The sequence below is a fragment of the Echiichthys vipera genome, assembly GCF_963691815.1.
Source record: "Echiichthys vipera genome assembly, chromosome: 11".
NCBI classification, from domain to species: Eukaryota; Metazoa; Chordata; class Actinopteri; order Perciformes; family Trachinidae; genus Echiichthys; species Echiichthys vipera.
Genome location: NC_139836.1, coordinates 9982456 through 10125631, shown reverse-complemented (window position 1 = coordinate 10125631; position 143176 = coordinate 9982456). Strand labels below are relative to the sequence as shown.

Here is a 143176-nt window from a genome sequence, read left to right as displayed (position 1 = left end):
AGCCAATAGGAACCCATGCTCACTGAAATGACCTGTGATTGGCCAAAGTCTCCCATCACTGGCTAGTGCCGAAGTCTTGTTTTCTCCCAGAACACTTGAATTGCAACATGTGGAAAGATTATTATAGATTTTTTGCCCAATAACGCCAAAAATAAAGCGCCTAGTACAAAATGAAGTACAAATTAGAGGAACTTCTATTTGACTTCTTCTGCTTGTTCTGCTACTTTACATTTCTACTCCACTATATTTTAGAGGCAAATATAATTATGATATATCTATTAGCAATAAATATTATTATTAGCAATAACACCTTATTAGGGTTAGCAGTAGGTGAAGTAGTATGGACATTGATATAAAATATATATCAATAAATAAAAGTGAGCTCCACTGTTACCAGATGTAACATGAAATGGGCCATTCTGCATAATAAATACTATACTACTTTAAGTATATTTTGGGGATACTACTTTTGTACTTTTACTTAGAGTGGAAACAGACAGTTAAGTGCCATCTTATCTTGTGGCCCATCTTGCCTGTGTTAGACATGTTTAAAACAATCAAAATGTAATAAAACATATATTTGTTTGTCAAAACAAGATGATGTGTTTCTCATTGAATTATAACTTCAAAACCATCCAAAAGACTTAATTTCCCCCCCTACATGTTTTAAGTTTTGCTTTTTCTCTACAGTTTGTAATAAATCTAATTCTTTGGGACACTAAAATGATCGCTGTGATGTTATCAAATGCCTGGCAGAGTTGGAGCTACATTCATCACATTTCCTTGCAGCATTACATTCTCTAAGTTTAGGTTTCAGCAGGTGAGCCCAGAAGGACAGAGCATCTAATTTAATATATCTTGGGAGTGCTCTCCACACTGCTCCCCCCAGGAAAATGAGTGACAGGGGATGGCCTGTTGTCTTTGTGCTGTGTGTGTGGCCGCGGGGCGGTGAGTTAATGCCGGAGATTGACTCTTAATTGCAGTGGGGAACGCTCATCTTTTCTCATTAATGAGACAGAGCCAGAGCCTGGAGATTTTCTCATCACACAAATACTCTCCTCCACAGGCCAGGTTAAGTGCTGTTTAGATTATTGGCTTCCTTGCATATGATTTTTCCCGAGCAATATGTCTCAGATTGTGAGCACAAGCAAAATATGATATGAGAGTGAAGCATGGGAAGTCTAAGGGAAGTGTGTGTGTGTGTGTGTGTGTGTGTGTGTGTGTGTGTGTGTGTGTGTGTGTGTGTGTGTGCGCGCACGTGTGTGTGTGTGTGTGTGTGTGTGTGTGTGTGTGTGTGTGTGTGTGTGTGTGTGTGTGTGTGTGTGTGTGTGTGTGTGTGTGTGTGTGTGTGTGTGTTTGTGCGTGTGTGTGTGTGTGTGTGTGTGTGTGTGTGTGTGTGTGTGTGTGTGTGTGTGTGTGTGTGTGTGTGTGTGTGTGCGCGCACGTGTGTGTGTGTTTTTTTGCTGGGGGGGGGTGTCTCTGAAGTGAGCCAGTCACATGTGTGATACAAGTTGAGAAGAGGCAGGGCTCAATCCAAGAAGCTGGTGAAACCTCTTCATAGAGCCTAACAAGGCAGATGAGAAGACCATTTATGGGATCAGGTTTCATTTGCATTTTGTCCAGCCTCCAGATCAAAAGACAATCTTAATTTGAGGGCTGCACCAATAGAAAGTGAGTGTTTCCTGATGGATACAGATGTTGCGGGCGAGGCAGAGCAGAGGGGGTAGAGAAGAGGACTGGAGCAGTGCTGTGGGTCTGTCTGTCTACTTGTCTGTGTGTCTGGAGGTGGGGGTTAACCTCCGCCTAAAGAACGACCACTGGCTCCCCATGATGCATAACCGTGAGGGATTAGAGAGCACAAAGCAGCAGACTGTTTGGTGGAGCACTAAAATGTGCTCCTCTGGGGCTCATTGAAAAATGATTGCCGATTAAGTGTTTGAAGTCTGCCAAAGACGAGTGTGCGTTTTTAGTGGGACGGCGATGAAACTCTATCTTTCCTGCTTATGCAGGCAATTTTCCCTCTCTTTTTCCACTAACTGTACCATGATGTGTGTTCTCTTGTCGCGCCTGGAGTTGAGGTTGCCAAACTCATTTCACCTCTTGGACCCCAGCTTGACTGGAAGCCTGACAACCAAAAGTGATAAGAGTGAATTAAGCTGTTACTCTCCAGCGGGAATGTTATTATACCGCCAGAGAGAGGCATTGATTTCCTTATGAGAACAACAGGTGAGCTTGTAGAAAAAAAATAACCCACCTACCTAAATAGCAGGTACGCAGAGTCTATAAAGATAAAATGATGTTTATGTCAATAAAGAGGATAAGGCTAAATTCACACATGATAAATTGGTTCATGTGCTAATACCATATTTAGAGCACCATAATAGTCATAATTTCGAGGGAGTTATATTTAAGCAACAAATGGGATTGCTAAAATGTTTTTCTTTTCAAACGGTATTTTTCCAACATGATTTGCAGTTTTATCTGCTATTTACTTAGAGTATAAAGCAGGAACAGAGTGATGAAGTATGGCTGAAGTCCATGAGTGGTGCGGGGTCAGTCAAAGTCGCCCTGCATAGACATATGGAACTGTGCTTCCTTTGATTAATTGAACCCCTAAGAAGACTAATTCTCTGAAGTGAACTGGAGGAAATAATTTGTGCAAGAGACAATGTCGAGAGTGATGACAAACATAGCTTAGTGTTTCCCTGGTTGTACCTCAATTCCCCACAATGTCAGCTTTGAAACTGCGGCACTCCTCGATATGTTATCATGTTACACTCATTTGTTTTCATTATTGCATCAAAGAGGATCTGGTCATGCAGCGGCCATTTTCTGCTGTACAGAGGCCGAGAGAACAAATGTGACTCTGGAGTCACTTTGGGGTTATACAAACAATGAGGAATCTGCAGTTTAATAAAGGGTTAGACTCACATTCTTATGTTACTACCTAAAGAGAGCACCAGCCATTGGACTTCAGAGTGAAACAAGTCCTCGGTGTCACCTCGCTTTGAACTAATATGAGGTTTATGTTAATTCATTTGCATCCTATTATCAAAACTCAACTACTCGAAATTTTATGTTGCAGCGAAACTAGACTTGAAAGCAAGGTCTTCTCCTAACTAGTGTTAGTAAACAATGGCAGAGTTTTGTTGAAGAGCTGTAAAAGGAGCTGAGCGGGGTATGTTAAGTAGTCTCTCAGAGAAGCTGGAGGGCGAGGGGTGAAGGGAGAAGCTGGCCCCGGCGGACAGGTGGAGGTAAGCTGAGAGCCATACCACCCAAGGGGAGGATGAACTTGAGACGTGTCCCTCACCGTCCCGTGAAGGTGGAGGTCAGCACACAGCCACGCTGATGGGCTGAGATGCCCCAGTCAGCAGGAAGCATCGGACCCCTCTTCCCTCAGATGAAATGAAGCCTCCAGCGGGCCAGGTCAGTCACAATTAGGACTCATAAAATATAATCAAAAACCTCAAAAGCTGGTCTGCAAAACTCGGGTGGTCAGGGCTGAACAGAGCACGTCTTTGTCCGGCGAGAGGTATTACTCATGCGTGAAACTGACAGACACACCTTGTTCCAATGACTGAGATGTATCTCTCAATCAACTCGGACGACAAACATCTTTAAAGTTAGCGCCATTGTCGACTCCTGCTCCAAAAAGCAGGAATTTCTTAACTTTAGGAAACTATGACTCACGCAGTTATTAAGTGTCACAACCCCTGCATATAGGAGCATTTACCACAATACATGGGGCTTTTATGCTAATCTTCCCAAGACATCAGAATATGGCGATGACTGTCTTCAAGCCCAGAGGTTGTTTGTTTTCCACCAGCATTTCTATCTAAGGCAGATTAATTGTTTGTTTTTGAAATCTGGTAATTAAGGCAGCTGCAAATTTGTATTTCTGTTGTCTGAGGCCTCGGGGCAGGATTAACAGCATTTAGCATTGTGAAGTGTACCCCGCCCCCCTTAAATAGGGTAGATAAAAAACATGGAAAGATGAGTTTGTGGCATGGTAATATACACAGGAAATGCTGTTTGGCATCTTTATGTAATTGTTCGAAAGTGAATCAGTCATTAATTGATCATTCACACATACTGGGTTGTTAAGCAGGCTGTCATTAACTGCTGTATGTAGGAATTACGATGTGTGTAATAAATTATGAACAGGACAGTCAGTTTCATTCAAAGTTTATCCAATTCATCTGACAGATTAAATATATTGATGTGGAAATGACTAATTAGTAATATTTATTTCTCTTGAGATAAAGCTCACAGCTGACAAAAATCATATATTCTTAAGTGAAATAATTGCAGCTACACCTGCTTTTGGATTGTGGTTTGACACCAAAGTGTTGCCAAAAGGTATTTGGAATGGCCATTGCTTTTTGACACTCATTACCCCGGTATTACAAGAACACGTCAAGCACGAACATATTTCCAGTTTCTTCAGTACAACTTGAACAAAGAGTTACATTATAGCCCAGGAATCCTTAGACGCTCACTAGGCCGTATTTGCCCTAGGCTGCATCCATGGGTGACATCTCAACTCCCTGGCTTATTACACCTGCCCGTCAAGCCTTGGCTCTCAACCTCTTGCTCAATAACAAACATGATTTCAGCTGTCACTGCGAATGACCCGCTGTACAGACTTGCTTACTGGGAGGAAGTTTTCTGTTAAAGACAGTGCTTTTTGAAAGCAGATGAAGGTGATAAGCCAGATTGAGCAGGTAATAAGTCATTTTAACTGATTCATTCTGACGTGCTGATATCCATACTGATAATATCTGCTACAAATTATAGGCTATGAACAGATCAACTTTACAGGTTCACTGATGTGACAGTAAGAGATTTTGCCTGGAGATTATGAAGGCTCAACTATTCCTCTGCCTGAACCTCGGTTTACAGAAGGTCATGATTTACATATTTTTCATCCAATGTTCCCTCGCTGTAAGTCGTAAACTATGTGCTCGCAGCAGTGACGCTGTAAATTTCAAACTGTAAAAAAAAAGGAAAAGGTGACACTGTAAAATATTTTCTCCTCTGTGTTTTAAGGTGGAGACTTCAATATTTCAGACTTAGCCCTATCAGTATAGCAAGGTAACTTATAAATAACACAAGTTGATGCAGAATTTTAATCAATCCACCTTTTAAATTAAATCTTGTTAAATGGTATAGAAGAAACAATACAATAAATGAAAAAGACAAGGGGACACAAGGGGTCACCCAAATATATTTGTATATGCGACTGCAAAGTTAACAAATTCATTTCCATTTTCACACTTTTCTTTTTGTCAAATTGTCCAATCAGCTTGTTACGACCCATATTTATGATTGTTGTTAGTTTGTAGTTACCTCTGTTGGCCGTAGCGATTATAGCGGTTGCAAAGGAGGAAGTGACCCGATAAAAAGCACCAAAGTCTGCGTAGGAAGGACAGTAACTACATCACGTCCGCAACCCTCTTACTCATTTTAACCCAAACCATCAATTCCTTACCCCAACCAAGTAGGTTCTGTTGCCTAAACTTAACCAAGTAGTTCTGTTTCACAATATTAACCACGTTTCACACTGTTAAATGAAACGGACATAAATGTTGTTTGGGAGTCATTGAACTGGTCTGTCCTTTAGGTACAGTATGAGGACATATTGGTTAGAACACACATCAGTGATTGAGCCTCGGTTTACCCAGTTTACCCAGTTTATAAAGTCTATATTTGCTGTTGTTGCAGGCCTGTAGTGCACAGAAAATAAAATATTTTGCATTTCCTGAGCAACAGTTTTGGTGTGTTTGGGGTAACAGTCGGTAGCAGTCATTCGTAGTTTCTGGAAACCTGGGGGGATTCAAGTCAGGAAGCCAATGTCAAGCTGCAGGTTTGTAGGTAAATGGGTTTTTCATCGATTCATTCTTCTGTGGAGATGAAATTGTGTCCAGTGTTGAGATGAATGAAAGATGTTAGGTTACCTGGGAGGTCTCCTGGGGTAGTCCGAACTCAGCATACTCTGATTGTCACAATCAAGGACTTTTGCATCTTGAGCAGATCTCATTTGACTTGAACTGAGGCCGCACCTTAGTAAAACAAGTGAAACCTGAAATTATGGGACATCCAAAAGGCAGACCAAAAAACACGCTGTAGTAGGAGTTTATGATCTGTTACACTTATGTGGAACAACTGGAAGACACTAAATCAAACTGCTGCCGTGTATGGGAGGCACAAATGTAACTTTGATTGATTCAATCTTGTTTCCCTGATATGAAAAAAATCAGAACTGCAGACATCACTGAAAAATTAACACCTGCAACTGTCTATCCATTGAAATTATTATTGGCAAGAAACTGTATAAACGACCTTGTTGTGACAAATATAAAGAAGACGTTTGTCACAGTAATAAGAACAGTACATGGATGAATACAGTCTTGCTGCATTGTGTATCTGCAAAGGTAGAGAGTGTGTCAGAGGAAAAGTTTATTTTTCCTCTTACATTCCTCCACCTTAGCTCTGTCATAAGCTATTTTCTGCTCCACTGCAAATCCTAATTGATCGAGCTCAATCTTAGCTTTACATTACATGGGCAGATGACATCACTTGATACAGATATTTCGCGCCGCTCTCACGCGCTAATGTTGTTTTGCCAGCTTTATGGCAACGCACTGTCTAGACAAAGGCGTGTGTACACAGAAATCAAGTGTATAAATGTTTAGACAATCATTATTTTAATTTAAAAATTTTAAGGTTGACTTCTTCTTGGTGGAAGGTGCCAGTCATTGTTGGATGGTGGCAGCAGAAGTGTTGTGCTAAGGCCTCCAGTGCTTTGGTCTCTTTCAAGCTCACATGCTTCAGGAGGCTAAGTCAAGAGTAAAGAGACAATAGTGTCATTTATTAGATGAAGATCGGACTCTGCTGTCAATCCTGGCTTTTCTCAAAGGTTATACTATATGCGCCTTTATTGTTTCAGTTATGAAGCAATGATGGAAGTAATTTTGTGTCTGTCATTTCTGACAGTCAGTGTTCTCATCGAATAATCCTTTCTATAATCCTCCACCATTTAAACACATGACAGATGATTAAATGGTGTGGGATAGTTTCTCATACAAAATGAAAATCAGGTATCGCCTGTCAAATTTTTAGTCTTTATGAATAAAAAAGGTTTATCTGCTGGGTTTTATAAGCAATAATAAGCCCTAAAAGGAGGGTTTTCTCAATCTTGCTATGCTATTCATATCTTCGATTGGTCTAAATTTGACAGTATTAGGGCTGGGGCAAGTCGTCGGTGTAATCGGCGCAATCGATTATGGAAAAAAACATCTACTTGCATAACGTGCGTTAGTGTGGCATACAATGGCTGTGCCCAGTCAAAGCACGGATTTCCCATGGAGAACCAGCTACAGCCAAAAAACCAACCCATTATCCTCTAAAGTCTGGGAGTATTTTAGACAGAAACCCAACAATGTGGTGCTCTGTAAACTCTGCAAACTGGAAATGGCCTTTTCACAGCAGTACAACTGTTATGCTTGAACACTTGAGGCGATCGCATCCAGGAGCCCTTGTCAAGACAGCAGTGAGACAGCACTTGTTTACTTTTTTCCTGCACCCAAGCATAATATATTAGGGTCATCCAGAGCCATATAGCCGTATCATTAAAGGGCTCTGGGATCATCAATACGCAGAATGTGTGTCTGTTAGTAATAATCAACATTGATTTCCTAAATGTTTCTTCATCACCACCTTGTTAAAAGTAATTTCTGCAGCGCTGCTGTTATAAGTATGTATCGTTACATCATGTGTCATCCGACGTTGTTATTCAGCTGTTTTATATTTTTCCACTTTAACAAGCATGCATTAGTGAGAAGAGGACTTAAACTAATGTTGCACACTGTTGTAATTTATTTTGCCCCACAGTGATGAAAGATACAATTGCCAATGATTATCTTAACTGTATATTATAAGTTTTGAGTCAAGTACTAAAGTAAAAATAGTGATTTTCCATTACAGGGGAAAGGGTTGCTATGACATACATTTGTTTATTTTTAAGAGAAGATGATTTAATAAAGTATTGAAATATTAATCAGACAAGTTTTGGATATTTTTTGTTATATTAATCAGGTAATAAAAAATATCTTAAGAATAATTGAAAAATAAATCATTAGATTAATCGGCTAATTGAAAAAAAAACTTAGATTAATTGGTTATAAAGAATAATCGCTAAGTGCAGACTTAGACAGTGACATTTTCACAACACTGGTTTTGTTTGCCATTTTGGTTAAATACGGCTGTAATGTCGTAATGTGTATTCTGTTTTTGCTGCGAAAACTCACAGCACCAAGAGCACATTTTCTTCTGACATACCTTAGTCTTCTTTTTAACAAGACAATTAAGACGTTCTCAAACATCAGTCACTGCAGGCTTTATTGCTATTCATTTCTTCAGGGTAGTACAGCAGCCTCCCAGAGGGGCTGCTAAATCAACCTTAAGACCTAAGACTAGTGCTTTAACCCTTTGACTACCTCTCTTCAACTCCTCCCCCTCTCAAAGCTTGTCCTTTAGACATTTACTAATAAACAACAGGTCAGCACCTGCGATGGCAGGTGATTTATTTGACCCCGAACAGCCATGACGAACGTGCAGTGGGGAGAGAGGTGGGGAGAGAGGTGGGGTGGAGGTTAAGGAGGGGAAGATCCTCACCAGAAAACCAGCTCCACAGCCCCGGAGGCCTGGAAGTCAACGCCCCCACTGTAAAGCACTTACTGCTCACTTCGTTCTGCTTCTCATCTGACTGTTTTCTTTATTTCCCCAGTAAAAGACGGCCGAATGCTTCCCGTTTATCACCATGAGCTCATAAAAAGCCCGGAGGATAAAATAATCACTTGTACGGCAGTGTGGGTGAGGTTGACGGGGGTTGTTGAGGTGTGTCCCCAGTGTGTGACATCACTGAGCCTGACCACACTGTCCAACTTCCTCCCAAATAACTTCACCCAGTCTCCTACCTGCCAGGCCAGCCACGAAGGGCCACCACGTTGTGGACCAATGATAAAGGATTAAAGCATGTTTCCCCTGCATCTGTCCAATGGATTGAGCTGATCATACAAGGTACAGTGCAGGATGTTGTCCAAGGACCTAACTAGAGCAGAATTATTGAGTAACAGGAAATTAAAAAATTCCTGCAATGCCGATCCACCACTCAAAGCAATTCTTTTACAATCTGGCCTGCCCCCTCTCTGAACCCCAGTCATCGGGGTTCGTTTTTTTTTGTTGTCGCCGCCAAAATATCTCCAAGAAAGCAAAGTCATACTACCTTTGCTTTTCATTTTTTTCCCCAGTATTGTTATATGTATCATAACAGTACACTGTGTACTGGATTCACATTACCACCTCAGGATACCTAAGGGACAACATCGAACCTGAACAATAACACAGCTCCAAAAAAGTGACGAAAATGCAGGAAGTTTAATGATTGCATTTAGTGAGATTCAAGGTTGTCTGGTTCATCCATTTGGGGTGTTTACTTAGTTCCTCTTGCCAAATGCAGATAGCTCTCTAGCTGTTAATTCCCTGCATAATACACAGGATAAAGGTCTAAATGTTCCACTGTTCCAAATCTCCCCTAAATAATTACACTGAAATTTTATTCAACATTTATGCCTCTGAGAGACAGATCCTTTTCCAGGAATTACAGGGAAAGGAACTAATATTTTACAAATCCGACCTTCATCTTACCATGTGGGCAGTTTCCTTTTGTGTCAGGAAAGGAATCCATGTTACCAGCTCCACGTTGTTTGGTTACACCAATCACAGCGAACATGCATAGTTGGGTGAAAATAAAATGCCTTGACTGTAACAGACATGTTCAATCAGTCATATATTTTAAATCTTCTTTTTACAATAAGAAAATCAGACAGATGGAAAATGATTACACCATGAAATGACCTCCGAGATAGACTGTGTGCTTTTATGTGGGTGGTATTATGAGTTACACAACCACCTATAAGTTAGGGCAGTCAGTGTCTGTAAAACTGTAAGCAGGTGTAAATGAAAACTTAACAGAAGTACCAAACTTTGACTGCAACCTTTTAGACTCAGTAACGTCAACCTTAAACATGCATGTGAAATATTAACAAACAGAGGGAAAATTAAAGGTGCGTTACTTTAGATTTCAGCAGCATGTGGGAGCAGTTAATGCAGCACCACTAATGTGGCCGAGCTGGCTGCTCTCATTAGCTGGATGACTGAGGCAGGAGGGTCGGGGCGCAGGGTGATGGAAAACATCCAGGCCTATTTGTTCAAGATTTCAGCGTACCTAAACGCTACATGAGGTTTTGTGAATTAACTTCCTGCTTCAAGAGAGCCACTCCTCCAAAAGGCAGTGCAGCTGGGATCACGCACATGCTCCATCAGTCCTCTGTTACCTCATTTTAACCCTAAACAGATCAGGGTCATAAGTGTGCAAGTAGTTCATTTGTTTTAACCATCTGTGAGCACCAGGCGGGTGGGGTTCACTCAACTGGAACAGCGTCACAAAGTGTTTAATTCACAGTTCTTTCCTGTAATAGTCACAACATTTTGGTATCACATTGTTAATGGTTCATCTCTCCCCTCCCCTGGCCTCGAGACAAGACCAATGTCATCGTAAAGGTTAGCAGATGAAACATTGACACTAGAATAGTCTGCGGTAAATTTTTTATTTTAGAGGCGACATCACTTCCAGCACCACAACTAAGAACGTCTTGGGAGTGTGCATGTTGGTTCCTCCTCTTTGTTAATTACATTGTTGTCTGTGGTGGACAGTTGTGGAAACCTTTTACAGAATCCACTTTTGATGACATTTTGCACTTCTTTAATACAGTGTGCACATTTTCACACCGCTTTCCTTGTGACTGGAAGATAAAATGGAGATAATACAGAAACTACAAAAAAATGATTTGAAGATTAGTCTTTCCTATGTCAACAATGACTTTAAAGCTGCAAAAATATGTTTTTTTATCACTAAGTGGCAACGCAACAAGAAGTAAACTCAACAGTTAGGAGTTAACACTTTTTAAGTTGTTGGTGAACGTGTTAGCTAACAGTTTTACATTTACCAACGTATCTTTATATCATTCAAAGGCTTTATGGTTTGACGGTTATTATATCGTCGAACCATAAAGAAATACAAAGGCTGTAAAAATGTTTCCATGCAGTGTTGTTGAACATTACTGTGTTTTATTGCCTGGTGTCAGACACAGTTGCATTTGCTATTTGAGCAGCAATTAATTATTCATCATTTTAAACTTTTTTTTATGTTATTATTATTATTATTATTATTATTATGTTGTGGTTCTTCATACATAATTTAATGTGCAGTGTGTAGGCTAAGAGCAAATGTTACACTGTAACATTTAGAGGATTTGTTTTCAACAGTGTGTTAGGTGAAAGCTAATAAGCAGCCATTTGTATTAGTTTGTAGTTTTCACTGTAGGCTGCTAAAAGTGATATGGTCATGCCGCTCATCATGATGCCAGACGAATAAAATGATTGCACCCATACTCTCAGCTGTGATCATTGATGCCAAGGGCTGCTACATTGTTTTCATAGTTGTTTATCTTTCATAGACCGCACATGTTTCAGCAAGATGCAAGAACCGGAAATTGTCGGACAAAAACCCAAAGCAGTCAAAAACATTTAAGTTCTTTGAAAGAGACAAACAAAGCACTGAATTGGAAAAATACTCCCCTGCATTTTTATGGACATATGGACATGGTAAAGCTATATCTCCAGCATAATAGGTTGTGAACAAGTAGGCTGGTCTGAGGCTGGAAATGAGTCCCCCTCTGTTTGAAACACTCTGTTTTAGAGCCTGTCTCTTTAAGTTCCCCTCCTTAAAAAAAAAGTCCAGTCTGCTCTGATTGGTCAGTGTGTCCGCATCTGCACTGTCTGTGTCTCTGCACCGTCAATGCAGCTGGGGAATGACTGTAACAGCACTGTAGCTGCAGTTTCTACCTATATGCAGTATAGATTTGACATCACAAGTGCTAGGGACGTTTCGACAGCTCGCTTAATGAAAACTGTCTGTGTGTATTTCTCTGTGGCTTGAGACTTTTGATACTTTCACAGTATTTATAAAGCACATTTAGTAAGCACTTTATTTTAAAAAAGACATACAATATGGGACCTTTTAAGCAAATGCTGCTTCTGAACATTGCCTTATCTGTGTTTTACAATTGTTCTTGTGTAAACGGTCATTTCAGTCACTTTTAGGTAAGCAGAAAGTTAAATTAGCTTACCAGCAAAGTGTCCAACAATCTTGGAGCACTCTGCAGATATGACACCAAAAAGCATTTAATATAGTGATGTATACTTAATGCCTCATACAAAGTATAACTGTGTTTGGCTCTGTCACGTACATTACATCAACCTCAACGTAATTCTGTTTCATCCAAACAATCATTTTGATTAATTGTCAAAGAAAATCTCTACACAAACATGACAGTGAACTCTTGCCCTGAAAGCTAGCGTGTGTGTGTGTGTGTGTGTGTGTGTGTGTGTGTGTGTGTGTGTGTGTGTGTGTGTGTGTGTGTGTGTGTGTGTGTGTGTGTAGTTATTTTTCTCTCTGTCACATATGTGAGGACTTGAGTGGAGTGTGAGTTGTGTTTGAAAGGTGGTAAACCTGCTGAGGCTCTTTAATTTCCCCCCTCTTCACCGGCGTGAGGGATGGTTCAAAGGGTGACTCTCTGACAGGGCATGTGATCGCTCCTCCGTCCTTTATCTGCTTCCCCACATTAGCACGTAAATGAGGCTGCACTTTGGGTTTTGGGAGCTGAAGCGTGCTCAGTGTAAACAGGAGTTGTACTGTTATCGTTATTGGACAGATTTTTGACATCCTAACACCTCCGTTTCATTAACATTCAAAAGGGCTGGGATTTTGACACTGCCTCTGTTTATACAGATTTTTGAATACTTTGCAGTGGGGATTGTATACAGAATGCTGTATGCATAGTATCTCCACTGTTGAGTGGAGTTATACGTACACTTCCATTATGGCAACCTAAGCATTGTGGTGTAGCCAGACGACTAATGCTGAATGTTTAAAATGTTTATTTGCTACATTATGACTTTAAAGGCTGCAGTCAGACTCTAAAGATGATTTAGAAGAAATCCCCAGAACACATAGCTTTTAGTGTAAGTTGGAGCCAACATTGTATATCTAATTAGCTACAGTGCTATATTTCAATGCGGCTTGCATATCGGTGTTGATGTGTATGCTGGAGTGTGTTCTCAGGCCTACAGTGGGGTGACTGCAGGGTCCTGAAACTCCATTGTGATTCGAACAGAGCTTATCGCATGGGAGAGAACTGGCAGCCTCTTAAAAGGTATTATATGTGCTCTCGTTCTCCTTCCCTCTGTCTGACAGGAGCCCTTGGGATGAAAGGGAAAAGCAGTGGAAAAAGAGACATCGGTTCCCGACATGGGGAAGTCTTTGTTTCTATTCTCTCCATCCCAAGTCTCTCCAGGAATCCTAATTTCCACCATTCACCTACCTATCGGCAGATAAAAGCTGGTTGAAGGGGGGGATTTCCTCAATTGAGACAGCTTGTAACCAGTCTGCATAAGGGGGAAGCCGCACAAAGCTCTGGAGTGAGAGGAGGTTGGAGCACAGATTTCAAATCACTTTGAATTCGAACACACTGGTGAGCGAGTTGTTCTAAAGGACATTTTCACAGAGGCTGATCTGAAACCTGGCTGGGAATCTCTGAGCTGAGAGTATGGATAAGAACAGCAACACACGACATGAGATATACACGAATCCTGAATATTCCCAAAAACGCGTAGATGTCAACACTGCTTGTGAGAGACTGAGCACGCCATAGCATTGTTTCTCATTATGTTGGTTTCTTGAGAACCACTCTTAATAGGGCTGTTTTCCTTTTGGGGGGATGGTGCTTAGATGGTGATGTCCAAGTTCAGGGAGTGCCAGGCCTGGCAGCTGACGTCCTTAATGCGGCTGCTTGGCATTTGAATGAGGGAGGGGAAAGTCCGTGCCAGTCTCTGGGGAGTGGGAGGTGTTAACTTCTAATGGCTTTCTCTGCCACAGCCCTGACATCTGCAGGGCTCCCAGCAAAAGAGAGTGAGGCCTTTTTGAAAAATTAATGGAGCTGAATGCATCTCACAGCAAGGAGAGGGCTGGATTAATCAGCACATTAAGGGCTAGCTCCGGATTGGAAATAATTATTGGAGCTGACAAGGTGCAGAGGTGCCAGTGCCAGCTCCTTTCAGGAATGCATTTTAAAAAGCAGTTTAAAAAGCCTTCAGATGTTGGCATTATCTTGCGTGACCAAATTAGGAGCAAATGAGAAAAGTTTATCTGGCATTTTGGAGTATTGAAAGAGCTTAGGCTTTATAAATTATACAGTTTGTGTGCGCGAGCGTGTGTGTGTCTGCATGCGTGTGCGCAAAAGGGCTGCAGATGTGTTTTCTGTAAGTGGGGGGAAGGGATGCAGGCAATGAGAATTACGGGCAAATCCTTTTTCACAAAATATAAAAAAACACCATAGGTTTCAGATTAAAAGTGGGTGGTTTGTTTTTTTCTAGAGGGACTGCACAAAACTTTAAGGGGGATTAATTTAAACGGGTGCTTGAAACTATCATACCATTTGTGCAAATGAAAAGTTGATGTCTTAACACCCTGAAAGAGCCAGACGGTAAACTGATTACTGTTGACCACCCATGAAAAGCATGGAGAGAAGGGGGGGAGAATTATTTAATAAGCGGCATGTTTTTCTGCCTTTCAGAAATAATCCTCTATAATTTTTCCGGGGAAGTGATTGGGCATGCGTTACAGTCGTCGTTAATATTCTCTACATTTTAAACATCATCTGCCAGATAATAGCTGCTTCCATCTGAACAGAATCAAGGTGATGCAAGCCAAGTCAAAGATAAGACCTACTTCTGTCAGAATGTTAACCATTAACAATAACATTTTTATCTATTTATTTATATCTGTGCAAAATAAAATTCCCACAAGTTACTTTTTTTAAAAGTGGGTGACATACGTTTTGAAGAGGCTATTGTGATAATAACCTGCCATTTGTATTTTTAAAAAAAAATACTGATATCAAGCGGATACTGACTCAAATAGCTGGATCGGGTATAGGCGACAATGGGGCCAATTTATTCAATTCACTTCTGTTTCTCTACTATTTGTGCAGGCATTTTGATTCCTCTTTAAGTTTTGACTCATTTGTTGCTTGTAGGAAATTTATACATCCCTGTGTTTATTTGTTACATATTATTTTACAAAGTTGGAAAAAGCAATGTTTAAGTCAATCCTGATGTTGCCTCACACACAAAAGAATGATCCTAGTCACTTTCATACATTAAGTCATCCAGCTTATTAATAAACACTGGTATGGGTCGATATAAAACCCAGGAAGACTGAACTTTAAGTATTGTAAATGAGCCAATACAAAACATTATTTTATGGTCTGGATCTGTTGTGTTCCCTATAAAGCAGTGACACAAATACGGACTCAATCATAAACAATCTGTTCTTTGCACATTTTTATGGTACTTTGCACGTTATTACAGTACTTTTGATATATTACCATTGTAATTTTGATATTTTATATATACTGCATATAGGTATACCTGTATATAAATATACTGTTTTATATTTCTGTTTTTACAAATATATGTTATCTGTATAATATTGTTCTTGTTAAATATGTTGTTTGTGTAGCATTCTGATTGAGCTCTGCAGCTACACCTTGTGATTCCCACACGTTTGATACATTTTCACTTTTTAAACTATGTTACAAGCAGTCCCTATCCTGCATAGAATTAATATGGCCTTAACCCTAAAAGCCAGCAATATATGACCAAATGGATTAACAGTAATAATGTTTACATTATCATGGTGGTATGAAGACAACACCTTTGAAGAGAGGCAGTCTAATACATCAAAAGAAACTCTGGGAGGAATGTCAAATGTTTGACTGACTGTTTGATCTTTAAAGCCCCTCGATCAGATATGTAACCTTGGATAGAGATCTCCATTATGGCTGTTATTCTCTTTTAACTACAACAGCTCTCCAGGTAATGGCAACACACTCAGTAACAAATTGGAGAGGCTGAGTGGCAGCAATCATCTTTACAATCTCGATTCCACTGCAATGAGAAAGTGGTCAAATCCAGGCAGCAGTAGAAACTGTAATACTGTGAATGAGCGATTACTTCAGCCAATATCGATGTCATTCTGTTGTCTCGAATGTCCTCGCTGTCCTTAGCCATGTAATTACAAAAAGCATGACTAAAGTCAAACCCCAGAAAAAAAGGTGGATTTGCAGATGCAATCAGGTTGGTGATATACACAATTCAAGGGATGCAAATTTGATTTAACCATTTTCAGGGGTGATGTATGGAAAAGATATTACTAAAAAGGCACGTAAATTGAAAAATTAAATAGGAAAGAGATCATCTTAATTACCTTGAAATTAGACTCATATTCCATGGTGTCGATATCAGAAATTGACATAGGTTAGAGATTTAACTTATTTATCCAGTTGGTGATTGGCAAAGATTGCATATTAAAGTTTGTATTTTCATATGGCGTATCAGTGAAATTGTGTTTGTTTCAAGATGTAGTAGATTATCCAACTGAAGGTGTGAAAAAAATATAGAACGGAATTGTTTAATATTGAAAACAAAACCACTTCTCACAAATGTTTGCTTGTGTGTGTGTGTGTGTGTGTGTGTGTGCGTGTGTGCGTGTGTGCGTGTGTGCGTGTGTGCGTGTGTGTGTGTGTGTGTGTGTGTGTGTGTGTGTGTGCGTGTGTGCGTGTGTGTGTGTATGCGCGCGCGCGTGTGTGTGTGTGTGTGTGTGTGTGTGTATGTGTGTGTGTGTGTATGTGTGCGCGCACTTGTCTGCTCTGCCCCGTATAGGCACTGTGGGTGCAATGCAAAAGCTTTTACATTCGTGAAATCCAACACGATATTTACCACCTGTGAATGCTTACATTTACGTGAAACTCTAATTTCCCTAAGTCCATGTGTGTATGATTGTATGTCTGAGACCTCGGCTCCGTCGCCTGAGGGCCCGAGACTGGGGCAGGGCTGCTGTACTGTGTAACACTGTAACTACTGAAACTAAACTGTCCCGGACTCACTGCTTGTCTCTTTATTACGGTACTTATCAAGAATTACAGTGGAAATGTCGAAGTGCTTTTGTAAATATCCTCCAGGTACAGATAGTTTAGGCATCAAGGTGTTTTATCAGGATGTCCACAATAATTCTAAAATAAGTCAAATGGAATTCATGGCCTGATGATTACAGAAATGAATTATGCCTTAAGGAAATGACAAACTTCACAAAAGTGGGCGTTTTGGGGAAGACGTGGAGCTTGTCATTACTGCCTGTCCCACCTACTATTTCCCCCACTGTCTACAGAGCAACCCATCTCTGCCCCGCAGCCCCAGCCTAAGGCACGGCATTCTGGGTGGTGTTTGAACACACCTCTCTGTCCTCTGTTCAAAAGCTGTGGAATATTTATGGATCCCTTTTGATATCTTTGCATATATACTGTTCTGTGATACACACATGCAGGAGCAGACGCACTTTGTTTTTTCATCTACACTTAAATGTGGATTAATTTTTTGTAATGGATTAGAAGAGCTATGAGAGAGCTGTGTCTATAAGAGTCTATAAGGCTGTTCATGGAGACGCTTGATGTTTTTTGCTGTGATGATCGTTGTCATGTCGTTGCGTGAACAGAACAAATCAACTACAGCCTCCATGTTCACACCTAACCACCTGCTGAGTGGTTAGACACCATCCTCCGCTAGGTAACATCCCAGACTAAATCAATTATTTGAAACAGAAACAAATAGAGAATAACAAAATTACAGACATCATACAGTATCAAATATGTTAAAGGTCCCATATTGTAAAAAGTGAGATTTACATGTCTTTTTTGTTATAAAGCAGGTCCGGCTGCTGTATAAATACAGTGAAAGTATCAAAACGCTTAATCCACAGAGAAAAGCACAGAGCCTTTATTCAGAAACTATGACTTTAAACAAGCTGTCAGGACTTCTGTACAGTTGTGATGTCACAACTGTAATATACATGGTAAGAAAGTGCTGCTGCAGTGCCGTAACAATCATTCCCCGTCCGCAATGATGGTGCAGAGACACCAAGAGCGCAGATGCAGACAGTATAAGAGAAAGTATTCTTTTTTTTGAACACTAAAGCATGTAAACATGTTCTAGTAGAAACCCGAACTACAATATGAATCTAAAAAATGAGCATAAATAGCTCCCCTTTAATTGTAGAGAATAGTTCAACTACAGTATTTCACAGATGCTTTTGTACCATCTACCTCTCAGTGTTCTCAGTTTTAATAATCCTTTTCTAACTATGCCTGTCCTTACCCACATCTCCTGCTCTGTGATCAAAACATGCAGCCATGTTTATGCTTTAGAAAAGCACCAAAAAAATGTATACGCATGCAAGCCTCACAATAGCCTGCAATTAAACATTCTAAAAGCTAAGAAATTTCATGCGGGTCAAGGGTTCTAGACTGGCACCGTGGTTGCTGAGAGGGTGCTGATGGTACAGTATGGTGGTGGAGCAGAGCTGTGATAAAGGGCAGCTGCCGGCGATTTAATGAGGGAGCAGGGGATGTGGCCCCCCACCGCAACTCATCGCCACTTAATGGCACCACTAATCCCTGCAGAGACAGTGCTGTACACACAATTGGTCTGCCCTCCATGTGGCGAAATATCCCAGAAACACTTTCTCACACTCATCACCAGTTAGCTGTTTACAATCACTATAAAATAGTGCCTCTCTCCATAAAAAAACATTGACTAAAGACATGATTCGCTGGCTCTTACAGGTGATTCAGTCTGGAACATGGTCTTGTGAATGTTGTTTCTTGCTAAGACCACCACTTCGTCCAGTTCATAACTAAAGACATGGCTTGGAGGCGTGAAGGACTACAGGGTGTAAAGATGTGCCCATTATTTTCCACTGCAAGACTCTCTTGTGTATAACTGCTGTTGGACACATGCTGCTAAACTGCAGGGACTTCCACGGCTTTAGTGTTAAGGGTTGAGAAGGATCCATCTCTAACCTTCGGTCATGTTCAGATGCTCTTCACGTTCTTTAAGGCAATCTTAATTGGCCAGAGTGTGAAATGTTATCTATGAGCTGCTGGTTCACTTTCTTTTCACAACGCTATGCCATTATGATGTGGATAGCCCCTGACCTATTAGCTTTGCCGGGAATTCTGGCAAAGCTAATAGGTTCTCTCACATCTATTCAACAGGAGCCTCAAGTTGCTGCTGCTAACGCCAGCGATGTACATATGCAGGCCCCCTTTAGTTCACTCATCAAACCCACTGATTTTGCTTTATTTATATATGGCCCAAGCAATTTTCCCGTCTATATTTGAACAGAGATTTAGTAGAATAGCCCAGTGAATGAACTTGATTTTCTGGTGCTGCTCACCACATATACACACATACACACAAACGCACGTACGCATCACCCTCAAACTCTTAGCCCTCGCAGTTACAAAGCACAGATGGAAAGTGATTTGCAAGTGAAATTCAAAAGCATGAAAATCCAAACCACACTCCACAAAAATATTCCACATATGAGTCTGGAGGGAGAGGGAGCTCTTTGCAGCGTCACAGATCCTGAAAGCTAATGTCTCTAGCAGGAATGTCAAACAAGCATGTTTCACTTGTAAAACATCTCAACATGTTAGCATGAGTGTACGATTAACATGAGTCATTTAAAATATACGCATGTAGAACACAATCAGTTTCATTCCCAACTGGGAGCTCGCCTTGTTTTCAGGAAGAAAGATAGGTTTCCCCTTTGTCTGGATAATAATTTACAGATTTGCTGTCTCACAGAATACACTCGTCTCAGTGGGACTCTGGGGCAGTAGAAACAAAATCTTTATGATTCTTCGCTCCTCCATATGTTTTTGTTTCTGAGCAGCTAGCTCTCCCTGGGAATTCACCCCGTCATGTTGGGACACACATGGCATTTTCTTCATAGTTTAGAGGATATGCCCATACATGTAGTGCTGCCCACCTGCCCAACACACACACATAAGCTCTCCATCTATATACATAACACACTCACTCACACACATACTATCCCTCCCTCAGCCTCAGATCCAGATGTGCTGTGCTCCCGGCACAGTCTGAGCTGCCAGCTGAGGCGAGAGCATTACCCTGGCAAAGAGCAAAAAGGCCAGATGACACAGACAGACAGAGGGGGATTAATGCTCTTCTCCCATCTTTATTGAGAACCTGCATTTGCAACCACTCCCCACATACAGCGTGACCAACCCATAATGCATTTACAAACTGGCTAGTTACTGACTTTAATAAAGAACAGTCTTTTTGTCATGCTAAAACACCCCCAGCATGTATAATGCACATGTCCTAAGAAATGAGTGTTTTCTTTTACACAATTATTGATTTAGACGACATGCTCATCCTCATTTCTCAGCTGATGAAATTCTGTGTTAAATCCTCCAGCAGTGAATGATTGTTTATGATTATTGTTTATGATGTCGTGGTTTGTGGAGACAGACTGACTGCTCCTGGATCTCAGTGTTTTATGGTGCAAGAACACGAGGAGCTTTTATCATCCTGGCTTTATAAGTTCAACAAAAGCTCCTGATGGCACAGATGAATCTTATAGTGCATGAAAGGAAGACGCAGGGCCAAAGAGTACAAACCTCAAGGGGTGGTGCTTCATATTTCTCTCCAAGAGGATTATGGGGGATTTTGTACACAGACACCTCTCGAAACCAAAAAGGGGCCACGGTGAATCAAATGTGTTTGTGTTTGAGAAAAAAATATATTTGCTTAGTTTTTTGTTTTTGTATTGTCTGGTGTGTTACATTTATTTTGTTGTGATATTGTAATTAAAAAGATAAGGGCTTGAGTGTGTGGAAGTCAGTACAACGTAATTCACAGCTGCTTCACAGACAGACAAAAATATGCAATTTATTTGCATTTGGAAAAGATTTACTGCTGAAAAGACAAATCAATGTAATCTTTATCCCGTGGCTGTGAGTGCATATGATGAGCCACCAGTGAAAACAGAAATGGAGTGAAGCTCTCACTGCTATTGCCCCCATCATCCTTGACAAATGGAGCAGCAGTAGAAAGGCCTCTTTGAGTGAGTTGTAACTTTCGGCAGCCCCTCACAGGTGTGGGTGATCTTTCATCCTCCCAGCCCTCCTCCTCCTCCGCCTCAGCGTCCTATCTCTGGCCTCCATCAAAAGTGAACGTGCTGCCCCAGGTTCAGATTAACTCCACTCTGACAGACCAAAGGCCTCCCCTCCTCCTGCCCCTTTCCACCTCAACTCACACATCTCCTACAACAGGGGAAATTAGGGCTAGTTTAGCAGATCTTACAGCACCACTAAACACCGCCCCAGATCGCTCACTGATTGCCTGGCTCAATCCATTGTGTCCCCCCTCCACCACCACCTCCACTCCCCTACGCTTATCTTTGCCTTTGGCCAAAAGCAGCTTCTCTACTCTGAACTCTCTCTCTCTCTCTCTCTCACACACACACACACACACACACACACACACACACACACACACACACACACACACACACACACACACAAAATCCTCCCTCCAGCTTGTCCAGAGAAAATATGTAACTAACTTATTGTGAGCAGACTCACAGCAAAGTCAATAGATAATATCAGTTCGGACTGTTGCCACATCACATTGGTTGCTTTGTGATTTTCCAGAAAAAAAGTTAATGTTTCTTTTAATTGTGGAATAAAATGTAAGGTTTGCTTTTCTTATGACAAACTGAGAACTCCCTCATGGGTTTATTTCCTGTGGTCGTCCCAGGCTGCAGTGGTAATAGATTTACAAAATAGTAACCTTAATCAGTGATAAACAGTGAAAAATTAGTTCTAGAGGTGATACAGAGCTGTGGGTTATTACTTGGGGAAAACAGCTCCATTATAAAATTAAATCTTACAACACATGTTTCATTTAAAGGCTTTTTTTAAAGTATAACTCTTGCAGCAATTATGGATGATCAACCTTTGTGGCAAAATGTTTGGGTGAGACCTGTCATTTGTCTCTCTTGTCAGTTTCCTGTTTTCCTGAGCAACTCCCCTGACCCTGCTGGCAGCCCCGCCTGCCCTGAAGAGCACTTTCCCTTTCCTCCTTTTGCATTGGGCCGGCAGGGAAGAAGGGAAGAAGGGAGGGAGGGAGGTGGAGGTTGGGGGGGCTAACTTAATCTGACCCATTGCTCAGGTCAGTGAGCTGCTTACCGGGTCTATCCAAACATAGGGGCTTGTTTTGCTAAAGCTGTGGAAAAAAGAAGTACCCTCTTAAATCAATGCTTTACTCAGAGCTGTGCACATGCAAGGTTGTTATGCGTGAAACCACAGGAGGCAGAGCTGGCACACAACCAGCAGCGTGCTCCTCTCCTTCGTTACTCCCCTCACCATGAAGGCGAAGAAAAAAGAAAACTCTTCTCTGTACATGGCCAAAAACTTGTTCAGCATTGCAAGCTGTATTGCTGCATTTTTAAAGCACAGCTGAAGTCTGTACAACAATTTCCCTCCAATTGCCATGGTGCATTCAAACGCAACAGCATTTTCATTTAGGCTTTACACAGCGTGTGCTCTTCCTATGACAAAAGGGAATTGCACTCTAAAATGCATCCAGCTGTGTGTACTTATCTTTTTCTCTGGACATATTTCCACCAAAATGTCCAGCCCCTGATTTAATCATGACACTGCAGCAGGCCCAGTGCACATGTATGTTTGTTGTGCACACACTGGAGCCGTTTGAGTTTTCACTCCGCTGTTCAGGTATCGTACGATCTAAAGAGGAATGTAGAAATCAGACAGATTTATTGTTCCTGTTTGACTGAGCGTTTGCAAAGGCAAAGAGAGAAATGTTTCCTCTAGCTTGAGGAGGCATTTAAGGTATCTTTGAAGTAGCTGTTAGACTTTTCAAGGCACTAAACTGCCTTGTTACAGAGAAGACCAGATGCATTGCACACTACAGAGGTGAATTGTCATTTAGATTGATTTTTTATGAGCGCCCCAAGGCATGTCTCTCAAATGGACTCAAGGTTCTTTGTTTTCAGCGAGGTAGGGTGTTGAAGTCGCCCTGCCTGACACTGTAAAGAAAGGAATTCACATCTTATGTCTCATGAACACCTGTGCAAGGTATGTTCCCGAACTGAAGTATCACAGGTGACTAAATGGAGTAAACTTGAACTCAGGTTATATGGGACTTTTAACAAACATGGTCAGTGGTAAAAAGACTGTTGTTGTGACTGTAAACAAAGGCTCTAATTCACCATAATGGTTCTGTGGGTCCAAAGCTCTGGGAGATGCAATGGCCAGTCTCAGTAGCTTAATTATCTTTCTAATTTGTATTAGCACTGGCTATCCTCTCAGGGATAATTATGTATCTTGTGTGTGAGCGAGCTTAATGAGGTTAACTAAAGTCTTTACATGGAATAAGGGTTCAGTCACCTTTTGAAGAGGGAAAAAAAGCCCTGCACTGCTGATTGCCGTGTTTTTCTCCTCTGTAGATGATGACCACGAAGCTTTGTAAATCCCAGTGGAGTCCAGAGGTGCAGCGAAGTTATTCTCAGAGGCAACAGCAGGCAGAGGAAACAGGAAGTTAGTTTGTGGTTCTGGTTGAAGGATGGTCTGTTTAATCGGTTGAGAGTAGCACCCCACAATAGCTAATCCTTGTCCATGTTGACCTGTTATAGATCGAAATCAAAGAATGTTCCTATCAGATCAATATAACCTTGCTATCATTCACCACATTGCCTCCACTCCCCCCTCCAGTGACATTTTCAAGAAATCTCAGCACTTCTACCGGCTGAAAGTCGCTGTGCACTGAAGTGAATCGTGTTTAGCAGGTATTGATAAGGCTGATAAGAGGCCTGCCTCTTGATATCATCTGAATTCCCAAAGTCCTGTGATCATGCATCATTTCCCTCTCAGTGCATACGTGATATACTGCGCACCACAAACACAAAAGACTACATATTTTTTCTTATGACTGAGTGTAATCCACAGCTAAAGAGCCCTCATTTATTTGCTGCACCCCTCCTATTTTTGCTTGCTCAATACTTCGCTGTTTTACTGCAGGTTAGGAAGGGAAACCATCTTATCTGTGACTGGGGGGATTTATTAGTGTGAAAAAGATAATTGCTATTCATAGGCCACTGGGGGCTGATTTACAACCACTAATATTTAGGATTCCTCAAGACGTTTTTCAGCTTTTTTATCTCCAGCCCTGCCTGCAGCACGCAGGGGAGAGAGGTCAGGTTGGACGATGAGGGATGGGCTGGGCAAAGCCTCCACTCAGAGCAATTTGGCTGAAGACTAATGTGTGAGGAAGTAGCCAACATGAAAAGGCCTCGTCCACGTAGGTCTGCCTGAAGCTGAGAAACACCTGTTCTACTTAACCTGTAATGAGTCTGCAGCTCAGATCCGTCTTGTGTCTGTGGGGGCAATCCTAAGAAAACATGAAATGGCAATAAAAGGGAAACATTGTGAAGATTACTTGAAAATCTCCTTACTTATTTTTAGATAAATAGAACATTTTCTGGAATAATCAAATCAAAAGCTATAGATGAAACATTTCTGGAATCCCCCCATACAGACCTGTTTTGTGAATGTGTCGTGAAAACATGACGCGTCCTCACAGAGGTCATACCTTGGTTATGTTGATTATGTTACCTGAAACACAGGTAGCAGGTTTTTTTTTTCTTTTTTTTTTGTAGTTTGGGAATGGTTGGTTGCAGGCGAAACAGGAAATGAAGAGTTTTGGGCCTGTCTGTCCACACTGATCCTCCAGCTGACCGGGAGGCAGCAGAGGCTTCAGTGAGAGCACTCAGATGTGAGGTCATGGGTTCAAAGCCCAGGTGTTGTGCCTCGCAGCAGGACACTTCCCAGTCTAAACACTGTAAATGATTTTAGAGAATGTTGAGGTTAACCTGAGAGTTTGTGAACACACTAATCTGCTCCTGTATATTGTGAGTTTGGTTAATAGTGGGTAATAATGTGTGTGTCTGAACACACCAGGTGCCATATTATACTAATTTTCAGGTTTATACTTGTATTTTGGGTTTCTACTTGAACATGTTCATATGAATTGTAGCTGCAATTTCTACTTACTGTATATATAGCCTAGTTGTGACATCACAACTGTACAGAAGTCCTGACTGCTCGTTTGAAGACACCGTTTCTAAATAAAGGCTGTGTGCATTTCTCTGTGGATTGAGCATTTTGATACTTTCACAGTATTTATATAGCACCTTGACTGCTTTATAATCAAAAGAGACATGAGAATCTAATTTTTTTCAATATGGGACCTGTAAGTAAATGTCACCACTCTTCTACCATGTTTTGGTGAACACATTTAATTCTAGATAACTTTAGATAAATGTTTAACAATTATCAAATCTAATTTTCAATTTGTTGTCCAAAGGAAACGAGCATATCAGTGGATGTAAGCTGTGATATTACAGCAGAATTTAAAAAGAAAAAAGAAAACAGTGTGCTGCCGGAGAATCCCAAGAACATGCAGCTGCTACTTCCTTTTGATTCCCATTTCATTGATTTAATTTCTCATCCTTAAGAGATGTCGCTTTGTCTGAAAATGTATTCATCCTGCATATGCGACTCTTAATAACGCTAATCTTTTTGCCAGAGCAGAAATCTCATGGAGGGATAATCTGAGATAAATATAGTTAATTGAGGCCAGGTGAACTTTCTTTATCAGCTGCACAGTCAACCAATCTGAAGTAAATGTGATAATTAGAATGGAGATGTCTTCACCGAGAACAGAGCGTGGTCCTGTCCCACAGCCATTTCCCTCAAATTATATCTGATTTCACAACACATCAGAAATCTATAGCAAATTAGAGTGCTAGCAAATGCAGTAATGTTTCCCATAGACATAACCATGTAAACATCATCATCTGGAAGCTATAAGCAAGAAAGACATCCAATACCAGCATTTGTTTCTGATCTTAAATGGCATCGCAAATATTTAACATAATGTTATAATAAAGCAAGTGCACCAACAACAAGTTGTACCCTCTCCCTGAAAGAAAACACATCTGAAAGAAAAAAGAGAAAAAAATGAGCCCTCCTCTTTCTCTTTCGTTTCCTGGTGAGGTATGAAAGGGTGCTCTCTTTGGCCATACATGCAGCCTATGCTCCGCCTGACCACCATTAACACCCCTGAGAGACCACATCCTAATTACTCATTCAGCCTGACAGAATCTCCTTAATTACAAACTTCATTAGCCTGCAGGACTTTGTTTTTCTCCAGAAAAGGAGGGAGCAGGGGACGGCTCGGGCCAAGGTGCAGTGGAGGCGAGGGGTAGGGGCTTTACCACCTTATTCCTCCATGCATTTCTTTTTTTTCCTTTTTTTTCAAAGGAGATGTTAAGACCTCAGTCAGAGATCTAATTAGATTCATGGTGAGAATCAGACACCTTTTAACTAGCCTCTGGAGTCCCCCTAAAAGGACAGCGAGATCCAGGGTAAGAGAGGAACAGAGAATTAAATGGACCTACTGCTGCCTTTCATGTGTGAAGTGCTCTGATTTGCCATGTCCTCACCTCCAAATACAAAATAACCTGCAGCACTTACATTCCCTGCGACCATTATACCTCACTTATAAACACATAGGACTGTCAGTGGGGGGAGGGGAGGACAGAAGCTACAGCAAGACCATGTGCGGTGGCTTTGGCTCTTGCAGTAATTGGACTTGAAAAGACACAGCTATTACCATTACCTCATTTATATATTCTACACTCAGCATTACACCTGTTTCTTCATACTGCTGTTTTATAGTCCACAATCATTAATCTGAGAAGGTGATGCACACTAGTGGAGATCATCACACATCATCAAAGTCACCTGCCAGTCATTTCTGTGGCTTACATGCATTTAGAGTTCATATGTTCACACTACATCCAATTACATGGTAGACAGCGCTTTGGCCAGTGAGCTAGGTGACACTAGTTAGAGTCAGGTAAGGCAGAGGCCACATCTCAGCTGCTGCTAATGCATAATGGAGTGCTGCACAACCGTCGATGTGGGAGAGTTCCCAAACCATCGCTGGTCCAACTTCAAAGTCCCTCTGTGTACGAAGAGTGCTGCTGCTGCGGCTGCTGCTGCTGCTGCTGCTGCTGCTGCTGCTGCAGGAGGAGTAATTATTTCACCTTAAGCTTACATAAACCCTTCGCGAGAAGTTATGCTTGTTATTAATTAGAAGGAGACTCTCGGAAACTCCACTTGAGATCGTTAGACAGCGTTAGCATCCCTCTCCTTCAATGGCTAAGCTGTGCAGAGTGGAGGGAGAACATTATGAGTGAATGAGAGTAAATGATTAGCAAGTATAATTTGGGTTAGTTTCTCTGTGGAGGTGTTAAGGTGTTCACTGGCCCATAATAGATGTCACAACCTGAATTACAACTACCATTCATTTACACCGTTTGTCATGCAATGCTGCAACGCTAAGCAGCCATATTGAAACCCCATGTTTATGTTTAGAGCCAATAACTAAAAAACGCCCTTTTCTTCTCACTCGACATTGCTGTGTTTAGATGTCAGACTCACGAGCACACAACACATTTTCAACACATGGCTGCACTTTTTTATGACAGGAAATTCAAGAACATCTGCCGTCAAAGGAAAGAGAAGAACTAGGACATGTAAACCTTTTCGTTCTTTTTTGAACCTGGTGTTCTGTGTGTTACTTCCACCTTTTGTACCCAACTTGTTTGGTGTTTACGCTGAACATACAATCAAAATGTTTGTCGCCGCAATCCAGGACATCCATTTTCTCGAAAAACAAACCCACAAACTTTTGACGAACAGCCGCTGCTTACCCACAAATGCATACAAACACACACACACACACACAAGAGATCCACGCAACCCCCACAGAAAATATTGTTTGTGAATATTAGTCATGTTCAAACCAACATCAGGCAGGAGGAGGAGGGTATTTGAACCGCACTGACCAGAGAATTGGCACAGCTTTGCCACAAATAACTTCAGTGTTATATGAAAAGCTAATGACAGTTGGCGTAAGAGTTGGGTCAGTGTTCATGAAGATGCTGCACCAAGCTGCGGAGAAACGTCAGGAATTATCATGTCATAACATGAAACCCCTGCCTGTGTGTTATGAATGCTGTCTGTTGTAAATTGGGCTTCAGAGAGAAGGAAGCGTTCTGGTCAGCGTTACTTGTCATTCTCAAGTTCATATGGAGGAAAATCTTCATACAAATTTAAAAATAGACAATAATTTAAAACAGTTTTTCCAATTTAAATGTGTGCAAGATATTTTTTGCTAGATGTACAGTAAATACTTTTTTCTGAGGTTTCTAGTCTTTGGTTTTATTTTGAATGAATATGAATAATAATGTGTAAGGAACATTATTTATATTATCAACAATCTTATTGTTCCATGGTTTATTGTTGTTTTACAAATCTGAAAAAAAACGTTTTGTTTAAGGAACTTTAAAATGGCAAAAGTATTTTTGTAACTGTGTTTTGTAGTAATTTGATCATATTGTTGTATTGTTTGTGTATTACACTGCTTTCTATGTAATTTATTGTTGAGTGTTGAGTGTCTATGGTGGGGCATTGCAGGCTTAAGCTATACATGCTTTGGTATGGGTCATTGATTCATACTGGCCCCTATAAATAAACAGTTAATAATATATACATATATATATATATATATATATATATATATATATATATATATGTATATATATATATATATATATATATATATATATATATATATATATATATATATATATATATATATGGAGGGGAACCATTGCAAGAGTTTAGTGCTGCTTTAAATGTGTCCAGTGTTAATATGGGACACATACTGTGCACGCTGAAGTCACAATGATGTGTAATAAATTATATAAAAACACATATGGACTAAATATTTTCTATAACAAGATCCTAAGTTCAGTTAGCATTGCATCATTTAAACCATAGGCAATAACTTTTCTGCAAAATCATGTGTATCACAATCATTTCAAGAACAAAATAATAAGTATATTTAATGCTATCAAATAAATAGTGTTAGTTTTATGTTCCACTTACTCAACGCCAATCTATTATTAGGACCTAATAAAAAATCCAAAGATCTAAAATTACATTTTAAATATGTGTCACAGGCTTAGTCGACTATCGTGTTGAATAGGAGTAAAGGGAAAGCAATGCACCATCCACTATCCGAATACACGCAAGCTCCTGTCCAAGTGGTATCACAGTCCACCACCACTATTTTCTGCTGCCTCACTTTCCAGACACTAAGCACCAAACTGCCGTCACACTCAGCCGACAGAAACTTGATATTTCAGTTTTTGGGGGGTAGATTTTTCTCCCTCCCAGCTACCAAGAGGGGGAGACACAGCGAAGCTCAGACGGGTGCAAAGCAGGGACAGAAGAACAGGTGCCCACAATTTCACCTGTCTGTTCAATAACCCACACACTAGCAGCCATATTGCATTTCAGCTCTAATCGTAGCCACATTTACAGCACATTCACAGAGATGAAACAGCAGAGGAGGAGTGGACTAAGGCTCCAGTTTTAGATGTGAGCTAATGTCATTGGATGTGATCATGTCCTGACACAGAACGACACAAAAAATGGACAGAAGAATTAGTAGCCTTCATGTGGGTTTAACAGAGCCAGACACAAGAGCAATGTACCTTCAACAACTCGTACTCCCACAACCTATTTAGCGTGCCTGTAGCAGGTCCAAACGGTAGCTTCTCAAATCTTGTGGTGTTACTTTCAAAAGTACCTGCTGGTTGTGCCATGGCACCGGCCGGCAAGCAGATAGACCCATATGATGATGTGGGAGGGGACACGCAGGTCAAGAGACACAAAATAGCTCAGCAGGCACATGTGATATATTTAGTGAGGCCATTGTTTGTTTTATTTAGGGAGCGAATTGAGGATTTTCCAAACTGCAGGGCCCCTGAGGTATTTTATCAGGTGTACAGTCCACCATGTGTTACACATTAGTGCACTGAGGAGAATGCTGGTTGCAGATACAACCTATAAAATGTTCAACGTTTGGAACTTCAGAAGACAGGGGGTCGACAATTGCTCTCTTCAGAGCTGGTGCATGTGTGGGAAACACTTATATGCAAATGAAACTGCATCACATTACAGCCCAAATTCCCCCTATCATTAAAGAAAATAAAGCTGAGGAATGTACGGGCTAGCAGCAGGTCATACGAATATTAATGCATTGGAAATAAATGTTTACTGTTGCAGCCAAGAGGAAAAAACAGCTAATAAAAGGCCTTCAACTTTCTGAGGCTTCCCAAACTGAGCTGTGGGAGCAGACGCCGGAGGAGTGTACAGGCAGCGCATGGCATTATGGGACGGGGAGAAGCCAGAGAGAAAGAGAAAGAAGCATCTCTGCAGGTGGAAAAAGTTTAGTGTTTCTGAATCGATGAATATTTAATCGGGAAATTTGTCACTTGTAGGTCTGCGACGTCTCCTGGTAGTGAACGGGGAACGCCACAGAGTGAAACTCTGCATGGGTCTGTCAGAGAAGCTTGTAATGTGGCTCTTGGCTTTGTTCACCTATTAACAATCACAGTTTGATGCCAGCCTCTTGTGTGTGTGTGTGTGTGTGTGTGTGTGTGTGTGTGTGTGTGTGTGTGTGTGTGTGTGTGTGTGTGTGTGTGTGTGTGTGTGTGTGTGTGTGTGTGTGTGTGTGTGTTTTCTACAAGCTGTAACCCTGCGCTGAATTCATGAAGTGTGATGGAGGATGTAAAACAAAAAAAGGGAACAAACTAAATATAAATAATTAAATGTAACTTTACATATTTTACAAGTTACTGCAATAATTTGATTTTAGTTTCTTTCAACTATGTTAACTGGAACCCACTCCCTCGACCAGAGATTAGGCTTTAACGCATGTCAGTGAACGCAGCGGGCCGATAGTAGGCTATAATAGGCCTGTGCTGCGTTTAGCATCCCAGTTCTGTGTCAGGGTGTCTCTCTGTGTGTAAAGGCACACTTAAACGCCCCATCTCCTTCAAAATCTAAATCAGAAATCAATTCAAATCTATAACAATAAAAAGGTGCATGTAACTAAAAGTATTTCCGCGTCTGCGCAGTTGTGTTGACGCCAGTAGAAAGTCAGTGGAGTGAGTCCGAGTCAATAAGTGCTGACTGTTCCCGATGGCGAATTGGAAAATTGCTGCGTTTGGAAAACATAATCATCAGAGCCCATCATGGCTGCAAAACCCCTCCCTCTTTATTAATAATAAAGAAAGAAACTGAATCCGAGGCTCCGATGTTTAATTTATTATTATGTAAGCTATTTGAAGGGTGATTGTATAGTAATTGCTCATTAGTCTTGTATATTTATCGCTGCACCTTATGTCAAGGCCAGGGGAATTGTGTGGGCTTCATTCTCTCGTTTCAAGGATCAATTTCAGAGGCAATTTGTGAAACAGGACAGATCAAGTTAGTCCTGACGTGCGTTTTGTGACAGGCCCCCGGCCTACAGGTGCCACGTCCCGAGCTTTATTTTACCCCGAGTGATGAGATGAAATCGACAAAGTAGACCAACTAGAGAGGCACAGACAAACATGTTGACAAACTATCCAAAGACATCCTTTCCAAAAAGCCACTTCTCCAAACTTAAGAGATGTTCAGCTCGATCAATGATTGACTTTCTGCGCTAATACAAGCCCGCCCCCTCCCTCCGCCGCCATCACATTAGTGTTGTCAGCGGACGTAATTATACCTACTAATTGCAGATTAGAGGTTTTGGGTCAGTGGGGTCACTTGATAGGACCGACTACTCTTTTCAATGACGGATAATCATTTCACGTTGCAGACTAAATGTTTCATGCAGCGGGGCTTAGGTCCAAAATGTACAAACTGCCTCGGTCGTGAATATTTCAGGAATAATCCAACTGTTCACGAGCCGTGATGATGATTTATAGAGACTTTGGCCCCTGGACTGAGCGGAGCAGCTTAAGTTTAGATAAGCGGGTCACCAAAGGGCCCCACAGCTGGCCCTTAGCGCACAGCACGAGCGTGTGGAAGAGGGATCTGATATAGCGAGGGCCCACTTCACAACACACACACACACACACACACACACACACGCACACACGCACACACACACACACACACACACACACACACACACACACACACACGCACACACTGTTTCTGTCCGAAGCGATTACATTCATGTGACCTTAGTTTCAAATTGCGCTTGATCGTCGTTTAATAAGAGCCGAGGTCTGAAAAGAATGGCGCGTGGAATTTTTTTAGACGCAAATGAATGAAATGAATAAGAATAAGAATAAAAGCAGCCAAACTCTGTGGTTTGCAACTTCCATGCGCAATGCACTTATTTTTCGATCATTTGGATTCTTTTGACCGAGACTGAAAAGTGCACATTCATTTCTAAAACTTACAACGTTATGTTTTTCTAATTTAGAGATCTGGATGTGCGCCTTCAGAAAAAGGAGTCATTTAGCGATTTATAATATAAAAACAGTCGGCCACCGCGCTTTTAATTTGGTAAATCTGTGTTTTGAATTTTGTAGCTCAACCTGCTAAATTATCAACTTCCTATTTGCAAAAACAAACCCCCCTAAACAGATCTGCTGCTCCATTTAAATCAGAAATATCCCCAGGTTAAAACCAAACGCGTTGAAATGAATCAAATATAGTGCCAGCCTCTAATGAGAAGCCTGTCCTGTCTCCTGTGTGTCCATACAGGCGCACAGAGGGGGGGAGAGTGCGCCAAATTTGTTTGCGGCGGATCAAGGCTCACCGCCTCCACTGCACTTTCTTTATCTTAATTCCAACTTGAAAAGATATAATTATCTAGTTTGAACAGGACTGCTATCAAATCCTTCTTTAGAGGCAGGGTAGGGAAAAGCTCGAGTGGATTGTGAAGCTCTGAGCCGCTCGGTGTTGCCCGAGATAGGAGTAATGAAGTTGTGGAGTCCGGAGATACAAAGGGCATTAACCTCATTAGCATGAAACCTTTTCTTCTAACTATTGTGGGACCCTTTCAGTCCTCTAATCCCCCCTATTTCAAAGCTGGGTTTGTAATAAAGCTTTTAGGGGTTTTTTTTTTTTTTCAAAGCTAATGGTATTCTCTAAAGATTTTTATTGCTGTTATAATCTATGGGCCGATTAAGAATTCCCTATATGCCATGCTCACAGCCACAGCTCCTTTTAGTTTATGAAACAATTAAACACATGCACCTCGCACCAGAAAACACTGAAGTTGTGCTTGTTATGTATTCACAAAAAAAAATCATAATCCAGTTCGAATTTGCCTCGTTTTTTTAGGTTTTGTTTTTTTTAACCGGCTGCATTGTTTTGCTGTGGGTTTGTTTGTGTGTAAACAGAATCCTTCCCTGCTTTAAATAGCATCTCTCTAGTTCAGCCTTCAGGCTCCTAAAGAAGTCCTGTAATGTTTCCGATCAGTCCAGAGCAGCAGCTTGCAGCATGATGGAGCACACAAGACAAGATTTTAAACAAAGATCCCATTTTGCGGCACATTGCAACCTTCCCTTATCGCATCGTGAGGGGTAGTCAGATTGTACTAAATTATGTCCAACCAAGCCCCCGTGGATCCGTGGATTAAGAGATTAAAGTGGACCACTGGGCAATGCATCCCCTTTCCCCCTCATATTACTCGCATGATAATTGCCCAAACTGATTTGCACTTCCACAAAAGCTTGCAGGGACTCTTTGTAGCTGGAGCGGAGCAGACGCTGCAGCCCCTCAAAAATAAAACCACTGCCGTCTATGTCAGACTGAGAGACAAATGCAGAGCTGAGGACAACACATTACAGGCTGCAGCATTTTCTCTCTCTGGGCTTTAACTCCTAACGCCACAACAGCAAACCTCACATGGTCCTGTTTGATGGCACACAATAAGAATAAAGACCGTCGCCCTAAAAGCTTCATTTCTTTGGTCAAAGGCCTCCATTCAGCTGCTCTATATAATCAAAAGTCTTAATTTTACTGCGCGCAACATATTGATAAAACTTTATTGACAAAATATTGACAATTACATACTTCTTGGAAGTATACTTTGTGTTAAAATTGTAGCAAACTTAACACAAACACAAAAATTATTTACATTCTGTAAAAGAGGGTTTAACAGAAACATTAACTTTTAGCATTTCTGTACATGGAATACGCTCAGTGCTTGACGTTTGTTTGTTTTTTTTACTCTCAATTCTTGCATTTAGTCCTTCGTGGCAACTTTCAGTGGAGGGTCAAGTCCTGACAGAAGGCTGCGTGGGGCCACAGCGACACATTGGTAAAGCTTTAGGTGAAAGGAATGTCCTGATGCCTTCCCTTTAAGTACTTCATCTGTAGTCTGATTCGCTTTTTTAGAAAGGTTTTGTTTTTTTAAATCGAAATTCAATTTTTTTTTTTGTTCTATTTTCTTTTAAAAAAAAAAAAACACTATAACGCAGCACCGCTACTTCATGTTTTCACAATCACTTTTACATTAATTAAAGACTGCACACTTTGTAAAAAGGAAGAAGCACGACATCTCTGTTTGAAAATAGAGTTAAAAACAAAAAATTGTTTTTTTTTTCTTGGTTTGAGAAAACTTGTCAAATTAAAAACAACTACCAGGGGAAAAAAACTATACCATGCAATTCAAGTTTTACAAAAGCAGTTTGGTGTTTTGGTATCTTGAGTGGAAACGTTTTTGTTTTGTTTTTTAAAAAAACCTTCTGAAGTGCAAACGTCCAAAATGAATTGGAGAGGGAAAAAATGTTGGTGGATGGGAGATTGTAGTGGTGGTGGTTGGTGCGTGGAAAGGTTCAGGTGGGTGGACTGAGACACTGTCAGCCACATTTTTCCAGGGTCATTTGGATTTACAGACCCACGCGGTGACAGCAGTGCCACCAGTCGGGTTTCTCTCACCCTCAGCTGCCGATCTCCGGAGATCTGAAATGTGACATTGGCTTTTTACCCCCTCACTGTCTCTACACGGCATCCTTTATCCATGTCCTCCTTAGCTCAGACGCTTATTGTCTTTTTTTTTTTAATCGTCCGAAGTGACATCGATTTCCTCTGGGCTCCCCTGTTTAGTCGCCATTCTCCACCGGTTTATGTGATGCGATCCTTTCTTCTTCTGCTGAGACTCCGAGCCCTCCTCCTCCAACTTCTGCCGCTTGAACTTCGTTCTCCGGTTCTGAAACCACACTTTTACCTGAAGAGGGGGGAAAAGAGAGAGAGGGAGAAAAAAAACCTGGATCAGTGTCACGAGATAAACCGCGATTGGCCAGTGCGTAAAACCACGCGTAAAAGGGACACATTGTTTTTGTAGCAGGGCTAAACACAAGCAGGCAGCGGTGCAGTGGAAATAAAAAAGGTAAACTGTGACCTGCAGCTGGTGATCACAGAGAAAACAACCTCCAGAATAAACAAAGATCAATTGTATTCTCACGGATTAATCCTCTCGTTGTAATTATTAAATTATAATATAACAAATGTAATAATAATTGAACAGTAACGCAATATGCACATGAAAAACACCAACGTCTTTTTGAATTTGGGTTCACAAACATTTGATGTCTGGAAATACTTTAGCTTCATCTAAAGTAGGTCAGAACATTTTATTTTTCACAAGAAGAGTATTTCTGCCAGCACGTGGACGCTCAAAGAAATAAAGGAGTCACATATTTGACATATATTTCCACACGCTGCTCTAAATCGACTCAGCTCTGTTAAACGGTACCGTGGGGAATTAACAACACCTAAATCGATAAATTGTCTGTTCCTGCTTTGTCACTCTGCAGCCCTTTTAGCTCTTAAATAGCAACTGAGGTGCATTTAATAAGCCTTCAGTGGGCTAATTAAAGTAGGTGATGGTTCATTTCTCCCTTCAGTCGCTCCAAAGGCCCCGCCGTGGAAAGGAGAAGCAGCGGACAAAAGACAGCGGCTGATGGGCTCAAACAGCATCTTAAATATGGCAGGGGGAATTCACTGAACCCGCCTCGCTTTTGTATCGCCTATCCCATAAAATGGTTAACTGGTTAATTTGCCCTCCATTTTGAAAGGCAACATTCTCCCCCCAATACAAAGTAATTCAACCCCTCCTAAAATGAGGTTAGGCCTATACAATGACAGTGGATCTGATCCAACAGAAAGCCTCTGTCTTCGATTGACAACATGCATTTATGGACCCTTGTGTGTGGACACAATTCGGTAGCTGATTATTTCAAATGATTGTTTTCCTATTTGTCTAGTCTTAATTGTGAAACGCTCAGTCATTTGAATGCGGCCTGCTTTTAAAAAGCTCCGTGACGCACGGTGCCACGTTAAAGGTAAAAAAAAAAAATAATGATAATAAAATATCACATATAGTCCACTACATCAGCCATAATGTGAGAAATGTCTTTTTACAATAAATATACAACTATGTATAATGTAAGCCCATGTATAATAGAGCACAACACACCAAGGAGCAGTTTACACATGTCAAAATAAAGTGAAGGCACTGTTCAGGCGAAAGAGGATAAATGTGGAGGAAAATGTTGTATTTCTTACCTGAGTTTCTGTGAGGCTAAGGCTGTGGGCGAGCTGTTTTCTTTCTGCTCCCACCACGTAATGGTTTTTCTCGAACGCGTGTTCGAGCCGCAGCAGTTGCGAAGGTGAAAAAGCTGTCCGGATTCTTTTGGGCTTTCTGGCCAGAGCGTTGTGCAAAAGGAAGCTCTCTGGACTCGTTTCATTACCTGGAAACGAGCAGAAAACGAGGGTTGATTTATTCTCTAAGGTATTAACATTTCTGTAAGAAGCAGCAGGCCTGCGTACAGCTCTGAAACAATAGTCTGCTGAAGGCAGACTGGAAATACGGCGTGGTAGTGATATGTGAGGAGAAGCTGGACATAAGTCAATTCATAGAGATAATGAATCGATTTTATATTATTCTTATTGTAGGATGCCTTCATTTAACATTTGTGAGAGCACCGCATGAAGGAAAGAGACGAGCAGCACAAAGCAGAGGTTTAATCCTGGGCCTAATTAGATTAGCTCAAAAACCGCCTTTGTAAACAAAATCACAGGTAAAATGGAAGCAGCATGGAGACGTTTGAATAAACAGCAGCCAAAAGCACTTTAGAAATTAATTTCGGATCGATTCCTATACAATGTGTTTTTTTTCTTTTATTTGTCAGAAAAAAATAATAATCATAATTATAAATACTATAAAATGAACGACCAAAAGCAAACATAATAAACGAATTTTCTTATTTAATCTAAATCACCCGAAATTTGATTCATATCTGCCTTAGAAAATTAGCAATAGGCTAGTGAAATAAGCAGCCAATTTGTTTTAATTTTTTCCTTTAAAACAAAAATGTATCCTTTTTTTTTTTTTAGTAAAAATGTGTCTTAGTCTTGGCAATAAACTGAGATAGACCAGTTAGGGTTTTACGCATTGATATAGATCATATATAGGGGATATCATGCTAAATATAACCTGCAACACCAACAGTGTACAGATATGTCAACATTATTGTGGTCTTTTTGTTTTGCTTTGAATATACGCTCTAGGCAGAAAACAGCTTAAGAAGCCAAGGCAACGTTTTATTTTTTACTCGATAGTCCTCTTTCTTTTTTTGTAAATGAAGAAATGTATTACATGGGGGCGAAATAATCCACTAAATACGTGTATATTTGGGCCTGCCAACTGGAGGTGATATCCTTTAAAACGGCTCTGCTACAGCTTTGCAAATTTTAATTCCTACACTCTGCGTCTGCACTGATGGAGAGACACAAATCAGTAACGTATCTGTAGCGTTTCGTGCGTAAAAACAACCAAACCAAGCCTTTTTGAGAACTTACCTTGAAATCTGTGACCCAAGTACCTATATCTGTGTAATAACCAGGGGTAGAAAGTTGAGGGGTCCCTTTGCTGGCTTGCAAAAAGAGGGTGCGGACTGTGTGAGGATGAAAGCGGGTGAGCGGCCAGAGCGTGCGGCGGGGCCACCGAATGCACCGGGATTCCGGAGTTTTGCTGATGAGAGACCGCCTCTGCAAACACCAAGTCCGGGTTAGAGTAGACGCCCCTGCCGCCGGAGTGAAAGCCGTTGAGGAAGGGGTTCATCTGGCCGGAGTTTGCATAGCTGAGAGCCGCTGGCCTGATGGGCTCCTCGGTGCGGGACGCCGGTACAGGATTATCCTTCGCCACTAAAGACTCTATAGTAAAACCCCTCTTGGGTGTAGGTTGAAACATGGTCGGATAGTCCAGATTCCCCAGTTTAAGTTAAAGTTGTCGTGGGCGCTCTCGCTTAAAAAATACTCCACACCCAAGAAAGGGGGAAAGTTTCTGCGCAGTAAATAAGTTGGGAAAAGGCGGCAGCGTCGAGAAAACCCAAATAAAAAGTGCTCGGCTACTCCCAGACTAATCCATGGATGTGATCGTTTTCCTCGCCGGGTTCGTGCAGGCAGATTTGTTAGTTCATGAGCCTAATTAGCGCTGCAGTCCCATAAACAGCTTCCTCTGAAGGCTGTAATGGCATGGTGATTGGTCGCTGCCGCTGCTGCTCGCCTTAAGGTGGAGAAGGGGAAGACGCTTAAAAAGTGCGTCAATGGGAAGCAGGGGCGCGGAGAGGCGGACTCGAACGCGCAACACGGAACGGATTCGTCCAGAGAGGAGCCCCCCCACGGGCGCGCACACACATAGGCCCCACTCACGCGCACATATCTCCAGGACATTTAACACACTCATCTGAACCAGTAGAAAAAAAAGCTCAAGGTAGCCGGCGTATTTACATTTAAGGGTTATGACAGATTGAAACTGTTTTTTTTTTTAAGGGTGGGGGTGCGTGTTGTGCTGCTAACAAACTATTATTTTGATGATGCACAACGTTGTTGCGCAGACATCATGTAGCAGCTCTATTAGTGTATTTGTGATGCTGTGCGCGCGGATAATATTCAGAAGCATGTTTAATTGGCTATCAGTCGGCCTTCGTTTATTTCTCGATTTTGTTCCTGTTTTGAGTTTTCTATCCGGATTCCTGGGGAAACTGTTGTTGTGTCGTTTTCTTCTGATTCTATACGGATCAGTTTCAAATGAAGGGCTCTTGATTTCTGCAGGAGGAGATTCTGCGAGACACAAACAAGCCTAGCTATTAGATTTAGAGCTTTTTTGTCAACTACCCGGGACACTGCGTGTAGACTGACAGTCCTCCAAATTCAATAACACCTTCCCACTGATGAGTCGCCGTGTGTCATTCAGTATTAGTCAGTACAAAACGCCCAGGTGTTTTATTGGAGTGTAGCTACCTGTGTGTGCGGATCAGCCATGGCCGCGCAGCGTTGGCCTCCACAAGAGTGATACACACACTTCTACAGTCAGGATGAGGCTGCTTATAGAAAGGGACACATGCTGCCCCGAAACACCAATAATGCTCTATGTAGTGTTTGACAGTTTTATTTAAAATCATGTTTATTTCTAGTTTTTGTTCGTTTGCATGTTTGTTTGAATAATGGCGGGACTGTGTAAATGGGTTATTATGACAGATATCATAATGTTAGATGTCAGGAAATTCAAGTCGCCTATTAAGTCACCAAACAGAGATGAACCTGAATGCTAAACATATTTATTGAAGTGTGATATTATTATTATTATTATTATTATTATTATTATTATATTATAACCTTTATTATTAGTATTGTTGTTGTTGTTATTATTATAATTAAAACTGTCGTTGCTAAGTTATAGGCTATATACCAGGTCTAAAACCAGTCTGTTAGGTGTATTTGTGCGGACAGGTGAAGGGTCTGTGTGGAATCAAATCAAACATAAACAAAGAGTAAAATGGGTTTGTAAAGCTGTCAGAGCACCAACAGCTGTAACACAACACTTAATGCGGCTGCTTTGACATGGTGAAAATGTGTCAGTCCTGATTAAATTGTTATTTCCAGGAGTCATTGGTTGTTTTTTATGCTTATTTCAGCTCAGTTAATTAAGGTAAAGTCTTTTATTTTGTGATATCCCCTAATACGTGTGAGTCAAAGTCTTACCCATAGCACACAATATTATTATTATTATTGTTATTATTATTATTATTACCGATATGAGTTTAATTGTTTTTATTTGCATCATCCATCTATTATTGTAGTCGGCTCTACTGTAGCTAGTAGGCTGTGCCGCAGCCTCTGACCGGGCCAGGTAAGCCACATTCAATCCATTTGTTGAAATGAAACAATTCTTTGTGAAGGAAAAGTTCGGCATGATTTTTAATTCATTTTTACATTTTTTTAACAACTCCAGCATGATGTTGGGCTCCAGGTCTGATAATTGACCGGACTGTGACCACTTCCTGCGTGTTGATATTTCCGTGACTTTTCCACAGAGATAACTGCCGATCACGGCCGGGATCACGCACCTCCTGCTCCCACGCGGTGCAGGCTCGCTCCTCTCCACGGAGCTTTAGCGACCTCTGGTGGTTACACGGAGGAAGTGTAATAAAACGGTACCAAAGCTGAGGTCTGTGGAGCTTTAGGGGACATGATGGAAGATGGGTTAGTTTCACTATCATTTCTTCTTTCTCTACTTTTTCGTCCTAACATGTAAGACAAACAAGAAGAGATTAAAAATAATAAAATGAAACAGTAAACCTTTATACAAACTCAATGAATGCATTTCCCATCAACACATATTAAGTCTTACATGTTTCAAATAAGGAGTAGGAAGTTTACACTTACATATACACCCAAACATCACCCTGTGCCAATAAGCTAATCATAACCATCATCATCTTCTTTATTCTCATGCCACAGGAAAATGTTTTGTTTTAAATCTTGACTCATAACTGAGTTGTTTGCTTTGCTTGCGTTGCACATCCAAATCATTCAACTGCAGACTAAAATACACTCTTATAGTTGTACCAACACAAAGGTTCTTTAATCTTTCCTCTCAAAGTATAAGCAGCCTCCATGTCATCTATGTTGAAGTTAGGGCAGTTGGCAATAATAGTTATACATCTGTAAAACCAGCTATTCTGACATCTCAAGTCAAATGACCCAGTGGGACCATCAGGTCTGACCCCCAAGTTTAAGAGCCACTGTTTAAGTCTTTAGTTGTGTACACCAACTGATAAGTGTGCTGCAATCTTTAAATACGAGACTGATGAACAATTAGGTGTTGAGCAAACATCTTTATTAATAAAGGCTTTATCTGAACACATGCAACCTGGTACGATACCGTTGATTGCAGCAAAGATAGAAGCTCACACTGGATATCAAGCGAGACCAATTGAATACTCTAAGCATGCACATCAAGATGTCATTTCCACTGGTTCTTTAACAGGTTAAGAAGCATCCGAAACATTAGATGAAGAGCAGAGATCACTGAAGCAGAAGACAAATTACTATTCTTTGCCATTACAAGAGTGGTGGATCTGTGGCATAATGTAACATCTATGCAAAGGTCAATTATTTAAAAGAGGCAGTTGGTAACGCACTGAGATTGCATTGAATGTTGGAGCAGGAACATTGGTCTTGAGTTTAGTCAATTTCACTTCTTCATATAAGGTAACAACACTCCTAACCACTGGGGGCAGTCGTGTTTACATTGATCAATTGCATGAGGCAAGCGCACTGTTGATGGTGCTTTGGGTGGTGAGGAGCCTCTGGTTCAAAACTGGAGTCAAAATAAAGATGAAAGGAAAAAAATCCCCCGGAAAACTACTGTCTACAAATATTTAATTCAAAGGAATAACGCACATGAGAATCAGAGGTTGTTTTTTTCAAAACCAATTCATCATTAATTGAGCCAATAGAGTGCAGAGGTTGGTGCTCAGCGGCGGACTGTGGTCCAGCCATCATCATCTGTCTCGTTCTTGGTGCGACGAGGGTTGTCTTTGTCAGAACGCCAGGCATTTTCTCCATCGGTCGCACGCTCAGACTCCCTCTCCCTCTCTCTGGGCGGCTCCTCGCGCTTCTCCTCGCCTCCACGTCGCCATGAACCACCTCCTCCTCCTCCTCCTCCTCCTCCTCCTAAGGAAAGATGCTCATTAGGACACATTCAAGATGGAACATGTTGATATTACAAGTATAACTCTAGTTCAGAAGTGTATATTGTTCCCACCTGGTTGGTTTCATTTTAAGACACCTGCTGTAGCACTAATAAAGGTGAACAGCGACCTCTGCTGGCTGAATACAACACTCAAACAGTGTAGCCAACTGTTTGGTCAGATGAGTGCTAAATAAAGTTCACAGCTACCAAGAAGTGATTTGTTACATTTAGTAGCTTGGCGACAATTTGGACCTTCACAGAATAACTAACAGTTTGTAGTGTGACTGATACAATGTTTTACTCATTCCATCATTGGTCTGAGGATAGTTTGGCTCACTGGCCGTACAGAGATGGGATAAGGCCTCAGACATTCTCCTCCCCTTCCGCCTGCATCTGAAGCTTAGCACCGCAGGCCAGAGTGTTTTTTCCCCTATCCCAGGATGATAAGCGAGACCTTACTCCAACACTGAGAGCACAGTGAAGATAGGTGTGGCTATGCGAGACTAGTCTGAGTGTAAATGACAAATCTGAACCCTGAATATTGCTGAAGGTGCTGTTCAGCTATAAGCTACAGCTACTACTCTACATATATTTTGGCTTAAAAATTCTTTGAAATTTCTTTAAGGGAAAACTGTGATGCATCGCACAGTGTATCCCTGATATGCATGTGGTTGTACGGTAATATCCTAAATCACGCTCTCCTTACCCTCCTCTTGGTCTCTGGATGGGCCTCTGAATTCACGGTCATCCCGACGTTCTCTATCACGACGCTCAACGCGGCGCTCAGTGCCAACGCCACGCCTATCATCGCGGTCGCGTCCATCCTCACGGTCAGCCTCTGTGCGAGAGTCTCTCCAGCTGCTTCCTCCTTCCTCTGTGCCTCCTCTCCTCCAGGGGTTCTCCTCTCTGTCAGGAGATAATGACGCTGATTAACATAACTGACCACTCGCTGAAAAAGGTGACGACGACATCCTCTGATTAATAGAGCAACATTCTTGGAGTAGGTCTATCAAGCCCACCTGACTGGACGACGCTCTGTGAAGGTGTCACTTGATTTTTCCTCTTCGCCAGCATCTTTGTCATCACTGGCATCATCACGGGGAGGACCCCAGCTGTCCTCTCGGGCCTTCTCCCGCTCACGCCAACCACCTGCAACGTATTAATGTATTCATCATCCTGATAGGCATCACAATTAAGCACAGAGTTGCTGAGCAGTTAAAACGCTCAATAAGCAATTAGAAAAACATCTTTTTAGCAGCTGAATGGCTACAGACTTACCAGGTCTGCCCAGAGGCTTCCAGGGTGTGCCGTCATCACCACGGCGTGGCCCATCATCCATGCCTCTCCTTCCACCTCTCTCGTCATCTCCTCCCCTTCTGGGACCCCAGTCATCATCAGCCCCACGCCTTTGACCCCTGGAGTCATCCATGCCTCTACGGGGACCTCTGTCATCATCAAAGCCACGCCTGGGAGCGCGGTCGTCATCAAAACCACGCCTTGGGCCACGGTCGTCATCAAAGCCACGCCTTGGGCCACGGTCGTCATCAAAGCCACGCCTCTGGCCACGGTCGTCATCAAAGCCACGCCTCGGGCCACGGTCGTCATCAAAACCTCTACGTGGACCACGATCATCGTCCATCCCTCTGCGTAGAGGACGCTCATCGTCACCCCCTCGGCGTGGGCCTCTATCATCGTCAAAGCCTCTACGGGGTCCTCTGTCATCTCCGCCCCTGCGTAGACCTTCTCCTCGTTTGGAAGCCCCCTCCCTGTCGTCCTTGTCATCCTCACCGCCCTCTTGTCTCCACTCCCTAGAGAGAGCGCAGTGTTGTTAGAATAGCCCCTCGCGGTTTACATGGTGTTAAAATGAAAAAAGTGTAATTAGAGTCACCAACACCTACTTGTCAGGGACAGGACGACGCCATTCTGAATCCCCTCCCTCCGTGCGCTTCCTCCAGCCTCCTCCTCCTCCTTCTTCCTTCTCCCTTTCAGGCTCCTTCTCTCCGCCCCAATCCTGTATAGGCAAAACACATCAATCAAGACACACAGCCATAACATCAGGATCACTCCGTCTGTCTGTAGACCTAATTTGTCCCTGTCCCTCACAACTTCATATTAGGGATGACACAAATGTACATTATGATAAACTATTGTGATCAGTTGTCTCGCATCATGAACTTGCAATCTTTATAACAGGTAGAACCTTTATTCATTTGTGAATGTTTAACAGGCATTTCACAACACGGTACAAGAAAGCAAGTATATAATTTTTGTTGATGTTATCACAATCATCCTGATGATGATTCCATCCCTTTATGGTCATGATGTTCCATCAGTAAAAATAAATGATAATCTACTTTGTACCTTGGGTTTGTCCTCTGGGGGGGCCCTTTTCTCCTCTTCACGACGGCGTTCTCGCTCCTCGATCTCCTGTTGACGCGCACGCTGCTTCCGTTCCTGCTCCTCGAGTTTGCGCAGACGCTCCTGGTACTCCCTCTCCTCCTCCTCTCGCTGCTCTTGTTCCAAGCGTTCAGCCTCCTCACGCTCTGTAACACAAGCAGAAAATTACATGTGGTATGTTCAAACAATAACTGAAACTGCATTAGGCTCTGATCGAAAAAAACAACAAAAAGAAAACAGACTTTTCCTGACTAAAACTTTGTCATGTCCAACTTCACTTACCATAAAAGTCACACAACCAAATGAAAACTCAGTACCAATGAGTAGTAATGTGCCACAACACAACCACTGTAAACACAACTGCCAACATTTATACCATTTATACCTGCCCCTCCTTTACCCCTCCTTTGTCCGAGTGCAAGTGTGCAAACAGAAACTAATTACCTTTCTTGAGCTGCTCCTCGTGGATACGCTGTGCCTCTTCTTCTTTCTGACGGTAGAAAGTGTTACGCCTGTCCTCTTTGCGCTGCTTCTTCCTTTCTTCCAGGCGCTTCTTCCTCTCCTCCACCAAGCGCTCCTGGAAAGTTGCCAGTTTTTCCTTCAAAGACAAAACAGTGAATTTGAAACCACTGTGTCTGTAATACAGCTGTACTGCCTCTCTGGCCCAGAAACAGTAATGGCTCTGTGCAGCATCACTACAGCAGTACCAGCAGGGGGCCCTTAATAAGTCTGACAGCTGATGCATATTGGTGCTGCAGCTGCTTAACTTGTGCAAATATAAATATATGCGCATGTGTGTGTGTGCATGAAAAGGCTAATTAATAAATTAAACTTTTGTGGCTCTGCTCCTCTTCAGCATGTCTGAGATGATGTCAGCATACTGGGAGTCAGGACACTGATACTTTGCTGTTGCTCCATTGCCCTCTGGTTCCTTGCTCCTTCTAGCATACACTTTGCAGCACACACAGTTGCCTCATGACAGCAAAGCAGTGACTACTGTTATCAGTACCTCAGCTGAAGTTGATAGAAGGAATAAATGTGCTTACCTCATAAATGAAGCTTCGGGCAGCAGTTATTTTGGACAAGAAGCTTTCTTTGTCCTCCAACATCCTGGACATGCGCTTCTTGTGCTCCAGAGCCTTCTCCCGTTCAACTTTCATGTTACTGATCTACATCAAAAAGAAAGAAAGAAAAAAAAAATCTTACATTGTGGACACTCACCTCGATGTATTACATTTCCGCGATCTATGCATGTCATTTTCACTGCCTGTTTTTCTTTGCATACCCTCTCCTCCTCCTGGAGCTCCCACAGTTCCATGTCCTTGATCCGCTGCTCCTCATAAGCCTTTTTGATAAGAGGAATCTCCTCGAGACGTTTCGCCCTCTCAAAGTAGTCAATCTGGAGAAAAAGAAAAATTAGTGTCCAATTCACGCCTTGGTGATATTTTTTACAGATGTATCACACAGTTACCTTCTTCTCCTGGTTCTTCAGACGCTCTTGAAGTTCCTTCTTCTCCTTCTCCAGCTGCTCCACCTGTTTGGCCATGATGAAGTCAGGATCGAGCTCCTCAAGGTCCTGTACAAAACACATTTGTTAGTCTCACCTTTGAACTTTATATTGCAATGACCTATTTCTGAAATGTACTGTTCAACCTAATGACTAAATTTACATTTTACCTCAATATCAATGTCCTTGAAGGCCTTGGCACCAAGTTCAGTTTTCTTGATCTGTTCCAGCCGTTCACGGACTGTCTTCTTCTTGATCTGCTCATGCTCCTGCATGATGCGCTCCTTCTCCCTCTCTTTGGCCTCCTGGCGCAGACGCTCCTCCTCAGCCTTGCGAACCTTCTGCATCTCAGCTTCCCGCTGCTCCAGCTCCTCCTTCTCACGCTGAATATTCAGGCTCTCCAGGCGCTCCTTACGCTCTTCAATGGTCTGTCTACGAGCCAGGATGCGCTGATGATCCTTGCGGGCATTTTTCAAATAAGCAGCGATGGCCAGCTGGTTCTGCTCCTCACGCTCTTGCTGAGAAGGGACAAAGCCATCAAAATGCAGTTTAGAGTGAGTTATAAAGCAGACTAAATTAGAGTTTACTACCACATGAAGATATGTCATGTCTGTGTATCTATATATGAGCGATAAGTAAGAGAGTGGTCTCACCAGGATGGAGGCAGGCTTGATGATCTGGATGGCCTTGGCCAGAGAAGCAGACATGGCAGTCAGCTGGTTCCTTATCTGTTCTGAGGGCATGTTCTGCAGGAACGGACCAACTGGAGCATCCTCTTTGGTTGAGTAATTCAGATCAGAGCCAAAGCTCAGAGTTCGAGAGGTGTGGTCTATACGGACCTACAGGGGAAAAGGAAATGTGTAAGATGTGTAAAATAGTATGATTAACACTCTTAAAATTAATAATAACTTTTGTTGACGTATCAGTAAGTTAATTCATTGATTAGTTAGTCCATTGAATATGCATAACCTCTGCTGATCATGACCGTACCTGCAGATCACAGTGCCGGGCAGCATCCACAATGGAGCGCTCTAGCTGGAAGGCGTCCACAAATGGAACCAGGGAGGCCAGACGAGTGAACTCAATGCTTTGATAGATCTGCGCGACCTAATATAATGGATGCAGAATAATCAGAGATTTATACCATTACAGTGTTGATGTGATTTAGGGGAGCATTCCAGGTGAAGGAAAAAGACTGAAGAGAATTACCTGCTGCAGGAGCCTCAGGATGGTGTTGCTTTGCAGGTGAGGGACATACTGCTGCAGATCAGCCTCCTTCTCAGCCTGGTCTCTCACCCAGTTCAACACCTGGTAGGAGAGAATGTTTGTTACCAAACTTCACGATGAGAAATAACCAGCTACATTAATGTGATGAATTGAATGCATATCAGAAAAAACTGCAATTCAAACTATAAAGATGGATTATATATTATCAGGCTGGTTGCCACCAGATTGTTTACCTTGGTCACTCTTCCACTCAGTTTGAGAGGATGAAAGTCTACTTCAAGCCAGTTGTAAAGTTCTTTTATATCCGGTACGACATACTGGAGCAAGTTGAATCTCACCTAGAAAACAAAAATTTAAATAGACATTTGTCAAAAACATCTTTAAGCAAATATCAACAGTTTTACAAGATCTCGTTAAAAGACATATTTCAAACAAATTTTCATGAGTCTATTCAAAAAAGGAACAATCAACAGCTCTTGCGTGTACTTTAAAAAAAGTATTCAGGGCACGGTTGAAATCCAAAACACCTGTCAAAGCTTTCATATGCAGATAATGCAGATAATGTACCATGTCATTGATGAGACTCTGCCGAGTTGGTGGAGACTGCAGGCCCAGGAGGGTGGCCAGCCTGCGGTGTTTTTCTACAATGATGCCATCCATGTCCAGTAGCCTGGCAATGTCAGTGCGCTCAGGGGTGATGGGAATAGACAGTGTGGCCAGGAGGACTCTGGTTGACATCCTGAAGATTGAAAGTAAGCATCATTATCCATTTGATCACAGCCAGAGTTAAACTTGTGCATATATCTACAAAATAATGAATACGCTACCTCTGCATCTCATCTTGGGTCAGATTCTTACGCATCTCCCTTGAGAGGTGATAGAGCCGGTGGAGGGTGCAGGCATGGAAGAGAGCATTTCCAGATTTCCAGAACACGGTAGACACCTTGTTGTAGTAGTTGGCCATCAACTGGGGTTTAGGAGGCTTCTTGGAAAGAGCAAAAAGGCCATGTATGTCTTCAACAGCCTTGAATGCTTCCTGGAAAAAGACAAGCAGTAGTACATTAGTAACAATATCATTGTCACATATTTAATTACACTGGAGGACATTCAAGTACTATACTGGTGTTTAGTTTTTTCTACAGGCCATACATTAGATAATATATTACTGTTTCTTAAAAGGTTTTATACATTCAAATGTGTAGCAAGTAGACTTAAACGTGCATGTATGCTGATATCCTTTATGAGATTTAGTATCAGGTGGACAGACCTGCCAGAGCTCCATGCTAATGGCGCTGTCCAGCTGCACCAGACGAGTCTCCAGGTGCATAGACTGACTTTCAGGGTTGTTCAGGTTGATGGCAGTGCTCTGGTTGTGGTGGCGCTGGATCTGACCCAGATGCATACGCAGATTGTCACACAGCTTGCGGAATTCTGCTTTACGGGTGTACTGAAGGCAGAACTTGAATGCTGCAGAAAAGATGACACTGTTTAGTATGAAACATTCAACATGTACTTTACAGTGGACTTTTCATTTACTGAATTATTTTTCTGTACATCTTTACGTGAATTATGCTTCAGATGGTATAATCTTACCAACCTTAGGTAAATATGTGAGCAAAATTGACAGTGACATTTAAATGTATATTTTATTAGGGGACCTATTAAAACATCAATCCCCTTATTGCTGGCTGAAAATAAGTCACTGTTATGTTCTGTGCATGTCTTATCATTCAATAAGATCTACCTACATGAAAAAAGACAAAAGAACCAAGAACATTTTTGCTGACAGTAACTTTTATGCAGCCTTGAAAAAGAACGCACTCAGTTCAGACAATAAGAGCTTAATTGAATTCAAAACATTAAGGTATTCAGTGTGTGTCACTACCTTGCTGGGCAATGTCATGGTACAGGCGCTCCACCTTGGAGTTGTTCCTCAGCAGGTCCAGGCACTGGCGGTAGGACTCCCACAGGAACTTCACCCAGGGAGTAAGCAGCAGACGATCGGTACGGTCCTGAGTGTCCTCTCCACTCACAGCACTCAGGAGAACACTAAAGTCACAACAAGCTCAATGTTAATAATCTTTCCTAATATTATTAAGCACATACCAATTACTTTAAACCCTCAGCTTCAACATCAGTACACTGTAAAACACACAATCATATGAATACAAACAGACATTTAGATTCTGTATCAGGGTTAGGGAAATCCAATAACACTTTATTCTGGAAAAAAAGACATGATCATATCTGCATTTAACATTTGACCATCTTCACCTTTCAGGAGTCTGGATGTTGTCCAGATCCTCGATGTCCAGGACCATCTGCTGGGACTCCTCCTTGGCTGTCTCAGTCTTCTCCTCCGCCAGCTTCAGGTAAGCTCTAACCACATCCTCCAGAGATTTGATATTCACCTGAAAGCAAAGACAGATATTACACTCTGACTCCAGAGAGACAGACGATAATAACTACCCTCTCTGTGCAAACATCTCCCAAACCTGCTGACAGATGTTCTTGTACTGGTAGAGACCCTCCTTGGCCAGGTGGCTCTTGCGAAGATCCACGCAGAGCTCCAGGTACTTGAGCATGATGGGCTCGTGGATCTTCTGCCATGTTCGATGTTTCTTGCTTTTGATGACATCGTACAAAACATCCAAAGCTGGCTGCTTCTTGCCAACCTCAAGAAACTCTGTGTGAACACATAGAGAAACAGACACACATTGACATTACAACATCACAGGCCATTGGGAACCGTACACATTGACCGTTACACATTAGCATCTCGCACCGATCCCACAACCATGGTTAGCTTAATCTGCCGGTGAGGCCCACGGTGCTTGGTGAACGTGACATTAGCATTAGGACAACAAGAATAAAAGCACCACCGCTCTGACAGTAGCTAAGAGACACGGACAATAACGTAACAAAGATGTCATCTTACAACCACCTGAGCTACATTTCTTAAATGTCACTGACCTAGTCAGCAGCAGCACAAGCATGGCCCAGTCGGTTAGCTTCATACCAGCGCAGCATAAGAAAGCGAGATAGCTTCCCCGCCATTGAAGCTATCAGTTAGCCCGCACCGTAGTGACGAGGGCTAAAGCCAGCTAGCGTTAGCCGGTTAGCATGGATGTGTGACGTTTGTGAGGCGTTAAGTTGTTTCTACTCACCGTTCGCTCGTTTCAGAGCGTTCTCCGGCCGCTGGAAATACGCCGGCATGTTGGTGTTGTTCTAGTGAAACTCCAGCTGGCTGAATTCAGTAATTTCTGAACAGTTTCACCAGTCCATCCACGCCACGACCTCACCCGCTGACACGATACAAGGCTGAGAAAGGAAGAACCTCGTGAGCGGCCGCGCTAGGGTTGCCAAGTGCGTTATGCAGTATCCCCCTATCACGGTGTCTGCCCCCATCAGTAGACCGTTAGTTGAGGAAATTAAATATAATAATGACTTAGTATCTCAAAGTAATGAGAAGGTATTATCTTGAGATACTAAGTCATTATTTTGAGATCATTTCTTGTTATTTTGAGATACTAAGTAATTATTTCTAATTATTTCTCATTATTTTTTGAGATACTAAGTCATTATTTTGAGATACTACGTCATCATTTTGCATTATTTTGAGATACCAAGTCATTATTTTAAGATACTAAGTCATAATTTCTCATTATTTCTAATTATTTTTGAGATATTAAGTCATTATTTTTTAGATATTTTCTCATTATTTCGAGATACTAACTCATTGTAATGACTTCCAGGACCCTTTTTAATCACACTGGCTGAGATGGGCTTCCATACAACATAAACAAGATTAAAATGACACAGAAATAAACATGCACATACACAAACGCACAGATGGGACAAAATAAAAACCCAGAGGGCTTGTAAGAGATGCCCACCTATAACGTTAAGATTAAAACACATTACACACGCAAAAACAGATTAAAGTCTTCAAAATAATCTAAAAGAAGGAAATTATTCACAAGCAAGAAGAACACTTTCTAAACAGTCAATACAGTCAAAATTCAGTTCTGACAGGCCAGACAGTCACTGACGAGCATCTGCATGAGTTAACATATCAGAGTATCCTGTATTTGTCCTCTTGAGGTATATGCTTGCTGAAACTGATATATTATTATTCATTCTGCTGCCACAAATAATTTGTAACCCACTGATGTGTGACCATGGGTGTTAATCAAAAAGTATCACATAAATAAAGCATGTGAAATAAGGTACTGGGTACTGCTATGAATAGCCTAATCCTACACGATTTATTTTAAATAAGTGTTTTAAGAAATACTGCCTACTGTAGCATTATACAACGGATAAAAGCGTCCAGAAACCTACAGAAAGGGGGTTTCCAACCATAGTCTATACGGTTTCAACAAACCTGGCAGCCCTGGGTGTAGAAAGTTCCCGTATGTTCTCCACTGATGTCGCGTTCAAGTACCGAATATATCCGATGTAGACTTCACGCTTAACTACAGATTCGACTCAGTCTATATCACATGAAAGTATCAGGTTAAATAAAACACGTTCATATGACTCAAAAAATATGGCTGATCTAATCAGAAGTGTAGGCAGGATCATGTAATCACATTTCATGAGGTTTTTAAGTTGTGTATGTGTATATATACTTGTATATTTCAGCAACATTGAACGCACCATTCTCGCCAGTTTTGATTGGCCGTCCGCAGCGTGGCTCCTCCCCATCCTCGCGCTCAAGCCTCTTGTCCCGGAAGAAGGAAGAAATTTCGCAAAGAGAAGAAAGTCTGTTGACAGCAGGAATCATACCCAGGCCACTGACAAGTTTGAGCATATTTTCTTTCTTATAAATCTGTCACGCGTCGCATTCTGCTATTTGGACGTAGCAGGAGCACCCAAGGTACTGCACGACTACATTCACGTTAGTGTCCACAGAGGGCGGTGGTTGGTGTTAACTTGTGTCCCTGAACTCTTAACAGGTATGGGATATGGCAGCCACTGAAACGCAGTTTATGTTAGGCGTCGGATTAATCGGTAAGTTTCAGTTCACATGGCGTTTCTAGTTTCTCGGTTTTCAGGACATGCAGGAGAATCACATGACATCAGTGTGACCACGTCCCTCATTGGTTCATTGCTCCTGCATGTTAGACAGTTAGTTCAGTGGGGGGTTCCTGAACGCCTCCAAAAACACTGACGAGCATGTGATAAGGATTTAATCCCAGGAAGCTCTGTCTGATGCAAATATGATAATATATATAATATATTATTGAAGATGATGATGTTAACTTGAGTTCTCATTTTTCTCTCCAGAGAAAGATGTGAATGGAGACACACTGTGGGTGTGGTGCTATCCCTCTGTGGGCTCAGACCTGAGGCAAGTCCTGCTCAGCAAGTGCTGTCTCACACACGATAGCAGGGATTTCCACACCTTTGTGTTTGGGCAGTTCTGCCGCACCTGGTACTACATCACCACAGTGGAGGTGCAGGAACCTACAGCACTAAACAAGGTACAGTCTCCAGAGGCGACCATTAAAGGTCCCATATTATGCTCATTTTCAGGTTTTGGTTTCTACTAGAACATATTTACTTGCTTTAATGTCCCCAAAACCACATTATTTCCCCCATAATATCTGTTTTGAACATACATTAATTCAGCCCCTCAGTCTGAAATGCGCTGTAAAGCCTTTCTCTTGAAAAAAAAAACCCCAATCACTGACATTACAACAGTACAGAAGTCCTGACACCTTGTTTACAGTCAAAGTTTCTGAAAACAGGTTGTGTGCATTTCTCTGTGGATTAAGCGATACCTTCTCAGTATTTATATAGCATCTCGACCTGCTTTATTATAAAAAAGACATGGAAATCTTACATTTCACAACATATATACTCTGGGGCAAGGAACAATGAGTGCAGCATTTCTATATGATATTTGTTTCAAATTGACTTTTATATTTTTGTCTTATTCTCTCTCCCTTCAAGGTCACTCATTTTTCAATAGTTGTTACGGCAAAAGACTTCAATCCTGAGAAGTATGCTGCACTTAGTAGAATACTCTGCAGGTACAGTGATCAGCTCAGAAAACACTCTTTGTACACCTTTCATTAAAGATTTAATCTATTTTTTCATTTGAATGGTGTGTTTTTGTTTTTATTATCCAGGATGTACATCAAACATGGCAGTCCGGTGAAGATGATGGAGGCTTACGTCACGGTCCTCACAAAAGGAATTTGCCACAGTGATGAAAACGGCTCATTTCTAATTAAGGACTATGATGTTCGTAAAGCGTACTTGGCTGGTTCAGTGAAAGGTAAACACATCCCAGTGGTTGAAGACAGGCTCCTGGAGCGGTGCTCCGGCCCTTTTTTTCTCCAAGTGAGAAGAACAGAATAGTATAATCTGGTTGACATTCAGGAAGAAATAGTTTGTTGTCATTTTGATATTTAAGGTGGCTCGACTGATTCAAGACGTCAACTCGTGCACTAAATAACATGAAAGGAAACACTCCACTTAAAAATTTCTGGTTGCTGTCAAAGAGCGGTAAAAGACTTAATGACACTATTCACACCGGCAGAGATGTGAATGTGCGACATAAAAGGTTTGAATATTCACAGCAGCTCAGGAGGAGTCCAGTGTGTTGTTCCTGCTGAGTGCAGTGACGGACGTAAGCTCTGGAGACAAAATAAAAGTGTCTCCTCCTGTGATTATTGAACACAGGAAGCCGAAGCCGAAGCAGGAAAAGCTAACACTGAACTACTGTCAGATATTTAATCGAGTTTCCTTTTAGTGAAATGCTCTGAATTAATTAAAGTTACCTCTGGTAAGCAGTTAACTACATAGTGTGTGTCTAGAGCTTTTATTGTAAAAGGTCAGAAAATAAGAAGTGAAGCTATCTGCGCTGCCTTTGTCGAGGTTGCACATAAGGTTTAAAGTAAAACTATTTTCCGTCCGATCCATAGATTAATGAGGTCTTAGAGCAGCCCGTCAAATCAACCTTGATCCAAAAAACGTTACTTTTTCACCGTGTAAAATCCACGTACTGTTTGAAAGTACTCATGAGAAAAACTACAGTTATAATTATATTTAAGTGCAAGTTAATCGCAGGTAAAATACTCCCCAGTTGTGTAAAGGGCTTTATAAAGTTGACTCATATCAGGTCTATGTAGACTTGTCACAACAGGTTACACAACCTTGGAAAAGGTGCAACGTTTTAATAATGCACCTGCACACATGTGCATGTGTCGTGCACGTGTGCTCTGGTAGTAAAAAAATATAGCACTATACCCCTGGTGGAAGAGGAGCACTAACCAGTATTTTGTTAGGTGTCCTTTTGATGACATGCACACAGTCGTTTCTTTGAAACCAAGAATATGTGCTCTTGTGGGAGACAACAGAAGCAACCTTGAAGCTTGAATTAAACAGGTCCTTCAAGGTCCTAGATTCCTTCAGAGTTAATGTCCATCCAGTTAACTCCTATGTTTCCGTCCTGCCTCTATCTCTAGATGTGGTGTCTCAGTTTGGCATGGAGACGATCATCCTGTATACAGCTCTCATGCTGAAGAAGAGGGTCATTGTTCATCACCCTCGGATTGAGGCATTGTTGGAATTTACAAGGTGCATTTTTAAGACCTGAATCCAAAATATTTGGAGTGAATCTTTGATGAACACTTTGCAATGGAGAATATTCTCATCTGTTGGTAACTGTGTCTGTTTCCCCTCAAGAGTTCTTCCGACTCTGACATGGCACAGGAAAGACTGGTCCATCCTGCACCCGTATGTGCACCTGACTGATGCTGAGCTAGAGGATCTCAAGAAATGTCCCGGTGAGGCTGCCTCCTGGTTTATTTGCTCAAATTTCTACTCTTTGCACTTGGTGATTAGCCTCCATCTGCACTGTGATCACTGTGATCTCATGGTGGGAGAAATGAATTATTTATGCACCAATATGTTCGTTTTCTCCACAGGGTATGTAGCAGGATTTGTAGATCCAGAGGTGAGCAACAGATCGGACTTGTTTGATGTGTATGTGAACCTCCCAGATAGTGTCATCACAGTATCCCAGAGTGCCAAAGGTACAGTATGTTCAAAGAAAAAAGCAGTATGTTTCAAAGAGCACTTTGACTCTTGAGTAGGACACCCTTTCTCTCAGACTTATGTTCAATATCCCATCACAGACGCCATGGCTATGGGGAAGCTGCACAAAGACATCGGCCACCTTATTGTCCAGTCTGCAGAAGATGCTGAGAGGTCAGATAGTCAGGTGATTAAGGTGAGAATCCTCCTCGGAGCACAAATGTCTGTATTCAATCCACAGTTGTAAGAAATTGGGTCCTGAATCTAACGTGACGGTGCTCATTAATCCACAGGATATTTCTGTCAAGACAAAAGAGATCCTGGCTAACTTGATGGCCCTGGCTGACGAGTGCCAAGACTCTAAAATCACTTTGGAGAGTTTAAAGCAGCGCCATTTCCCTCCAGCGACCGAGAACTTCCTCTTTCATTTGGCAGCTGCCGAGCAGCTCTTACGGATCTAAACCTAGAGATATAAAGTTGGACCCACAGATATAAATATATAAATATACATAGCAACAGCAGCTGAAATGGCTCCTATGTAACGAGCAGTAATTATTAATGAGTTTGTTGAAACTGCATTGTGTGTGGTTATCAGATCACAACTGCAATAGACAATGCACAACGTGTGTGTTTTTTTTAACTGTCACTTTTTGTATTTTACTAATGACTTCAATACAAGCTAATCGTGTTGTATGAGGCTTTTTCAAACTGTTTTATAAGGTGATAGGAAAAAAAAGCTGTTCCTCGTCAATCTACAACTGATCAATAATGATTGGTGCTTCCATGTCCACATTGATTTCTAATTATTGTGTGTTTTACTGTAATTTTATTGATGTACAATTAGCATTGTTTTACAGGCGAGTCCATTTTCAACCACATTGCCAAAAGGATGATTTTGTGCCTCAGTATTTCAGACAAGACGCTGAGTGCAATGCTCATGTAACTTTGAAAAGTAAATGTATTTTCATGAATTGATGTAATATTTCCTATCTATGAAAACACACGTTACACCAGCTAGATAAATTTACTATCAAAAAGTATCATTTTGCCTGTTTTAATATCTTAAACACAAAACGCTGCATTTCACCTGAGGCTGTTGCATGCAGTGGACCTTTTCAGCGGCCGGATGACATGTTAAAGAAGACATTTATTATGATGCTATCCAATAATGGCAACGTGCTTGGGTTGATTTTGCTCCTCAGAGTCCGCGATGGTAGTAGAAGTGTCCGCCGTCAGCTGTAGCCTGCAGCTGCTCTTCTATGTTTTCCTTCTTTATCTGTAAAACAAGGTCAATGTCAGCTGAGTTCACCACCAGGAACACATTACAGCACCGGAGGATGGTGCTTCTTACCGTTCCCAGTTGTGGATAGAGACTGAATGACAGAGGGATCATCAAACCCAGAACAAACGCAGCAGTTATGTGATGGAGAGGCGTGATGAGCAGAGAGTTCCTCTGGAGAAGTCTTGTTCTGTAATGGGAAATTATTTGGTAATGGCTTTATTTTTTTGGTTCAGGAAAGTAGAACTAAATGTGAAAGTGACTGACCTCTGTAAGAGCCAAACCAGGAGATTAGGGACAGCAGCGGTTGTACCAAACAGCGCCGCTCTTGATAAAGCAGTTTCTCTCACGGCCTGTTCAAAAGACAGAACTGTGTAACACTGCAAGTGTTCAATGAGACTTGACCATTTGAGACAATCTTTTTTCTTTACCTTTTCTCCCGCTGCTTTAGAGAGGCCGACAGGATTTCCATTGGAATCAAACACTTGGATCCCAGTTTCTGACTCGTCACTTCTGACAGCAAACACGTTGTAGAAGGCCAGAGCAGCTGCAGAGAGTTTCACAACATGTTAGTTTCAAAAGTCCCACCTGTTTTTACTGGATCCGAACCAGCTGACACGCTATTAAATCAAGATGGAAAATAAGCAAACTATGACGCATTTCGTGTCTACTTTGGGCTGAATTTATAATGGATCACGTATCTACTATCTGACATGCAAAACAAAGTATTCAGAATTATACAGTACTATGTGTGCTGCAGTATTGAGGTGTCAGAGATAAATACTTACCCGAGAGTGGGACTGGTAATATGGACTTAAAGAAAGTCTGGATCGGTGCACTTCTTATATTAAGTCGGTTGATGAATATTTGAGGAAGGGCCTGAAACCAGAGGTACAGGCAATTAAAAATATGCTTTAAGAAGCAACTTTCAAAACAAAACCTTGAGACGTTACAATCAACATGCCGCACTTGCCGCTGATACAATCAGGTTATACACACCCCTGCACATGAGGCAGAGGAAACTGTTCCAACAATCAACAGAAGCTGCTTCAAAGATATCTTCTTACTCTGGTGGTGAGAGATAAAGACAATAAAGTGAAGCAGAAACACAGACTAATGATTATTAACATACATACATACGGTATATATTACCTGCTCTGATGAAGAGTTTCTGTTTGCATAGTTGAACCCAGCACTGTAACTCTGCAGCAAAAACTGATGATATATAGAGATTTTACCATTAATGAACAGTTGTGAGAGCCACATCTAATATACTGTATATTTATAAATAAGATTCATTTTCTTCTGACCTGCCAAAACAGACTGGGTTTGACGCTGCGGTGTGGCAACAAGCTGCCAACCACCTGAAAAAGACGTTTGTTGGTGTCACAACATTATCAGGAACAAAGTGTCACTTTATATTTATTGGATGAGAAACGTACCAGAGGGGCTGATATCGGCAACAATGCTAGGGAAAAAACAAAACAGGTGAGGGCATTAGCATCTCCTTTTGATACTATGTACAGTTTTTGTGAAATAATTACACAGTAATATTAAACATAATACACTGCACATGTGCAAGTTTCAAACATTGAATTTCAGCTGTTTAAAAACTTGACTTTACTGCCATTAAAGTCTCTATAAGAAGAGTTTTAATACTTGTTGATGTTATATGATATGGATGCACAATGTCTAAAGGTAATTTGAATAATGGATGTAAACTATTAAAAATGTAATAAATCCTAGATTTCACTGTACCTGCAGGGCGGAAAACTAGTGGAAGAACAGCACCAGAATCAGCGTGGACAGACGACTGTAAACACAGCAGCAATCAAGACTTTTCACAAAAAGCAGCACATCAAACTCCTTCAAATTAGTTATTATAATTAGGAATGCACAATCAATCAGAATTTTATCAACATCGCAATATGGATAGGGCAACAACCAAATTACAGGGGGTACAATATAGTACTGAAAAACATCCTTGCATATTATATCACAATTGCAATATCAGTCCAAAATAACTGCAGTTAGATATTTTCCTTCCTCGTATCATGCAGCCTTCAAATCACAACATCTGGACACCACAGCCTCCAGAGGAAAAAACATCTTCACACAAAAATAGAAACACATTGATAAAAAATTAATTCTCAACTAAGAAAAGGTTTGGTTTGTATAAACTTTTAATGCGCAATGTGTTTTTTATATAAAGCAAAAATATGACAAACGAACAACAATATCAAACCCTGTTAGTTGAACAAACAAGAAGTCATTACAGCGTTGAAAATGTTTAAAGAAATACAGTATATAAACTAATAGTGATTTATTCTTCCACAAAATCTGTTATTTGCAGTTTTTTTGTCTCTTGCGGGACTTACAAGTGAGAGGTTCCGTGCTTGTCCATCCTAGAGGAAGAAACAGAACAAACAGATTGAAATAAATGTGCTGCAGGTGCACGAAGATGGCTGACCACTGTGCAGGTAATCTGACCTTTTCATTTAGTTTCTCTCCACTTCCAAGAAGACTGCGCGCCTTCTGTATTTCAGCCTGAGGAGAGCAGTAGCAACAGGTAAACACATCACATATGTTCTACTCATCTCGGGGTATAAGATCACTGTAGTAACTACTTACATCAGAGGACAGCAGGGAAGTTGGATCAAGGAGATTAACCCAGATCTGTAGTCGACTGAGGACAGACTGAAAAAGAGGAAAGTATCACTTATTTAAAATATCTGTGGATGTAAACACAACTTCAGCTGAACTCAACTGACTGAATATGATGTATCTTTATCACCGATGATGCTCTGCATGTAAAATCACTGCTGTGTTAACAGTTACCTGTCCCTGGCTTTTCCAATACAGCAGATTAGGATCCATCAGAACGACGAGTACATTTACTTCTCATTAAGTAAATAACTTACAACAACACTAACGATACCACAGTGGACATTTAGCAGCATGTATGTCATGCTTTTGAGGTCAAGTACTATTCATTTAGAAACTACTTCCGCCTTGAAACCACGTGTGCAACTGGGGGCGGTTTGCGCTACATTCGCGGACAACGAAAATATCGGATATTACGATTCTTTCATATCTAAATTGCCACAAATAAGTTGGTTGCCATTCCGGGCCGTGTTAAAGGCGTATGCTAAATGTTTGGACTTAAAAATGAAATGACATTGCTCGGGAAAATAACCCCCCCCAAACTGCTATTTCCTAGGTCAGTAACACAATACTGCAAAGCTCGACTCCACAAATGTTCTCCTCACCTGCTCGAGCACCTGAAAGCACCACGATAGATTTTTTATTTGTTTTTAAGGCGTCATTTGTACCAGTAACAGTACACCACTGTTTAGGGGCCGAATATCATACAAGTGAATCTTTTAGATTTGTATTTGTTCAGAGGACAGGTTTGCGTCCAACACGTGCGTAAATGACGCAACACCTGCTCAAACCCCTTCATCCCTCCCTCCTCTGACATAATCCAAAATGGCAGCCACCATGGGGAGACTACTCAGGACCTCTGTAAGTGCAACTTCACTCAAACACAGTCACCTTTGATATCGAGGCTCTTTCTCTGTAGCAGGCGTTAATCTAACTGTAATGAGCTCGTGTCGGTAGCAGGTAATGATGAATCACTCACCTCTGCACTGAGGCGCTGTCACGTCGTCTGTGTCGCACATTTAACTTAACCGTCCGTGGTGAGAAACCTCTGGTCCGCGGCCGCTGTTTCGGCCCAATATGGTTCTGACTCTTAAGTAAGAAAGACTTACTTAATATTCTTTCAAGCTAGAAGCGTAAGTTAAGTTTTCCTCTAAACTGTTAACAAAACAACCAAAATGAGCTTGGCTTGGTAACTTAGGTCACTCAATAATGTTGTGTTATTCATTTTAAAGCATTGTGCTACTGTAAAAACACAAATGTTGCCATATTTCTCAGTGTGTCTGATAGTCAAGTGATGACTAACAACCTCCTGTTTGTAATCTGCTGTCATAGATACTTTGTTGCATGGTTATCATCCCACACAGCTGGAAAGCCCCAGTGTAAGTAATGACAGTAGGGCGGCTGCAACCAACGGTTATGTTCAGCGAGATAAGCAGGAAATCTTTCTATTTGAGAGGCTGAAAACATCATCTTCCTGCCATGTTTGAATGAAAAATTACATAAATTGATTATTAAAAGAGTTGGAGGTATTTGTTTCTGTTGACTAATTGTTGCAGCTCTAAATGATATGAAGTAAATAGTGTCTCGCTGTTCTATTAAAATTCCATAAGCCTGCAGATGTAGCATGGTTAATAAGGCTTCCACAGGACTGTTTTTGTCTTAATGAGATTTTGTCAGCTGTATTTGAGTAACAGTAAAATTCCGGACCTTGAACAATGTCCTGTAAGTGACACACCTAAATCAAATTTAGCCATCATTAATAAAATCAATTGTAACTGCACCATTTCTGCTATTATGTTACACAATCTCTATAAGCAGATTCTGCGCAGGGATGTAGAATCTGTAGGCAATGGGATGTTGTTTGGGCAGCAGAAGCGGTCTGGTTTCCTTTGGTGGTATTGAGCAGTCATGCTCCAAACCATTAGCTAAAGAGACAGTGTGGAGAGCAAACGTGGCTAAATCCTCATTAGACTGATCGCTGACGGGTTCCAAGATTGTAACATGTCAAAAAGCTTATCATTGAATTTTGTAATAATTTTTTAGGTGGAAGTACACATCACAGCAGTGTAAATAATTGGATTTTCCAAAATGGCCACAGGTTTTTGCAGTTTTACAGTCGGTCTTCTGTTCACAACAACAGTCTATAGCCTGAAAACCATACGAAGGGGCTGCAGGCCATGAGCAATATTGACTGGACAAACGTTTCTTATAGACAGAGCTGCTCTGGAGGAGTTGAGTTCAGTTTTGGTAGGTAGAAGACTAGTTAAACTAATACAATGGGCCTTTTTCACAGGCATCTGGACATGCACTGCAGACTTTTACGGCCCTTGATTGTGCATGCTGGCTAACCGTCACGCTTACATGGCTTACTGAACAGAATAGAACAGAGCCATCATTAATATTATTACCTGGGCTTTTCCTACTATGACAGGTCAAAAATATCCACTGTGAAATCTATTCAAAACACAAAGTTGGCTAAATTATTAACTTACTTATTTCTTTTTAATTGAAAGGAAATCACTGTTCATTTAACTGGAGAAAGTGAGAACACTAGCTAACTAACCTGTCAACACTCAACAGAAACTTATCATTTTTGGTATTTTCTTTACAACCACATATTATTTTTGTATTCCACAAAATGAAATTCACATCAGACCTGCAGACCTATTTTAAGTCTGTTTGTCTTTACTCCTGTGCTTGTCTAACAACAGGTAGTGTTGTCACAGCATTAATCTGCTCTTGGCAACAGGTGAAAACCACCTGATGTTGTTGGCCCAAACCTGTGGAATCCCCTTCCACTCCATATTAAGTCCTCTACCACCCTTGCCAGCTTTAAGTCTAATTTAAAGACACACCTTTTCACTCTTGCCTTTAACAACCCTTAACACCCTCCCTTATTCCCCACTGCCTTTTTATTTATTATTTTCTATTTTAATTTATTTTTATATATTTTATTTCACTTAGTCTATTGCTTTAAACCTTCTTCTTACTTTTTTACTTCTTTTATTTTCTTGCTTGATTCTATTTCACCTGTTTTTTTTCTATGCTGATTGCTGATCTTAATACTGTTTTCTTTTTACTTATTTTATGCATTGTTTTGTCAAGACTTGTGTATTCTTGGGCTCCTTTTATCTACTGTCCTGCCCAAACCTGATTTCTTCTAATGTAAAACGCTTTGGGTCAACTCCTGTTGTATTTAAATGTGCTATATAAATTAAAGTGACTTGACTTAACTTGATGTGATATCAGCAGTGCAGCATCACTTTTATTCATATTGTGACTCCTTTTGAAATTTCCCTTTGATATCCCTACTAAGCACTGTGTAAACATGTTTAAAATAAAAATATATGACTTTTCTTGCCTGGAGGAAGTGCTACTGCAGATGTTAAACTGGATCATAATAACACAGGAAGTATCCTGCCCCAAGGAACTCCAAAACTACACGTGGACATGAATTAATATAATACATACATCAACTATATATCAACATAAATGATTCAAAACTTCTGTTTCTAAGAAAAGTTTCTTTAATAAAAAAAAATGTGGATGTCCAGTTGTATTTTTCATTCAACTTTATTTATTAGTGCAATGATAATGCATATCTTTAAAATGAAAAGGTAATTATTATTTCTATCTATACATATTCAATATGTAAAATAGAATTGAAACACCCCAGTCTTATATAATAAATAATAATCAAAACTGTAGCTCTTGAATGAGGTCGTGTTTTGGTTGAGCCTAGATAACCTGCTGGTATCTAACCTCGTCTATTGCCTCATCCACCGCTTCCCTCACAGCTCCTAAAACAACCTCACGTTCATTCATGTTTCCTAATGAGCACATTGAGACCTTTGCTCACTAGACTCTGAAGAGGTAGCAGCAACATTAAAGTAATAATAGAGCAAGGACATCTTTTCCCTTCATGTAAATTCACATTCAACGTTTTACTTTATTTCAGACCTTAGTGTCAAGTTTAAACACAAGTGTTGTAACTGTCTTTTCTAACTATTTGTGGATTCTTCATTTTGAAATTGTGTCTGTTTTTTTCAGGCAAAGGTTGCCGCAGGAGGGTTTAAAGCCTCAGCAGCCTGTCAACGTGGAGCACCGGGGGCTGCGAGAATCCTCACTGCTCCTGCACTTCAGAGAGCCTGTTTCTCCACCAGTATGTGCAAACCCAGAGTCAGACAATACACAGTCGGATGGAAACAAGTTGGCTAGAGCATAAACGGTTAATTGTTTGACTAAAAATGAATCTGAAACAATTTTTTAATAATGTAACCAAGTGATTCATCAGTAGTCACCCTCGTGATGAACCCCCTTCATACCCTCTTTTGTAAAAGAATTTCCCCTCTGGGGTGAATAAAGTTGGGTTGGTTGATTGATTGATTGATTGATCTGGATGGTTATCTCAAACTGTTTTAGTGTATCAGCATAATATGAAATCTGTTTGTTGTTCTTTAGTATGGTGTCTCTGTGCTTCACACTCTAGGTTTTCTCGTTTCACCAACCAAAAGCATGAATGAATGAATTGTGTTGGTCTTTTTTATACCAGGCACGTCCAGATGGAGCCCTGCTGTCACTCAGCCTGCTCCTGCCTTCAAGGGCACAGCTGTCCACAATGGGGAGTTCAAGGAGCTGAGCCTCGCTGACTTCAAGGGCAAATACCTGGTCCTGTTCTTCTACCCACTGGATTTGTGAGTATTTGTGACATGCATAAGGAGAGCGATGTGATGGCTTTCCCTACCTTTGATCGAAATGCACAAGGACAAGAAAATTACTGCTGTCACTTTCATAGCTTGTGTGTCCACCAAAACATTTTCCTAACCTGAAAATGACGAGCACTTTTCTGAAAAGCGGAGGTGCTTTGGTTGTACCTGGTTGCTATGATACCGCAGAAGTACAAATGCCGGCATAAGGTAGAGTACCTACTTTGGCCCTTGCCCAGGATGAAGGGAAGACAGATGTATACGGTCAACAGTATTCATTTGTCCTCTGTTGTTGTTGTTCAGCACTTGGAAATGTAGGATGTGACAGTTGGTCTTTGTGGGATTTTTCCTGCCCCTCCTCCACTGTGATTGGACGGCTGAACATTTTGTAATTCTGTGCAACCAGAAAAAAAACAGCCATAAAATGCACATTGAGTAATCTAAGATTTTTAAGTAGGTCTATTGAGTCACACAGGCCCCAGCCCTCCCATCGCTTAGTGTGTTGTGACTGTGGAATGAAAATAGTTCAAATATATCTCATCATCAGTCCTCTGTTGTGGTTATTTTATGATTTGGTCAGTGAACTTTTTACTCACAGAGCCATTTATTTCTCTCTGTGTTTGTCATATTGCAGCACCTTTGTGTGTCCAACAGAGATCATTTCATTCAGCGACAAGGCCAATGAGTTCCATGACATAAACTGTGAGGTGGTGGGGGTTTCCGTGGACTCTCACTTCACCCACCTGGCATGGATCAACACTCCACGCAAGGTACTCTCCCTCATTTACCAAGACTCTTTCATTCATCCTCTGACGTGGGCCTTGAAGAAGCTCTTAGGAAATGACAGACCAGCGGATACTGCATGTCCTAAATTAGTTATTATTAACAGTATTAGCAGCAGTAATTGAGTCAGTGTTTTTTCATCTGTTAAATGGTGTTATGTCAGACTGGAGGCTTGGGCCACATCCACATCCCCCTACTGTCTGACCTCAACAAGCAGATCTCTAGAGACTACGGTGTGCTGCTGGAGGGTCCAGGCATTGCACTGAGGTACGTTCATTATGCGCTTGATGCGATCTGTTCACAGCTGCCATTACAGGTCATGGGAATCTCACTACGATTTTTTTAAACATTCAAATATCATTTCCAGCACAACTAACAGGTAAATGATTGTCTTGACCATGTGTTCAGTTGTGAAGTATTTGAACAGTGATGCAGAGTTTTTTTAAACTTGCTGGTGCAATACAGTAAAGAAACATCAAAAGACAAACCAGTAGTGATGTGGGCAGGTGTGATGAGAACCCTAATGGACTTGTCGCTTAACTAGTGTAATTGGCAGCATTACCAACATCACTTTCATCTGCCACTACTTTAAATAACATTAAGATATTCTTGGTATTTTTTTAATTTAGCTGCACACCAGCTGCGATGCAAAATCAGGCCAGGCACGTAAAGTGGTGGGGCCAAGGCTCATTCCCGACTTTCTGCCCACCTACATCCACCTCCCCTGCTCGGATCACACCTATTTAAAACTCAGCTTTCATTTTGACTACTAACTAATCACCTGCAAAAGTTGCATGACTGTATCTTGCACAGTTGCAACGCTATCATGGTGACAAAATCTGGCCACAGACATATAAACAGCAAGCAAAATACTCGTTCCTGCTACAGTAGGTGCAGGACACTCATTTTCCCATGATGACACACACATAGACTCACAAGGTGAAAACAATACCAATGTTGTTAAGTGTTTTTTCTCTTATCCCAGAATAAGTCAGTGTAGCCAGACCAAAATCGAAGCACATTGAGAACACAATTCAACCTAGAGTTGCTGCTCTTTATTTATGTATGGATATTGTTAGTTTTTTTGTTACTTAAAGAACTTCATGACTGTTGTTTAGAAAGATGCTTGATTATTAAAGGTGCTGTACTTGAAATATTGGAGGGAAAAAAGTGGTCTGGAGTTGCCTCCACACAGCTCTCACAGGCCGCTTCCTATCTCTTCAAATACCAACGTGTCGTCACAGCCCTCTGCGTCTGATACCGACAAATAAGGCACCATCATGCATGTGGCTATCAAAACAAACGAAGATTCGGATGACAACACACACAGGGAGCATGACTCCATTCTCTGCTCAGAACGCCATTACTCCACTTTATCTGTACACATGTGTTTACCGCTGTATTAATGTTCTGAATGTGGAGTACAGCTCCTTTAACATTATTTTCTCTCACAAAATTGTCCCTCAGGGGGCTGTTTGTCATCGATCCAAACGGTGTGGTGAGACACATGAGTGTGAACGACCTTCCAGTGGGACGTAGTGTAGAAGAGACGCTCCGTTTGGTGAGAGCGTTCCAGTTTGTGGAGACTCACGGTGAGGTGTGTCCGGCCAGCTGGACCCCCGAGTCCCCAACGGTAAGTAACTGAAGTGTTGCTGTTTGTTTCTTTTCTTTTTAGTTTGTCTCATCACTTACTAGTATAGTGTGTGTGTGTGTTCAGGAGGTTTTGTTTGACGCTGTTGTGCTTTAAAATGTTTGTCTTGATAGACCGCCCTAGTGCAAACAGGTTTTTAAAGTTCATTCTGTGTAACCGTCTACTTTTCAGATCAAACCAACCCCAGAAGGATCCAAAGAGTACTTTGAAAAAGTCAACTGAAGAGGACAAAGTTCACACACTTACACCTAAAAATAAATGTACTCTTAGTTTACAGTTTTATGTTGTATTTACTCATACACAACTGAATACACCAATAAATATATTGTTTATAAAAGTAAGCTCTTTGTTTTAATGTGCCAGATACTGTTGTAGTGATCTATATTTTTTTTCTTTTTATTCATGGCCGTTATTCTCCTTAATTCACCTTCCCCTTGACTCTGCATAAAACAGACTGCACTTTTGTGTGACTGTAATACACTTTGACAGTATATAATCTAATAATTCAGTTCAAAATATTTACCCTCAGTCAAAACCACACTTATTAACCCCTGTACATAAACATGTTTATTTTCTCTTTTTACAGCAAGTTAATATGCAGGTTCAAAATGTCTAATCAGACATTGGTACACAACATGAGGTGCCAAAATCAACTTCAGTGGGGGAGAACTGGAAATTAGAAAAAAAAAAAGGCATTGCCACTTCTCATACAAGTAGGGTACATACTGTATTTACACAAAATGGGGAAAAAAGCGTTTGAAACACTCCGCAGCACTGTGTGTGGTTATGAAAACATCTAGTTTTTAAGTGTACATAAACTTCACTTTGTACAGTATGTTTGCGGAAACAAAGCAATCGCCTCATTCCTCCTGACATTCACAAATGATGTTTTAAGGTTAGGCAACAAAAAGGACATGAGGGAAATGGCTTACCAGAAGATGTAGAGCCTTTTTAAAGCTTTAAATAATATACGAAATCAAAACAAGAGTGTCCATAAGCAGGCCTACTGGTCATCAAAGTGTATCGTTACATTTCGAGACTCGGGGAGAAAAACAAAATCAAACTACTGACAGCGCTGACTGAAGTGGAATTTGAGCAGATGGTTTGGTGTAAACTTCATGCAATATCAGGCAAGATGTAACAGCGCCACCAGCCCCATCCCAAGCACCAAACAAAAAAACCCAAAAACAATCAATTGTTTGTTTTTAACTGAATGATTTCTTTTAAAAAAAACACCCTGTAGTAAATCTGTACAACGAAAATACATTTGGGATCTACATCTAAAGGTACATTATTAAGGTTATATACACTCCCACCCATCCATATATTATCTTTACAAGTAGACTTCATTCAAACCCAAACATTAAGAAAACCCCGACTAAACGGGGAAATGGGATCACATCAAACATCCATTTAAAAATCGGTCTTACTGTACCTCAACCGTTGATCAGTCCCTCTGTTCTCGTCTGTACAGTAAACTACAGCAGGACTAAAATCTCCCTCAACAACTGGATGGATTGCTACTGTAACGGAATTAAAGAATCGCTGAAATGGGGGAATGATTCTCGAGTGACCTCAGCTTTTTAATATCTTTTTGCCGTGGAAGAAAATTGGAACAAACGACTAAACTGTGTTTTAACGATATTTCGAGTGACTTCAAGAATACAAAATAGAAATCAAGTCAGAACACGGGCATAAACCCAACTCTCCAATATTCTGACCCACAAGAACAAAGGCTTTCAATACACTTAGGCCTCTTCACTGAAGAGAGCTACACTATTCCATCAATAAACATTTATGTTCTCTGGTCTCAGGTGGGACTGGGTTTGAAAAGAGAAGCCGTATCAGCCTTGAACATTTGCCCCAACATTTGTTAGACGGCAACTGATAAAAACAGAACCTTGCGTTTGAGATCTCTTCCGCAGATTTGCTCTTGTTCGGAGTTGCGGCGTTGAAATTCATTCAGAAAATGGAAAAACTACATTGTACAAAGTGAGATTCTCACAATCTCTTTTGCAAGAAAGAAAAGTAATAAAGAATGACTTGTGCCCGCCGTCTTTCAGAATACACGTAGGCAAATCCATTAATATCCCTGTGTTGCTGCTTTGCTTCTTAGTCAATTTTCACATTTGTGTAGATCTTCCTCACAAAGGCACTTGTTCCCATGTATCCAACGGCACCTGGAAAACAAAAAAGTGTTGTGTGAGTTTCTTTGAGGTGACCAGGCGACCGCAAGTTCTCGCTCTTCTCTCACATTGCAGGTAAATCCATCAATCACAGGATAAAATGATTACTGAAAGTATAACGGTCTGAGCAAGAAAAAGCACATCCTATGTCTACAGAATGAGCAGTGAGACATCCAACAAACCCAGAAGGCACGATGTAGGAGCTAGAGCAGATAGAGAAAGTGCCGCAAGAGGTGCAATGTGGCAGCCTTCGCTTATTACTCAGCGAGCTGAAGAATGAGTTCGACTTGCAGCTGCTGAGGAAACGTCTATTTCACTTGTGGAAATAATGTGCAGGCTGCCCTAAAAGACATTAGGTTTGATGAAAGAACTGCTGGTCCATACAGATTTGTTTCCAAGTTGCACATGTAATTGAACTTTTATTGCATTTATTCTTATTCAGACTTTGTCTCAGCCTTTTGCAGGAGCAGTGTCACTGGTTGCTAGTAACACATTACAGTAATAATATTACTGTCACCAGTAACAAGAAGTGTAACAAATGACTAAAACGTTATAATATTACAGTTACAGCAATTATTTGACAATCCCAACAATCCAATCACATCTCCGGAGTCATTCAGGTAATTCCAGGTGTGCTTTTCTAGCCTCTAATTTTTATGACTTCATAGGCTGCAGAAAAAGAAACTGCTAGTCTGAAGCCATAGCTGCTCTCACTGACAATTATTACGCTGACAATCACACAGACGAACATGTGCAAAGTCTGGATTTTGAGGAAAAGGGAAGCGATTACTTATTTTGAAAAGAGTGATGGGTAATAAATTCAATTTGGGTAACAAGCCCAACACTGTGCTGGAGTCATACAGTCTTCTCTCCACGGGGAGAAACACTTCAAAAGTATTACACATATCTTAATCTGAATTCATTTATATGAATTTTCTATTTTTAAGATTTTTATTGGCAGTTTTCCAAGCCTTTATTATACAGGACAGACAGGAAATGGGCTGAGAGAGAGGGGGAGACATGCAGCAAAGGGCCGCAGGTCGGAGGTCGAACCCGCGACCGATGCCTCGAGGTCCTTTAGCCTCTTTACATGGGGCGACTGCTCTAACCACTGAGCCACCGGCCGCCCCCCAATTTATCTGACTTTAAATGTCAAGGAAATAACAATTAAAATAAATAAATACAACTAATATTCTGTTTAGCATTTTATCAACATCCCCGTGTTTTGCCAATTTACTGAGGAGGTGTGAAAACTTTCTTTGTAGATTTTATTGGAATATTTTGACCCTGAGCAGCTGTGTACTGTGTCATTCAAAACATTTCACAGCTGCTTTGGGTCTGGGGGAACATCTTGCATTGCGCCCGACAGTGTAACACCATCTGCTGTGTAATATTCTCACATCCATCTCCGTGACTGTCCTTCTGACCACCTCCCATCTAAATCCTGGACTGCTTTGGTTTAGATCAGGTTGTTTTTAAAGCAACTTCAGGTCAAACCATTTCCCCTTTATCTCTCTCACAGTAAGATCCTCCTCAAATGACAGGAGGTTGTTATAGGTCCCTTGTGACTTATCTTACGTGACATTTTTGTGAATTGAACTTGAACCCAACTAAACCCATAAACTGCACCTCCTCAAGTTTAAACAATCACTTCACAACGAGTTTGTGCAGTTGAGGTTTTTCCAAGTCTGACCTGGAACACTTGAAGAAACCCACACAGAAAAAGCAAGAGGTTTAAGATAAGAACACTCAAACGTCTTTGCATTAGGCCCAATCTTTTGGAAACAGCAACAAAATATTCAAGAGCTCTGCCTCTTTGCTAATTGGTCGAACTGTTTGCAAAATATTTTTCACATGAATTTAGTCTCTAACAAACCCCACTGACCGATGAGGTTGTGGCAGTATACTCCAAGTCTCTTCCACAGACTTTGTTATTACACCTTTTTTGACTAAATCTGGAGTTCATAAAAGCTGAATTCTGTCAATATAATAATAATATTTTAGTTCAGGACAGTTCTACATTATTTAGACAACTAGATGTTGGACTCACCACACATGATTCCTAGGGCGGTGCTGAACACAGCCATGTAGCCGAAGTAGAAGGATGTCTGGAACAGCCCATACATCCTGAAATACAAGAAGCATAAAACATGTAAGAAATGCATCTCATGGTTTGTTTTTATTCCTGGATTTTTAATATGTTTTGTTGCAAACAGTGGAACTCATGTGGGCATGTGGTTGATAAAGTCTAAAACTTACTTAGTTTTGAAGAAGTAGTAGTAAAAGGAGTACATGTAGACATAAACAGCAGTGGATGCAGCGGAGAGGAAGCTTGTCCATTGCCTAGACAAGAGAAGATGAAAGTAAGTAAACAAACACGTATAGTCCATTTGAATTTTTATAATCCTTTGTTTACAGCAAACAAAAGATTATTTTCCCTCAAACTTGATGACATCGCTTTCACGTGCGTGAGTCAGTGTCAAGACTGGGACGAAACATGACCACACTCACCATCTGTAGTCCTCAGCGTTGAGCAGGAAGTACGTGCACACGATGGTGACGCACACGGTCACGATGCACAGGATAACCAGGACCAGCATCATGAAGCCATACACATAGTAGATTTTGTAGGCCCAAAAGGATGTGAAGATGAAGTACCTGAAGAACGGGGACAGAAAACATATCTACTGCTGCAAAGATGATCTCACAACATTAGCCTTGTTTCCACCAAGCAGTCCCCTTAAGGTCATGTTGTCACATTAGAACGGTTATTTTTGTGTTTCCATTGTCAAAGGTAGTGGATGGCATGAATAGAACCGCTCCATTCTGTCCTGGTTTTCTTTACCCCTCTGTTGAGGTACCTAGCACACTGATCTGATACTAAGAGGTGGAGCTAGAAACACTGCAGCCTATTGATTGGTGTACAGTTTCCTCTGCATCGTCAGTGAAGAGGAAATACAGTGAGAGCTGGATGAGGTATGAAGAGGCTTTCAGCTCGTTTCTCAGTGCACGGCTGTCGACGGCCTCCATCATTTCACCGAGCAAAACAGGGAGAAATGTAAAAACTAAAAACAATCTGCTACTTGATGTGGAAACTACCATCTGTTAACAACCCCGCCTACATTTAAGAGTACTGTCTGCAGTGGAAATGCAGAACAGTGCAACTGTGCAAGATAAAAGGTATTATACTGTAGTATTTGGTGGAAACACGGCTGTACAAACTCCTCAGTATTACAGCACCAACTTACATTTCAATGAAAATGGACCCGAATGGAAGGATTCCTCCGAGGCAGACGATGACAGCTGGCTCCATGAACCTGACACAAAAGGTTCAACATTGTATTATTGTGTTATGAGAAGGAAAAAGGAAAAGGTAGACACAGATTGGAAAAGTCTGACAATGGCCTAAAGTCACATCCATTATTTCCTGTTGGCAGCTGACCCCAGTGCTTGGCAGAAGGTTGTAAATGTTAATACACTCAGTTTACTGCTCTGCTATTTTGCACTACCCAAAGAGTTTGTGTAGACAGCAAAGCCATTTTCTCCGTCAGATGTGATGTCCAGCAGTTGAACACAGGCCCTTAAACTTTTCATGCATTAAGTCCAACTTCCTGACTCCCTACTGATCAGTCATTACACTTTACGCCATGTTTAAATGCATGCCGGGTGCTGCACAGCAGTAATCAGATAATTACCTATCAATGAACTTGAACTATTGTGACACATCTAATATTCCAATTAAAAAAAGAGTGGTGTGTAGGATTTAGTGGCACGTAGCAGTGAGAATGCAACCAACTCAATGCCCCTCCCCTTAACGCTCATTTTCCAAGCAGGTAGTCCTTTTGGGCTACTGTAGAAACATGGCGGTGCAACATGACGGAGTCTGTGGGAGAGAACCTGCTCCCTCTATAGATATGAAGCGTCGAGCTGACAAAAACACGATTCATAGATTCAGGTGAATATACACTAATGAAAACATCATTTTAACTATATCCCATCTGTGCCATAAGATCCCCTAAATCCTACACACTGCTCCTTTAATTGATCTTGTGTAAAAGTCCCCCATATTTGCTGTTTATTTACCGTTTTTCTGTTTCATATCATCTTAAAGTGAAAATCTTTGGGTTTTGGGTGAAACAAAAAACATTTTAAGATATTATATCTGAGTCTAGTCACTTTTGACAGGTTTATGCCATTTTTGACATTATATTACTGAACATTTTGTCAACTATTAGCATAGAAAGGATGAACACTTGAATACTCAAACAATAATTGTTTGTCTCAGTACAATTATACAGTATGAAGAATATACTGTATATGTTTTCACTGACATTTTTGTAGTTTGAATTTACCATGAAGATGTCTACTGTCCCGCTCCAGTGTCACCAAGGTAAATTCCTAAACACTAACCATACTCAGAAAATAAACTGACCCTGCCTGTCGGGCCGTACTTACCATTTCTTCTCAGGGATGGGTCGTGGCACAGCATTCACTCGGCAGGGGAAGTTTGGCTGGCCGGACAGATTCCTACCCAGAATTGTTCCCACGAGGTTAAGTGGCAGAATGACAAAGAAGCAGATACAGCAGACAGCAACCTGCAGGGGAGAAAAGGATTTTATATCCCCCAACATTTACATCGATTGTCCTTTGATTGTGTCCCAGGAATGTTTCTTTCAGCTCAATGACATTTAATAAACTGTGGAATTAGTTTTAGGAGGTGCTGGATCTCTAATCCTCATAGTCTGATGTAGAGACAAATACACACACACTGGTGCAGCTGCTCATTAAATTAGAGGGATAACCATCATCCATGCTTGTGGTTATTACCGGATGACCTTCAGATTTGGCCAGAAAAATCTAAAACCACATTTTTCCACGTCTGTTGAAACAAGTTTGGCGGATGCAGTTGGAACATGGCTTTTTCATGGTTTGAATTCAAGATGGTTACTTGACACTTGTGATGGATCTTGTGTTGTGCTGGTAATAACTATTGAGTGTTGTGTCACTACAACAAACAGCTGTTTGCAATTAAGTAACTGAGGAGTTCCTCTGGAAAGCTTTTCTTGCTGTTCAGTTTGGATATGTCGACACTCAATGCAAAAGTAAACAGAATTGAGAAACTGCACTGAGTATAGGGAGCCAGTGTCGTGTGGAATGTGTTTTATAGGATGTGATCTGTTTTTAAATGTTGTTCAAATGAGTCAAAGGATCATTTTCCAGCCTGGGCCATAGAATCATGTTTTCAACAACACCCATAGCATGAGATGCAGTTTAAATATTTTCTCCTCTATTGTCATAAGTTCAGCTCAATGACTGATAAACTATGGATCATATCACTTCCACCACAGTGCAGCACAGCCACACAGATAAACTGAAGCTGTTGACTCAGAGGACGTTCTTCAGATCTCTGTGGTTTTTGAAAGGGAGGTGTTGCTGAGTCAAACCCACCATGGTGCCAAATGGGATGGCTCTGGAGGCGTGGTAGTAGATAGCGATGAAGTTGATGAAGAAGGCTGTCCCACACACCATGGCTGGGATCAAAAAGGCTCCAATGAACATTTGCTTGATCCATCTTCTGCCTGTATTATTCAGACAAATCAAACAGCATCATGTGAGATATTTACAATGACTTTTAAAAAATGGGAAAAAAGCCAGTAGTCCATATACAGGAAAGAGAGACTGTGATGAGTGGACTTTTTTTTGTTATTAATCACCTCCTTGTTTTGCATACAAGCTTCCCCCGAAGTAGCCATTGACAGGGGAGGTGGCAGCGTATACGAAAATGGCTGTGCTCAGCATGGATCCTCTCCTGCAGAGAAAAAAATGATATGAGCGGAGTCCTGTGAAGTACTCTACCGCCTCAGTGTTGGGTTTTTATTCCCCTTGAAATTGGGGATTTATGATTTCATATGTGGCTGTGGCTCAGGAGGTAAAGCGGTCGTTCAGGCAGATCCTGCAGTCTACACGTCAAACATATCCTGGGGCAAGATACTGAACCCCTAGTTGCAAATGGTGTGTGAATGTAGGTGTGACGGGGTGAGCAAGACACATTCGCTCCTGATGAGCAGGTGTTACCTCGCTACCAGTTTATGAATATGGTGTGAATGGGTGAATGATAACTTGACTAGAAAAGTGCTAAATACATGCAGTTCATTTACCATAGTATTGATATATATATATATAGAGAGCTTCAATTTCACTGGACATTACCCAAAGAAAATCGCATGCAAATGACTTTTCATACGTCCACATAAGCAACACATTTATTTTTTCCCTTCAGCATTGCATTACCTTTTTTTTCTTTCCTCTCAGGACTACTCCATTCTATGTTTTCCTCATTTGAACACAAATAATAATTCTTGTGATTTGTAATTTCAACATTCCATCCAGGAAATAAAATATATAAAAATGTAAAAAATCCAAATCCTCTTGAATCTTATTATTGAGCCTATCTAAATTTTGATTTATACATTTTAAATGACAAATAAATCTGAGCTCAAAATTAAATGTTTTAATTGCAGGTTGCAGATTTTTTATCTAATTTCTTTGAATAGGGGCCTTAGAGAATATATTCATTGACTGCAGACAAAATATTTGATAAGATTTTCATTAGACACTGAGCTCATCAAATGTACCTACCTGGATCCAAAAAGGTCAGTATCTGACCCCGACCCCAAAATGGAACGAGGGAGTTGCCAGTTACTCACTCTGTGTACAGATCCTCGACCATAGCGACGATGATGACGATGAGGGAGACGGAGAAGATCTGGCAGCCGGAGCCGATGAGGGAAGAGAAGATCAGTGGATGGCTCGACGGTCGAAACACATCGCCATGTACCTGCTTCCACCCGTATTCATCTCCCAGGTCTCTGTCCTGATGGCACACAATGACAAAATACAACATGAAAAGAAATCTCAAAAACATCATTGCACATCATAAAGCCACTGTACACCACTTGCACAAGTGCAAATAAAATAATAAAAAAAGACTTGAAAGACCATTCAATAAAAAGTCCATTCAATAAAAGTCTATAAAAGCGTACCATGTCATCCATTTCCTCCTCTTTGCTATATCTGGCGTAATCCTTTCTTAGTGTTCTCATCAGAATCATGGACACCAGACCCACCAAGAAAATGACCATCATGAAGGAGTTGAAGATAGAGAACCAGTGAATCTAAAACAAAAGAAATCATGATGAAAATCAACGACTATTTTAAGAAGCAACCATGTTGTAAAGCTTATTCAATTAAAATAGAGGATATCACATATGAAACGTGACAACAAAAAGAACTGTTAAGTGGTGTAAATGTAATTTCAGTAGAAACTTGCTCAATGCATAACTCATGCTTTTTTAAAGTGTTTAAATCGCTAAACACTAAATATTCAGCGTTTTAAAGCAAGAAACAATTTGTGAGCCTGAAAAGTTGTCCAGGAGAAAATGTGTACAATGTATTGAATTTAGTATTATATGAATTTAAACCCTCTATGACTGAAATCAGGTATAGTGCCTAAGAAGCTTAAGTCCTGGATACTGGTTTGTAAAAGCCCTGCTCTCAGTGGGCTCAGCTTCACTTTACAAGTCAGGGCAGGAACACTTTTTTTTTTTTATCCACTGGTTATAGTAGCTGGGGGATTCCAAAATCAGCCAAACTACCTTTTACAGAGAGCCCAGATAAAGTTCTACCGCAATGCCAGGTGGAGTCAAAGAGTCAGCCACATGTTACCAGACTGGTTAATGACACCACACTTACCACGGTAACCTGTACTTCCAAGTGTGCCGTTACAACAAGCCGCTGGCGTTCTTGGCTTGCACGATGAGCACAAATCTTTTAAAAACAGAAGTATAACATTCAACTCACCCTGTGCTGAAAGAAGGATGGATCGAGGTACTTGTCGAATCGGTCTTCAAACTTCACATCGGACTTCTTCCACTTCACCTGTGACAGGAAAAGTTTACATTCATACCGGCTATTAATTATCATGTTTACATGACCTGAGCCCCATTAAATTACAAGACACATACTACAGACATGAAATGAGCATATAAAAAGGACCACTGAGGGGATCATTCAGTACTTACAGAGTACGACATTGCGATTCTTGTGTTTGGCACTAGTCTGACTTTGCCCTCACTGGTCAGATTGACATCAACAATTCTGTTGCCATTGAAGCCGATCTCCAGTTTCTTGTAAGTCCACAGGTAATGGTCTTCTCCGTTTTCATCTGCCTCACCAACAATACCTTTGAAAAATTGACATGCATTGAATTATAGATCTGGTCGTCACAGAAGTGGTCAAATGGACAGGTGTAAAGACGGAGGCTTCGGTCTTATACATTTTATAATCAGGATGTGAAGTTGCCCAATAAACCTGACATATTCAGTTTTTAGGCATCAGCTGTTCATCAAAGTTTGTCCCTGCAGGCCACCGTAAACAATCTCTGATTCAGAGCAAATCATTTTGATGCAAAACAACCACTCTGAATCAACTCCCAACTGGCTGCCCCTTGTTCTTTAGGTCTTTAAAAAAAACTGCACACCTCCTCTGCATGGGGACAAGACAAACTTAATATTAATCTAGAAATGGTATTCCATTGTGGCTACACATTTCATAGCTGACGTGAGGCCACTAGAAAAATGAAGTTTCACTCGTGAAATCTTTATATACACACTGTATACACCTTCTTAATATATATATATATATATATATATATATATATATATATATATATATATCTTCTGATTGTTGCATTGGTAGCAGGTGGGGTAATAACTTAAACCAAACATCAATGTCTTAGAAAGATAAGCACACCAGTTCAGTTACCACGCGGGCAAACCGGACATGAGGTTAAAGTCTGTATTTATCTATTATGATTATGGCATAAGTATGTAACATACAACATAAAAAAACTGTAAGTAAACACTGAGCCCCACCCACTACCAACATCAGCTAATAGTTACGTTTGAGCAACTGTAGGAGTGGCACCACTGTACAAACTATTAACATGCAAGTGATCACAGAGAGTTACAGCATTAAGAAGAGTCTGTAATGACAGTAGTCAATTAATATGCCTCTTAACACAGAAGTACCAAGCACTTCAGTCAAGGTGAGCATCCAACAGTCTTTTCCACATGTGACTGCACAAATAGTGTAAGTTGTAGGGGTGTGTAGTCACAAATGTGCATCACAACTATGTTTTAAAGTAATTCTAGCATTTCAGTTTATAAAAATGTAATATCTATTTCTTCTCTGATCCGTTTAAAGTGGTTTCTCAGCAGCACACAACAGCAATCTACAATATAACAACCAGACAAGATGACAGTAACTGAAGACAGCAGCTAATCAACCAAAGCACCGCACTGTTCAACAGAATCTGAACAAAAAACATGCTGAGCAGTTAAGACGCATCACACATGTTGAGTTGAGTGCCTTTCAGTAAGCCCCTTCACACATGATATAAGTGTATTGTTACACCTAGAACCCTAAAAAGCTGGTCAATGAATGGACAGTTATTCCCATAAAAACTGGTTTAACACACTGATAGGAAGCCAGCTTGACTGCAAACCTAAAAAGAGGCTTGTGAGCTAACAAGGAAATAAATAACGGAGTGGGAATGGAAGACACAGATAAGAGTCAGAAAATACTACAGTAATACTCAAAAATCACAGGCCGACCCAGACACCTATCCAGTTTCCGGCAACTTCTTAGAGACCTGTAAAACTTAGGAGACAGTTTGAAGAAAAAAAAAAGAAGATAAATGTGTTGCTTACCCCAGATGGGCAGGTCGTCTATGTACATTTGGTACCAGTAGTGATTCTTTATGGCATAGACAAATGCATCGCGTTTGGCTTTGTCCAGGTCAATTTCACAGTATGTTGTCTGCATGACTTCATCTACAGAGATCATAAATACCATGTTAATATTATTTTTTTTAGAGAATGACATGTGGAAAAGAACAGACCAATAGATGCAAAGGCAAGTGACACATTATTACTTCAGTGTTCTCACCAGTTTATATGTACTCAAGAGGTGAAAGTAGTAACAGTAGAATACCTTTGAACTTGATGTCGAGGCCGCTGAACTCCAGCTCCACTCCCTGCAGAGCCTCTCCAAGTGTTTCATGGTAATGACTGATGGTCTTCTTGGAGCCCGCGCAGAAGGGCAAAGAGAAATACTTGTATGTCTCCTGTCGGTTGTGGTAAGGCCCCACTGTGTTCATCCATAAAACTACCTCCTCCTTATCTGTGTACTGCAAAGGGTGGACAGGGACTCTTATTGTGACATCTAGGAATATTTTTCCTGTTTTTCCAGTCCTGCTGGTCTGATATTCTGGTTATTTGACATTTTACAAGCAACTCCCTGTAGAAATACATTTCAACACATGTTCATCCTCATATCATATTAGTAACAAAACAAAACAGACATCTGTAACGTGATAATCACATTTCCACTGAAACTATCTGTTGCATTCAAATGCATGCAAACATAAGAAAATGTAAGTACCGCTGGAAGTGAGTGGGACACTATAAAAAGTGGCGTAAATCATGTTTGCTCACAGTCCAGGAAGTTCACTTTAATGCTATATCCGTTACCACTTTAACAGCTTGTATGAAGAAAACGGTGTAGTACACCTTAGTCAGGGTGGTATAAAGGCGAAGAGGGGCCCCGGTGTGTGTAACCGGTGTTTCTGCATAACGTAACGTTGACTTATATGACAACCACCGCAGTCATCACTTCGGGGAAATCCTGTTTGTCTGGATTCCCTTGGGGCTAAAAAGCTCATCAATTTGCCAATAGTTGTGATTTTGTTGAACCACTGAACAGTAAACTAACGTTAAAGCTACACTAACTTGATCGCAGTTTAAGGAAAGCTCGTGAAGACCAGTGTGCAAGACGTGCTAACAAGCTAGCATGTTAGCTATAAGCACTTAGGCCGATAAGTGCTGACAAGTTAGCTAGAGAACTGAATGCCTATATGTTCATAGTATCGACAAATAACAAACAGGCCAGGCCATGCACTGTATCGTGCCTGTTGTTCTGTTTGCTGTGTGCAGCTAGCCGTCGCAGCTACAGTTAGCAGGTGACACAGAGCACACAAACGTCCATTATTTTCAAGGCTCCCCCTTTTTCAATCGGCCTCTCAAACCGCCGTCTTACCGTGTGTTCGTGTTCATCCGCGTCCACAGGTAATAAAGAGCCCACTATAGCGAGAAAGGCCGCCGCTGCCACCTTCCACCTGGAAGAGCCCATTATTGTCGGAGAAGTATGCAGAAAGATTGGGGATGTTAGCTTTGTAGGGCTATCCCACCTTCTTCCTGGTTGTATGACAGAGGCAGTTTTAGGGATGCTCGCGTACGCATATGGCGTAAGCGCTTCACGAGCGCACATCGCACTCACATCGGATTGGCCGAGTCGAGTCACGTGCCTCACAGTATCCAGTGAGAGGGGGGAAGCGATGGATCAAGCGGTGAATAAAGAAACTCTGGCGGCGCATCGCCCGCAACCTTCAGCCACGTCATCCGACTGCCAGAACCGGAGCTTCAGCTCACCTTTGACAGAGGTGGTGCACGAAACATGATCCACGCGCACAACAAACAGGTCTATTCACTGTCTGAAGAGGCCTTCTAAATGGCCTGGAGTTGTCTAAACAATATCTCACTTTCCATGCATTGACATGTGCACTTTAGAGCATTTACTACAACCTCAGCCATTCATTTGATCCACTGGGATTGAATTTTCATGCCTCTCTGGGGATAGTGTAACTAATCTAATACCACAGGTTAAGACCTTCCGATTATTAAATGGACTATCGAGAGCATAATATAAATATCTACCATGGAAACCTTTGAAACCACTTTGTCACTCATTAATAAAGTTGGCTGTACTTCTCTTATCAGAACCACTCAGCACCCAAGTATAATACAAGTATCTACAGTGTATATTTTAACAATGCTCCATCTACAGCAGTAGTTCAAAGGTACTCCCATGTAGGTTCTGCATTCTGCAAAAGTGACTATTTACACAGGCTTGATTTTTGAAATGTCACAACCTGATGCATAACGGAATTCTTATCAAAGAAAAATACATACTTGACCTCAGTATATAAATGTGTTGTGTACCAGTACAAAATGAAGACGTAAGATCTTGTTAAAAGGTACATGCTATGTATGTTATACTACAATTTATAGTTGTCTATAAAAAAGTGCATTAAATACAGTATATTCAACATGAAGTAGCTAACAAAGATGAAGTATGTATACGTGTGCCTGACATTGAGAGAAATCAGCCCAAGTGAGCAGATCTATTCATATAAAAATGAGTTTTTTGGATATTCTGCACAGTTAAGTACATGTTGAACACATTTTAAGTGTGTGAACAGTTTGAAATGCTGAGTGTATAACTATCACTGCCATTAATCTGTACATTTTGGAAGCGATAGAAAAACACTCAGGCTTAAACAGATTCTTCAACGCAACTTTAAACATGTCCCTTTATTAATCATTCATTGGAAGTAGGGGGTAGGAGGAATTTAGGAAGTAGTGAAGGAACCATTACCCCCCAATTTACAATTTACATTTACTGGCCCGATTTGGCATCACGGCTGGTGTCTTCTCATCTGAAGATAGTAAAGTATTATTCTGAAATGACATCTTAAATCTTGGATTACCAAACTCATTATCCAGTATTATAGATGAGCATTATCCCCACGCAACATTCCCAGAAGAGGGCACCCAATGCAACAATGGCTCATGCAAACTGCGTTTCTAACAGGAATTGCCATTCCTGGTACTGCTAATTCAGAATAAATCCCCCACAGATAGGGAAGGAACAAACAGCACTTAACAAGAAAATCTAATCTTGAACAATTGTAACTGATTAAAAACAAATTTCAATATCAGTTATTTTCAGTACTTTGTAAATAATGAATGTTAAACAGATACATTTTGGATTCATTAGAAGCTGATATTTAAAGTAAATCACATATTTATGCCACATGTTTAAGGCCGTAAAGACAAAGAAAAATGTCTGAATGTAGTGTGTGATAAATGAAAACGCTCTGCATCTGAAGTCTGCCAAGATTTTTTTCCGCTCCAGCCGTCTTTCCAACATTACAACGACAGCACAAACATCCTGCAGAGGAGACATGGTGAGACATGCATGTCACAGAAATAAATCAGATACATATCTGCTGAAGCAGAATATAATGGCTTCATACATCAGCAGTGAAATGTTTTCTCACTTTATGATGTCCGGCAGCTGGGGGTCTCTATATAAGCCGTTGTGCAAATACCCCAGAGAGCCGTCAAATGACACCAGCTTGACTCGCTCTGCATTCTGGGCACTCGCTGCTACCTCATACAACTGGGTGAGAAAAGCAAAGAAAGTTCAGTCTGCCTAAAACAAAAAGTTATCCTAGATAAAACGCTTAATCAGTTACCTCAGTTTACATTGTGTCAAATGAAAGGCTTTCAGTGCCAGTAATACCTGCTGAGCAATCTGGATGGGAACTAAGTGATCGTCCTCTGAATGGAGGAAAAGGATTGGGCATCTCATTTTCTTCAAACTGCAGAACAGAAACACATATAAAGTCATATTTTACTGGTAATAACAACATTAATAGCTAGTCAAGGTGATATTATGCATCATTTAATATTTAACTATTGTGTATGAGCAAGCAAGTTGGCATTTCATGAAAACATACTTTTCTTCAGTAGGAAAGACAACCTTGTTTTCTGCCCATGGCTCCGGGAAAAAGTACCCAAAGCCAGGAAACTTCCAGTAAAACTTTATACATAAAGAATATAAAACATGGACAAGTTATGGATAATGCAGTAGCAGCCACATGAAATTAACAAATATCAAAAGTCGATAAAATGAGTTTACCCAGGTAAAAGGATGACCTGTTATCTGTTGTCGAGCCGCATTGAATGCACCCTCCAGCATCACACCATCAAAACTCTCACCTGTAAACAAAATTATCATGTTGAGACGTTGGAATTATTTCCTCTAATTTCTATTTGCCAAAATTCACTGGTAGCCAAACCTACTGTACCTTGCTCAATCAGTTTTACTGCAGTGTTAGTGGCCACTCTGCACAGAAGAACACATTTTGTGTATAGTTTGAACACGTTTATTGCAGCTGTGGGCTGATTTTTAATTATTTCTGTCATGAATGCACCATGTAAATTAAATAATTTACTATGCAAGCACAACAACTAAAATGAGCTCATTACAACTATCTGTAAAGTATGTGAGAATTTTTCTTTTTTTACTTTCTACTAACTATCTCCACCATCTTACTAAAATGGCAAAGGTTTTTGTCTGTATGTCCTTTGATTTTCTCGACAACCGTTGCTCAAATCAAATTGTCAGGCAGCTGTATCCTTGAGGACCCAAGGAAATGCAAGCTCTTGAGTTCCACAGGGAACATTTATTAGTAGCACCTTATGTACATGCTGTGTATTGAAAGTGGACCTGTTTACTGTCACACCCTCAAAGTGCATGCTGGGTTCAGCTCGCTCTCCATTGTTTGCTACAGTACTGTCACTGTTTTACGCATTGTCAAAGATGGTTGAGGTTAGGCAGGACTGGCCATTGGTCAGGGGTAAGGAGCTGAACAAACCGACAAGTACATTCAAGAACAGATGAAGAACTAAAGACCATGTTACATTGTAGCAAATGCAAACATTTAAAGCATAAGTGATGTATCGTTTGGAATGAACACTTTGGTTTTTGTAATATCTTGGTTAGCAAATGACATATACTCTAGAATTGCTAGGGGACACAACTGTGTCATGGCCGGTGTTGAGTGTGAAGTTGTTTGGATGAGAGGTTCTTGAGAGAGAGAGAGAGAGAGAGAGAGAGAGAGAGAGAGAGAGAGAGAGAGAGAGAGAGAGAGAGAGAGAGAGAGAGAGAGAGAGAGAGAGAGAGAGAGAGAGAGAGAGAGAGAGAGAGAGAGAGAGAGAGAGAGAGAGAGAGAGAGAGAGAGAGAGAGAGAGAGAGAGAGAGAGAGAGAGAGAGAGAGCTGCAAGCACCAATACTGGAGGCCGAGCAATCGGCTCGTTACCAACAGGCACGTCTTGAACGGGCACTGCACTAGTTTTTTTAAAAAGCTACTCTGTCTTGAAATTATATCTTATTGCCAGATATGATTGTATTGAATATGGGGAGATCTGTCTGCAGTTTGTATTTTGATTTTCTGTGAATATCTGCAACTGTCAACCTTTCAAACTGGACGTGACCTGCCTAAGTTTAACACCAAGGACCCACTTCTGAACATGGTCCCATCACAAACCCTGACAGTGATAGCCTTTAAGACAGATTATTATGTTGAGACCATTTTGGTTCTTAATAGTTTTTTTTTGGTTGTGATTCTGTGCAGAATGCCAAGTGTTTTGCACTACAATGATTTCCTGTGGATACAATTTGTTTCTGTGGCTGGAGTCCTTTTCCCTCTGTTCAGCCATTATCCCCATCACTTCTCATGCTGACTGCTGTATTATATCAATTAGATATGAATAGCAAAAGTGAAAACGTTACAGACTACTACATTAAAGTCTAATACTTACAAAAAGAGAAGCATACAATGCCCATCTTAAACGGTTAGTATACCAGTAACCCGGGTAATTTTTACTTGTATAAGAGTGTCTCTACTTAAGGAAATTGCTGTAGATTAGTCTTTCCTTACTGACCCAGTGCCAAGAGAGTGTCCCCAGATGACGACAGGGCTGTTTCCACTGCGTGCTTTGACCCAGCGGTACAAGTAGAGGGCATCAGTGGTCAAACCGGCTTCAGTCGGCTCCCCCGTGGAATCTCCAAACCCTGCCAGAGATCAGAGAGATGCTCTTCACGCCCACCAGGTGGCAGCCACGGAGAGGAAAACCTGCACTAGACACTGACCTTCAAATGAACTGCTGTCTTTTGACTCCCTACAAGCAACTCATCATGCACAAGTACATTACTCTACAATAATATTATGCCTGAAAATGATATTAAAGCAATGTGCGAAGGTTGTGTATTACAATCAATAAGAAGGCAAACAATCGAAGACGGAAATATGTTTAGACGAAGAGCCATAAATCTCCATTTTCACCAACCTCTGTAGTCGACCACCAGCACGTGGTAACCCAGTGTACTCAATACCTGTTGACACATAATGCTTATTTGTCATCAGAATGGCTATTGAGATATTTTTATGTTTATTAGAAATTCAAAAGATGAATATGTTTTTGTTAGTGATCACTCACTTTTGCCACTCCCACCCGATGAGTAGCTGCCCTGTTGGAATGATTCACAGTCAACACAAATGCCAATAAATTTGAAACTTGGAGAACAAAACAACCAAATATAGCTGTGTGGAACCTTTGCTCTCTGATTTCCAGGGAGCCAACTATAATAAAAATGCATTATTTATCATACCTTGTGCCTGTGTTGCCATGAAGATATATGAAAACTGGACTTCCATCCCTTAAAGTGTTCTGGTACCATGCCAAGTCTTTCCCCTGTGCCTCTTCCCACTGACTTTCAGGGACAGTGTGCCTTGAACAGTTCAGAACAATACACCCGCTTAGAGACACAGCCGATGCTGGATCATTAAAATAAAAGTCTTAGCCTTTATATATATATATATAAATTTTCATGTGGAAAAAAAATGTTGAACTTGGCTTATAAACACCATATGCCGAGGGATATTCCTTCCTCTGATGTTAAGTACATGTTGATGGTCTGATTAAGGGAGAGATCAGCGGGTCGGCTGAGGTCAACAAAGAACGGCACACTGACTGCAAATGGGAAAGAAGGGAGGCGAGCCCTTTTTTATGAGCAAATTGAAGATTTAAATGTATTTTTTTTCCTCAGAGGCAGAGAGGGAATTCACTTACGTCTGTGGGTGTAAACAAGGTGCTGGATTAATTCTGGAAGTGTCCTCTGCAAGAAAGGCACCAAAATAAAGATAACACAGAGGGCCAGTAGGCCTCTTTTCAGCCACCCTCGGGACCTGAGAACAGATAGAGAAACAAAATCAATGTGGCCTCGGACCATCTGAACATTATCTTACATAACTTGGCTTGCAAACTAAGCCAAACAGACTACACACTATGCATCCCTGTCTGTTAATTTAAAAGAGTTATTGATTATTCATATTTAAACGCCCTCTTTCGAGCATTTGTTGAAGTACACCTGAAGCAACAGTTCACACGTGTTGATCCGTACATGTCCAGTCTGAACACTGATTGACTGATTTCTTTATTTGCATGTCAGGCACATAAAGTGCCCAACCCTCATGGGGTTATAAGACACCAACATTTCCATTGCAGTGTTCAAATATTATATTTCATTTCATTGCATAGTTAATTTACAGCTCTGTGTTAAACTAAATATTCTGCCCTCTCTCCGAGGCTTGACAAATAAAATCTTCTACAAAAAAAAACTTCCCTTCCAGGTCATTATAGTAAAAAGTACGTCCCTTATGTCCTCAAAGACAGGAAAGAGGAACGAAAACTGAACTTTGTTCTCAATTTCACAGAGCTCACAACAAACAAAGTCTGTCGTCCTCTGGAGTGAATTTAAACCTGCAGGTCTCTAGGGCTAATGGTAACGTTGCTGCGTCTAAAAGTGCCCATAGGGATCTTTATGGTTTCTTTAAATTATACTTCACATAAAGTTCTTCATTTCAGCTATTCAAAAGAAGTGTCTCAACACTACAGAAACACTGGAGTAGTTTTACTCCTGCCTCCCCTCTTCATCCACTTTATATCTGACTTTGGCTACAACTCTGCTTCATTTTAGCTGCAGGTTCTGCATGACTCAGCAACTGTGAGGTGCTAGAGGTAGAAATCACAAACCCACTTTGCCGATTCAAATCACAGTTCTGATCCAAATTGTGGGCACTGACTTTAGTGAATTCACTGTTCAAATGTGCTGCAGTGAGTGAACACCTCGCCATTCAAACAACAGATGTACACTCAAGCCTGTTGGCATGTGCGAAGCTGCTCCGCACATGTCCTACCAGTCTGTGGTTGCAGCATTAATACAGAAAAATTCATGGGAGAGATGAACTGAATAATGTAATCAAGAAGTCAGGCTGTCATGGGAATCAGTCTTGACTCCCTGGAGGCAACAGCAGAAAAGAGGATGCTAGTCAGACTATTGCCAATTAATGGACAATACCTCCCTCCCCCTCCATTAACACTCTAATCAGCCAGAAGAGCCCTTTTAGTCCAAGGCTGGTATCCTCCACATCGCTCGAGGGAAACATACAGGAGGTCGTTTATTTCAACAGCCATCAAACTGTCGCCTCATCTGTCCGAGGTTAACACTTTTTTTTTTTTACTATTCAATTCTAAATCTTTTCTAGAAGGTGTCCACAAGCTGATATCGGATTTGTTAACAAATGCACTGCGATGTCATGAACGCTTTGTTTTACTGCACAACCATTTTTCTACTCATTTTTGTAGCATGAACAAATAATTCATGAAAATGTTATCTTTTACATTTTCCACCCAAAGTTTGAACATGGAGATAACATTTAGCGACTTTTACTCATGTTTATATATTCACAATCCAGGTCTTGACCACAAATTCCATAACACTTCCTTGTCTTTCAGTGGGAACCTCTCTGTCAATTTAAGTGTCCTCTTCAAAAATGAGTAAAAAAAATGAGCCTACTGTGTGCGCCAAGGACTGGGTAAGATCTCCTTTTTTTAATGCTACTATTGTATAAACGTTTAAAATTCTGGTATAGTGACAACGTTATTTTGTATGTAAAGAATTTAAAAACAAAAGAACTTTAAAGTATTCTCATCTCATGAGGGACACGGCAGATGATTTAAAATTATTTGCTATAATATTATTATATGATAACTATTGGAGGGTGGCTGGAGTCTCCCTTAGGGATAGGGTGAGAAGTTCAGTCATCCGTGAGGAACTCGGAGTAGAGCCGCTGCTCCTTAGCGCTGAAAGGAGCCAGTTGAGGTGGTTCGGGCATCTAGTAAGGATGCCCCCTGGGCGCCTCCCTAGGGAGCTGTTCCAGGCACGTCCAGCTGGGAGGAGGCTAGTGGAAGACCCAGGACTAGGTGGAGAGATTATATCTCCACACTGGCCTGGGAACGCCTCAGGATCCCCCAGTTAGAGCTGGTTAATGTGGCCCGGGTAAGGGAAGTTTGGGGTCCCCTGCTAAAGCTGCTGCCCCCGCGACCTGACCCCGGATAAGCGGATGAAGATGAGATGAGATGAGATATATTTTTGAATATGTAACTGTAAGCTTTATGTATCTTTCTAGATTATATACGTTTATTTACGCATGTTATTTGTGGTTGACTTATTTGATTTATCCCCCAAATACTCCATGTACTGTTATTTTCATGTGGTAATACTACTGTGTTGTTCATAAAGTTTTGAGGGGGAAAAAAAAAAGTCCCATCACAGGTGGGTTTCACCATAGGCTATTAAAATAAGGGTGTCACCCATGTTGTCACCTTGGAAATGTCTCACCCGTCACACCTCACTTACATGCTAGGTTAATTTGAAAAATTCAGCCTGTTGTCGAATGCACTCATAACAACAAAAACAACAACAACAACAACAACAACAACAACAACAACAACAACAACAACCTCAAAATATCTAAGTTGGACAGGGAGTTACTGGAGCTGACTATTCCAGATGCAGAGACGGACTTCCTTCCCGTGACAGCCTGAGAGCAACACTTTAACGCAACACTTTAAAGCAACACTTTAGACTAGAGCAACACTTTAGAGCAACATTAGAAGAAACCATATGCTACTAAAGTGAAGCCGCTGAAGCTGTTACTCACGGAGCCTCCTCTTTCTGGACCCTGACGGGCCTCTTCACTTTGCCGGCTGCGGGGGACGAACCGCCTTGTTTGTCGCCCCTCTTCCTCATCATGAATCGCACGAATTATTCAGGTAAATATTCTTCAATATGTATTCAAACCCCTGGGTAACGGCAGAGGCTGACTCTTGGAGGAAACGGCTCGAGATAAGTTTGATTAACGTTCAGTTTAAGGGGAGGTACGTGTGATTGTTAAGGTAGCACTGCTCAACATACGGTTCATTACGAAGCACAATACACGCTGCACAGGACGCCACCTTAAACATCCAGCTGTCAGAGAAATGCCTGTTAGCAGACTTGTAACAGTAGGTACAGTTATAAGTCTGCTGTTAGTTTAATCCATTTTTATATCATCTTAAAAGTATATGCATTTATGCTGGGCCCATGCGAGAAGAAATGTTTCAGCAACAAACAGTGTCAGAGTGCCAGAGTGTGCTGCACCAGAGCCAGAGTGAATGAAGGCTTTGATGAGTACAAACACCCTGAGTAGGCCTATATGCTCCTATACAAATACCATGAGAGAATTTATTTTTTGAAAGATTGGTGTTCATGTGATCATGTTTTCCCAGAGCATGGGGCAGCTTTTGATATGAACTAAGATTGTAAGAGTGTGGTATGAGCTTTCTTCGCAGTTCAATGGCAAAGGAATAAAGGACGCCTCAAATGCAGTTTGAATGGTTAAAAATCAATTCAGCCACTGTGGAGATATAAACGCCCAAAACCGACTGCCTTGCCTGCAAATTTGAAGGTCTATTGAGGAGTATCAGTAGGCTAGAAACTGTGAGTGGGAGAGTTCAACATATTAAACCAGGGGAGCATACACACCTAAGAAAACCCAGTGCTGATGACATCAAATCATCTTAAAGTTTGTCCTTAATGAATCATAACAACATAGGACCCTAGGAACATAGGCACGCTCCATCCAGTAGAAATAATTTCCCCCTTGGATTATGAAGTATTTCTGATTCTGATCTATGAATCTGCTAAGGAGCTCTAAAGACGGCAGTCCAGCACTTTCCTAAGATACTTAATGTGCATGCACTTCCTTTATTTTGTCATCTATATTAAGTTTATGTTTGGATTCCCAGGTTCCCTTCTCTACCCTATCCAATCTGTCTATACATTTATACATGTCATTTCTACTCCGATATTGACTAATTAGCTGATCCAGCATTCAGATCCAGTCATTTCATTTCTATTATCATACACAGCGATACAGTTGGAGCTATTTAGTCCCTTCAAATATATGTTTGCAACACTGGTTAGGGTTTTATATTACATTACATCTGTTTGCAGCGCACTTTACATGGAAGTGTTATTTATTTATTTTTGCTGCTAATGTCCACTTTATTATATGTCAATAAATAAGGAAGTAAATTTATGTCTGTTAATTTGTTACCTTTTTTTAACAAGGCTAAATGTTTATGTCAAGCCTGATGCCTTCACTCACATGGACAGGTATTCGCTTCATTCATTCAACAGTAGCTCAGCCCAGGGAACGGTATCAGATTGGATCGGAAAAAAATGGATCCGTGCATCTGTAATGTCTATGCACCATGCAATTTGGAATGATGTCACACATGTACGCTACATGTGAGCAATATATAGGGACAATTTTCCTGTCAGACCTTGACAACTCAGATGAGCACATATGTACTTTATGTACAAGCATTTCACTGACCACATCGTTTCTGTTGGCCAGGATTTTTAACTTTTCTCCTAGGAAATACACATTTTATGTCCTTTTTACATCAAATGGTTACCTTTTCTGCCCTACCATCTGATGTCCAAGTCTGCACTATGTTGAGAGCATACACTGAGTATTGACTATTTTTTCCCATCACAGGGAGCAATATGTTATAGATTTGTGGCAGCAGTAACAACGGTGGTGTGTTTGGAATAAATAGCATTATAATCATCCATGGGAATAAACAGAGGAAAAACTGTCAGGGGTTAGCAAGAGCAGCTATTATTGCATCAAGTCTGACAAGTTTTGTTCAATCAGTCATACATCATTTTGAATTAAAACATTTAATAAAAAATAAAACATAATTTTGTCCTAAAGGTAATACTTCACATTAATTCCACATCAAAAAAGAATTGAATATAAATTAATCTATTTTATTTGTCAATGAAATTGTACAAGGTACAACTGCACTGTCAACATGCATGATTCATCTAAAAGCAGAATGTGTCAACCAGCTTGGCACACAGAAAAAGAGTCACTCGGTTGAATGGGGCTGTCTGGCACTCCAGAATCCAGCCTGTCTTGCCGAAAAGACACCACCTCCCAACACATCCAACACCTGCACACTGGCCAGCAGGATGCCTGACAGAGAATTTCAGCAAAATAAATAAAGAAGATGTTGCAGATGACTACATCAAGAACTGTGTGCCTCTGGCTGTATCAGGGAACCAGTAGAGAGGACGCTGGCTTCACTGGAGCTCTCCAGTAGCCGATGGGTCAGGTAAACCCCAAAAGTGACCTAAAATGTATAAAATAACAAGCAAAGTGATTTATCTTTTCATGCACATGCACTTCATCTCCCCCCCTACTGCCACAACACACACACACACACACACACACACACACACACACACACACACACACACACACACACACACACACACACACACACACACACACACACACACACACACACACACACACACACACACACACACACACACATACAGCATCTACACGAACGAGCAGTAAATGTGTTTGACTGACCTTCCCATTGCGGTAGGCCGACAGAGACATTAGGGGCTCTTTTGTTTTGGTCCCAGTTTCCTGGTCTATTCCAATCATCTGGCACCTTCCACACTGGCCTGTGACCTTTTGGTTAATCACATTCATCTCTGAGAAAACCAGTTTTATTATATTTGAAGATTTCATCATGTCTCTCAAAGTGTCAGCTCACCACGAATGGTGTGTTGCCAATAATCAAGAATGGCCAATTATCCTCCTCAAATGGTTCTACTCCAGTGATGACTAAATTGGCTCGGAAGCGGCTAATGACATTCTGTGTGTCAAGGAGCTGATCGCCCTCAGAGTCGTCCTGTCTGAGAAAGGAAATGTGGAAATTGCATGTTATTTTGCAGCGCTATATGTATTATCCACTGTAATGTAAATGTACAGATCCCGATGTTTTTCACTGGAGCATTTTGAATTTTGAATAGCGCATCAAGTGTTCAAACCTGCTGCTCATTAGTTTCTGAATGAGCGCCACACTGGCGCGGTTGATCATGAGATACTGCGCTTCATTCACCAGGGAGAGGGATGTAGAGGTGGCAGCTAGAAGGGAAAGACTTTATATTACCCCAGTGATTTGTTCAAATTGAGGAAAAACATTCGGATATCTGGTTTGCACAACCATTCATCCTCACAGAGCCTGAAAACTGAGGTGCTGCTGTAGTACAAAGGGTGAAATTTGTCAAAATGTGCACTCACAATTCAACATGCATGAATGAACAATATGGATAAAATCTTCTCTCTTTGTGTGAGTAATTTAATACAGAAATGGTAATGTTAACTTTAAAGTCCTTGAATGTTCAGTTTGAACATCTACAATTCAATGATAACTAGGGCTGGGTTAAAAAAAAAAGAGATTTTCCAATTAAACTTGATCTTCTTTTGAATGATTCAATATCAATTCACAAAAAGAGAAATTGATCTTTTCTTCTTGGTATCATATGAAACTAGAAGATCTTAGGCATTCACTGGTAACACCCAAGAGTAATGTCTGAGCACCAGTATATTTGTCATAAGGAGTACTAATCCTTATGTGGCTCTTGGCATGTATAGAAATTTACCAGTCCGGTATGGTCAAATGAAAAGATGTATCAGTTATGGGATAGGTAGTATCCAGTATTTTTGGAGCTTGACTCATACTAGAAACTAAAAGTCAGGATATTTCGTAGCTGATATATCCTAATGTTTAGTCTTTGGTTTGAGTCATGCTCCAAAAACATGGTTGTTTCTCAATGGTAACCCTAGTATGTGAAAACTCTAGTGGGACTGCCTGACGACCTATCTCAACCATAACCATTAAGGTCTATGCCAAACAATCTTTTGAGAGTTTCACATATTTTGGGTTACCGTCTAGATACAACCTAAAAACACTAGAGCGCACACTTCCCATAATGCAACCCGATAGTATCTCTTTGTTAGATCCTCCCTGGCTGATAAATACCCACGACTTTCAAGTTTCAAGTCATCGCCAGATTGCGACACAGGCGTGCAGTGGAAAAATTTGAGTCTATGCCCAGGCTTAGAACTCAGGGAATTCTCCCAGTTCCTTCACAGGCAGAGCACTACTAACACCAAAACTGAAATAGATGTATAAAACAAAGGAAGCACCAAAAGCAAAGTATATCATAATCCTGTTTTGTAAATCCCTTACACGTCACCCATCATGTTCCAATCTGAATAATAAATGGAAAAATATATTATTATATTGCCAAAACGTAGCCTGAATGTCACATTATCTGGAACATAAGATTTTTTGTAGACTTTTAAAAAGACAGGATAAAAATAAAATGTAGACATTTCAAGTGGCCAGTAGAAGGGAATGCAAGGTCCCAGCCAAAACCAGGTAGTATTAGTAGGATATGTGACCTTGGATTGCTCATGTACTGTGTTACAGACAAATCCAGGGTGAAGAAATAAGATCCAGGAGAACAGGTAACGTGGATGAATATTGTAGGTACCTCCACTTGGCCTCTTCTTCATGTCTCGGGTAAAATCAGGACTTTGTCTTATCAGGCGGCATGGTTGTCCAAGGAAGTCTGAGAGCCACGATGCAGCCTCATCCCCACAGTCGACAGTGTCCACCCTGGTGGAAGAAGCTAGCATTATGTTCTGGAGGCCCCCCGGGGGAAATCTACAATTTGATGCTGCTGTGTGACATCTAATCCAAGAAACTGTGGATGAATTGCTTTTCTTAAATTGTGCCTTGTCATGAGGGTATCTAAGGAGATCAATATCATCTATTGCTCATTGTTTGTTTTTCCATTAAAAGGGTTAAATAGGAAATTGAGAGCAGGAGACTGTATAAGGCTATCCACTGTAGAAAGGTAGCGTCAAGAACGATGGAGCGAGAGAATGCACTGACATGAGTGAAAAATATAGAACAAATGACAAGTGTCACAGTATTTCCTGCAGCTGCTGCTTTCAGATATTTTAACGTCACCAGCTCACCTGTCACCACAAACTTTACTCTGACACACACGATAGCGTGCGTTCATTTCAATGTTTTCCAGGGGAACTGAAATGGTATCCATCCCTGCAGGGCAGTGAGAAAAAAAAATACTGTGACAAAGAGGATATACAGCAGAAAATCCGACTGATTGAAATTTCTTTTGTTAAACCGCGTGTTTAACCGATGACAGACTGTCTGACCTGATGCCTGCAGGAGCAATTTGTTTGAGGGTAGGTGGACTTGAGGCTGAATGAGGCATAAACGCGGCTCTCTCTTCTGACTCAGGCACACGCTGTTTCCATTCACCACCATCCAGCTTCTGTCATACAGTAAACCCAGCGGTCCCACCGGCCAGTCGTGGACCTGCATGAAGAACAGCACAGAGTCAATTCAAAGCAGAGAGATGGACAGAAAAAGGACACACAGGCACAGAAATAAATGCTTGGGTTATCCTCAAACCTCATAGGCTCCACATGATTTGATAGGATATATGTAGATGTTAGTCAGAGTATAAGCCTCCCCATGGCTGTTTGGCTCTCTGTGTCCAACTCCCCTCAGCGATACTTCTGAAGGCTTCTCCTTCTCATCTGATTTACATATTTCTCCATTAGATTTGATTGGAGGATCTTCATTTAGGCCCTGAGTTGCTGCTGTGGCTGTTTTTAGCTTCTCTAGTCTCACTTGGTCCACCGTGACTGGTTTCTCTACGAAGCACTCAGCAACAAAGTTCAGGAACTTTTGACAGTCTTCAAATGTCGACATGTAGCCAAAGGACACACGCACAGATCCGGTCGGCTGGCCGTCCAGCAGGTCGATGCTGTCTCCACAGACGTGGCCGGCCTTTAAGAGAAAATGACAATGTTTTATTCTACCTACACATGGCCTTAAAAACCCCTTAGCATTCGACCGGTGTTTATAGAGGGAGATGGCAGGACAAAAGTGGATGCCACAGAGAAGCGTGTACATCCTCAAAGCTGGGGACCTGAAGATTCATTTGAGATGCAGCTCAGCACTGTGTGTCAAGTTTTAGTCATTAATCTGTAATCAACATTGTATTTTGCTTTTTGGCACCTGTTGAATGCTGAAAGTATAGGGCTTGCAACATTGTGGTATTCATTTATTATGCCCATCCTCATGCTCTATCAGTTGTTGCAGCAATTTTTGGGTTGATACCATTTGTTACACAGATTTGGGGCTGTATTTAACCATTTTTTTCCACTCAAGGATTGATAAAAACTATGAGGAACACCAAAGAAAAATCCATGCTGTGGTTTTGATATCTAAAATGTTTGACATTTAAAAATATCTGCAAGAATGACATTTTTCGACGATTGGAGGGCGAAACCTTCTGTTCTGGAAATAGCTCAGAAGCCCCTTTAGTGTTAATATACCTGGGAAAGCCATCCATCCTCTGAAGGCCCTATCTCTCTAGTTGGTGGTTGTAAAGTTTTATGAGGCTGTGATTATCCTAAAGGTCAGAACAACTACTTTTATACAGTGAGGTCAAATAAAAAACAAATGGTCTCACTACAATGAAAGGGCTACTATGGGACTAAAAAAATCACACAAATACAACTGGCCTCATGGAATCCACAAGAGTCTCTTTCCAGCTTTCCAGTCAGGCCTAAAGGGTGGGTATCCATAGAAACCGTTTTCATTCAGATATCTTGAGGAGAAAGGTCAAGGAACCCTGTTGAAAATGACCATGGCAGTTTTTCCTTCACCAGGACTTAGTCACATTATTTAGCCCCCTCCCTGACAAGAATAATATGGGTTTTTTTTTACCAATGGATTATTTAGATTTTCCAGTTGATACCAACATATTCAATATAGACCTTTTCAATGGAATGATATTGCCAGGCAACATCCTGTGCCCTTGTTAACTTCCTGTCAGCTGGTATCATCCACATAGAGTGGCGAAGTCGCCGCTGGACCCCCATGGGACCTCTGAGATCGTAAAAAATGAATGGGTCTCATTGCAGGTAATGTAATTATCTGCTGGTCCCAGCCGTTATGTGCCCCAAATTAGAAATATGTTGTTTGTGGATTTAAATGATAATTGTTTGTGTCAAGAGTTTGACCGTTTATTGTGCAATTGTTCAGGCTGTAAACACAATGACAAAGACTACATGTCATGTTGCGTATGTGATGTCAGGTCATCACCCTTTCTCACAGCTTAAAGAAAGCGTAAGCTCTCCACATGCCCCAACTTGTAATGGTTTTCACCCCTTTCCAGGCGATTATCTGCCCCTTGGAAAAAAGGCGGTGAAGTGGAGCAGAGATATTGCCATGTCTGTACCAGAGGACGAAGTGGTGATGTATATGATTTGCGAGCGAACAGTTGTAGGTCACAAAGCGGCCTCACACAAAAACCTACCATTATCAGAAGTCTTCAGGATAAATAGAATTTTTTTTGCATGAAAAATTATCTTTAAAAAACACAAACAACATATGTGAATTTCACGGCACGATTCAAACCTTACCAGGAAGTATTTTTTATTAGCCATAGGAATACGTGCATCAGTAATTAATATTGAGATCCCATGTACAGGAAATACAAAGGCGGGACTTCACCGCTCTATACACTGCAACAGGAAATAAACTAGGACACATTTAGAATGTTTATGTTTATATCTGTGAAATGGTCTATAAATTTAAAGCTGACTGCACTACAGCCTCTGAAAAACAAAAGGCAGACGGGTCATCTGACATTAGTCCTACTGATCTCTCACCTGCAGGTTTCTCCTCATCTGCTGATCTGTGATACCGAGGAAGTACTGACAGGCCCCGGTGTTGCAGAAGCAGCCTGTGCGGACATGGATATTGTACAGACTGGCCATTCTGTCCACCTAAGGGCAACAGAGCAATTGCTTTAATGTTCACCAGCACTGCCTACGCACAAACATGCAGTTGTTGTGAAACAGAAAGGAATCCTATTTATTGAATGCACCTGAGAATAACCAATTATCTGTCCATGAGAATCCTTGAGGTTGAAGTTTAGGATTGCGCCCTGTGTGATTAGACTTTCAAACTGGCCTTCGGTGTATAGCTGAGCCACTGGTTGCCCGTTGCCATGGCAAAGACTTGACAGCAGCATGTAAGTGTAGCGTGCCAAGCCAAACGTGTGCTGTTGGATGTTGTGCATGCCACCTTAAGGCAAAAAAGAATTGAGACAGGACTGGTGTTAATGTTAAACTTGAGCAGAAAATGAATGTCTTGCATATGCATTATGATTCTGCAATTAAATTAGTGGTTTAAAGCTCCAGTTGGTAAATTATATAAAAATCTTTCTCTTATTTGCTGAATCTGATGAACTATATCCTGACAGCATTACATAAAAATAAAATGATGTTCTGTTGCTCCTAATTGCAGCTGCGAGATACAAGTTTCTCACCTCAAATGTTTCCAGAAATATATTTTAGTGTACTGTTGTAGCTGTAAAATGAGAAAGTTTGTGGCCAGGCATGTTGAAAATAGCTGAGAGGAAACTAAGCACCGCCCAAACGTTCTCACTGTATTTTACAGCTAAAACAGTACACTAAAATATGTTTCTGAAAACATTTGAGACAAGAAATAGGCACTGCCGAAACCAAATCTTGATTCATATTTTATCAGCACTGCCCAGTTTGACGGTTTGACCGGCGTTCACAAGCAGTGATTGACACGTTGGAGACTGCTCAGCTCTGATTGGCTGTTTCCCTTCAGTAGTGGCGAAATCTTGCAGATGCTGTTAGGAGAGGTGGGAGGAGGCAGAGGAACATGATTTTATGTTTTATTTTATGAGTATCTGTCTCAGGATATAAAGTAGTGACAGTTTCAGCAAATACGACAAAAACATATTTTTTGTAAACATAACCGAGTAAAGCTTTAATGTTTTTCTAAGGATCAACATGCACCTGTGATCCTGTCAAGAGCTTCAAAACCATGATTTACGGCGATGATGTCCAAGAAAGAGACAGTCCCATCTTCAAATCTTTATCAGGGAGAAAGAAAACATTGCATTTGAGAATAATGATGCAGCAACGATAGACCAACTGTGAGCTTTCAGGGACTATCTTGGTTTTGGAAGGCTTGTTACAATACTTTACCTGCCAAAAATGTTTTCTGCCTGCACATAATAATCTTCTCCGGAGAGGTAAGCTGCTGCTGTGCCTCCTCCAAAATAAGTCTTTTTTAGCAGGCCTGCTGCGTTGTTATGGACAAGAAGGGCTCCTAGACCTGTAGGGAAGCCAAACATCTTATAGAAGGAGATGGGAATGAAATCAGCAGGGCACTCCTGAAGGTTTAGAGGGGAACAGCTGACATGAGAGGCTGCGTCGAGCAGCACAAACCAGCGGCCTTGGCGGTCACACGCTGGGTAAAGGCGTCTCGCCTGGATGCCTTTCACATGGCTAAGGGGATACTTTCTCCCAGAGAAGTTGCTCTGTGCTGGGTAGCAGAAGAGGTGCGGCGTCTGGCAAATAACATCTTCACCTTGAGCCTCGTGCTTTGCCCTGTTTTCCACTTCCTGTGGGGAGACAGGAAGGGCGACTACCCCCCGGCCAGAAGTCAGTCCTCTTATGCCGACTACGGAGGTATGGCTGTCAGTGAGGAAGCAGAAGTGACTCCCCACTTCACTCTCAGTCTGTGGCCTCCAGGGGAAGCTCTCTGCCACTAATTTGAGTGCAGCTGTACAACCAGAAGTGAAGATCACAGAGTACTCCTCAGGGGTGGCGTTAAAATGCTGCAATACCCTGTAAGAAAATGTTCTGTTTTTTAAACTCATTTGATACAGCAAAGTACCGTTCAAAAGAGTCACATGGGTCCATTATGAATGCTTCTGAGGGCAGGCATGGACTTTACCTGTATCTGACCCTCTCCACTGTGTCATGTGTCAATCTGCTGCTGGGGTTATGGCTGTGAGGGTTTCCTATTGGGACACAAATAACAATACTTAAATGCTTCAAGTTTTAAGACTTAATAATGAATAAATAAACACATGGTGAACTCTTTTTTTATTTTTTTTTACCGTACACATTTCTTGAGATGTCCTGGAAGTAGTCCCTGAGCAGTGACTCAGGATACAGAGTAGTGGCTGCATGATCCAGGTATGTTACTCCTGTTCACAATAAAAGAGCATCCATGTAAGCGCTCAGCCCGTCACAACAACCGCTCACGACTGAACACAAGCATTACCTTTAATCCGTGTGAACTCCCGCTCCACCACGTCGCGTAAGTTCCCCCCGTAGCCGTAGTGACTCGACACCCGCTTGAATGTGTCAAAAGTGCAAAGCTTTTGGAAGTCCATCGAGCCCTTTCCGCTGGAGACAGCTGCAGAGACGGTGCTACAGAGGAGACTGTTCAACAGCAAAAGTCACAACTACTTTGATACTCATCGTTGACATGTTTCAGGGTCTAAAGTCCAGCGGCTCAGCGTGTTGTCCTGCCCCCGTTCGTCCTCGCGTGTACCCGTGGGCCGCGGTGGGACGACGTAGCTATGGTGTCATAGACGGTAGAAGTCACTGACTCCCGCAGAGTTGAGTTCGTGTCGCAGCGGACGCCGAGCTGGTAAGAAACCACAAGGAGCATTGCTCAGCAGTCTAAACTCTGTGTTGTCGTTGAGAAGAGACACTGGGTTGTAATAACTCAAACACTGATGTGATTAGGTCCTGACTATCTCCTCCCCCTACAACTTTGAGCTAAGTTAGCTTCATTTCTGGATAGCTTTGTGCTCTCAGGAACATCAGTGGAGTGAAAACAGCTAACCTGGCAGTGGTAGTAGTTATTTCACATTGAATATATAGCATATACTCAACTATTTTATATTAAAAAATACAAGTTATATGTTTACATGTGTATTTTGATAAATGTATTTTTTTACACATTTAATATCTTTTGTGTATTAGACTTTTGGTTTTTGTACAATGATATGTAAAGGATATATCTAATACACGTTAATATACTGTGCAATACATAGGTCAATACCTTATATATTCAAGATTTGACATTATAATAGAAAGTTTATTTATATAGCACCTTTAAACAAAAGTTTACAAAGCGCTTTGACGGACAGAGCAAAGACAAGGGCACACAGAAATCCACACACATATACATCAACAAGGTGAGACCAACGATAGGACGCATTTAGGAACAGTAAGAAAGACAAATGAATAATGAGAAAACAGATGACTAGGTAAAAAGACAGTAAAAAGAGCATAAAACAATAAATAAATGAATAAAAAACACGACATCACATAAAAGCAGGTCTATAAAGATGTGTTTTAAGAAGTGATTTAAAAGAAGTCCCTCATTCAGCAAGCACTCGGCCGTGAAAATTTGGCTATGCATAACTGTATATAGGCATGTATACTATATGAATAAGGACCATGAAGGGTCATACACAATGTCATACATAGTTTGTTTTGCAAACTGTTTGAAAATCACTGTTGGTTGTAATATGTAGCATATGTGGCACATACACAGGTCGCCTCGGCCGTCTAGGTATGCTGCAGGATTCCAACCAAAAAGTAAGGTATGAATAATGGTTCTTTTCATCAAATTCTTCATTTAATCCAAAACGGTATCATTCATATACGCAGAAAATACGTTTCATATTTTTATGAATTAAAATAGAATAGAATAGAATTACTTTAATGATCCCACACTGGGAAATTATTTAATTATTTATCAGGCTACCAGGTCTGAAAAGTTGCATTATAGCTCAGCACAAGTGAAGACATTATAGAAGTACTATTGTTGTCCTCCAGCATATATTCAAGTAGCCTACCCCTCCCCCTCATTTCTGGGTCAACTTGTATCGATCCTTATTGTTTAACCCCATACTCCTAACCTGAACCCAAACCAGAAAGAATCTTTTGAAAAATCAGAAATGGCTAATAGGCCCACTTGAAAGAATGACCTTTATCTGTTAGTTCTCATAATCATTTGGAAATTGTATTGAAATCTTGAGAAGTAAATGTTATGTGACGCCATTTCCTTTCAGGTTATTCTAGATTTGAAATCTACCCTGCTTTCAGTAACTGTAACTGATTGCACCAACATATCTCAGTAAATGCGTCACAGTAATCCCATTACATATAATCTCAGACTCCTTAATCTCATTGACACACAAGGTACATGAAGGAGAGGAAATTAGTCACAAGTGATCGGCATAAAATGCCTGATCATCTCATGGTCTCTGAAAGGATAGAAATAGCTGTCACATACTTTGTCAGACACCATGCCCTTGACAGCTGATAGCTTTGTTGTGCTTCTGGTTCTGTTTGCAGTTTGGAAACAAGGAGACAGACTGTTAATACATATTTCTTGACATTTATAAACATTTCCTTTCCTAACCTAGACCAACCCCCTTAAAAAATGAAGAACGACATAATTGTCTTTATTTTAAATGATCAAATCATCTTTTGGGCATTCAATATTTTTAATCCCAGAGATGAAATAAGGAAGTTGTATTGAAATCCTACTTAAGGAGATAATGAAATGTGGCCTGTTTCAATGTCAGATAGTCTGCCATGAGGCTCACAGCAGCCATCATTGTCCTCGTGCAACGCACTGAGTAGTAATTAAATATGCCACTTATGCTTCACTAATTCATTTCCTTCACAATTTTGAAGCTCAGCTGAATACATTTTTTTCTGTGCAGAAAGGGCTGTATTGTATTCAGTATGGCCTCATTACAGGGGCAGAAGGGCATGGTGTGGGGGAGGGCAGAGGCAGTGAGGGGGGAGAAGCACCCCATGAAGACATTGTGCTTTACATCACTAAATACCTCAAACGCCACATTGTCCTTCCCAGCCCTCAATTAGTTGGGGTCTGTGTACAAAGCACCGATTTCATACAGGGGAAACAGGGATAGAGAAAACGCATCCCTGTGCAGGCAGGAAGCTCTCTGAAAATCTAATGAAGAACACAGCAGTCACGCAGAGTTGTTAGTGTCAGAGCAACGTTGGTTAACAAAGCTTCTCCTCAGTGTCTCTGTGTGTTTTTGATGACTGCAAAAGGCTAGACCTCTGCGATTTTTTGTTTTGGTGGCTGTAACTGTAGCCTGCTCTATCTGTGCTGGACAGTGTCCAGCCAAAGAGTCTCTTTTGCCCTGCCCTCAGGCCTCTTCAGCTTGTGGATCTCCGTGCGGAGGAACGCCTCTTTGGTGGCGGTGACAGGGAGAATTAGGCAAGAGATGCGGGTTCACTTGCCCTGCGTAGGGGCTTATCTTGGGCTAAGCTGAGGGACTAATAGCAAAGCCAGCCTCCGCTCCAGCCGGTCTGAGGGCACAGGGAACCATCTGTCCACTCTGTGGATAACTGACAACAAAGGGGGCAAACATTGAACACGGACTACAAACTAAGGCCGCTCATTTAGGAGATACCAGAATTACAGAAGAGGAGCACGTATTTTGTATATAAGGTCAGTACTTTAAACTACTCATTCTCGCTGCATTACAGGCCTCTCACTGAGCCACAACTGAGAGGGTCAGCCGCCTTCACAGCTCAGTTTCTACTGATAACAATGTTGCAGACTACAGTAATGTTGGGCTTTAACCAGACACAAAGTTGAAGTTTAATTTTTAATTCAGTCAGTAAAGAATGTGTGGCTTCATTTTAATGCCCCACTCCTGACTTACATTAGTTAATTTGCGCTGGTTGTTTTTCTGTACTCTGCTGTGTTGTAAATGTGTTTAGTTATCACATTAAACCAGACATGAATCTCTGATAGTGTAACCTTTGTGTTGAGGGAGGAATGCCATGCTGCATGGCTCATGCTTATAGTCTGATATGTGATGGTTATAAATAGAATGCTACTTTAGATATTTAAGTTGTGATTAGTCATGGGTTAGTGGAAATCTTTCATAATGATTAAGATAAATAATTTAACAAACATTTCAAAATGTATAGAACATCATTTGAATGATTGTGTATTTACACCCTACACTAGAGCACTATTGTATGTAATAATCTTGTAAAATACAATAGTCTTTGCATTACAATTTTCAGAGTGAGAACAATTGCGTTGTTTAAGTCTCAAATGTGGGATACGTGTTCAAATGAAACCCCTCAAGTAATCCACTTAGACATTGTTCTCCATTTCCCTTAAGGATTAATGCCCTGTTTTTTTATTGTCTGAAGCACATTTCTGCCTGTCAGTACACTGGGAGCTGGGTTCCTGTAGATTATCTGTTTTATCATGTATACTCTGCGTGTGCTGTTGTGCACCAGGGTTTTGTTCGGAAGTCTTGAGTGGGCGCTGACGTGCTAGAGGTGACAGAAATGGGTCAGAAGGGTCTTAGCATTAACTAAACAAATCCCGGCCTATAGGATTAAACAGAGTTGTTGCTGTTTATTTGATGTGTTCACTGTAACTTTATAATGATACACAGAGAGAAGAATACTGTAGCTTAGAGTCCAGTTAGCAGCAGTAAGACATCCTCCACTTTTTCATGATGTTGTTCAGAGTCCTTTAGCTCAGTCTGGTGTCATATCAACATTAGAACGCTGTGTTATTGTAAACTTGTCTCTGCTCCTGGAAAACTAGGTTTTATTTACTGGTTATTTACCGATATTGACACATTTCATCGGATAACAACTGCCAGTTGTGTTGTCCTCGGAGTTAGCGTACTTGAGTCAACCCCACACTCATGTTTGGTCTTTTTTTAGGTGTGGAATGGCGGCAGAGAGTTCTGTATTTATTGGTTTGTGTGAGTATCTACGCAGGGCTCTGTGGGAGGAGAAACAGTCTGATATTCAGGGAGATACCCTTATTTGCTCTGTTGCAGATATTAGATGAGAAGATCAATCTCATATCTGTCCGTTAAATCTGAAGCTACAGCTAGCAGTTGCTTTGCTTAGCTTAGCATAAAGACTGGGAATAGGGAGAAACAGCTAGTCTGACTTTGTCCAAAGGTAACTAAACCCAGCCTCTCTAAAGATCACAAATTAACACATCATAACTGGTTCGCTTAATCTGTATAAGGATTAAGTAGAGTGTAAAAATGACTATTCCCTGTTGTGCCAGACTATATCTTGTCCGGTAGCACTAACTGAAGTCTCCATTGTTTTCTTGGCTGGTTGCTAAGCTAAGCTAAGCTAACCTAACCGGCTGCTGGTTACAGCTCCATATTAACTGTACAGGCATGAGAGTGGTACCGATCTTTTCACCTAACTCTTCACCAGAAAGTGAATAATAAGCGTATTACTTAAATGTGGAACTGTTGCTTTTTAAATGGCATTGTGCATACCGTTAAAACCATATGTAGGGTTGAATTAAACTCTGGATTAACTGGGAACACCTCATGCATACTCAGCAACAGAGGGCTGCTATGTTCCCTCCCCTTTATCACCAAGATCTCAGAAAGTAAATCCCTCGTTAAATTACGTTCTTTCATTTAGATTATTTATTAGTTACAAATCTGAGTCAGTCTTCTGTGTACAAGAACACTGAGCTTTGCCACACACTCTGGTAAAAGTAAACGGTAAAAGCATTTCTCTGAACCATGACGTTCTAATAAATAAGGTGACCTTGGTCCTCTTTCATGGACTTTTAGTCATCTCTTTTTGTTTTGTGGTTCAATAAACTGCCCTTCCTACACTGAATCCAGGCATTCTTTATTTGTTCTGCAAATACAACGAATTGGATACGCGGCCATAACAGAGCCGACATTGTGTGGTGTGATATTAAGAGACAGTCACACACACATCTCTTGATCCTCAGGCCTCTACAGCACAAGTGCCTTCCTTCCTTTGTATCTTATCTTGTCCAAGGGCCTCTCACAACTTGTATTTAGCCGGAACTAAAGATACTGTCCCATGTGAAGATTGCACCTAGTGATTGGCTTATCTTCCCCCTCTCACAACTACACGGTCAGGAGACAAATAATATTTTTCAGAGAGCATCAATCCCCTTAAAAAAAAAGAAAAAAAAGGGGGGGGGACATGGCTCCTTCTAGCTGGATAAAACTGACTGTTCCAACTTTGGAGCATTTTCCGGTTACTTTGCATTCCCCATAGTTATGGTAATGGTCCATTACATTTTCAAATAGAGATCTATTTTATCTCTGCAGCTGACTGATTTAACAATGATGTTGCAGCTTACATACGGTTCATTGAAGCTTTTACATTTGCGGTGTGTCGTTGCTCTTTCCCAGGAAAATCCTTTGAGCACAGGAAATTATTTCAAATTTCCTGCAGTTACAACAGTTTAACTATAAAAAGGAGAACAGGGTTGTTAGCATGAACAATGGTGACAACCACAAGAAGGCGGGTAATGTACGAAAACGTAAAGTTTATCAGTACAATACTCTTGACACATTATGACTTTGTAATAAGGATCTTGTAGATTATCTCTTTATTTGAACAGATAATCTACCGAACCACCTGAAATACTAGAGTTTTTCTTGTTATACACAGGAACTGTCTTAAACAATCTATTTCTTTTTTGCAGAGGGTTTATATTAAAGCTTGGAAAACACAGAGGATGTCTGACAAGGAAGAAATGGCTTCAGATAGCAGTCTGAATGTTACGCTGACACTGAGGCTGCTGATGCATGGAAAGGTAATAGACAGATGTGGAAATAGTTCAATTAAGTGACTGCATTTTTCTGGTAATATCCTAAAGGCTGTGTAACTGCATGTCATTGTTGTTGAAATTATTAAATCCTGGCTGCTCTTGATGTGAACATCTTGTGTGTTACCACTGGCTTGTTAAGCGTTGTTATCTTTTCATTTGCAGGAAGTTGGCAGCATAATCGGAAAGGTAGTTACATTCATTCTGCCTCCTTTCTGATTGCCTTTCTTTCCTGTCGTATAAAACTAATCATATTGTTTTTTTATTTTCCTACATGACTCCAGAAAGGGGAAACAGTAAAGAAAATGAGGGAAGAGGTGAGCATTAATTTTGACATCGGTTATGTGACAACATGTATAACTAAATGTGTTCTGGCAGATCAATTACAACAAATTGAGGCTTGAATAAATGTGGATTTGTGTTTCCAGAGTGGTGCTCGTATCAACATATCAGAGGGATCATCTCCTGAGAGAATAATTACCATCACAGGACCCACAGAGGGCATCTTCAAAGCTTTTTCTATGATTGCACAGAAGTTTGAGGAGGTACAGCAAAACTAATGAGCAACTTTCCAAATATCATCGATAAAATGATGTTGCTTTACGCCAGAATTTAAGAATTCTTCACCTTAAGTCTGACGGATACTGTATGCATCTTTCCCACAGTCTTGCAAAAAGTAGACTTGTCAAATAAATTTGAGGCTCTTACAGTCGGTGCTGAACATATTTTTGAATTCTCCCTCAGGATATCACTGCAGCAATGACAAACAGCAACGTGACAAGCAAACCACCTGTGACACTTCGCCTGGTTTTCCCAGGGAGCCAGTGTGGTTCTCTGATTGGCAAAGGAGGCTCGAAGATCAAAGAGATCAGAGAGGTACTTTTCTTTTCTACCTGGAAGTTGTTTTTCTGCACCCAAAGAGGGACAGAAAACCTGCTCCCTGCTGATTTGACACCCAAAGTATCTAACATTCCAGTCAATCTCTTCTTGTTTTTCTCTGCCTTAAAAATATGTGTATTTTGTCAGTTGCTGCTCATGAAAATCCCACTGATTATGCCTGTAAAGATCGGCGGATGGTGAATACTCATTCCGACTGGACAATATTTGTGTACGCCTCCTCAAATATTGGAGCACACATTGCCATTTGGCTTGCAGCTGCTCCCTGCATGTCAAAATGTGTTCAGGGTAATTTGCGGGTGCTTGAAAAAGCATTTCTATCTGGGTGATGGTGTGCTCTTTTTAGCAGTAAATAGCCTTTGTTTCTTCTGCTGTCTGCCGTTGTTAAGACCACAGGCGCTCAGGTTCAGGTGGCAGGAGACATGCTGCCGGACTCTACAGAGAGGGCTGTCACAATCTCCGGCACTCCAGAGGCCATCACTCAGTGTGTAAGACACATCTGCTCTGTCATGCTGGAGGTAAGCACTGTCATATAGCAGATGATCTTCACATTCAGCAACTCAGTTTAGGCATCATGTATGTCACATTTGTTTAGGATATGGTAAAAGGTATTGAGTAGCACATTCAGGGTATTTCAGGCCTTTTACTCTTGTAAAAGCTTTGAGTTGAGATGTGATATGTGCAGCAGTAATGGCACTATATGCTAAGATGTTCAATAAGTGATTATCAATATATCATACCTTTTGTTTTAATAATGATTTTTGTATGACATACACCCAAAGCGTTGTCAGAGGAATGCCAGTCCTCCTCAACACAAATGTCTGGATATTGGTTTTGTTTTTTAAACCAATCCTAATTTCAGTTTTAGTTGAGCTTATTTGAGTTATTTAGGTGAGTTCTCCACATACCCTCATAACTAAAAAAGTATCCCTTGAATGTAACCACGGATGTATAGTATACTATGACTTTTTTCTAGAATTATTTATGTAAGATCGAAACAGTAGGTAAAATGGATTTAGATTTAAGTTCAGCATCAACTTGACCTCTTTGTATTGGACAAAAAAAAAAAAAATTTCCCTATTTTCAGATCTTTTCACAGTTATAGCATAGGTTTCTTCTGTCCAAGGTGTCATGTAACTTTCTTAACTGATGAAATGAGTATAAAAATATTCAGCAGGCGATTTAAAAATGAATATTAAATGCATCAGTGCCAGTAAGAGTTCTTTTCTAAGTTGTAGCACTGTATAAATTCTGCTTTTTGGTTTGCATGACTGCATCTCTAGTCTCCGCCAAAAGGAGCAACTATTCCCTACCGTCCCAAGTCCATACCTGCTGGAGCCCATGCGGTATTAGCCCCACAGCACTCTGCACAAGTAAGTAGCAATATTGTGTGTTATTTAGCTGTAAGTCTAGCAGCTTTGTGTAAAGCATAACCATTGAATAGGCTCCTCATTTTGTGGGAGTTCAGAGTCACGCTGATCATTAAACACATTTCACCACTAGAGGGAGGGACACATCTGTGTAATTATACAGCAATAAAGTCTTTATATTGTAATGCTGTAAGCAGTAAGATGAGGTGATGATCACATCAGAAAGTATTGTGTGTCAGAAATATGAACAACAGTTCTTATTTATTAATCCCCCTGCAATGTAAAACCTGAAAGATGTCGTGACTAAAGCTCATGTTTTCCATGAGCTGGCCAGTCGCTGTCCTGTCCCTATTTGGCACAGTCTGCTCTGACCCATCAGACATCTGTTTATGTTATTGGATTTCTAGCCATGGTCAAAGAGGGGGAAAAACAGCAGATGACATTTAGATGGAATTCCTTAAAAATCCATACACATTAGTGCTATGGAAAAGTGGAAGAGAATGGATTTTAGAGAAATGCATTCACTGCACGGAATTTACTCTTTTTACTGTCTGACAAATTCACATTTCAAGCGACATGTTGAGACATGTCTGCACATCCCAGTCATACAACCACATCTAATCTCTTATTTATTTCAGGCCTTTGCAATTCCAGGGCACTACGCTTTTGCACATCAAGATGTAAGTAGTGACTGACATCCTCTCTAATGACCTACTCCTGCCCACTCCTTCCTAGCTACCACTACACCCTCTGTGTACCCTGTACTACTCTGCAAAATGAAATAACCCTGATCTGATGACATTACTAACACTAACACATTGTAGCAGTATGCGTTGATTGAAATGAAAGTGAAGATCTCTAGATTTCATCATTGTCAGCTTTGTAGCCAGAGATGTGACTGTATTTTCAAATGACTGCCATGACAAGCCAGCATGGTTTCTGAAGGAAATGAATCTCTTCACACTGACACCTTCTGTGATGTTTGTGAACTTCAGATTGGCTCTGTATTGTAGTTGTCAGCTCCTCTGAAATAATCCAGTTTGATTGGTTAGCTCTAACTTCCTTCCTACCCTGCAGTTGACCAAGCTTCACCAGTTGGCTATGCAGCATATCCCCCTCCCTTCCCTTGGGCAGAGCAACCCTACCTTCCCTGGTACGTACCCACGGCTCCCCGGGGAAGTCCATCTATCCCTCTGTCTTCACTCCTCTTCAAATCACATCATCAACACCCCTGTCACTACAGAGAGGATCAAGGATGTCTTCATTCTCTCAGAGCTTACAGACACACTCCAACAGGTTTTTTTTGGTAGAAGGTGGCATTACAGAGATGTACATTTAAAGAAATGACCTGTTATATTTTGCATTTGCATCATCTGTACCAGAAAATAAGATGGAAACAAAGGAATAGTAAATGGGATAGTGACGTTTTAAAGTTAAGCCACCGGACTAGTTCACTATCAGCAATATTGAAAGTTAGTCACTGAAATATTTATAATTCAGGAGTATGTGACTGAATGAAGCAGACAGTATTAAAAACAAAAGTTAAACATCAGCGATCTCTGACTGGGAAATGTGAAAAATGTCAGAAATATTTACAGTTTAGTAAATATTTAACCATTTCTCGCTATTTCTCATATCCTCCCAAAAATTCAGCTCTATTTGCCCAAATTCCCTCACAAATCCTTATCTCTCGACCCCATCCTCCACCTCTGCAACATTTCTCCTCCAAATCTAACATTGTCTTGGCCAGACCATCCCTGACCTCAGCCACCCCATGTACTCATATACTCTGCCACAACTAACTGGCAATTAAACAGTAAACATTACAACATTTTGATTATCTGGTGTGATAGTGCTAATGAAACATACTCATTATGAAAATGTATCTTATTTTTTTTGTATCTTTATTTTTTAGCAACGTGAAATGTGTATATACAGTTTATGTGTCATTCTAGACAGATTTTCTTGCCATTTTCATGTTCCTAATTTAGCTGTGCATTAGTTATAAACTAGACAAAGTAGGTTACCCTGTGATGCAATGAAAGTGGAAGCCATTAGTGCCATACTGTTGTACGCATTCCTTGTCCTACTTTGCAGGATTGGATGCATCTGCCCCCACAAGTTCACAAGAGCTGGCAATACCTAATGATGTAAGTGCCACATTGTTTGTGTTCTTCCAGCACTAAAACTCACACTGATAATCCTCATGCTGTTTACTTCATTAACACTTTCTAGGAGGACAGCTGTAATGAGGAATGTTTGGACACAGAAAATGTCACCTTTTTAGCTGCAGAAAGTCTATATCCTTTATTACATGATTTATTGCATAATACACCCTAATAATCATTGTAGTGGTATTAGTGACCAAAAATAGAAACAATATCGGTAGACCAACAATAGAAGACAGCATTCTATTAGCTACGCTCCTTTAGCATGAGATAAGATTATTTTCATCCATCATCAGAATCATAAATCATCTCAAAATGACGTGTGATCATAGGTTATTAGGTTTTATATTTGTATGGACTTACACATATCTGTACAACCTAACTTTGCCATCGATTTAGAGGTCAAATAGTTTGACATTTGGGGGAACTTTCTTGTGGATAGTTAGATGAGCTGAACAATACCACTCATATCTGTACCACTTAGCTTAGCAAAATGGAAACGGGAAAATGGCTTGCCTGGCTCTGTCACTAATTAACATGTTATATGTGATGTGTTTATTTAATCTACATCTCACCCAGGAGGCTGCATCCGATGCCTCATTTTTTCTAAACCTAATGAAACATTTATTTTGAATTCACGACATTAACCACATGTTCCCCGTGTTTAAAACAGCGACCGTAGTGAAGCGTCACAGTTTGACGTACAGTGCTACTCAGTGGGTTGAGAAGAGACACCAAGGGCTTTTGATAATGCATCTGTACCTAATGAGTAGGGATGAGAACGGGCTGCAGCAACAGATAATGATTTTTAGGGAGGTTATGTGCTGGACTATTTCTTTAGCAAGTGCAGTGACTTCCTGGAGTCTTGTTTACACCTCGAGATTGCCAGGCGACTCATGGAGACCAGAAATAGTCATTTTTGCACTTTGGTTTCTGTATGGATTAAACAAGCAAGAGATAAGTGAGCTTGTTGGTGCTGGTTGACGGCCAGACAGAGCCAGGCTAGTGCTTAAGAAATCCTAAGAAAAATCCACATCGGATTCATGCAGGTGTTCTTATAATGATATTTCCTCTTTCCTAGTTAGTTGGAAGTGCGGGTTAGTTATTCCTAATAAGCACAGGTAAAAGCCCCAAATCCCCGTTATAGGGCATAAGACTGTGTGCAAACAGCCACACACAGAAATGGAAAAGAATAGTTGCAAGAATCAAGTGGAGAATGCTCAAACAAAAGTATTCAGAGGGTGGAACACCAAATGTGAAACATTTAAAAAGCAGCATCAGTAGTGGATATAACACAGAGAAAGAAACCCAATGTGGTGTACTTCAGCTCAGTATGCAACCCATGTATCAATATTTAATTTGTATTGCAGCATAGTGGGCTCGACCCCATCCCTGAGTATGTTGTATTCTCGCTCCCCTTTCTCTCCTTTCTTTTCAGCGTTACTAGACAAAAATGATCTGTTTATCTATAAAACAACCTATTGCAGAGACCCACCTTCAGATGTACTTTTGGTGGTATTTCTTTATTCTAAAAGACCATATTGCTTTGTAAAATAATACAAATAATTATTAAAAAATACTATAAATGCTACAAATATTATTGTAATTTAAATCCTGTAATAGACTCACACAATCATCAACTAATATTTCATGAGATCTGACAATAACAGTGTGATATGTTAGTACTGTAAGTACCGGTGAGATCTGTCTACGGCTTTTAAAATAACACAGCCGGGAAAGTGGTGCTGCTATCACCATACCAGTTGTTTCCACTGGCTGTTTTGAAATCTAAGTCCTGAAAAGCATTTTTTAAAAATGACCTGTTTTTCCATTTACATGTTTCCACTCTCTCCCTTTCTAGTTTATTGGCTGCATAATTGGAAGACAAGGCAGCAAGATCAATGAGATTCGCCAGGTCTCTGGAGCTCACATCAAAATTGCCAGTGCCACTGATGGCTCAGCCATGCGCCAAGTCACGATCACAGGCTCGCCGGCAAGCATCAGCGTAGCCCAGTACCTCATCAACGCCAGGTAAGACATTATGCAGGGTGGCCTCGTCCAGCAGGGCATCACATTGCGGCCTGATGATAAGGCAGCCAAACACCATTTTTTTGTATGAGGGCAGAGTTATTGTGCTCAGGGTGAGGCTGGATTTGTTCCATCTCACTGCTCCGTTCTCTTGACTGCATTAAAATCCTTATGGTCTCTGCTTTTTAACACCTTCTTTGATACTTATGTTTTCTCCTTTCTCTCACCTCCCTTCTCCTTTGTCTCACCCATTCTCCCCCTTTTCATTTCCCACTGTCTCCTCTTAACCCTTCACCATCTCAACTCTCCCTCCAAACATCACAACCTGCAGCTTAGAGATGGCTAAATACACCATGCAGGCCGCTTCCTCTGCGACCCCAGTTGACCTCAACATGAACTTCTCTCAGTCCGTTCCCACTGCCTCCACCGCTGCTACCTCTATGGCTGTACTGGCGGCCAACACCTCCACCCCCACCATTAACGTCCACTCTCCCTCCACCTTACAAACCATCCAAAATCAACATTACGCCGTCCCTGTTTCCAGTCTGCTTGGCATGAAAACTCTCCCTTACCTGACTGTCCATCCAGCAGCAGCATCCAGCCTAGCTCAGGGTTTATGCCCTTACACTGCAAAAATGCCAACCTCTGGCATCAAAAAATCTGATCGGCAGAAGTTTTCTCCTTATTGATGATGTCTGCTTTTTAAGTCTAGTGAGTGTAACTGACTGGTAAGACATCATTAATGAGCAGATATTATTTAAAATTGAGCATATACTATAGGCTTAAAAGTAGCTTGCACCGGTGTGTGTAAGTTTTGCCAGTGTAGCACTTCATTTCCATATTAGAAACAGACTGAAAGGGTGGTAGTATCAAAACATGTCCTCATTAATTAAAACAGTCAGCAGAGGTGCATATTAACTCAGTATTATCTTGTGGACATGCATAACAATTAATGTGGGTAACTCAGGCTTGTATAAGTATCCTAGTCAAAGCTATTTTTCAAATGGAGTCATGTTACAGAGCTTTATATGAAGACTTACACCAGGAAAAGGTATTTTTCATGATGCAAATATTGACTGTTTTCTTATCTATGTAACTAGTTTACAATATTTTTTTGTTAGATAATGCAAACTAGTATCATAAGAAGGTGCTTTGTTGGCAGCAGGCTGTTAAAATGTTTGTCTTGTACAGTAGAAGTCAGTGTGTCAAGTGTTTTTTTAACAAGAATTGTCAACTTAACCTTTCCTTCACTATAGGCTCTCATCAGTGCTAGCAGGCTTGGGTGTTCTGTAGTAGCGTTGCGCTGTTGCAGTTCTGATGGGATTATCCTAAAGCCACACTGGATTCTAGTGGATTTCACTCTACACAGTAATCCTGTAGAGCGGGACTGGCCTAACTCATTTATTGTTTCTGTACACTAGCCTTGTTCCCTGTTTATTTTGGTACCTAAATGACTGGAATGCTTCAACTTTCAGCATCTGAAATGGACGCTGAGCAATTATTGTACTTAATGTTTTATTCATGGGTTTCTGGTGTGGGTCTCCCACCAAACAATGCAGATTTGTAATATTTGTTGTTGAAATGACTTTGAAATAAATGGGACTTTTTATGAATACAAATTGGCTGTTTTGTTATAATTTTGTCAGAGAAGAAAATCTTTTACATTTTTGTTGATTACTCTGACCCCTAAATACAAACATCTACTCTGATGATTTGTTTACTACATGGCTTTGAGCTTAAATTGTATATAAATCAGGACAAAACATTTCCACTCAGCTGGAACAGTTCATCACCCAGAGAGCATTTTGTATGAAGAAAATATTTATAAAAAACTAGTTGGACTTTGTATTCATGCGGTTTTACGTTATTTTAAGCAGCTATTGGGATATGATGTGAAATTCATCTAGTGTTCACATTTCATAATGCAAATCCATGACATACCAGTGGACCTATAAACAAACTGACATGAATAAGGTTACATTTGTCCTGTGTTTCTGTCTGGCCTGACTGCATAAAACCACAGACCAGACACCTAGAATAATATGACTCACAGCAAACAGATACTCTCTGAAGGGAAACGCACATCTACAGCCAAGATACGTACAACATTAAACAGCAGTGATACTGAAATATAGAAAACAACAGAGAGAAGTAACAGCAGCCATTAGCAGTAACAGAGCAACACACATTAAGAGGTTTTGGCAGGTACACAACCCTGCACCAACTAGTCCGTGGTATTATGGATGCAGTTTGTTTGCTCCTGCACAAACAAACTTTTCCATCTGCACTCTGCTGAAAAACAGAAGCAAACTTGGACTAACCTCACAGTAAATATTCAACACATGTTGTGGTAAAAATTCTCACGGGATCCTAAAAAAGAACAACTTAACCTCCAGTTGTCCGCTCAAGCATACTGCTAATGGGCAGGTAGGGTACAGTGAAGTCTGTCCTTGCTGCTCTGTGTCTGTTTCTCTTTACCCCTTGCCCCTCTGTGAATCTGACTTCCCCCTCTTTTACTGTAAAAACCACGAGGTGCACGTCTGTTCTGCCCGATCCGAGGGTAGCAAGCTACGTGTGCTACTTCCACAGGAGGGCTCGAAATGCTGAAGTGGAGATAATCAATAGTTAATGGGGGCAGAATTGTAATGACAGTGAAGGATGACATTTGAACCTCGGGGAAGGTGTAGCAGCAGAGAACAGTACTGCATGTATGCTGATGGGTGCCCAGGGCAGTTATGAGTTCACAGCCAGCTTCTAATGCTATATTAATGATTTCCTTTTTCAGCCCGACATAAGCAGGGGTTAGGGGGCCATTTTTTTGGAGCTGCTAGAGTTTTGAAAAACCAATTTAGAGGTAAATAAGTAAATACATATTTATTTAGTTGCATACCCACTTGATAGTTTGTGCCAAATTGGTAGGCAGGGCTGTCAGAGAAAAATCACTGCAATATACAGACGAGCATGTCTGTGGTGTCTAATTGTATCTTTCACTTTGTCTTTGTTATTCATTCGCTGGTTTCCCACTGTTTGTATATAGGCCACGTTGTTATCACAAAGCCTAATACTTTATGGTTCTTTCTATGTATATACAGTATATAATATGCACATTTTAGGGGTTGTTGGTTAACTAATATCAAGGCTGACCTGGTTATGGTTTATGGTTTTGAAATGATCCTACATAGTGAATAGTTTTCTGTACCCTGAGACCTTATATTGTTTAAGGTGTATGTGTGTATGTATCTGTAGCCTTGTGATTCTTAATAGCAGTTTTTCATCAGTTGTGTTGTAGGCTGTCTGGGTATCTCAATATCTGCAGCCTGGGCTGTAGACTGAAGTCAGGTCCTTAGTACTTTTTTGTGTGAATCTGGGGATTTTATCATTTAATATTGTACCAGTGGAGGTAGTCTTAAAAGTAGCCGTACTACAATGTAAAACCCGCCCACTCCATTTTAAGTAAATCCTACATTCAAAAGTATTAAATGATGCATTAACTTTTAATGTTGTAGCTGGCCACCGTGGAGCTCATTCTACTGTTTTATTACTATTGTGTGGTTTAATTTATAGTAGGCCATAACACTGCATCATATGACTTTCTATAATTTCTATCTTTATCTCAATAACTGTTGGATGGATTACTTTGACATTTTATGAAGACATTCATGGTCCCCAGAGGAGGAATTCTAATGACTCTGGTGACTGACTTTTTAGCACCATGATCGGGTCAAAAATATGTATTTGTCAAACTTAATACTTATTTTCACGATATTTTCATCAGCCTCAGCTGCCAGGTCAGCAATCAATATTGAACTGAATAGGCAGCATATTAGGATTCTGTATCCAGATTGGGACCATTTAACTCTAACGTCCATATTCTAGCAAAATAAGAAAATAGAGGGGGTTCTCCAAACAGCAACAAGCCATGAATCATCTGGTTCGCTCTGCACATGCTTATATATTTTCTTATTCATGACTACTACTACTATCGTCTCAGTTTCCGGTCACACGTAGGCTGTCAGTCACCATCGGAAACACAACGGGCGAGACTTGGGGAGAGATTATGGGAGTGGTTTGGGGGCGATAGAAATATCGTCCTGAGATCCCATGTATTCGTCCATAAAGCACAGCAAGCTGCGTGCGCAACCTTTTAATGAGTGTGAATGTGGAACCGATGGGCACTCCGAAAATCGCCCTCAATCTCGTCCGAGACCTGTAAACTCGCGAGACCAGCTTTTCTGGCCTCGGAAGCAGCTCGGCTCAGCTCGAGACAGAGATAAGATAAATATTTCAATGCAGTTGTTGCTTTTAGTTACTTTTATTGCAGAACATGCATTATAAGCTACTCATTGACCACACAATTGCAATCATAGGATGAAAACAATGACTAAATAAAATAAATAAATAATTAACTTGATGCAGAGCAGGGGGGGGGGGGGGGCTCTAGTACCCTCTGATCCTAACCCACCTTTTTCAGTATTTGGAGTAGAGCTTGTTTAAGTGTTGACTAAAAAGCCTTCAATATCTTAAGTTGATGTTACAACCAACCTGAACTATACAGTGAATTGTGACAGTCTTTATTTTTGGAGACTGCTGCATTTTCTCTTGTGTTTCAGAGTAAACAGCTGCACCATTTAATGGCAGACACATTCAACTAGTTTGTATCACATTTTGAACACACTGTCTTAAAAGAGCTCTGAGATACGGCCAGAAAAGTCAAAAGTGTTCCAACCAACCCCGGTCTCCCCTAATGCGCTATGGTCTATTCTCAATGGGCAACACGTGATCCTACCCCGGGATCAAACTGTGTCAAATTACCGTTAATGGTTAATCACCGCAGTGTGTGAACCTCATAAACCGGCCTGTGTAGTGTCTCCACGGCTCACTAATTGACTGCCTGTTGTTCCTCGCTCATTTTAAACGGCCCCATCTAGCGGTCGGCCGGCTGAACGCGACCATTTATTAAATTATTTCTTTTTTTTTTGTCACCCTGAGAAATAAAGTGCCAGTGTAGAGCAGGGACCTCAGTAGCTGCGCGGCACTTGCAGCTGCGGATCGCCGGAGACGGAGCGCTTTCACTCACTGTGCCGACTAAAGTTGAGCGCGACACGCCGATGACCTGCGAGCATCCTCCGGGGAAACTGTGCATTTGACTGGCTTAACGAGCGTCAGTTCCCATCTCTTCACCACCGATCATTTGTTGCTGTCGTGTCTCCGCTGTCCAACAGTCCGAAGGCTGCGTCTCAACCCAGCGCACTGACGGATAGAGACTCCGAGGATCACAGGTGAATTATGTCTCTGTGCTGTGCGGGGGATGCGGCTGTTTAAAATTGTATTTCTTTGTGCATGTTAGTCTAATTCGCTTAATTTACACCAACTTACTTTGCTTTGTTTTCTCTTGAAATGGATGTATTTGAGAAAGATTTCACTCAGTTACAATGAAGTCGGCGTGGAAAATGTATTGCATCTCCCACAAATGAGCTGGATGGGGGAAACTGATGCAGATTGTTCAAACCTGCAGGGAAAGGCTCTTGCACCTGTAGAGGCTACATAGGTGTGAGTGTTAGTGAACTGTGCTGGTATTTCCATGTAAATAGGGCTGAGGCTGCTCGGAGAAGAATCAGAGGGATTTCAGTGGCTGCACAAAGGCTCTGCATGCTACACGGTCTCTAACAGGAGAGCCCAAACACACAGGCTATGCATATTCATCATTTCATAAATTGTGTCCAGTAAAAGTAGGTGGTTGAATGATGATAATGTATGCTATTCTGGGAGCTGCTTATTTTTTCTATTTTCGATCACTGAATTGATATTTATTCACATTTTTATTTAAATGTCACTTCATCTCTGACACAGAAGAAAGTCAAAAAGGCTGCTTGCCATCACCATCATCATCATCATCATCATCATCATCATCATCATCATCATCATCATCATTGTCTTTTCCTGTCTGAGTAATAATAAAAAAATCAGGCTGATTTCCACTCTCCTCAGGATCAGACTTTCCATGGCAGGGCTTTGTGTATGAGCAAATTCTCACCTTGTTCCACCTCGCATAATCTTAAGATTATATGACAGTTTTGCAGGGGCTGTTGGTTTAACATTGCACGTTCAGGCAAACTTTCTCTTGATTTGGGTCACTCGTAAGATTTACAGTCAGAGGATAAAATTCAATTAAGCAGCCCTGCAGCAATCTGTACTCACTGGCAGATGGCTTAATACTCTTGGATCATGCCTTATTGCTCTAATTGGATTTCATCATTTCACACTGCTTATTTGTATAAAAATGAGTTTTCAAACGTTGCATCATTAATTCAATACTTTCCCAGCTCTGTCAGATCCCAGGCCCACTAGCCACCACCGTCTAAGCATTTCACATCTCGTCCCCCGTGATCTGATTCGTCATAAATTGAAGTAGACCTCAGAGTAAATTGTTGCGTTCCCCGTGTGCCTTCGATGGCACGTTGGGCCGTTGGAGCAGTGTAAGTACGGGGATCTGTAATGTGCAATAAATGAATTGCACACAGAGGCGAGGGCATATTGTCTGTCTGAGTTAATTCCAGCCCCGAGGAGATGATTTTCCTCTCAATGACATCCAGTTTGATTTTACAGGGAGACATTGCAGGAATTTTATCCAGACAATGCTGATGTGATGTTCGCTTGTTTTAGAACCTCAGCGTCCGTCTGAAACAGTGTACACTTAAACTGAAATCAAGACAGGAAGGATGATGTGATGTGTTTCATTTTCCGGTCACCATGTTCAGGCAAATTTGCAAATATTCTTTTAAACACTGCTGCACTTATTAACACCAAAACGGTAATTAGTAATAAACAAACAGGCAAAAACATCTGTGTGGGGAAAGATTCCTGGAGATGAGAGGTCCTATTTATAGCAATGATGTATGAGGGAAACAGCTATCAACCTCCCTGGAAGGAACCTTTCTGATTGACATGAAAAGGAAAGCGAGAGGCAGGTCAACCTTAACACATCTTAACCGCCACACTTTGTGTTATTGAAGCCTTGCCAATTCAACCTATATGAATAACAATGTCTTGTTAGTCAAGGTAGAGCTCAAATTTCACCCCAAGCTCAGGTTGTTGTGTCAGGACTTATGGGCCTTATTGCCTCTGCTGGGTAATGAAAACGACAATAATTTATGAGTCATAAATCAATGAAATGGTCAGCATCATTGAACCGAACCATCGTGAAGGAACGGTCAGGTTGAATCTCTGCTCGATTGATCATTGTTGCTGCACCTCTGTGGTCAAACCGTTCATGGTTAATAGCCTGAGATGTAAATAGAACCTTGGCCTTTGACAGGGAGATTTATATCTCCAGTGACGATAATGACTGAGCCTGCTCCTGCTGGCGAACACTGAGGGTAATACTGAGTTCATTCTCACTGCTGCAGGAAGTCAGTGCAACATTTAAATGTCAGATGAAAGTGGAAATATCGTTAATGCTAAAAAAGTGCAAGCATTTAATGTTGCGATGTTAATATGGGAGCAGAATAAGAGAATGCCACTTTATTATTGAGAAATTATTAATTTATAGCAGATAATTACAATTGTATGCTGTTGTATCATTGCAATTCCAAGGTAACATCTTCATGTGATAATTGCTGTCCAGATGTAGAGCTTTCTGAAGGCAGAACTGGAATATTGAAGGGAAAGGGAAACACATTTTAATGTTTGGCAGAGTCCGGCCCTATTCTGAGGACATCTAGTCACATGTGATTACCTCAACTTACACTGGAACTTCAGTATCTTTCAATTGGACATCATTTATATATAAATATGGGGATGATAAGCCAAAACTGTATACATTTAGGATAATACAATATGAAGAAGGTACTGAGGATTATTTGCGGGTGGTATAGAATCGATCTAATGTGCCCGGCTGAGAGCTGGTATTTGCTAAAACTGGATGATATGTTGGTCTGGAAGAAGAAATGTGCTTTTTGACTGATATAGAAAATGAGTTTCTTTTTGTTTTTCATGGACCTGCGCTATATTCTTTAGTAAGATAAAAACAGATATTGATTTTGTAAATATGGATGATGCACAAATATTGAGTTGGCTGTGTACATATGAAACATTTAGATTTACCTGGAGAAAACCTGGGCACTTCAACAAAAACCTTTATTTTGTGAAACAAAAACAATGAGCAAAATTAGAGAACTGTAACCATTGTGTCAGAAGAGAAGATTTCAACAATGGTTTCTTCTATAGGATTCAAAAATGAACAGGAAGTGTAGAGGCCACAGCTTTGAATGACTTCAGCACATCTGCGTCCACAGGGCATCACTAGTTTCTCACACTGCTCTGGTTTGATCTTGGTCCATTCTTCTTCAGTCTCTTCCACAGTTCACTAACTGTAGTGGGTTTCTTAGATATTACTTTGTTACCAAGGATTTTCCAGATATTCTCTATGGGGTTTAGATCTGGACTCTGACACTTCCTCAACTGACTTCTTTAGACACGTTGGGTTCAGTCGTTCCCAGTCCAACACCAAACATAATGTTTGCATCAGACCCAAATAAATGGAACTTCAGCAATGTCATGGTTTGGGGGATGTTTTCTGCAGCAGGAGTTGGGCCTATTGTACAGCTAGAAGTTAGAGCGGCCACGGGTTTGACTCCGACCTGTAGCTCACTGCTGCATGTCTCCCTCTCTCAGTCTCTCTGCCAAAAAAATTATCTTTAAGAAAACAAAAAAACATGCTAGTACAACATAGGTATAGCCACAGCAGATATTTCATCTATTTCGGAACAATATAAAAAAAAAAACAATATTTCAGAATAAATCAAGTATTAATTGGTTTTCTAATTTTGATCTCCAGTATATATAGATAAAGAGAGAGAGAGAGAGAGAGAGAGAGAGAGAGAGAGAGAGAGAGAGAGAGAGAGAGAGAGAGAGAGAGAGAGAGAGAGAGAGAGAGGGACTGAATGCTGGCACACAATCCAGTTCAGTTCCAGTGTATAAATTGAGGTAATTACATCAGCTGTCAAAGTGACCAGACCGTCATCAGAATAAGACCTGACTCTGCCAGACATTAAAAACATGTTTCCCTTTATCTCAGATATCCCACTCCTGGCTTCAGAAAGCTCTACAGCTGGATTGTATGCCTCCTTTTACCAGCAATTATCACAGATGTTACCCTGGATTAAGGCTGAAGTGAATGATAGTGTTTTCCCCAGAAATGTGAATCTGAACCGGAGATCGATGGGATTGTTTGGGGGGTTGCTGCGTTTGAAACAGAGCACAAAAACACAGTGTGACATTTAATTGCAGGTTTTATATACTGCTTATCTATACAGACAGGGATATTGCCCTTTATCTGAAATGATATTTCCTGGTAAAAATCAAATATTTGAGATATTTGTTGTATTAGCCCAAGTGTTTTGTTGGCATTGGCTTTATAACCTCGTTGTTCGAGGAGTAAAAATATTATTTTATATGTATCTATATATATCTATATATATATCTATATAAAGATATATAGATATATCTTTTTGAAATAGGCGGCACAGGGTATAGTGGTAAGCACCGTTGCCTCACAGCAAGAGGTTTCCTTGTTCGAATCCCGGCTGGGGCCCTTCTGTGTGGAGTTTGCATGTTCTTCTTGTGTCTGCGTGGGTTTTCTCCGGGTTCTCCAGCTTCCTTACACAGTCCAGAGACATGCAGGTGTTAGGTTCATTGATGACTCTAGGGTGTGAATGTGACTGTGAATGGTTGTCTGTCTCTGTTTGTCTCTATGGGCCCTGTGATAAACTGGCGTCCTGTCCAGGGTGGACCCCGCCTCACACCCGATATCAGCCTGGATCGGCTCCAGCTCCCCCGCAACCACGATAGGGACAAGCGGTTGGAGATGAATAAATGAATGAATCTTTTTGAAATACAATATCAAAAAGTCTCCTAACTCTTCCACTCACCATAAACTTGGCTTGCACACTTGATTTTTTTCTGGAACACATTATTAGCTCAAAGTCATGGTTGTTAGCATTTCTCATAGAATTATAAAAAGTCAACAGCATTACAGCTGCAACTGGTAACTTTTAAAAAAAGAAGTCCTTTTCATGTTTGCTAACACTGTCACTCTACTCTGACAGCACTACATGAGACCGATAATCTGTGAAAAGAATCTTGTTCCTCTGCCTCCTCCCAATCCTTCTAACGGCATCTGCAAGATTCCACCACAACTGAAGGGAAACAACCAAACAGAGCGGAGGAGTCTCTGACGCAGCGTCAAAGACTGTTGCACTGTGACTGCTGAAAAATGAGAGAGTTTGTGATACGGCCAGTGGGCGGTGCTTAGTTTCTGCGCCACGTTTTTTAACATTGCAGCCAATGTTCTTATTTTACAGCTAAACAGTTCCACATTCATTGACACTGCGTTACAGACTGTCTGTATATACTGACGATTTCAGAAAAATCAACAAAAACGTATCAATAAAAGTGACCAACCCCAGGGCTGTTAAAGACCTGTAGACCCCAAACAGAAGGCACTTTATAATGCACGTATTGTGGCAAGCACATCTGTAATACTGACGCTAGTTTATTTATCTCTAGCTGAAGAAGACTGCTCCCCTAGATGATCCAGAGTTCTAATGGTGTAATGTTATGTTTCATGGAAATGATAGCAGTTTTCTCTGCTGTTGAGTTTCCAACAGAGGTCTTCCTGCGGTCCGACCTGTCAGGTCTGACGTTTGAACTGACAACTTTCACATCTCTGCTCTGAGCTCCTACTGACTGCAACTGGCTCGATGGAGAAACTCAGTTTATTTAAACTTTGATGATATAAGCTCAGATGTTTCACTAATACATATATTTAAGATCTATATTTTATACTTTAGGATTTGCCAGTTCACACACACACACACACACACACACACACACACACACACACATACACACACACACACACACACTCTGTCTCTCAGGTTGTATCCCTTTACTGTACATATAACTATGAAAAGTTGATACACTGTAATCCGTATGTAATCAACACATTTATTACTGTAGAAATTACATCCAGAGCAAAGAAGGAATCAGGTGACGTGGTGTAAAAGTGCTGAAATCTGTGTAGGGAGGAGGGCCGGGATGGTGCTTTGGTTCCAAAACACAGGACTTTTACCGGGGGGACCAGTGTTTGCATCCCAGAAGTACCGAGCCAAACCACAACCTTTTTTCTAATCTCAACCGTTACCTCTTGTTGTCTAAACTGAAGCTTTATGGTCACCGGTGGTTGTTTTATGGTGTTAAATTGAAAGTCATATATCGTTAGATACCACATGAACCTGTTTCCATCATAGTTCATCAGATATCACACAAACCTGTTTTACTGCATTAAATAGAACGTCATATTTCTTAAGATATCATACAAATCCGTTGATGAGGATACTTCACGTCTCACAGCTTGTGCTTGCATCATTAATCAGAAATCAGTTGAAGAAACAACATTAGGTTAAAACAACAGCAGAGCTAAGAGGAGGTCTATTATTGTTATTATAGTGCATTTTTAACCACAGTTTTAATTGTTGTTATATAAACAATATATACATTAGTGTATACACAGTATTTCTTTTTTGATATAAGGTTATTTTAGCACTCCATATCACTTTGTAATAGCTTGGACCACTTCAATATTTGCACAGATGTAGAAACAGTGAAACCACATCCACTCAGCTCTGTGCGGTCAAAAGGGTGACTGTTCTTCAAGACGAAAATATGCCGCTAATTTTTCCAGCGTTAATAAGTGTTTGTTTTCCAGAGATAATTATTTGAAGCTGACAAGTGTTAATTGGAGAGTGTTTTTTTTCCATTTGCAGCGCTGATTTTTTTTGCTCTGAAGTGGGTGTTCAAATATGTCAGAAGTGTGAATGAACTCAGTGATGTGGGCTTACATAAACTCTTGTATGCTGCAGATGCAACCAGGCGTTCCAGAGCATGGACTGTTTCATGTCACACCTGTGCAGCAGAGTTTCCAAGTCTGTTGTAAGTTAAAACAGAGAGTTTCAACATCAGGTTCTGATCCTAAATTAGACTTCACATAACCACGGTTGCAGTTGACCACATATTATGTGCTCATTACACTCAATTAATACTCACAATTTGTCTGTGTAATAGTCCATAACCCAAGCGTCTACCCTTTGCTGCAGCAGAGACTGCATTGCATCTTTATGTTCATAGTTGTGTTTTTGCTTTCCAGCTAGAAAGGCTTTGCAAGCATTGAAGATAAAGCATTGAAGCAAAAAAAAAAAAGAAAGTTTCTGCAGGGCTGTAGGGCAAAGACAAATCCATGACCTTTCATCAAATGGCTTATATGCAACACTAGAAAGTTTACCATCACTTGAACCTCAGGAATGGTAAGAAAAAGTATCGACAAAGGCATCCTATATATTCTTGACAGTATAGGTGCTTTAGTAAAAATGATTTATTTGTTAGACAATCTAGCCTGTACACATTATGTGCATAATTCACTAGACATTTAGATTAGATGAGCTTTGTATTAAAGATCACATTCGGCTGAATGTAGCACACATTTTAATTTGCAGATCCAGATAATCGAAATAAGATTTTTCTTTATTTATCTCACTGTCAACACATGCCACTGAAAAACCAAAACCAGCAATGTGCAGGGCTGCTTCTCAGTTCTTTTCAATTTCTCTATGCTGTGTGGCACTTAGCCCAGAGCCTGTTAATTACTGTTGAAGATGTTAAGATATGTGTGATTTAAATACTCACAAATATAGTCATTTATATTTTCCAAGAAGGCTCTGAATGTTCTTAAAACAGTGGGACACAGTAGTATTAAGCAAAAGCTACTCAAACAGAATGAAACAGTGCATTTGTGGGGGAGAATTGTCAGCCATGGATTAATAGACATTTGATGCCGAAGTGAGTGGCTATTTAATGTAGCTCATCCAACACCACTGCCACTGGCTAGTTAGCAAATTACAGCTGATACTTGTCTTGATAGGAACAGAATCCTGCTGTATGTTTAACCTAGTTAAGTTGAATGCATTACAACCAAGCCCCACCACAGCGACTTCCTGGTTGATCCAATAAGTGCCAAAAATTGCAGTTCACCGGGTGGACAGGTTTCTTAAGAGAGCAATTTCTTATTAACCCCCATGTAAAACAGGTGCTTTTTATACCATAATTAAACCTGTTTAAGGCCTAGTACAAAAATGTATGTTTAGGTCATATCTCCATGACAACACCGTGGAGGGGGGATTTTTTGCAGCAGGCTAGTTTTTATTTTATTGGAGGTTAAACTTTTTGAATATTTAGGGGCGCAGCCTTTTAATTGAGAGCTAGCCTCAGATGGATGTATCTCCCTCCCCCCTAACGTCACATCAATGTCCTTTTTTGGTAAGAGGAAATGAGAAGGGGGCAAAGTCTGACTGAAAGATGGTGACTAGACGAGGACGATCGGATCAAGTTGAGAGAACGCATCTCGGCGGAGATGCTACGTCCATTTCTAAGTCTATAGTCACAACTCTCATAGTACAATTTTAATATAGATGTTTAATGTTCAGACAAGGGATATTTTGATACAATTGAATGTGATACATTTGTGCTGAGCTAAAAAAAATAGTCATGAACTGGCAAAGTTGCACAGCCACCACCAGCTTTTACATAAAGTACTGAGAATAGACTACACTACTGAATAAAGCCTATGGCAAGTGGAATAACATGCATAAATAGTGTGGCTCATTGATGTGTTTTTGAACTTCAGTGGAGCTCTATGGCACAGAGGAGTTAGCTAAATTAGGCTTTGAATATAACAACAAGATCAATTTATGGCTGGCTTTGGTGTTTTTTATGGGATCTAACAGTGATAAAACTACATCTGACGACAGCCTAGGAATAAGATACTGTGATGCACTAGCTAGTTTGTGCCCAGTTTGTCTTTGCAAAGCCAGACCAGTACTTTGGCTACACTGGTTTATCATTCTTGGATAAGGGGGAAAAATGCACTCACAATGGTGTAGGGTGGCGTTAAGCCCGATAGCTGAGAGAAGAGCAGAAGGGGAGAAGAACGACTAGCATCCGACGTTTGAGATATGTGATGGATGTCAGGCTTTATCCCAATACTGTTCATCCGGTAAGCCAGACTAGTGCTCAGTTGACAACAAGCCTGAGGTCTACCTAGTGCTCAGTCCTGACGGAGAGCACAGCAGCAGCAGCAGCTGCAGTGTGACAGCTTGTAACAGCTGTTAAGGTGGAGAGGTGAGGCCCAGAAAAGCCAAATGAAGTCCTTTTACTAATGAGGCCTGGGCTCATCTCTCTCTCTCTCTCAGCTGCAACAGTGTTATCGGTATGCACCTCGTTAAGCTTCCTCTCCGTTCCACAGCAGCTCCAAGGATTCTGCCTCAAACATAGCAATTCAGATAAAACATGGCACAAATACCACTGGTGTGCCGGCAGTCAATTTCAGCCCTTTTTCCCATCAGACTGGATCAGAATTCATAAATATCAAAATGCATGTCTTAAAACATATAGAGAGACTTTGGCTTTTCTCTGGGATAAATTAATGCAACTGGCTGTCCCAAGATTATTTTTCCTCATGTATTACCACAAGGGTGTATTTGCCTACAGATTGTACAATGCTTAGTTGCTCTTCAGCTCCTGTTTAGGGCTCTTAATCGCTCTGTTGGAAATTAGCTGTGTTCTTTGAGTTAATCAATATGGTGAACTAAACAAGCACAGACAGGACTTTACATTTAATTGTATAGTCAGTCAATATGGAGTTATCTCCCCTTTCAAAATAAGCCGTAAATGTCAACACCACTGCAAACGGAGCTCAGCAATGCGACCGAACATTTGGTGAGGAGGAAATGAATGGAAGTAGGCCACTGAGCGCAGCAAAGCATCATAGCAGGCATTTGAATTTCAAGATGCTGCAGTAAATCAAGTTAAGCAAGAGACGAAAACAAACACATTGACTGCAGCTTTTCCAAAATGTGCAGTCTCTGCACGAATTTCGCCTTGATCGGTTGTATATTGACTCCTCATAGTGCTGAAAACTAAAGAAAGTGATGTGCTTTTACTTTTGATTAAAGCAATCCAGGGATATAAAGTGGGCTTTTTTAGAGAAAGTTTCGATGCACATGAGACACTTTGCAAAAGATATGGCTGTATTTTGAAATTGATATGGCCACTTCTGTCAGCTTTAGTTGATTCATATTTCCAGACTGGAATTATGTTCTATTTTCAAATCAATTTTTCTGCTTTTGTACAGTTGACTGTGATTCATTAAAAAAAAGCAGACATTGATCCCTATTCTTTGTTCCATAAGAGGAGCAGGAGTTTCAGAGTGTTAGATTCAGGTCCTCCTTTGGCCATTTTCCTTTTACTCTGTCACTGCTGAGAGTGATTGATGCAGGGAAGTGTTACAGTACGAAGCAGTATTGATTTTCTAACACAGCCCTATGAATACTCCCTCTCCTGATGATCCAATTCACTGATTCAACAGACTTGCATCACACTCAGCGGGGTGTTTGCTTAAAATGATGGAGCAGTGCTCTGAAGCCGCTTGCATTTCTTGCACTGTTCTGAGGCTAAATGAAACAAACCCCACACCTGGGATAAAATGTGACAAAATACTGAGCGCATAACCCCAGTTTAATTTTCTTTTCCAGATGGACTGGCTCACACCTGAGATGTGAAGTGTGTTATGTGAGCCAAGGTGTTTTCCCACCTCGCTGGTGGTGGGGAGAGATGCTGCACTCCGTTGCCATGACAGCAGAAGTTCTTTTTGTTCTGGGGTTCCTGATGAGCGGCGCTCAATGTAATCCTATAGCGACCTTACCGGCAAGTCGAGAACGTCTGGAAAGAGTGTTGACCCAAGCCAGGGAGGAAAAACATCAGGACGAGCAGGTCCCCGAGGAGCCGCTGGGATACGCAGCTCAGCAGCGGCCAGAGGAAATCAATGCTTTAGGCCCCAACAGGACTGCTGTGAGCCGTGCCAGCACGAACCTCAGCTCCCAGAAACGGGGGTCTAAGGGCGGGAAGTCCCAGGAGCCGTGGACAGAACAGAACAGCCTAAATCAAATAGACGAGGGCCCCACCAGTGACGTCACTCTCTCCCTGGATGCCATCGACGAGTACGCCTACCCAGACTACAGGGGGAAAGGCTGTATGGATGAGAGCGGCTTTGTGTTCGCCATCGGTGAGCAGTTCACCCCGGGCCCATCTACGTGCCCTTGCCTCTGCACAGATGAAGGCCCTCTGTGCACCAAGCCAGAATGTCCCAAAGTTCACCCTCGCTGCATTAAGGTGGACACTAGTCAATGCTGCCCACTGTGCAAGGAGAAAAAGAACTACTGCGAGTTTCGGGGCAAGATCTACGCCTCGCTGGAAGAGTTTAAGGTGAGCCCATTAACTGCATTCACTCATTTCTGACATGTTCAAACTTGAAAGAAGTGCCGACAGAACACTCCTGGCTGTTCAATGGAGTTTATAACAGATGCTAAGAAACTAGTTACCTTGTCTCACAGCACGTACTCGAGCAGGCAGATTTATAATGGCAAAGGTCAGCACTTGTCTTTTTTTCCCCTCACACAACGCCTGAATAATACCGGGGGCTGAGTTTAGCAATGCCTGCTTCAGCAGAGTGTTTCCATTTCCAGTTTGTTGTTATGCATGATAGAGTTACAGTTATAGTAATGTTACAACTCTGCAGAGCAGGTTGCTGCATGTGGGTGTTTGTGAAGAGACACATTAGCAAGATCCTTAATGTTTTATCTTCTGACACTTCTTTGAAAGGCTCGACCCAAGACTGCATGTGATGTTGGGTCTGCATTTACCCGCGCCTAATGATTCTCTTTATGTTGGCGAGTATTTCAGCAGGAGGTTGAGGCCTCCTCTTCCTTAGGGTGTAACCGTTAGCTCTAAGTCAAGTCTCTGCTGAGGGAGATCTAGAGAAAGCTCTACTTTCACTCGGGCACACAGCAACTTTTTTGCTGTGCAGTGGGGGTGGGGGATGGGGGTTCGGGGGTCGCTTTGAAACGCAACAGGCAGGTTTTATGCTTGATTGCTAAGTTCTTGGGCATTGTACTAAAGTGCCGCCTCGCTCCATTTTTCACAGTGAAGTGCCATGCGGAGGCGCAAGCCTCTGCAATCTACAGCAACGCCGGTGGAATTTACGTTTGCTCTTTTGTAAAGATTAAAGGTGTATGCCTTCATACAAGAAGATGCTAAATGAAGCCTTTCACAGGGAATGTAGGAACCGGATGTAATTCACATTTTTTCTATTTCCAGACATCCAGGAATGCTTGGATAACCCAGCATTTCTAATGTTTCTGTTCACGTACTGAGAAAATTGGATGCATCTTTCTTTTGTTTCGCATTGCTATTGATTTCTCCATATCCCCTGATTGGATAGTGAAGTTCAATTCTCAACTCCTCTGAGAAGCATGGTACTTCCCTGCAGATGTAGTGTGGTGACATTGAATGCACACTGTATTAAACAAGCCAGACAGGCAGGAGTATTTTTGTATTTGTGTGCATGTGTGTGTGTGAGAGTGCAGATAGCTGTAGAGCAACAGAGCGGTCTAAAAAGAGAGACAGACATTGAGACGAACAAAGAGCCAGAGATAAAGATAACAAGAAATTAATTAAAAGGAGAAGTTTCTTTGTTGTCTTTGTGAATGTGTGTGTGAACTATTTATACGGTCGGGTGTTAATTACTATTTCTCCTCTTGCCATCCAGGTGTCTCCATGTGAGAAGTGCCGATGTGAGCCAAGTGGAGAGGTGTTGTGCTCTGTGGCAGCTTGCCCTCAGACTGAGTGTGTGGACCCAGAGTACGAGCCGGATCAGTGCTGTCCCATCTGCAAGACTGGTGAGCAGAGACCATTTCTTTCTTTCAACACCACTGCAGTGCACACTTCATTCCAGTACAGCCAGTCTACTACAGCAGTGGTGGTCGCTGCGTAGCTACACTCAGAGCTGACTAGTGTCAAACGTTTTTGCTCAAGGGCACCTAAACAGGAGTTATGAGGGCAAGGTAGCATGATGCTCATTTTGCTGACGCAAAGCATGCAGCATGCTGCACTGCAGTGTTTGCACTCTCTGGCCATATCACATTTTCAAAGTAATGAGATCTGTTTTAGTGAAGCCAAGCCATGTGTTTAAACAGTAATTGCCTTTGTGTAAAACATCTGCTTGTGTGGCAATTTCAGTCTTAATTTCTTATAATTACTCAGTGTATCTGAGGGAGGCTGTGTTCCAAATCCGTCGCTACTGTCAGGTACAGAGATTTAAGGTCTGCTTATATTTTTCACTGCTAGGGGTTGTTGGTTTATGATCCTGTTGGTTTGAGAGCTTTGGCCCGTCTGAGAAGAAAGAATTCTATGGTTCAGAGTCGATTATGTGAAGTTGTTTCAGATGATTCCAGACAGCATGTCCTACATTATGCCCCCTTGTTTTCTTGGTGTGACTCTAATGCAACATGGCAATGTCAGCAACATTGCTTCCTTCAGCAAAAAGAATGATGACTTGCGATATGTATCTCTGACTTGGAATCTTAAAGTGGCGCATGATGTCTGCTATAAACAAGAGCAAGCAATCTGCATGGAGAGAAAATTCTGTGAGAGAGACAAGCTAGACAGTAAGCTCCACATAAGATGCTTGATCCGTATGAGCAGCTCATTAGATGACACTACTGCTCATGATTTTTGAGTAAAGCAGGCAAGATATTTTGATTTTCATGGTGTTTGTTGAAGCTGAGCATTTACACATTAAATGATGAACACGAGAGAATTAGAAATAACAGATTGTGCAGACGCATTCACAAAAACAAGGTTAATCCTCAAAAGAGACAAATAATATATCAAGAAGATCATAAACATAATTTCCACAAACACCATCAGCATATAACTACCATCTAAAGTTAATTATAATCGCATTCAGAATATCACATGAGGGTAATATATGTATTATTTGGAGTCATAAAACATTATAGATAAGCGTTTGCATGTACAGTAATGAATTTTCATGATTCGCTATCAATCAGAGGTCTCCCTCTCAAATTAAAAGGCTGTCTCACAACCTCCAAAGAAAATTAGTTGAAAACATTGGTAGTCATGCAGCGTTACTCACTCTATTAATATTTGCCTGTTGTAATCTCGGGGAATACATTATGGTCCTTTGTTCACTTTTTTCCCCCGTTCACCCACTTTTTAGATATGCACATATTGATCATGCTGAAAGTGCTTTGTGCAGAGTTTGGGCAGCGCTCCATATTTTCCCCTGTGAAATGCCCATTGGATTTGCTTTGTTATGTCCGCAGGCACACATCTGTCCAGGAGACAGATGTGGAAACAGTTCAGTATATGCATAGATGTGGCAGACTGAAGAGAGAGCGTGCATCTGTATTCGAAAGTCCCACCAAATCCACGGGCTCATTCATCCGATAAGGATTTTCAGTTTTAAGATGGCATTAGTCCCAATTACCATAAGATTACCACACATTACCATTCAATAAACACGCCATGTTACCTGACCACAACTAACCCCGTCACAGTCTGAATGAGAAATACTTTTTGTGGTTAAAGTGGCACTATACTGATTTTACACAAAGAGACCAGTTTACTTATCACAAGAACTACTCAGCATGCGTAAACATTTGTATAATGTCTTTGGAGGAGCTTTTCTAAACCTCCACTATAAATTGGGCCTGTGGAGTTCGAAATATTTGGGCTTTATTCAGACAAAGAGTGTTTTTAATGCAGTTGTGAAGTGGGTTTTGCTGCTGGTTATGGAAGTACGTAGCCCCACTGCAAAGGCCCCTTTCAAATCTTCCTTTTAAAGGTTCCATGTTGTAAAAAGTGAGATTTTCAAAAGCAGGTCTAGGAGTATTCACAAACTGTGCACCGGACCAGGTTGAAGAAGACTTACGTACAGTGTGTGATGTCACAGCTATACTTTAAATAGATATTTTATTTATTTTTCTATTTTTTCTTTAGTATTTTGTCTTTTTATTCTGTTTTTTGGTTTTTGGTTTTCCGTATGGCACTTTGGAAACCTTTGTGTTTATTTGAAATTGTGCTTTATAAATAAAATGGGTTGGATAGAAAGTGCTGCTACGGTGCTGTTACAGTCCTTCCCTCGGCTGCAGTGACGGTGCAGAGATGCTGAGAGCACAGATGTAGAGCCCCGGTGACAGTGACCAATCAGAGCAGACTGGGTTTAAAAGGGGGTCTTAAAGAGACAGGAGCTCTGTTTCAGACAGAGGGTGAATACAGGTATACTCAGACAGACAGTATAAGAAAAAGCATGTAAACATGTTCTGGTGTATTGGGACTTTTAATGGCATCCTCAATGTTCCTGAACATAGAAACACAGAAGTCTCAGGAATGATTCATCAGTGCTATAGATTTATGTTATGGACCTCAGTAGGAATTATTTCATATACCCTTGAGTCTTGGCCTTTGTTGCCATGGAGAAAAATCAAGGCAGAGGCTTTTTCTTTGACAAACCATGGCACCATAGTTGTTGAAATAATTGAAATCTTGACTGTAAAAGTAAAATAATTTAAGCTCCAGATTGTATATTTCTGGCAGAAATGCATCTTGGGAGCTGCAGGTAAATTCACAATTTTACCCCTGATTTTGTATCAAAAGTCACCTTACGTTGTCTAAGCACAAAAGAACTTCCCTTGAAAACAGCAGAAGCCCATATTTTTATAATGTAACTCTTCCAAAATGTGCTCCTTGTTCTGCAAAAAGAAAAGAACAGACCATTCGTTTTTGAAACTATTTTCTGTCTCCTATGAGCCCCCAAATCTATAGAAGTGAATCGCTGGAGTGCCCCTTTAACCTAGTCGCATCCATCACATACTGTACGGCACTTTGGTAAAATTAGAATTCTGTTCCTACATCGTTCACACACCCTGTCAGCTCGGTCCCACACACTTTTAGAGTAATCCACAGGAACAAGGTGATATTTATGAAGATGCAGAAATAGCCTTTGGCAGCATTTATGCCTCATTTACGCAGCAGCCAGACTCCAGTGTTTTAAAGCAGCAGCAGGTGACATTTGTATGTTAAAAATAAATATACTTTTAGGTTTGTGCCGATCCTTTTCACATCCTTTTCTGTGCCTCCTGCTGGTGTTTTCACATATTCAGGATAGCTGTGAATATCAGAGCTGCTAATTAAACAGAGTTTAGTATCGCCGTAGCAGAATGTGTCAAACAACCTTTTATTGGGCAGGGCATGATTTTGGCTGTGATTTAATGAACAGGCCTGATGGGGTTGGCACAGTGTAAACAGGAAGTGTAAACACTCTCCACAATCACCAAACATCTTTCTAAGTGTCAGACTCTGCGCAATGTCACCATCCACTGGAGTAAATAGAGGGCTCTGTACGGAAAATAATGCATCAGACATAGGTTCTTTTGAATACTTAATTTTCACATCCTTTCATTTGCATTTGGAGATAATTTCACGCTAGACTTGTCACCTTTGACATAATAAACAACATGTTAATAAAACGCACTACATTGGGGATACCTTATTAAAAAACGGCAAGATACATGAATCAGACATAAACAGAGATGAGACTTCCCTCTAAATTACACTGATCTTCCTTCAGCTTGTAACGATTGCACATTGGATTTCACTTTGTCTTTTATTCGGAAGGCTTCTTTGCCAGGTATTACAGACATCTTGAATTAAATGATGAGGATCATTGATTGTCAACTCCCATCTCGTCCCCGTTGATCATGCAGCACTCAATACGAGACAGCGGAGCAGTGCTCGCTCCATGATGAAATACTGATGATGTAAAATAAGGTTATTGGAGGTTGTTAGAGAGTTCCCGCTCAGGTGGTGTTGTTTGTCTCGTCTGCAGATGGTGTTTGAACTGTAAACAGATGTTAAGACCTCCCAGGAAACCCCGATGCATCCGAAGTGCCACATCAAAGCTCAGCCCATTAATGGGAGAGAATTAAATACTCATCCAGATGTGGAATGCCTCTAGAAAAGATAAAAAAACAATGTCATAGAATTTAAGAGCAAGCATAAGACGGTATAAAAAGCACAGAAAAATGAAACAAATGAGGTGAAAAATTGAGACATCAGATGTGTAAAGAAAAAAGAACTCAGATTTGGTTTCTCATTCAACAAGTCACGCTGTCTTTTACCCTCATTTCTCAGCTAACAGCCGTTCCCTCTTCTTTTTCACTATTGATATAAATCACAATGAAGTATTTCAGTGTGTGGTACGTTCATCAAATATGCACACACATTATCTTGGCCTTTTCAGGCATGCACAATCAATGCTTATGGCAGAGCACCCTGTCTCAGATGTGTCATTCAGCCTGTATGCAAGGAGACACTTGGGGAAGAGCCAGGGGAGGAAGATGAAAGTGAGAGGTATCGCTAACATCCACCCCAGACAGTTGTTCATGAATATCAAAGAACAGCTGTGAATGGAGGCAGGTTCTCATCATTTTTTACTCATTATCTCAAAGCACTGGAACACGTTGCAATTAAACGGTTTCATACCCTCTAAAGTTTGTGACTATCTCTCGCTCGCCGCCATAAAGTTTAATTAAACAATATTGATTCATGCAAAAAACACCTCATCATTAATACAAGTGAAAGAGGGAAACATGCTCTCTCTACTTTAGTTCTTTTTTTCCTGTTTTATTTTTACGATTCGAAGAGTTATTTTTTACTTCTGCAGTTGAAGTGTTTGTAGTAAATTCTAAGCCAAGTGTGTGTCTCGCCTGCAGTATCTGCTTTTGAAGAATGCTTAGGGGAAAAAAAATCTATGAAGGAGAAGCCTCTCGCCACAGCACCTCGGCCGCGGTGGCTCGGCTCCCTCCCTCTTGTCCTTTGCTCTTGCAGGGTATCGCCTTGGCAACGTGTGAGGAAACAAGTGGGGCTCTTCAAGACTCAGACATTAGGGTCAACACTAATCTGGGGGGGATGTGATAAACAGCCTGAACCTGAGCCAAAATCCCTTCAAATAGAGCAACACGAGACGTGGTAGCTTGGTTGCCAAGAGGGATAGAGACTCATTTAAATTAAGAGAGGTATGATTCATAGAGGGCCTTTAAAGATGTGTCAGATTCTTTTATTTATAGGGATAGATTAAAAAAAAAAACACGATTGCAAGAGAAGTTGTTAATGAATGTGAAATGCCGTGGTTTGTCAATATGAAGAAGCCTCCTTCTCATCCTGACAACACAGAAAAGGAATAGTGTCAAACAGCTACTCAATAAATGCAGAAATGAATGCTGCTTTCTAATTGACTGTTCACTAAGCCCTGTTTCCCTTAGTTATGGTTGCTATGGCTGTCAATCTTTCACATAAATCCATGGTATGTGTTTACATGGACATGAAAAACCTGTTAATGAGGTTTTTTCCCAATCCCGATCAGATTCAGAATACGGTGTTTACATGAGCACAGAGAAATCGGGTTAGGGCTGAGCAATATGATGATGTGTATCGTCAGAACCATATAAAAATGTCTATTGTTTCAGTTTTCTATCTACTGTATTTGGACGATGATTTATGTTCTGATCCTTGCACGACTTTATGGTCATTTTGCACTAAAGTTGTAAAAAAATGAGAGAATACTTTCTACATTTTTTACTTCAATATGTTTCACTTGATTGATTATTTCATATAGACTATTTATGTATTGAATTACCAGAAAACATGCTTTATAGTGATATATATCGTTAGATATAAAATGACCTATGTCCGGATAGAAGATTTTGGCCATATCGCACATGATAAATACAAGTACCCGCTGACTGATTACTGCATTCTAATAGTGCAGGCACTTTGTTGTTTAAAAAAACAAGCTACGTATTCCTGAAAGGAGCTAGGCTATGATGTTCTTATATACCCTCCTTTGCTGAAATAATACGTAAACATTTTTTTGACAGGTTTGACAATGACTTTCAGTCACGTTCTGTTTCCATTGTACCAGCCAATAGCGTTGGGCATTACAGGTTGCCAGGGTTGCCTGTTGTTCGGCTACAGAAACAAAGAATCATTTTGAGATGAGAGCTAGCTAACCGATTCCACACCACTCAAATAAAGACTTCCCTCAGACTGGCTAAGGTTTGATTCATCACTTAACATGGCGCTGATCGCTTGACACACTCGGCAACAAACCTGGCAACCCAACTGCTGGAATCATATTTTGTTGTTGCTACTACGATCTTGAGACACTAGATGACGATGCTCATTCTCCGTATTCAACCTCTAATATTAGCAGGCTCCTTATTTCGAGCCGGCGACCTCTGACGTTCAACCTGCCGGAGTTCTCAAACTAGTGAGTGTGACACACTTTACAGCGCCACTGATGTGTGTTGTCACCATAACAACTAACAACAATTGCCATTTTCTCTTGAACTAGTTAAATGACCTCGAGAAACAGTTCAATGTCTGTCCTTCTGGTAAGTTTTGCATCCCTGCTGAGAATTGCACCCATGCGGTAAAAATGTTTTTTTTTAAGGCAAAGCTACTATTTAAAATGATCTAAAGTCCATAGTTTTTGAACATGGAGCATCATCAAGGTTTTATTAGATTCAGTAGTAGCATTTCACCGTGAGGTGGATACAGTTCCCGACAGGTTGAGCGCAGAAACCCCCCACAGTGGGCTGCAGTGTAAAGCTGATAGACTCAACTTCTGGAGAAAACGTAACCCGACGTCACACTGCGGTGGATACCACAGTCTGTTTTGAGGTGGTTTCCCAGATTAAACAAGAGAAGAGAAAGAGAAAGTATTTAAAAACTAACAAACTAACTAAAAAAAAACAAGCACTGAACGCCCGAGAGTTTGTGTAACAGCTGATTGAATCCTGCGACAGCATAGTCGCTCAGTCCCTCCGTCTCTTTTCTTTCTCTCCTTCTCTGTGAAATGAAGCTGCCTTCAGGTGCAGTCGGAAATGTCGAGGTCATAACAACAATCTGCCAGTGACAGTCTGCTTGTGCTACATTAGGGGATTTAAGAACACAACAGGACGTCACTACAATGGGATGTAAGTGACACTCTCAATGTCGGTCAACCCCGCGGCGATTTGAAGCCTTAAGGGGTACGTGCATTAATCGGCAGAAATGATTGTTGCTGCCAGCGAGGTGGGTTTAGCTTCTAAAATAATGTATAAAGTTCAGCAAAAGACAGCAGTTATGCTCTCTGTTATGTTCACATTTTAGAGAATAATATTTTTCTCATGAATGATTTAATATTTCACCCATCGGCAACCCATCCCCTATTAATCAGAGTTTTAATTTAAAATAATATAACTGCAATCTGCACATATAGTAACCACCGTTTGGTTTACATACATTAGTACACAATGACTGACCACACAATCAAATGTCACAGACTTTATGAATTCATCATGTTGAGAACATTGCGCCACAGTCAGCCAAACATCTCTCTGTAGAAGATGTAAAAAAAAACTGGGGCTGTATTTTCTCCAGCTGGTGCTCCACAGAAGACAGATAAAAGTTTATAGTACAGTAATATAAGTACAAAGTGTAATGCAAATGTTGTTTGTTCTAAGACAATGCTTCAATGTTTCCATTTTCAAACAGTATGCTTTTCTTTTACAAGGGAAAAGAAATGAGGGATGAGGAATACCTGATGAGTTTGGCAAGCGTAACCCTGTCTAATGCAAATTACTGCAGTTGCTGGAGCGTAAATTTCCCTGAACCAAATAAAGAGGCTTTAGCAAACATTTCATTTACACTACAATTACTGCTTATTTTAAAAAAAGTTACTTCAGTGTACAACAAACATAAGTAGTAAGTAATACGTGGAGTAGTAAATCCAGCAATCAGGAATAATAACTGAAACTTAGTTTTAATTACGCATCTTTTGTTTTTTTAGATAAATGGAATGGGATGGGAGAGTGGAACATTTTGTATCATTTAATGAATTTGAAAAAGGCTTTGGTTGAATTCTTTCATCACGCGGATATATTATGTTATCTAAAGGTAATTTCCCATGTCTGGACTTGAGAGTTATTATTGCAACAGAGAAAGGTCACTATAATGAAGATAATGGTTAGTCACATTATGTCCTAACAATTAGAGTTCTGTTGTATCACTGAGAGGTTTTGAGCTTTGGCCTGATAGTTTCGGGTTTATTTCTTCTGAACAAAAAAGGTACTCTTAATGTGACTTCCAAATTCACAATGAAAAAGTGGAAAGTAACATAAGTACCGGTAAACCAAAAGATCACCGAGATTGACATCGAAGCTTAAATAAATTGTTTATGATCTCTCAGTAAAGTCTGTCACCTGGGCGCCGCTGTTATTGCTGCAGCGCTCGTGACTCCGTCCCTGTGAAGGACATCGGTCGGGACAGTCGTGCCACTTGTGTTCAGTGGGGCTGTTCAGCCACAAAGATTATCAGTGGGCACAGTTGCGGGAGACAACATATGCAAACAAACATTCACATGAGGTGGCATTTCCTCAAAAACGCACTGTCTTTGATGCGAAGCGGTTCATATTTAAACATCTGAACCTGTTTCATGCAGCATCTCAGGAAGAAATTATTCATATTGTTGTTAAATCATAGTCTCTCCCTGCTAAGTTCTCCCACTTTCTGTCTTTACAAAGCAAGGTCATTTATATCCTGCATTTATAATGCAAATGTACTCAAGAAATGCATTACGATGAGTGATTTCTGCTATTTTTCTCTTTCCATTACCTTATAATGGAGCTCTGCAGGTTCTTTTTACATTTTAGAATGAAGGGGTGTGATGATGGGGATGCGTCCTCGTTTCCCTGTCCATTATCTGGCATTGCTACGGAGCCCAAAGCCACAGGTGCTAATGGCCATGTTTTTTACACGCTGCCCATGCCAACTTCTAACACGCCATAGTGACAGTTTGGCTCCAACTGTACATGCACATGCACAGTCCATTTGTCTCTGCTTCTTGTTGAAAATCTCATGTGAAGCCTGACGTTCCTAAAAAAAAAATCCACACTGAGTGATAGGCAGAGAAAGACAGCGTGATGGAGAGACGGGGATATATTACATTACTGAAGCAATGACAAACAGGTGGGTGTTATATGAAAGGCAGAATAATAGGGTGACATAAATGAGTAAGCCGAGTGGCGCCAAATCCATGCATTAATTAACACAAATGAGTGTCATGCTACTGTGAATGATTGGCTGACAGGCTGTGGTTTAATCCCAGCTCCAGGAGGACGTACTTTTGATTTGTTTTGTAATGTGTATGACTGTTTTTTCACATTTTTCTCTCCTAACCTATCCTTGACATATGCGTCTTTTATTCGAGACATTGTGTTCTAAATGGCGCTAATGATGATGAATCAGTAGAGACAGCAGCCTGGGCCACAGGATGAGTTGTTATTCAGATAGTGTGTGTGCGTGTTCATCTGAAGATTTATAAATGTGTTAGGGTTGACATTTTGACAGGCCTCTGCAAACTGTTCACATTGATTGATGTGCCAGCACACTCCTTCTGGGTGCTGCCGTCCAATGAAACGCAGTGGCTGCAGCTGAAAGACTCCCCATTTATCAGCATCTTAATTATACAACAGAGTGGCTCAAGACCTTGTTAGTCTAAGGGAAATAGCCATTGTTATGCTATACCTGCTGTTATGGAAGCAATTCCCGCAGTGTTTATATTTTGCAGTGCGGCTTGAGAGATAATGGATGATTTATGAGCTCTTTTTTTCAGCCAATGGTTGAGGACAGAGGCACTTTCACTAGACAAAATTCCTCTCATCACACTAAAGAAGGTAGTATTGGGGAGACATGGAGGACATTTATGCTTAGTATTGTCAGCTTAGCAAGTGGATCTTTTGTAGACTTGTTGTTGACAGGTAGAAGGGAGACACATCTGCCAGGCTCCAGTGATAGTTTTTTTTCTCTTACGCAGCTCAGTTCTTAACAACTACTACGTACAACATCCCAATTTTCATTAGTGAGATCCAATTTCCTGCGAAATAATAAAAAAGAACAGTCCCTTGGGGTGCACTTCAGAACTATATTAAAGCACTGCGTAACAGTCCTTAATTTGGTTTTTATGCATAATTCCCACTCTTTGCATTCCAACCTTGTAGTCACATACGGAGGAAGGCAGCAAGATCTCTGCTTTACTTGTGTCTAAGGGGTGTTGAACAAAAGACCACTGAATACCTGTCATGTGTGCATCTAAAATAGAATCAAATTTATGAGTCTGAATAAATAAATAAAAAACTTGGGTTAAATGCCTGAGTCCCATAACAAGACAATGGAAGAGATAATCATTTGAATTGGGTCCTTAAGAATTCAGCGTAATCACTGGAATCCAGGGATGCATTTGTTTCCTGATGGGAGAACGCTCCCCTGCATAAACCATGAGTGGTCACTCAGTGGTCTGAAGAGCATGGTAATGATGGCCAATGGAAAAGCTATATTGACAAGCAGACGCAATGGGAATGGATGATTCATGGCAGATGGGAGGGGAAAATGTCAGGATCTAATTCGGCCTTTAAAAGGGACCCCAGTCAAAAAGTCATTTTCGTAATAATAAAAATGATTTTATCTGAGGGAAATCCTGTCTTATGTATTTTTTTCTGTGTATACAGTAATATTATAATGGGAAACAATCAATGAAAGCTCTGACGTGAGGGCCCATTTTCCACTGACAGAAATGAAATAAAGGGCAGCGCATCTGGTCTCTTGTGTTCATTCTCTTCTTTGACTGCAGGAATAAGATAAGATGACTAACAGCACTGAACTCCATACGGGTATGCGGTTATTGCAACAGATATGGCACCTGAAAGTAGTGTTAAAACAATACCTGTCCTACTTTGGAACTAGCTTGTGTCCCATTGGCCTTCGTTCCACAATTTATTTTTGTATAGAGGTTGTTTTCTTTTCATCCATCTTTATGGAAAGCAGAAATATGTGTCTCGGTAATTCTTCTCATATCCTCTCATATCTTGTAGGCCAATATGCTCATATACCTAAATGAATATCTGTACTATACAAAGCATTGACCTACTTCAGCTTATAGTTCTTATACTAAAACAGAAACATTATCAAAACCTCGTCTTATTATAACCACAAAATAACAATATAAAATGCATGGAATCTTTTTTGTTATAATATATGCAGTATTTTATTAGCAAGAGCAATAGTAAACTTTAGCTTACAGTAGCTATGATTATGGCTAGAAACATATTTAATCTCTTGGGAAATACAAAATGCACATTGGAAATATAAGAATGAGCCTGAAGTGTGCTCTGTGCTCTGTGTAATGGTAATAACCAAAGCAAAATAAAGGCGTTCTTAAAATAACCACAGTTGTTACGCATACACGTTTAGCAAACTTAACATGCAGAGTCACAAAAAAAAACCCTGGCACTCATTGTAATGAATGATGCAGCTAACTAGCTAGGGCTATTTGTTAGTCATTAGGCTAACACAAGCTATCAGAGATGAGATAAATCTAGAATACACAAGTCAGTAGCAAGGGTACCAACCCTTTTAACCTGTTCTCTGTTAGCAACCAGCTATCTTTAATTAGCCAGAAACACGCTTTATCAGTAATGTCAGTAATGCTGACATAAGCTAATATTAGCCACCTTAAGCTAGCACTGGTCACCTCGCAGCATAAAAAGAAAGCAAAGACGGTGTGTTACTGGGGTATAGAATGTGTTTTATTGTTTATGAACTGAACTTTTCCTTTGTAAAAGAAAGGATGTATTCTTTCTTTTTGTCTCACCTTATCTCAACTAACTATGTCATATTCATAAGTTAGAAGAATCCATATGTTGGTTGTGGCACAGGTTATGAGGTGCACATGAAGGAAAATGTGTCCCCTGGCACTTGGTGAATGTGAAATAAAATATTTGCGATAATAGGCTACTGTCAGTCTGGGTCAACGCATTCATTCACAGGGTATTTCCTTTGGTTATCAACAGTTGTATTTACTTATACATTTCTCTTCACAGAAGAGCATACTTTACAGATTGTTGTAGGCTATTTCATAATTCACCTGCGTCCGAACTGACAAAGCTGGCTGTGAATTTATGGAATTTCAAACTGATTGGGATCCTTCGAGCAGCACAAAGAAATGTGACTTTGGATTGTGTTCAGTTTTTTTCCACATTGAACTTGTCCTTGGTGGGTCTAATAGCAGAAAAGACACAAAGGCGAGAGCAACCTCAGTGAATTTGAGATATCTTTCTACACTACACTTCTATTTCTTCCTGGTCTCTGTCTGAATCATTACTCAGATCATAATTTGAGCAATGAAGCATTAACTGACATATTATCTAGTTTGACCAGCGCACAGTTCCCACAGCATTGTTAATCACAGGAGCAAAGCACACCATGCATTTTCAGTGTTCGGAGTCTGACCTCGATAATGTGACATGATGCTGACGACACAAAAGACACACATTAAAAATATATAAGGCCAATTTGAGATTCCATTTTGAAACATATTATAGAGCTGGTTTCGCTCTATAATAACCGTACCCTGTTTTTCTTGTACCCCCTACAGGGCCAAATTGCTATGCGGATACAGCAGTGATACCAGCCGGCCGGGAGGTGAAGATTGATGAGTGTACAATCTGCTACTGCACATACGAGGAGGGCACATGGCAGATTGAACGGCAGGCCACCTGCAGTAAGAACGAGTGCCAGCGGAGCTAGAGACTGGCACGGTCAGAGGGGACACTGGCACGTACCACCAGCGCCAATCCGCATGTAAACTCTCTGCCTTTCACCCAGTCTACCGGACATTAGGGTCAGACTGCAGCCCTTGAGCATTTCAGCATTTATAGGCACTCCTGTATACTGAAAAAAAAAAGAAACAATGCTTTTATGAAAGTTTATAATCCACACACAGAATATCTATTTATCTATGTATGAAATTATTTATGAATATATACAAATATAGGAGTCATTAATGCTGAACTAGTGAACAGATATTTTTTATAGCCTCTGTATTTTACAAAGTAATGTATTGGACCAGAGGTCAATAAAACAGAATGTATAGAACACACACAGCTGTCTTTGGAGGTGAAAACCTCAATGTCCTGACATGCGGTGTCGCCTGACAAATCCTGACACCCGTCCCTCTACCACCAAAGTGCAGACTAGACTATGTCCATTTCAGAATAAATGGTATAGATTTGCTGTGTAGGACGATCAAGTGCAGAGTTACAACAGTGAAAAAAAACAGAAGGAATTTCAAGAGGACTTGACAGTTTTCCTGATTTCTTTGATCTCTTTTTGGATGTTGAAATGTGTTTTGATTTGAAAGTGCTTTTTTGTATTTCTCTTGGTACTGTGTGTTCATGTTTCAAATAAATGCCAATCTGCGCTCTGTAAATGCTCCAGTGGTCTTTCATGTTTACTGAAGAGGATTGTGTTTTTACATTGACAGACTTCCAATTGGATGAAATGTTTGCACTTTCATTTAAATCAACAAATGAAACCGAGTAAAACGATCTACCCAATTACTTCCAATCTTGTCTTTCAGCTATCACAGGTAACCTTTGAATGTGATGTGAACAGATCCGCTCTTCTGATGGGATT

At 40.9% G+C, this 143176-nt stretch overlaps 10 protein-coding genes across 12 annotated transcripts; 4 read left to right on the top strand and 6 right to left on the bottom strand.

Moving 5' to 3' along the window:
• Positions 1 to 34924: 34924 nt before the first annotated feature.
• On the bottom strand, positions 34925 to 38608 carry emx2 (empty spiracles homeobox 2). The gene is made up of 3 exons (XM_083922981.1): positions 37926 to 38608; positions 36630 to 36814; positions 34925 to 35289 (listed from the first exon to the last, which is right to left on the bottom strand). The coding sequence occupies exons 1-3, from the start codon at positions 38314 to 38316 to the stop codon at positions 35122 to 35124; spliced, it is 744 nt and encodes a 247-aa protein (XP_083779107.1). The 5' UTR covers positions 38317 to 38608; the 3' UTR covers positions 34925 to 35121.
• Positions 38609 to 41230: 2622 nt separating this feature from the next.
• eif3s10 (eukaryotic translation initiation factor 3, subunit 10 (theta)) lies at positions 41231 to 50555 on the bottom strand. 2 transcript variants are annotated; one of them, XM_083922721.1, is made up of 22 exons: positions 50404 to 50555; positions 49732 to 49922; positions 49511 to 49647; positions 49122 to 49285; positions 48504 to 48703; positions 48064 to 48272; positions 47804 to 47975; positions 47470 to 47574; positions 47219 to 47317; positions 47000 to 47116; positions 46663 to 46848; positions 46180 to 46527; positions 45974 to 46078; positions 45788 to 45901; positions 45549 to 45671; positions 44947 to 45100; positions 44467 to 44648; positions 44004 to 44116; positions 43384 to 43913; positions 43125 to 43254; positions 42812 to 43011; positions 41231 to 42086 (listed from the first exon to the last, which is right to left on the bottom strand). In XM_083922721.1, exons 1-22 carry the CDS (start codon positions 50450 to 50452, stop codon positions 41887 to 41889), a joined length of 3828 nt encoding a protein of 1275 aa, XP_083778847.1. In that variant the 5' UTR covers positions 50453 to 50555; the 3' UTR covers positions 41231 to 41886. The 2 variants fall into 2 exon arrangements, with proteins under 2 accessions (XP_083778847.1, XP_083778848.1); XM_083922722.1 differs by having other exon boundaries at positions 41231 to 42083.
• Positions 50556 to 51992: 1437 nt separating this feature from the next.
• dennd10 (DENN domain containing 10) lies at positions 51993 to 56429 on the top strand. Of its 2 annotated transcripts, none has more exons than XM_083923433.1 (10): positions 51993 to 52118; positions 52198 to 52252; positions 52529 to 52725; positions 53198 to 53277; positions 53377 to 53525; positions 54718 to 54829; positions 54938 to 55038; positions 55180 to 55287; positions 55390 to 55484; positions 55582 to 56429. In XM_083923433.1, the coding sequence occupies exons 2-10, from the start codon at positions 52207 to 52209 to the stop codon at positions 55747 to 55749; spliced, it is 1056 nt and encodes a 351-aa protein (XP_083779559.1). In that variant the 5' UTR covers positions 51993 to 52118; positions 52198 to 52206; the 3' UTR covers positions 55750 to 56429. The 2 variants fall into 2 exon arrangements, with proteins under 2 accessions (XP_083779559.1, XP_083779560.1); XM_083923434.1 differs by having other exon boundaries at positions 55365 to 55484; positions 55582 to 55713.
• A 19-nt stretch (positions 56430 to 56448) lies between these two features.
• Positions 56449 to 59532, bottom strand: sfxn4 (sideroflexin 4). Its single transcript, XM_083923435.1, has 14 exons — positions 59406 to 59532; positions 59199 to 59264; positions 59058 to 59114; positions 58946 to 58972; positions 58326 to 58380; positions 58010 to 58035; positions 57878 to 57931; positions 57720 to 57782; positions 57567 to 57635; positions 57356 to 57446; positions 56999 to 57114; positions 56835 to 56920; positions 56640 to 56757; positions 56449 to 56564 (listed from the first exon to the last, which is right to left on the bottom strand). Exons 1-14 carry the CDS (start codon positions 59442 to 59444, stop codon positions 56487 to 56489), a joined length of 945 nt encoding a protein of 314 aa, XP_083779561.1. The 5' UTR covers positions 59445 to 59532; the 3' UTR covers positions 56449 to 56486.
• A 485-nt stretch (positions 59533 to 60017) lies between these two features.
• prdx3 (peroxiredoxin 3) lies at positions 60018 to 66712 on the top strand. Its single transcript, XM_083923331.1, has 7 exons — positions 60018 to 60092; positions 63282 to 63393; positions 63784 to 63925; positions 64572 to 64707; positions 64884 to 64987; positions 66188 to 66353; positions 66543 to 66712. The coding sequence occupies exons 1-7, from the start codon at positions 60057 to 60059 to the stop codon at positions 66591 to 66593; spliced, it is 747 nt and encodes a 248-aa protein (XP_083779457.1). The 5' UTR covers positions 60018 to 60056; the 3' UTR covers positions 66594 to 66712.
• Positions 66713 to 66920: 208 nt separating this feature from the next.
• On the bottom strand, positions 66921 to 79876 carry tm9sf3 (transmembrane 9 superfamily member 3). Its single transcript, XM_083923241.1, has 15 exons — positions 79715 to 79876; positions 78611 to 78806; positions 78328 to 78450; positions 76639 to 76799; positions 76418 to 76495; positions 75601 to 75732; positions 75265 to 75431; positions 74272 to 74366; positions 74006 to 74136; positions 73013 to 73152; positions 71806 to 71874; positions 71069 to 71215; positions 70817 to 70900; positions 70608 to 70684; positions 66921 to 68551 (listed from the first exon to the last, which is right to left on the bottom strand). Exons 1-15 carry the CDS (start codon positions 79805 to 79807, stop codon positions 68484 to 68486), a joined length of 1761 nt encoding a protein of 586 aa, XP_083779367.1. The 5' UTR covers positions 79808 to 79876; the 3' UTR covers positions 66921 to 68483.
• Positions 79877 to 81522: 1646 nt separating this feature from the next.
• Positions 81523 to 88502, bottom strand: LOC310953524 (lysophosphatidylserine lipase ABHD12-like). Its single transcript, XM_083922585.1, has 13 exons — positions 88371 to 88502; positions 85438 to 85553; positions 85233 to 85338; positions 84977 to 85096; positions 84805 to 84835; positions 84655 to 84700; positions 84250 to 84379; positions 82611 to 82648; positions 82442 to 82521; positions 82260 to 82342; positions 82043 to 82121; positions 81798 to 81919; positions 81523 to 81688 (listed from the first exon to the last, which is right to left on the bottom strand). The coding sequence occupies exons 1-13, from the start codon at positions 88460 to 88462 to the stop codon at positions 81667 to 81669; spliced, it is 1065 nt and encodes a 354-aa protein (XP_083778711.1). The 5' UTR covers positions 88463 to 88502; the 3' UTR covers positions 81523 to 81666.
• Positions 88503 to 90705: 2203 nt separating this feature from the next.
• Positions 90706 to 98899, bottom strand: mocos (molybdenum cofactor sulfurase; the record flags this gene model as incomplete). Its single annotated transcript, XM_083922561.1, has 15 exons — positions 90706 to 90894; positions 91143 to 91247; positions 91333 to 91474; positions 91610 to 91706; positions 93122 to 93246; positions 93612 to 93696; positions 93813 to 93975; positions 94072 to 94452; positions 96345 to 96461; positions 96563 to 96762; positions 97509 to 97585; positions 97701 to 98345; positions 98455 to 98521; positions 98621 to 98710; positions 98788 to 98899. 15 exons carry the CDS (start codon positions 98897 to 98899, stop codon positions 90790 to 90792), a joined length of 2511 nt encoding a protein of 836 aa, XP_083778687.1. The 3' UTR covers positions 90706 to 90789.
• A 6179-nt stretch (positions 98900 to 105078) lies between these two features.
• Positions 105079 to 112320, top strand: LOC310953761 (poly(rC)-binding protein 3; the record flags this gene model as incomplete). Its single annotated transcript, XM_083922938.1, has 12 exons — positions 105079 to 105156; positions 105334 to 105357; positions 105453 to 105485; positions 105597 to 105713; positions 105913 to 106044; positions 106455 to 106583; positions 107349 to 107438; positions 108074 to 108115; positions 108513 to 108588; positions 109533 to 109585; positions 111465 to 111634; positions 111963 to 112320. 12 exons carry the CDS (start codon positions 105079 to 105081, stop codon positions 112318 to 112320), a joined length of 1302 nt encoding a protein of 433 aa, XP_083779064.1.
• Positions 112321 to 116779: 4459 nt separating this feature from the next.
• Positions 116780 to 142288, top strand: vwc2 (von Willebrand factor C domain containing 2; the record flags this gene model as incomplete). The annotated part of the gene is made up of 4 exons (XM_083922606.1): positions 116780 to 116910; positions 127276 to 128005; positions 129348 to 129477; positions 142137 to 142288. The coding sequence occupies exons 2-4, from the start codon at positions 127355 to 127357 to the stop codon at positions 142286 to 142288; spliced, it is 933 nt and encodes a 310-aa protein (XP_083778732.1). The 5' UTR covers positions 116780 to 116910; positions 127276 to 127354.
• Positions 142289 to 143176: the final 888 nt, after the last annotated feature.

Bases quoted from the DNA above. Each gene is read 5' to 3' on its own strand.
- emx2 (XM_083922981.1), bottom strand. From the start codon at position 38,316: ATGTTTCAACCTACACCCAAGAGGGGTTTTACTATAGAGTCTTTAGTG. The intron at 36,815-37,925 runs GTAAGTTCTCAA...GCTCGTTTCCAG, and splicing joins CTTGGGTCACAGATTTCAAG to GTAATGAAACGAGTCCAGAG. The intron at 35,290-36,629 runs GTAAGAAATACA...CCCCCTCTTCAG, and splicing joins TTAGCCTCACAGAAACTCAG to GTAAAAGTGTGGTTTCAGAA.
- eif3s10 (XM_083922721.1), bottom strand. From the start codon at position 50,452: ATGCCGGCGTATTTCCAGCGGCCGGAGAACGCTCTGAAACGAGCGAAC. The intron at 46,079-46,179 runs GTAAAATGTAAA...TGTTTTGTACAG, and splicing joins TCAAGGACATTGATATTGAG to GACCTTGAGGAGCTCGATCC. The intron at 42,087-42,811 runs GTAAGGAGAGCG...ATCTTTCCTTAG, and splicing joins ATCCAGAGACCAAGAGGAGG to GAGGAGGAGGAGGAGGAGGA.
- dennd10 (XM_083923433.1), top strand. From the start codon at position 52,207: ATGGCAGCCACTGAAACGCAGTTTATGTTAGGCGTCGGATTAATCG. The intron at 53,278-53,376 runs GTACAGTGATCA...TTTATTATCCAG, and splicing joins CTTAGTAGAATACTCTGCAG to GATGTACATCAAACATGGCA. The intron at 53,526-54,717 runs GTAAACACATCC...CTCTATCTCTAG, and splicing joins CTTGGCTGGTTCAGTGAAAG to ATGTGGTGTCTCAGTTTGGC.
- sfxn4 (XM_083923435.1), bottom strand. From the start codon at position 59,444: ATGGATCCTAATCTGCTGTATTGGAAAAGCCAGGGACAG. The intron at 57,783-57,877 runs GTCAGAAGAAAA...ATATATCATCAG, and splicing joins AACCCAGTCTGTTTTGGCAG to TTTTTGCTGCAGAGTTACAG. The intron at 56,758-56,834 runs GTCAGTCACTTT...TTCCCATTACAG, and splicing joins CTGGTTTGGCTCTTACAGAG to AACAAGACTTCTCCAGAGGA.
- prdx3 (XM_083923331.1), top strand. From the start codon at position 60,057: ATGGCAGCCACCATGGGGAGACTACTCAGGACCTCT. The intron at 63,926-64,571 runs GTGAGTATTTGT...GTCATATTGCAG, and splicing joins TTCTTCTACCCACTGGATTT to CACCTTTGTGTGTCCAACAG. The intron at 64,988-66,187 runs GTACGTTCATTA...ATTGTCCCTCAG, and splicing joins GGTCCAGGCATTGCACTGAG to GGGGCTGTTTGTCATCGATC.
- tm9sf3 (XM_083923241.1), bottom strand. From the start codon at position 79,807: ATGGGCTCTTCCAGGTGGAAGGTGGCAGCGGCGGCCTTTCTCGCTATA. The intron at 76,496-76,638 runs GTAAGTACTGAA...TTCCTGTCACAG, and splicing joins GAATCGCAATGTCGTACTCT to GTGAAGTGGAAGAAGTCCGA. The intron at 75,432-75,600 runs GTACGCTTTTAT...GTGTGCCATCAG, and splicing joins AGGAGGAAATGGATGACATG to GACAGAGACCTGGGAGATGA.
- LOC310953524 (XM_083922585.1), bottom strand. From the start codon at position 88,462: ATGATGAGGAAGAGGGGCGACAAACAAGGCGGTTCGTCCCCCGCAGCC. The intron at 85,339-85,437 runs GTAAGTGAATTC...TCCCATTTGCAG, and splicing joins CCTTGTTTACACCCACAGAC to TCAGTGTGCCGTTCTTTGTT. The intron at 82,522-82,610 runs GTACAGTAGGTT...TTTTGTTTACAG, and splicing joins AGTAAAACTGATTGAGCAAG to GTGAGAGTTTTGATGGTGTG.